The sequence below is a fragment of the Melospiza georgiana genome, chromosome 6, assembly GCF_028018845.1.
Source record: "Melospiza georgiana isolate bMelGeo1 chromosome 6, bMelGeo1.pri, whole genome shotgun sequence".
Classification (NCBI taxonomy): domain Eukaryota; kingdom Metazoa; phylum Chordata; class Aves; order Passeriformes; family Passerellidae; genus Melospiza; species Melospiza georgiana.
In genome coordinates this window covers 48,983,966-49,128,144 of record NC_080435.1, presented here as the reverse complement: position 1 = coordinate 49,128,144, position 144,179 = coordinate 48,983,966, and the positions used below count along the sequence as shown (strand labels likewise).

At 39.4% G+C, this 144,179-nt stretch overlaps 3 protein-coding genes across 9 annotated transcripts; 2 read left to right on the top strand and 1 right to left on the bottom strand.

The window, feature by feature from the left end:
* Positions 1-14,858: 14,858 nt before the first annotated feature.
* Positions 14,859-22,810, top strand: SERPINA10 (serpin family A member 10). Its single transcript, XM_058026552.1, has 5 exons — positions 14,859-14,928; positions 17,267-18,027; positions 18,988-19,261; positions 19,959-20,106; positions 22,597-22,810. The coding sequence occupies exons 2-5, from the start codon at positions 17,307-17,309 to the stop codon at positions 22,786-22,788; spliced, it is 1,335 nt and encodes a 444-aa protein (XP_057882535.1). The 5' UTR covers positions 14,859-14,928; positions 17,267-17,306; the 3' UTR covers positions 22,789-22,810.
* Positions 22,811-25,146: 2,336 nt separating this feature from the next.
* On the bottom strand, positions 25,147-82,695 carry PPP4R4 (protein phosphatase 4 regulatory subunit 4). Of its 6 annotated transcripts, none has more exons than XM_058025787.1 (24): positions 82,480-82,695; positions 81,892-81,965; positions 60,409-60,511; positions 53,648-53,795; positions 52,882-52,955; positions 51,790-51,896; positions 49,424-49,531; positions 47,849-47,970; positions 46,185-46,307; positions 43,883-44,052; positions 42,726-42,845; positions 41,196-41,273; positions 40,304-40,387; positions 39,018-39,200; positions 38,198-38,303; positions 37,289-37,436; positions 36,643-36,787; positions 35,735-35,776; positions 33,612-33,687; positions 33,109-33,189; positions 32,687-32,780; positions 32,182-32,252; positions 31,284-31,419; positions 25,147-26,328 (listed from the first exon to the last, which is right to left on the bottom strand). In XM_058025787.1, exons 1-24 carry the CDS (start codon positions 82,591-82,593, stop codon positions 26,304-26,306), a joined length of 2,532 nt encoding a protein of 843 aa, XP_057881770.1. In that variant the 5' UTR covers positions 82,594-82,695; the 3' UTR covers positions 25,147-26,303. The 6 variants fall into 6 exon arrangements, with proteins under 6 accessions (XP_057881770.1, XP_057881771.1, XP_057881772.1 ...); XM_058025788.1 differs by lacking the exon at positions 82,480-82,695 and adding an exon at positions 64,550-64,698 and having other exon boundaries at positions 81,892-81,915; XM_058025789.1 differs by lacking the exons at positions 81,892-81,965; positions 82,480-82,695 and adding exons at positions 64,550-64,698; positions 65,516-65,532.
* A 9,381-nt stretch (positions 82,696-92,076) lies between these two features.
* Positions 92,077-108,242, top strand: DDX24 (DEAD-box helicase 24). 2 transcript variants are annotated; one of them, XM_058025969.1, is made up of 9 exons: positions 92,077-92,232; positions 93,255-94,003; positions 97,010-97,387; positions 99,034-99,187; positions 99,549-100,064; positions 102,150-102,225; positions 102,566-102,754; positions 105,502-105,631; positions 107,079-108,242. In XM_058025969.1, the coding sequence occupies exons 2-9, from the start codon at positions 93,274-93,276 to the stop codon at positions 107,300-107,302; spliced, it is 2,397 nt and encodes a 798-aa protein (XP_057881952.1). In that variant the 5' UTR covers positions 92,077-92,232; positions 93,255-93,273; the 3' UTR covers positions 107,303-108,242. The 2 variants fall into 2 exon arrangements, with proteins under 2 accessions (XP_057881952.1, XP_057881951.1); XM_058025968.1 differs by having other exon boundaries at positions 105,502-105,635; positions 107,083-108,242.
* The last annotated feature ends 35,937 nt before the right edge of the window (positions 108,243-144,179 follow it).

The window sequence follows — 144,179 nt, the reverse complement described above, 5'->3', positions numbered from 1 at the left end:
GCAAGTTCTTGTGTGCTTGCTGTGAAATTAAGAGCAAGTGTGATTTTATTAGTGTGGTATATATCGTCTCCCCCGTTGCAGTCTAAAGGAAAGCTCCCTTTCTGCTCTGTGTTCCTAGTGAATACCCTCTGCTAACAGGATGCTTGAAGGTGTTTTTAGGCTAAATACAGTCTCATTATAGATGAATATATCAACAACTCATAGTACTGAAGGCAGGACTCACAGTGACAGAAATCCATGTACTTTTCTGGCCCATTCCTGCATACTCCTCTGTTTGGGTGCCTTTGTAGCCCACTGCCCACACAGCAGTAATTAACAAATTCCCCACCTGACGGCAGGCTTTTCATCGCTCTTAAATACAGGAGGGTGCAACCTCAGTGGGGTCAATTTCAGCTGTTATCATCCTGCTAAACAACGGGCATCCAGTAAAGCCACAGTAAAACCTTTAGGGGGTAGAGAGCTCAAAGAGGCGAGATCCTTATTATTAATTTAATTCCCTAAAGTTGCAGTTAAAAAAAGGAAAATAATTGATTTCAGTAGGGTGATTCTCAGTTGACATCAAGAAGTGTGGAAGAAACAGAGGCCACAGATGAATTAAATATTCCTTGCTCCCTTGTAAACCACTTTGAAGTGGATGAAGACATAAACATAAAAATATAGCATAGTAGGAGGAAAGTTGTCCCCCATGTGGTTCTGGTAGAGAAGAAAATTGAAGAGAATTTCTCACCTAAGCTCAATCAGCTTTTGCAGGCTGTTAATCCTTATTTTTGGAAGGAGATTCCTTCCTTTCCTACCGTTAGTGCCTTGGTGCCCTCACAGACGTTCTCCCTTCGCAAGCATGCTGCAATTGTGTTTCCCTCACACATTCCAGGGAGCAGAGCCCACGGGGCAGCAGGAGGGAGGCACAGGAGCAGCTGGACTGCTGCGAAGAGCCGGCACTTCTCAGTGTGTGTCTCTCTTCTCACTGCATCTCTTTCTTAGCCGATCTCTGCGTGTCTGTAAATGTGTGGGGAGGTTACGGGGACACCGAGCGGCGCCAGCCGTGGGAGGACAAGGTGGCAGCGGTGCGGAGGGGCGCCTGCCGCTCCCACACGGGATTTTCTGCCCATCACTCGGTGTCCAGGAGCCGTTTGCTAGACTTGCTTCATCAGGCAATAGCTCCTGCTGTACTGACACCATGCTGTGATTTTCCACTGCGGGATTTGCCAGAGACAGTGCTGAGAAGAGGCAGGCACCACACTTAGCACAAAAGAGCAGCAGACAGCTTGCTCCCTGCCTACATCCATACTGTGCTGCTGGTTATGTGGCCCCTTCTCATGTCTCCCCCCATCCACCAAGTCCTACTCTCTTAATCCTGCTCTCGTCGCTGCAAGCAACAAAACAGGTTTTCCTCATTCCACTCACTCTTCCCATTTCCTCTCCGGAGCAGCTCCTTTTCGCAGCCTCCCACTCTCCCTCCTGCAGGCTAACATTTCGTCCCTCCCACTCGCCGGCGCCGTTTGTTCACGCAGGAGGGAATGCTGCCGCCTCAGCTGTGGCGCCGGCCCCGCCAGCAGGCCCTCCTCTCTCCTGCCCAAAAAATGGAGGGCAGGAAGAAACAGGGGCCCCTGCCTTCCACAAAACACCTCCAGGGCACTTACAGCACAGTGAGGAAGGCAGGGCTTCAGGTCACTAGGCTGTTGCCATTTGCGGTGATGGGCAGTGTGGGAATGTAAATGAGCCAGAGACACATCTCAGGGACAATTAGTGACCAGGTTCATTAGCCATTGAAACAGCTGATACAGATATAGAGTGCAAGGATGGAACTGACGGCTGTGCTTCTGGTCATCCCAGGTTTGGGTGACCTGCCTGTCACTGGGCCGGGTGCCAGCCCTGTTTCAGTGACTGCACCCGGCAATGCCATGGGCAGCTCCCAACAGCCCATCCCGAGGCTGCCCCATGCTCCTGGGCTCACGCACTGCTTGTTGAAGCGGGCACTCAGGGGTTTGCTCTTCCCTCACCATCACCGAGGCTGTACCTGGAGAGAGGGAACCAAAAGTTCCCTCACTTCCCACCCCACACCCTTCAGCCTCCCTCAAAGAGGAGTCAGGGGAGATGTGCCTATTCACGCTTCAGGCAGGTGTGATCTGATAGCTCTTGCTCAGCAGGAGGAAAGATGCTGGTCACTAAAACCTCTAACTTTGCAAATACAGCCGGGCTGGTATTTCTTGTAACACAGTGCCCTGCTTTTTGTTAAACAGTACAGGCCTTGATTCTTTGCACTTGCTAGGCTGGGCTTGGACCTGCCCAGGCCTGCCTAGGGTTTTGTTTTAGCTACTTTTTGTGTAACAGTAACAATCCAGCAATTAGGTGCTATTACCCACTTAGTTTAAATTTTCCCTTAGCTTTGGACGATTGTATTCAGATATTTATGTAACCAGGAGATATTAAGAACAATGAGTTCTGCATAGAATGAAGTGCCTGTGGCCTAGATTGAAAAATGAAGGTACACAGACATGGTGGAATGATAGCAGGGAACTGGAGAGTACAAGCAGAGGATGATGCTGAACACCACAGAGCTGAAATCATCTTGCCAGTGGTCAGTCACTGGTTATCAAAGCTTTACAGACCTGGGAGTTGGGTGAAAACAGTGTGGGGCTGTTTAACTAGGAATAACTAGGAACTGTGAGAACAGAGATTGAGTACACAGTATATGTGTCCAAGTGTACTGTGTCCAGGTACAGTGTCCAAGTGTACTGTGGACCTGTGAAAGATTGAAGAAAATCAAGGGAAAGAACAGGTGAGCAAATGTGTAACAGTGATCCCAAGCAGACCCCAGAGGACAGAGTTTACATCTGCCCTTTGTACTCCTCCTGGCAAGGATGTGGCCATCCCTTTCCTGAGGCTTATGGTAGGTTAAAAACTGATGTTTTGGAAAGAAAACACCCCCCCAAAACACCCGTTTGCAGTCAGTTGGTGAGCTCTGCCAAGTGCTTCAAACCTTGTGGATCAATGTTGGACAAAAGGCAAAAGTTGGTGCAACATGGGGAAGAGGAATAGGAATCAGAGGCAAGGAGCCAGCCCTGCCTGGCAGTCCTGATCCTCCTCCAAAGACCCTCCCCTGGCCTGCCCTCCCACCAAGCCTGCTGCTGAGTGTGGGGCCACAGGACACTCAGAGCTGGGCAGCAAGACCGCGAGGAGGGCTGGCAGAGGGGCAGGAGGACACCCCCAGGCAGGAGCCTGTGATCTGCAGCCCAAGGACCCTCTGGGTGACCACTCTGGGGCTAACAGGCACAGAGTTCTGTTGAGATCTGTCCCACAGACAGAATTTCACACTGCTTTCTTTGTTAGTCCAGAAACCGAAGAGAGCATCAGTAGGACTCCTTTTTCTGTGCCTCCTTATCTTATCTATTATGCTGATACTCTGTTATTCAGTCACTAGATGTTTAGCAACTTGACGAAAGCACCTTTTTTTTTTTTTTTTTTTCCCCTGGATAGCTGCAAGAAATAAGATGTCATCATTATTTATTCTGTCTTATCTTCAGGAGCTCAGCCAGTCAGCTACAGATTACTGGAAGGCACGAGCATGGCTCTACTCATTGACAAAGGAGAGAAGCTCACTGAGAAGAGATGAAATCAAAGCTTAAAACTCTAGTAGGTTGCTTTCTTCATGGTTACACAGAAAATCTATTTAAAAACAAATCTTCACAGCTGTAAATGACTGTCAGTCCTGTGACAGCAACACAGAAGCTGCTGTGGCAAAACCCCTGTGTGCTCCTTCACATGTGTCAGAGTTCCCAGCCTCTGACCAGAACTGGTGCTGAAACATCCAGTGTTGTTGGTGTTGGGACACTGAGAACAGCCAGCATTTTTAAGGACACCTTGTTGCAGGCCACATTTGAATGTGGTTGTGCAGGATATTGATTGTAGGAGACAAGCATGAGAGTCTGGTTTTGTTTGTCATCACTCCATAGGCTATCTAGGTATAATTTTAAGTACTTGGATTACAGCTTGATCTAGTTCTATCCATTATTTTATATCCCTGGGTTTGCTATGTTAATTTACGTAACTAATGAGAAACTATTTGCCTGGTAAATGGTGCAGCTGAGAGATTATCAGACTACCTGCTGTGTCGAAATAGCTGGCTTCAAAGCACAGGAAATAACTGTTTAATCAATTTAACATGTTTGGCCACAGGTAAAAGTCTAGCATGACTTAATAATTGTATAACATTTAAAACTTTAACAAAAGCTTGGGGGATTTATTTTGTTTTATTTTGTCTTATTTCTTGGTCGATTTAACTTTCAATATTCTCAAAATATGTCCTCAATCCCTTATACAGTCATGGGGAAAAGACCCGCTACTGGAGTGGCTCTGCAGTGGAAATGAGCTCAGCCTGTCATGCTGGCCAGTGAGGGTGATGCCATCCCACAGAGCCCAGCAGCATCAGCCAAGAAAACCTGTCTGAATCAGCAGTGTTCCCAAAGAGGCAGATTTTGTGTGCATGTTTCTTTGTCAAGCTTGCATCTTTGAAGAAAACAGAAGAAAAACTTCCTAATGATTCCAGACTTTAGTAAAATGCAAATGCAAAGTTCAAGGATGTGTTTAAGCTGGTGGCTGCAGGAAAGCTCAGCCTCTTTGGATAGCACAGGTCATCTCACTCTGCTTCTGCCCATGGCCACCAGAACTGGCAGTGCTAGGGCTCAGCCTGGCCATGTGTGAGGCCACTTGGGCAGAGAAAATGGGGGTATCCCTACAGGGGGGCTGATGATAAGCAGGAGTTGAGGTGAAAGAGCCCTGGGTTTGTAGCTCTCAGCCTCACTGCCAGGCAGGAAGCCTCTGACCATGGTACAGAATCCCAGTGCCATCTGTGGGGTGTCCCTGAGTGTGCTGTCCTTCCTTGGGTAGCACAGACAAAGGCATGAGGGGAAAGGAGAGATTTCCATGAAGCTGGAAGTCTAAAGTCAGGAATGTGGTTTTGCTGCCATATTTGTAGGCATGATCTCCCCTGTAGAAAAACCACCAATTTCCAAATGTGCCCTTTAACACAACACAAGCAAACCCCACAATTTTTAGGATATGACAGCTGAGATCACCTTATCACTTCAGAATCAAGAACAGACACTTGGAGACAGCCAGTGCATCTTGTTTCAGCTCAGCTCTGCCTGCCATGGTATCATATTGTAACCCATGCAAGTCACATTTACCAACACAGGGCATATCTCCATGCCTCCCAAAGTGCATCAAGAAGAGATGAGCCTCAGAACTCCTGCAGCTGGGAAAGTGAACAAAACCACACATCAAGATGGCACAAAATCTGGACAGTTTTGAAATTATTGGGAGATTGTGATGGCAGCACTTTATAATACAGATTTCTCCCCAGCTCAAGGGCATCACTGTTGAGATCATAAAAGCAACAGTAGGGTTTAGGACTCTGTTCTCTCCTGGCTGTTTCCCCACACCACTGAGCAGTGCTGGGGCTGCTTGACATGCCAGCAGGGTCCCCATGTGGGCTGTGCTCCAGCAAGGTATGCTGCCTTCTCAGATTCCTTCCCAAGATCTGATCTCAGGGTGAATTTGCCATCATTCCTAAGCAAACCCTGGCTAATGGACAGAGAGACACAGCCCAGGTCCTCCCAGTTCTGCATCTGTTTGCTGAAGTCCTGGCAATCAGGCTCAGTGTCCTATTTCTCTCCTATAGATGCACCCACACACAGATACACTGACACACACTGGCACACACTGATCTTTACTGTGTGGTTTGGGGACATCAAAGTGTTAACCACTGTTAGTGTAATTGAACCAAATTACTCTAAAGGAGATGGTGGCTAAGGCACTCAGTGCACAGAGGAGGTTCCATGAGAAAATGCTTTGCTAGCTTATACCTTTGTTTTCTGCTCTCTCAGGGCAAATTTAAGATAAGGCTCATGTTTGCTTTGCAGTGAGCATGCTGACGTTGCATTGTTCTTCCACCCCGACTCCCTATTGCTTGATTTTAAACTAGGAGATAAAACTCTGGGCAAAGACTCCATTGCACAGCTCATTTTTCTTTTCAGCAGACATGAAAAGAAATGAGGCATTTGCATTTCATATGTGCTTAGAACAAAATTTCTAGCCTGGCTTCAACTTTTGCTTTTGCAGCCTCATCTGTTAAGAGCTTGTTTGCTTGCAGGCTTTCAGTGTCACGCTGTGGACTGGCCTCAGCAGCTGAATCTATCACAACTTCTTGAACTAGACATGCTGTTACCAACATAAACTGCAGCATGTGCATAATTAATTACTGAAATGGTCCTTGCATGAGCAAGGGCAGTGAAACCCACAGCCTGCTCAGTGGAGCGATGGAGTTATGTCATTATACCCAATTATTATACTCTCTCATAGGGAGACTGTTTATGTCACCTCCCTGAGCTGCTGAGCTGCACTGCTGCAGGCACAGCTGCAGTGGTGCAATTGCTCCTACAGGGAGTCTCCCCCTGGCTCAGCTCTCAGGGAGAACTCAAAACACCATGGCAGGTCTGGGCATGCCAAGAGTAAGAGCTGCTGTGCAAGTCAGCTGAGTATGGAAGTCACACAGCCACAGAGGGACAACAGACCCAATCCTGTGGTGCTAGGTAGCAGTGGAAGCTGTGAGTTTTACAAGGCTTCACATGTTGAATTTTGGTCAAAAAGGCAGAAAGAGTTAAATCAAAATTATATTCAGTGATGTGCTGAATCATTCCATCTTCCATTACACTAGATGCACACAAAACCAAGGTTCTGCTATGATCTAAAGGATTGGTTTAAAATAATATAGTTCTAGATTGAAAAGTTTCTGTACAGAAACTTCTGTTCTGACATAAGAAATCTTTTTTTATTTGTCATCTGCTGAAGAGTTGAGAGTTTAACTTCACCCAAGAAGTCATTCATGCTAGAACAGAAATTCACCCAAGGATTTAGGATAATAACACTTTCCCATCACAGTTCCACTGCATCATTTTCTCAGGTAAACAGCCCTATGTCAGTTAAAATTTACTGATATAATAATGAAACGTCCACAGAGAAAGCACTGGTAGTTTTTGTCCCCTTACTGTTGGAACTGTCTGTATCTTGTATGTTTCTTTTTCATATGAAGAACCTCAGTTCTCTAGTTTTGATCTTTGTTTCGTGCTCCTGATCTGCTGCAGCCCATGGTGTCACACTTAACCCGGGAGGAGCAATTTGATCTGGTTACAGCAGCAGGAGGCTGAGGATCTGAGCACATTGTCACACAAGATCCACGTTGGTTGTACACAAGCCTAAGGAGCTGAGACAGGATGTCTGCAGCAGGTTAAAAGCAAAGATGTTTGCCAGACCAATCTATATGGAGTGGCAGGGTGGATTATCATTGGGTCTGACCTCCCACAAGCATCACAGTGCAGTGCAATGACTATATTCTGCCTTTGGAATGGGAGCATCTTTGTGTCCAGGCTTAGATCTTCCAATGCCTACCATGGCTACCTTGTGCCTAAGCTGTAAGATAACTACAGTCAAGCAGAAGATACAGGTTTTGATGGCAAGTGTATGAACCGTGATTTTAAAAGGCCTGTTCTCTTACAGTCTCTTGATAGAGTCCTCAATTCTTTGCTATTACTGCACTGTGTGTTCACAAGAGCACTTGTTTGCTTTTTGGTCAGAGAGAGCAAAGTCTTGTTAAATATAGCCACTTGCTCAATAAAATGTAGCTGAAATATCATATTCACCCCACGCTTATCTTCTACTGAACAGAAATGTTGGCTGACAAGAAGTCTGACCACAGGACTGGCTGTCCTTTGGAAGGACAGTGACTGGAACTTGAAGACACCACTGCTCACTGAAGAAGAATGAGTGGTGGCTTGTAATTTAGGCCTCCTGTCAATGCAAATGCTTCCATGCTCATTACAATGCCAAAAAGAAAAATGAATACCTCCATCAAAAGCAAATTATATGATGCAGAAATCTTGCATTCATTCTATAATCACATGCTGACCAAGGTTACTATCATTTACTATAGAGCGACTTCAGTGGGATCCAAAAATTGTTTCATTATATAGGGAGCAAAATAGGTGCTTTCAATCAAAAATGCCTAAGAAGGAACAAGTAAAGATGCTACATGAGGCCTTCTGGGAGGTAAGAAGGATGGCTTGGATGTGTTCAGGCACTTATTCTGATCTGGCCACAGCCCCAGGAAGTGTCTGAAGTAAGACTGCTCCCACATTAGAGATACCACTCTCTTTAAAGGAATATATAATACAGTGTATTATAGGCTTTTAAATGCTTCAGTTTGGCACAAAATCCTGACTGTAGGAGGCTAGGAATCTTTCCAAGAAGAGGCATAAAGAACAGTGCTGATACTGTAGTTATGACTGTAGCACAGAAAAGCAAAACTGACCCACAGCTGAATTGCCACCGGGGTCCTGACAGTGAAGGTGCTTTGAGCTGACCCATGGTCCACATCCTGTGGGAACACAACTTTCTACTCCAAGTGACCCAGAGAGTTCCCTGAGAGACTGCATTGTCCATGCCAACCTCATGGGAATGTGCTGGTACTAGCTGAGGAATAGACCTTGTACAGCCAGTTGTGTTTCATGGATTGATGGAATCTTGGGCCATGCTTTGGGCGCCTACAAGGTTCCTTTTTCTGTTCGATAAAGTCTCAGCTTTCTGCAGCCTTGATTGTCATGATTTTCTTCTCTCCTCCTTCCAGCTGTCCTATCACCCTATAGGAATGGATACTTATACAAAAGCTGTTAATCATGAACCTATCTCACTACTCTTTGTTATCCTGGAAGTGAATATTAAGATTTTATCTGCCTCTGACACATTGATGGGATTAATTTACCAGCATAAAAGTAAGTATCTGAAAGCAAATGTATTTGCACTTTTTTGGTACATACAAAGAGTTATCTGGCCTGCAGATTCAGGGAAACCTGGTTTCCATAACTTCTCTGGTGTGGATTATCTGATGTCTGACAAGGATGAGCTCACCACTTCCTCCCACAGTACAGGCTGTAAAAATGTCTGCCCTGGATCAGGTCATTCAGCTTGATGAGCTTGGTATATTTCAGACCTTTATCATTTTGTCATGGTGGATGCAAAAAGAATACTTTCAAAATACATAAAATGCAATTGAGAGAAGGCAAGAGAGAGAGAATGAGATAAAGAAAATATAACCTAAATCTCAAAAAACCCAAGCAGAAAATTTATTGACTCAAAGTTCAGAGTTGGATGGCATTTTAACCAGAAAACATCAGGAACTGGGAAGAGTAGTTCTGGGAGGAGTAGCAGCCTAAAAGAAACCTCTCAAAAGAGCTTTAAATTTAGCACCTGGTTTCCATCAGGACTGAAAGTGGTTCATGCATTTGCTCTGTTTGCCAATTTTTTTTCCAATACAAATTATCCTCTCACTAGCAATGTATGTTCATCCTTAAGAAGTTCCATTTCAAAGATGAGTAAGGTTGCTAAGTGACATGAGCGCCTAAATCAAGGAAGTGAAAAATTAACACCTCACATCTGGCACTGCCCACATATTAAATGCAATATTCCTATGAAACATCAAGAAAGCCATATTTGAGTACCTATACAGCTCATAGGAGTAGCTTTCCACTTAATTATTTCACTGTCTAGATAATTTTCCTTATGAGAAAGGAAATGGAAATGTAGATACTGTAGATACTGTCTTCAAAATATGGATACATAGATCACAACACGGATACTGTCTTTAAAAACCTCAGGAAGGGCCTTTTTAAAGACCAGCATGTATAATGAGTAGAATCAGAGAGGCATGGATATGTCTCATGGAAGAACAGGTAGTGTGAAGTGCTGGAGTAGCTTAAACAAAGTCACCAAGTGCTGTATGAAAACTGATTCCTGCTTAAATACTTCATGAGAGCAGAGCCAAGTGGATACAAACTTTCTTGAGGAAGAAGTGTTGCTTTTGAATATCCAATCCATGCATCCTCCAACAAGAAGAGCACACTCAGAGCCAGACCTGCACTGGTTACTGCATTGACAATTCTGTTCAAATGGAAAAACCCCTGAGAAGCACAAGTACCCAACCCCACAATGCAGAGCTCTGCCAGTCGCTCTGGACAATGCAGGCAGCACTGATTTGCACTCATTTGGTGATTAATAACCCTCAGCACATTTCACAGGTGCCAGAGGGCACCTTTTGCTACAGAGGCCACAGTGCAGAGATTTCTTCATTACATCAGGTAATTGCTTCAGGCCAGACAGTCAAACACCGCAAGTCCCAGGGACTTAGATTGATTATCACAGCAGTAAGGAGATGCATGTGCAGTGCATGTAAATATAGAATTTGGATAAGAAATAGTGGGCAAGTATATAATTTTTCAAGTTCAGGCCATCAGAGGTTATTGACTGTAAAATTTTCTGTCATTCTGAAGGTGCAAAAAAAAAGGTTTTTTACCCCTTAGATGTGCCAGTCTCTTACACAATTTGTCATTCCTGCCTTTTGAGTTGGATTTTTTCCAGGAATTTAAAACAGAAATGCACTTGCATTTCACATCTCCTGGAGAAACTTTGAAATGCCCTCCCTGGAGAACAGAAATATCTACCAGTACCATTTTCTTAAGTTTGTGTCTCTTGCCTGCTCAAGTCCTGTCTCGTGACAAAAGCTTAGTAAGGCTTTTAACAAGGCTTAGTAAGAGAAGGGCAGCTGTCCAAACACACAAAATTATCCTTCTTCCCATCTGAGAACTAAAGGTTGTGATGACACCTGCTGGCTCCATGGGGACTCGGCAAACACCAGCCAGCCCCTTTTAGAGCTTTGCAATGCTTGCAGGTAAAAATGGAGGATAAATTAACAATGGTGAATTCAAATTTTTCATCGCTGCAAGCCAGAAAATCACAGGGAACAAGGCTAGGCTAACTTTAAAAGGTTATTTACTCAGTTTCCTGGAAAAAAACAGGGTTTGTGCTACTTCCATCATACATCATGAATGATTGCCTCTTTTTACCTCTTACTGAAAATTGATAGTACCTCTCTGGACACGGTGTTACAATGTTTCATCATTTTTGCATTTCCTATAAAAGATTCCACAGTAAGATATTAACATACAGTTATACTTTCATTTGTGTGTTCAAGGACAGTTAGACATCCCTTGACTGTGAAGTTGAAAGCATCATGGAAATACTTCTGCCCTATTTATGAGCTACTGCAGCTTTGCTGCTTTGTCCAGCTTGTACAGTAGTACACCCATCCCACCCCAGGTGACAGGCAGGAATAGGTGCCTTGCAAAGAGGCTCTCACTACAGCAGTCCTGTCACATGAACAGTGGCACAGTTGTACAAAAGGGCTCAAGCTTATAAACAGTGTAGGCCTGGAGCCACAGTTGCATCCTGATGATTTCAATTATTGTTGTGCGTTCTTGGAGTGGGAGAAGCAGCAGTCACCTTGATGAATCAGCTCGTTGACAAACTAAGTGTGTTCAGAAGACTGTATAAGGAGCTGTTTTATAACTGTTGCAGCATGTTAGTTTATGTGTTATGAGTAATTTCACAGTGAGACTTCAGAAGAAGTACAGATCCCTGCAAATCATCCCTGCAAGTCATCCATTCCCTGCACTATTCCTGGGATTTTGTTTAGTCTAAGAAACGTGGAAGAGGTTAGATCACATTCAGCCTAAATATTTTCCTGAACTGACGCTTTTTACTTTCTCATCCCTCTCCAGTATGGTCAGTATTTCTGACTGATTTCACCTAGATCCCTCAAGAGAGTTGTAAATGCCCTGTGTCTGCCCTTGAGAACCAAATGTGCAGCCATTAGCTGGGGACAGAAATTTGCAGGGTCTTGACAGAAATGTATCTGTTTAGTTACTACCTTGTTTGAGCAAGGCAAGAAATTCAGTTCCAAAAATCTCCCACTGGGAAGCTGGTACAGATACAAGTAATTAAACCACCCGTCTCCTTCCTGGAACCTGCTCTCACTAGTGCAATCATGCCCACCATATCTCATAGCCCACTTTGAATCTCAGCTGTGGTTGAGTTACAAACTGCTCAAATGGGTCATGGAATATGGAACAGGGGCATTACTTAGTCCAGAACTATTGCTGCTCCAAGGAGATCATAACTGGGAGGAATCAGACTCAGCACAGGGAACCTAAAGCCCCCAAGGCCCCATATTAGGATGACGGGTTTCTTCATGGTCACTGAAGGTTTCCTAAAACTGACTGAGGAAATTAGGTAAGAGGAAAAGCAGCCATTGAAATAGAGCTGTTGCCAGTCCCACAAAACTGCAAAAGGAAGAATTCTGTCTATAGCAGAAACTCTCTGACTATTTGGAACAAGCAGCTGAATCTGCCTCTGCGGTATCTACCCCCAGGTACTCAGGAGTCACAGGGCTATGTCAAACAGATTGGTGAGAACCTGAACTACATCATCACTGCCAAGTTTTTCAGAGTTGCATATGCATCCAAAAACAGTTGTCTATTAGAGAACAGACTGTCTTTATTTAGCTCAACTGCTGCCCAGCCTCAGCACTGGCACAAGCTCCCAGCAGAGACTCCCAGCAGAGACACAACTGGGCAGCAGTGCACTTGTATTGGCCTTGCTTATTCTGGTTTTAGAGGTGGTTCTGTCCTGATGAACTGTGGAAAAGTGCAATTTGAAAGAGTCCCACACTACCAATCCTCTCCCAGTAAATCCCTCTGAACATGTATAGTTTGGCAGAGTGTTACCCATATGTTGTGTGGAGTTTAACTGCTCAGAAAGCTCTGTTGAATCCAAAGGGCAACTGACAATATAAATAGGAGTTGGTGGGAGGAATACGTTACTCCTGATAGTGCATGGTGGATACACTCAGCAAGGTGTTACCTGGCATAAAAAACTAGCTGGGGCTTTGTGAGTAACTATAGAGAAAGACAATTTTCTCAGATCTCTGTACACAGCCAATACATCTCATAACAGCCTCCTATTTCCTCTGGGAAAAACAGGATTGATATGGGCTTTGTGGTCCAGCAAAGATTTAGCCTAGAGATTCAAAGAATTTAAGATTTCTTCAAGCCCCTCTTTTCAGTACCATACCACCTATAAACAATCTTAATATTTTGAATATTAAACATCAATATTGAGTCTCTTATCTTCCAGCAGTGACCACATGTGTCAGCATCGTGGTGCAAGGAGGAAGAGCTACTCTCATTGCAAATAACTGCTGATTTTGCTGAGCACAAAGGCCAGGATCTGTGTCCATCAGGTTTTCCTTGTATTTTCCTTTGGGCCACAACCACAGCACCACAGTCTCCAGAAGACACACAGATTCAGAGGCACACCACAGTAATGCAGCTTTGTTCAACCATATCAGATGCAAATTTCTTCCATGCGATGAGAGGACATTTGAATTTCAAATCCAACTGAAATAACCACAAATACATATAGACTAGGAAGTAGGAAAAAAAAGTCCAGTCACATGGAGAACAGAAGTTCTGAAGTCACTGGGGCATCCACAGTAGAGCTTTTTCATGTTTAGGGACTAGACTGCCTGACATTACAGGGTCTTCAGTTTGTAACCCCATCTTATTTTCCCATATTCTGTAATACAGTGCCTACACTGGGGACCTATTATGACTGGTATTGCTTCTAAAAGGAATATTGTAAATTATTTTAAACAAAATGTAATTTAAGAAGCTAGAGCCTGTGACCTCTCTGTTGAACTCCTTAAGAGCATAAACCCCACAACTGCCCTCCAGTATGGTATCCTTGCAACAAGGATACAAATCTGCTTAAACAACAGAGGGGCTACATTCAATTCTTAAGCCCTTCCTAATGAAATCTTGCATCTTGTAAGCAAACACTCTTATAGAAGCAATACTCATCAGCAATAAACAAAAGTCTTTTTAAAATTGAGTCCTGGATGCCCTAATTCTTAATGGGCTTTCTACAATGTCTAATACATCCATTTAGACTGAATATTATATTTATTTTTTTCAATTCAGTGAGAAATTAGAGACTAGTACCCTTATTTCACATTTTAAAGCCAAATGATTTTTCTTTTACAATCCAAATCAAAATTCAGTGTTCTGTTTCATTTGGGAGTATTTTTGAAAACTATTTAGGACCACGAGGGGAAGATAGGGAATTCCATGTGTATGTTTTATCTGGAATTAGGCCAATGATCGAAATAGTAAAGAGTTTAGACCATCCCATGCTAGAGAAATTGTTGAATGAGCTATCTGTCTTAAAGAATGTGCCTTGCCCAACTAATAAGGCTCAAGACTCAAATCTGTTCAAGCAAGACCAACTGAAAATTGTTAAAAATTATTGATGCCTCCCATAGCTCTGTATAAGTTTTGCATGGATATCAGCTTGGCCCACTTTGTATTTTATGGGAGAACATCCCTCAGTGGTTATCAGGCATTGATGTTGGCAGACTGATACATCACCGAATACCTGGCACGCTCTTCAAAGAGGGAGTGGAGCCCTGGCCTCTCCTCTCAAAGCACGGCCAAATTGCAGGGCAAGGATGCTGGTAACACCCCTACCAATGTTCTGGACCTTCTCCCTCTCTCCCTCCCTCGTGCTCCCCCTGCCTTGGGGAATATTGACATTTTCTTTTACGTAAGGGGATAATTTAAGCCAGACTGGATACTCTACTGAGTAGCACAGATCCTGCCTTAAAAATAATTCTTATGGGCTAATGAATGTGGGGGGCTACATCCTGATAGGGTGCTGAAGGGCTAAATGCAAAGAATTTCTTGTTCTCTTCTTTCTCATTTAAGACAGAACAGATTTACTGGAATATAACCCTCCCTTATTATGCCATTTATAGGAAACACATAATCAGTGTTTATAAAGCAGTTAATTTATAACAGACAAAACCAGATTATCTGTCTTTGGAAGAGTAAATATTTGTTCAAAAACTTCTAAATGGGACAGACATCTTCATCTCATTTTTAAACATAACTGATTGAGTAACGTAACAGAAGAGCTACCTAATAGGTAAGATAAAATTTATATGAAGCATTTAGATTGTAAAGGAAAGATTATTATATCTTTTATATATATATATATAATACAATGTTATACATTTATCAATGATTCTCTAGATGTGATGCTTTAAATGGTTGTAGACCTTAATCAGCTTCTAATGGATTTTTCTCTTGCTCTAATGCCTTCAGAAGAAAAAAGCATTTGCACAAGAATCTTCTTTCTTTGATATTGATATTACTAAAAATAAATATTTCTTTAAATGGAAGTAATATTCACTTTGCTCTAACACACATTTATTAATGAACTGTCTGCTCTCCAAATAAACTGAGTTGTCTGAAATTAGCAATAAGCTTCACTTGGATCTAAAAATACAAGTCTATAATGTACATAAATTCTACTTTATTATTCCCAGAACTGCTTTTGAGAGAACTGTTTTTGAGAACTCCCAGAACTGTTTTTGAGAACATGTCCTCTAGTTCTAGAGGACATGCTCTATTTCTATCAGTAAAGGTGAATGATACAGATCCTTTAATGTTAACTTTAAATGTTTGCAATCTCAGATGATTACTTAGTGCAACTGCAAGGTTTTTATTCCCATGTTCATTGCACTCAAATCAGCAGCAGATGTGTTTGTGTTTGCCTGAGGATTCAGGAATCTTTTCTTGAGTGTTGAATAGTTTAGGATAAACCTGTAAACAAGAGCTTCTGCGTTTGTCCTGCCCTTTCTGTCCAAAACCTCTCTGTGTTGGGAAGGCAGAGCCCTATGGAAGGCAGCTCAGCACTTTGCCCAGCCAGTCCCTTCACATCTCCTGGGGAAAGCTGGTGGCCACTTGAGCCAAGTCCGTTTCCAGATCTCCCAGAGAGAAGCAACAGTGATGTCTGCCAGATGCAACACTGTGTGCAGGAATTGCACCCTGCCTAGAAAAGATGAGGAAGGGCTTGTGCTCTGCAATACTTGGTGAGCAGTTAGGCCTGATGCTAACTGCATTTAGAGGGGCGAATTGGTGCTGCCGTGATTGAATATGATCAAAAGCAAAATTTTCCAGTCCCTGCCTCTTTGCTAGAGCTGACTCTGCAGTCCAAGGATGCTTCTTCAAAGCAGGGATGATTCCCAGAGGAAAGAACCTCCTTCTTTGCTGCCAGGGCAGGTGCAGCACTGCGGCAGGAACAGGACCCCTGTGCCTGTGCCACTTCCCACAGAAGTGGGTCACTGCACAAGCAGAGGGAATGCTCAGCAGTTACTGCACTAGCTCTGAACTGCACTGCTTCAGCCTGCCAGGGGACAGTGAGTGTCCCGGCACTCCAGATGTCGCAGGCACCGCTTTGACCAGCAAGGCAGGAACTGAAGTCAAGTCATCCCCTTCCCTACTCCAGTCCTGAAAATCCAGACACTGGGAATCTCATTAGAAATAAATCAAGAGTTAATGGGAAATAAAAATAAATAAAAAAATATTCACAACATATTTGCTGCATATTTTGCTCTGTTCTCTGTCTGCCATGCACTCGAGAGCAGGCATAACATTCATCGAATTCGCTGCCTCCCGATTAAGTCATGACAGCCCATCTGTGCTGCAGCAAGTACAGAACGTGACCTATTATCTCCAAAGAAAATAGCACACCACCTGACTGCCAAAAGCACCTCGTGACTTGGCACCCAAATGTCTCAGTACTCACATCAACATACCTTTTCAGGACTAACTCCCACAGCCTGAATCAGCCAACTGTGAAATTCAGCTGAACTCTGAATAAACCAGATAAAACCAGCTTTCCCATATGCCAAATCACAAATTATACACTGACCGTAATTTGCTGTTACAGATCCTTAGCTTAAAAGGAGTAGTTAACGATTGCCACGTGACTCTAGACTGTTGAATCACTTACTACTTTAATGATGGGCCATATAATCCATCTTTTAATCTCATTTATCCCTTTGCCCACTGCTATACTAAAGGAATCTGGGAAGGTTTGGTGGTCTTGAACATCCCATTTAATTTATAATGGGAAAATGCATCTCCAAAGATTGTAGCCATTCAAAAATTTTCCATGAGGTGCAATTCAACATTGCTGTATGGGAGAGAATTCATATATTGCTTTATGGAAAGATGGATGATAATCATATTTGCACTATATGCAAAGTGCATTTCATTTGCAAATTTACACAATGTTTGATGCTAAGGTTTGCCTTGGGTGTCCTGTAAGATCTGCCTGGTCTTCTCTAAACATTTTGTTGGCCAGGTTTGGAGTATATACCCTGAAGATGCAGAAAGACCACTACATCTTTTACCCTTTGCATTGTGAATGGAAGAACAAACTAAAAAGTCACTTTGTTGCCTTTCTTGTTTTCTAGGAAAAAACCAATTCTAAATAGTTCATTATTGGATGTCAACATGAAAGCAGTAATCTATATACTTCTCTTAAGTGAAATATGTTTTGAATTCATCCAGGCTGATATCAAACCCAAATTTCCAACAGAGGAAAAAGAGAGTAATTTCTTGGAAAGAAATAACATCAGTATTTCCAAAGAGTGGTATCATCACAAAAATATCTCTAAGCCTTTTGAACACCAAGGTTTTGAAGACCAAGGTCTTGAAGATTTCACTCTTCACAACTTCACTGAAAAGACCACAAATTTTGGATTTAACCTCTACAGAAAAATTGCAATGACACATGATAACAATGTAATCATCTCTCCATTTTCTGTGTCAGCTCTCATGAGTGTCTATATGATGGCAACCAAAGGAGAAACACACAGACAAATTGTAAAAGGTCTAAACCTCCATGATGTGAAGGACAGAGTGGATAGCCAACATTTACCAGCTTTGTTTAAACAACTGACAGGTAACATCACAATGAATGAAGAATTTCTCCTCATGCGAGGTGTTCTTTCTTTTATTCAAAAGGACTTCAAACTCAAGGAGTCTTTCCTGAATTTATCTAAGCAGTACTTTGATATGGAATTCCTGAAAGTAGACTTCGAAAACTTAACACAGGCAAAACTTTTCATCAATCAAAAAATTAACAAAATGACAAACGGAAAAATCCCAAAACTTTTTGAAGAGCTGGACCGCCATAACAGAGTGGTGCTTGTGGACTACATTTTCTTTAAAGGTAATTGCTGGTTTTATTATGCAGAATAATTATTTATTAGGAGAATCAAGACTCTAACTTCAGCTACATTAGGGGGAGTTTAAATGAATTTAGATGTTCTATTTTCTCCATGTCTTTATCTAAGATTACTTTTTTCTATTAAGCTCATATAATAGGAAATTATTTTTTATGATAGGAAACCACAATTTTTCTATGCTATCTTCCATAAAATAGAGTCTCAAAGAGAACAAAAAGCCCTGTATCAAGCTATCTCAGTCCATCTCCCAGTTATCCCTCTTTATGACAGGAAACAATGTTTTATTTTAATTCACCCATTAAAATGAAAAAGTCTTAATCATAATAGTCTTAAATGCTGAATACTGGGCATAAAATCATGCACTGATTTAACATAGTATACAAAATCATTGAAACAAAAATAATTTCCCTATTTTCATCAAGAATCATCTGTCCCATAGGAACCCAAGAATCCCATTATATTACCTTACAGGGGTAGGGAAAGAAATACCAGAGATGGTCAGAAACCATTCCATGGAAAAGTCAGTGAATCCCCATCCAAAATATTGGATAATTAAATTAAATACAGGACATTGAGCAGCTGGTAGACAATTTCAGAGAAGGTTGCATGTTACAAAAGGTCAGATGCTCACCAGGCATTGACAAAACAAAGATAACATAAATTCTGAACTTGAGTGGCAACTAATCAACCTTAGAAAAATATTTCCCTTCTTTCTGTGCAAATGAAGCAGTTTATTTTGTAGATTACTTTGGGGTTTTTTCTGTAAAACAATTTATATACAATAAACATAAAATATACTGAAATTGTCATCCACTTATCCCAGACACAACTGACAGCCACTTCAGCTAGATACAGAAAATACCCTATAGGTTTTTTAACTTTTTAGAATATTTTTCTGAACAAATCTAAACACACATAATGATTTCATTTCTTTCTTTCCTCAGGCAAGTGGGTCTATCCATTTAACTCCAAATTCACGGAAATTGAGACTTTCCACATAAACAAATACAGAAGCGTACAGGTACCCATGATGTTCAAGTCAGATAAAATTAATTCCACTTTTGATGAGAACTTAAGATGCACTGTGATAAAGATACCTTACAAAGGGAATGCCCACATGCTGATTGTTATCCCAGAAAAAGAGGGAGACTACATTTCAATTGAAGACCATTTGACTGCAGAGCTTGTGGAATCCTGGCTTGGAAGCATGAAATCCAGGTATGGCTTTGACACCCACGGGGCCCTAATGTCTTTGATGTCCACTGCAGAAAAGCAACAAAGCCCAGCAAAGATTAGCTGGTCTTCCTTACCCTTTTCCCATGGTAGCATCTCTGTGGCAAGAGCTATCTACAGAGTAGAGGTCCTTTAATGGTCTATCCACAGCCCAAGTGGCATGTGAAAGTTTTTACTCAGAGGCGACAAAACTTCAGCTCATCTCAGTTAAAAATGTCTCTGTGAGAGAAGGCATGAGTCTTTCCATATTCTTCCTTAGGTCTCCTCTCTCCTTAAATTTAGTACTGCCAAACAAAACCCACTATAAATCTAGACATTTATTAAACATTTCCTACCTGGGGAAACCCAGAGGAATTGATAAATTTGAATATAAAAAGGTAAACCCAAATGATTCCTGTGAAATATAGTTCCCGAAGTGAAAATTCTTTTCACCAGTCCATAAATTAGTGTGTTGCCCTGGTATCAGGGCACTGTGACTGTTGGTGGAAGTATTTATACTGAAAAGAAAATGATTTGTAGCATCACTGGCAGCCAACAGGTTAGAAATTACTTTCTGCAACCTAAATGCCAGCAGAGACTCTCCAGTTTTTGTCTCTTCTTTTTCTGTGTAAAGCCCAATTCCTGAGTAGTGTGCATTTCAGCAGTCAAGTGACTGTTTGCATTAATTTATTTTTTTTAACAGAAAAGTGGATATTTCATTTCCAAAGTTTAAACTAGAGCAAAAATACAAAATGAAGAAACTGCTTCAAAGTCTTGGAATTAAAAAGCTTTTTACACGTTCAGCAGATCTTAGTCATGTGACAGATCACGAATATGTAGCAGTTTCACAGGTAAGCCCACTAAAATTATTTGTTGTTTGGATTATAATAGTATATAAACAGCCCAGCCAAGATGGTCAGATAAATTTATGGGGACACTAATAGCAAAGTACCTCATCAGCCAGGTATGTGCAATCTACACATCTTAATCAGGATGGATCCCACTTCAAGTATGAGGTGTGTAAGGGAAAGAGGCAGTGACATTTCATAGGTGCTCAGCACCATCCAGAGCTAACCCATCACAGGAGAAAAGCTCTGCCTCAAGAGGAATATGGTTGGCAGAGAATGGGCACAATTTCAAAAAAACTGTGAACAAGAAAGACAATATAAATGAGAGTCAAATGGTAAAATCCAGGGCAAGGAAGGAAATTCAAGGAAAGAACTCCTCATACGCATTCCAGAGACAGTTACACTTCTCAAAAAATAAAGAACCTTAGGAAGTTTAAATAATAAAATCTCAAAAAGGTAACAGTGAGGAAGAGAAGTCAAGGCACTCCTGTTTTTCCCTTTATATACCACGGAAGAGAAAAAACACGATCTCACAGGCAAGGATTGGCACAATGTAGTTGCACTCCAACCCATACAGATGTTCCACCTTGTATGCTGAAACTTTCAAAGAACCTTTAGACAGGTAAAGGCAAGGGCACTGAATGGCCAAGAAGGCAGGAACACACCCATGGAAAAAGAGGAGCAGGAGGAGATACTTTATGCCACTGTTTAAGGGAGAGCAAAGATGAAATTCAAAAGACTGATGGAAAACAGAGGCTTCTCAAGAAGCAGAAGAGAATGGAAGACAAAAGACTTGTCAATCACATCAATATCAAGAAGGAATAGGTCTATGTGACCAGAGATATCTTATGAAAAACAAACAGCTAGTCTATAAAAAGGACAACTTGCTGATAATAGAAAATTAAAATGCATGGTCAAAGAAAGGAGATGAAAGACAAAACACAGAGATACTTGTGCCCACAAGAATGGAGTGTGTGGAATGAGATGGAAAACAACGAATTCTAAATACAAATTCATATATTACAGTAAAAGTTTAAAAAAATTACTGAAACAAGATGAATTATAAACAAGATCCAAATAAAATTACCTGGCACAGGATTTAAAAATGTAGCTTTATAAATTTATGTAAGAAAACTGTAGCATGCGACTGCTCCTGGTTGTGGAGGGTTGTATGGCAGAGACAATCCAGGACCACAACTCCAGGAGAGGCTTCCCAGAATCACAGAATGGTTAATGTGGGAAGGAACCTCTGGAGGTTACCTGGTCCAACTCCTCTGCTCAGGCAAGGTCACCTCGAGCAGTTGCTGAGGTCCATGTCCAGACAGCTTTTGAATATCTCCAAAGAGGAAGAATTCAGTGTGCCAGTGCTCAGTCAGCCTCACATGAAAAAGCATTTCCTGGGGTTCAGAGGGAACCTCCTCTGTTCAAACCTCCTGTGTTTCACTTGGTGCCCACTGCCTCTGGTCCTGTCACAGGGCACCACTGATGAGCCTGACTGCACCTTCTTTGCACCCTCCCTTTGGGTATTTGTACCCTATGGGAAAGAATCCTTCTGGTGCTGCTCTTACAAGTCTCCCTACACCATATAGAAGCCTTTGTGCTTAGCCAATTAACGGGGTGGGATAATAAACACTTCTATACAAGTTTCAAAAACTCTCATGCTTGATCTAAAGGTTTTCAAATTTGCAGTGGCTTGAAAAAAAAACCTTTCTGAGAAGATCTAACATGCTAAGAATAAATATTTAATGGATAAAATTGCAGAGATTTTCAGTTTGGTATGAACTATTTCACTGTTGGGAAATATAATGGCAATCTGCAGCACTTTTGTCCCTTCCTCTTGATCATGTAACTTTCATGCTGATTCTCAGCAGTTAACTATTGTGTTATCAAAAAAATCACACTTTAACAGGAACTGCTAACTGATATTAGAAGCAATATGTGCATCAGCTACAGAGTGCCAGAGGAGCATCCTGTCCCTGGGAATTGTGAAAGACAAAAATATTATTTAAAAATATGTAGCAGAAACCTCAACACTGGTGAAGTCCTTCAACTGTTTTCACATAAGTAATTCCTAGAACTGGGAGTTTAGGAGCTGTAAATCCACTCAATGACCAGGCAGTTCACCAGTACAGACACTAACACAGCAGAAACACTCACAGGTAGAAGCAGCCTGAAAGAACAAAATGGAAAAGATGAAAAATGAAAAATCAGATTCTGCCAGGCTGCAATTTCAGTGAGAGTGGAAAATATTCTAACCAATCCAGGACTGTACCCCATTGCTCTACATATTTAGATAGACTACCAAATTTGTACATTTGGGAGTCTGTGCTACCAAATGTACAAAATAGAAATATGCAGGAGAAAAAACGAAGATTAACTGCTCATTTTAGTCCTTCACAGAAGCCTACTTCAACTGAATGCCTTCAGCTGGAAAAATACTCTTTAGGTTAGCATTTACTTCTGTCACATAGTTATTTCTGCCTTGCACTTCAGGTTGTCCAAAATGCAGTTATTGAAGTGGATGAGGAAGGAACTGAGGCTGCAGCAGCAAGCGGCTCAGAAATAACTGCATTCACAGTGCCTCCTGTCATCAAAGTAGACCGGCCATTCCTTTTCATGATTTTTGAAGAAACTTTTAAAACATTACTGTTCATTGGCAGGGTGGTTGATCCAACAGAAATGTGAATAAAGGTAATCGTTTCTATTCTTTGGTATGTAAGAGGCTTTATTTTTAATAATTTATTTTATAATAAAAAGACAATTAAATGCGAAATGTGAAAATCTGTTCTGTCTCTCCTAGCTAGCACCAGGTCTTCCTAGCAATATTTTATTAATGCCACAAAACAAGCTAAATTCATTAAGGCTCAAAGCAACAAAAATGTGTCTTGTAAAATCTACCTTTGGTAAAAGAAAACCCAACAACTACAGAAGAAATTTCTAAAATCAGTATTTTAGTGATAAATCTGAATAAAAAGCCCCTTTCAAATGCCAAAATATTCAGGAAGCTCATTCCCAAACACTGCAGATTCCTCAATGTTTTCTTCTGCTACAAAGAGACTGAAGAGCCCAATGACCTCAATGTTAGCAGAATGTTGCCAGTTATACAAACAGAAGCAGTATCAAGTCCTAAAAGAGAATTTACAACCTTTGTCTAGAGATCTTTATTTTATTACTGTAGAAAAGAAGTCTATCATGAAGTCTGCCTTGTGAGTGTGACCTCTTTCAAAACATTTATGCAGACTATCAAATCACCTCATTTTCTCAGAGTACACGATGTGCATTAAAAATATTCTTTGAATTTAAAAAAAATTAGTTCTGAAGAATAACTTAGGTATTCTGATTTTTAAAAATCTGGCCTATCCTGTTTCATAGCACAAAGCTAGCCCTCTCCTAACCCCAGAATTTCTGCCTGTAATATCATCTAGACAGCAGGGTGAACTTTGTAACAGGACTCTGTAACTGAAATAAGGTAGACTTTGGTAGGAAAAAAACGTACCTCCATTGGAGTGTAATAAATCTAGTCACAGAGTTGATCCTAAAACCCAAAGGTGTTGCTATGATGTTTCAGAAAAATATTTCAGAAATATTTTCAGAAAAATATTTCCATGATCTAACAACAATTTCCTTTATTTGAGTAGAGCAGTGCATCCAACAGAATGACAAGATCTTAACATTTAATAGATTTTAATTAGCAGAGTCCTATCTATAAAGTACAAAACAATGCAAAAAGCCACTTCTAGGTTTATGTAAATAACAGATGTCAGCATTATTCTGCTTGCTCATACAACCTTCACAAAATAATTGCCCAAAAAGGAGCAGAAGACTTTTCAAAATCATTTGGCAAGGAACTTCACAGGTGTCTATCAGTAAACACAAGATACCTCTGCTAGAGAAGATACAAAAGATACCTTATAGGATAAAACTGGTAAATCTCTAAAAATCACCTCAGTCACCATTTGGTGTCTGCCCACAAGAGCCCAGACACTGATGTACCCCACTCACCAAAGGACTTAGGAGGCAGGCTCTGCTGGCTAGACTATGATGGTGCATCTAACCTAGCTCCAGACTGCATTTAATGCATCCAGAAAGAGAATCACTCCTTCTGCCACTTGTCTATATGAAAAACAACAAATGCAACTGCACAGCTGACCTTCAGCTGTTATTCCAGCAGGTATAAACAGTGCTCTGAAGGGTTCAAATGCATTGGTGCTGTTTAACAGAACTAACCCAGAAGTAAGTGGCCCCTAAAAAGACTGCTTGGATGGAAGTCTGCAGTGCAAAGGAGTGATGAAAGTATGCACAAGACACCAGAGGTATTGCACAAGGAAAATGACCAGTCCAAAAATGTCTAAACAGAGCATTTCAAGATTACATTGAAAGAATTTCAGGTTATTGAGTAGAGCACATGTTATCAGCATTAAATAAGTCAGTTTAAAATGACAGACAGTGACAGCCAAGAAGGAACAAAAGACAGACTGCTTACAGAACTCATTACCTGCTTATTAAGGGGAGAAAGAGCTTTAATTTTCTGCACTTACTGGTTTGTTCTGCATTGCTCTGCAAGGCATGAAAAGAGCAAACACAGTGTTGAGTCCTGCTCTACAGCTGGCTACTGATGATCTGAGTTTGGTGCTGCCAAAGGTCACACTGAGAACAGCCTGGGTCTCCTGTGGCCCCCGGGGCAGCAGCTGTAGCTGGCACCTGGGCCAGCTGTGCCTGGGGAACTGGGGGTGTCTGCTTGCATCAGTGCAGAAGCCAGGAGGAGCCAGCCCAGGTCATCTGCACACCTCTATAATACTGAATGTTAAACATCATAAACTCAAAGAAGCTTTTAAAGAAATCTGTGATTTACAGGATCCTATCCCAGGCTGCAGAACAAACTGAAAAATTAAGTATTTCCAGAGAACCCAAATAATGCCTGTTGACTTAAGACAGAGAATACTGCTAAATCTAACTGAGGTATAGGAAGCTTAAGCATTCAGATAGTGCTTAATCCAAATAAACATTTTGTACTTCACACAAGACAGCACACACCCAGCATAATTAGTATTTTAAATAAATACCCTCCATAGCTAAGTGCTTTTATTCATTTTAATTATAAAAGATGCCCTGAGAATTTTTCTTTCAAGAACATGCATGTACAGCATTGTCCTAGGTTTTATTTTGAGTAAATCATCATTCATGTTTTTACATTATAAAAAGTAACCACACTCACATATGCATACACAGACCAGATTATCTTTATCATACACCAATAAATTTTAAAAACCATATATTTCTGATATCAATATATTTATGGTGCCTCCATTTTGAAAGAGAAGCTGACAATAGCTTCATAATCTCTCTCAATTATTGACATAAATAGAACTCTTCAAAATATGACTGCATGTTTTTCCACATAAATTTTGATAGAAACATTAGCATTAATACAAACAAATGCAGATGACATCACTGAACCATGACAGCTTGCAATAGCAGCTGATTAAAAACTAGATTCATTATTATAAATTATTAAAGTGAAAATACAATTTGAAATACTAAAATTAAAACAAGTATTTATACAACAAAACTTATGAAATACAGCTGTTTTTACATCATCTGGAGACATTTGCTTTAAACTGCTTTGAAACTTACATAGGATTTTTATGAACTTAGCACTTGTAAAAACATTAATTCCAAATTCACAGCACAATGCTTCAAAAGTCTATGTTTTTTTTTATAATGGTTCTGGACTTTGGTCTTAAATTAGGTTTGCAGATTCTTTAAAATGTGGGATTCCTTTTTCATATTCATAACAATTCCTTCTATTTCTTCCTTAAAATATGGGAACTAAGGGTAGCTAAGATTGTAAAGAAGCCAATTAAATAATGTGCATTCTAAATCCAAGACTTCAAACTATAAAGGCCTAACTGAAGAAAACAAAATCTTCTCCATAGCTGCAGCGGTTAAGAGCACATAGCTGGAGTTATAGTTCATATAATTTCATTACAATGTTAGAATTCTGAAACCATTACATTGTTTATCAGAACATATTTTACAGCTTGGAATTTTATATAAAAGATTTATTTTAAATTTTTAACATTGCAGGATGCATTTTATTCAGTTCAGGCATTAGAGAGTCCCATCTGCTGCTCCCACCTTATGCCACCAGAACGTTGCTTCCTCCAGTCTCTGGTTCCCTCATTTTTCTGTCAGGTGATCTAGGAGTTTGATTTTCTGTTTTTTCTTCATATAAAAGAAGAAACACACATAATATGTTGTTACTATATTACTAAATTGCATAACATATTAAACTGCTATTGTGCAGAACATTTTAACATAGCTCTTAACTGCTGTACTTTAAAAATTTTGAGCTGTTCTACTGCACCCAGTGAAAAAGCCAAATGGATATATTCTGAGGGCATTCTTCTCAAGAAGGGTGAAGTTCTCCACTCAGGTGTTTAGGGAAGTTCTTGTGGAGATGCATCTGAGTGAGATGATTAAGGTGGCACAAGCAGTCTATTAATGGCTACTTTTGGCTATGCCAAAAGTCTGGCACATTGCTCTGTGATTTCTAGCTGTTCTGTTGACCACAAGGTCATTTAGGTAATTTCTGGATTTTTCATGCCTTAATTTTTTAATCTTTACATATACTGTTTTCCGTTTCAAAGAGTTGTAGATGTCAATTAAAAACAATTTGTATCAGACAGAAATATTTCCAAGATGGGTGTAACTTTCAGAACTCTTGGAAAAACTAATTTCCTTTTATATTTTACACTATCATTTACAAATAACACAATATATTGTTCTGTTTCACTGCTTTAAAACTGCATATATGATATGATAATATATCAGTGCCAGGATACCTACTAGCTCCATCATAGAAATGAGACACAAAACACAAGCCAGTCCCACTGGAACTGGGAAGTTTCAGCATCTTAAATGCCATGATGAAAACATGATTAAAAACTGTAAGTAACCAACTCCAAATGTAGCAGATCAGTGGCAGAACTATTTCATCTTGTGCTTAACTTTCTAAGAAATTATATGACTAGATGAAAGACATTAGTTTAAGATACTTATCTTAAACATATAACTGGTACATGCATCAAACTGGATGTCTTATAGGTCAGTTGTGGGCATCTTATAAAATACTGATATTTATTTAGATTTATTGTTGCATTGAAATTAACTTACTAATAATAAATTAGAATTTTATAATAATAACTTAGAAAAATATTTTTATGCAACAATAAATCTACTCCCTCTTTTTAAAAGATGGAAAACCTGTACCACACATCCTTAAAGAAAGTTTTGATTAAAAGTGAAATAATATCAGCCAATATTTGTATGTCTATAGGAAAGATGCAAAATACTTAAATGCTATATATATATATATCTATGAAGTGGATCTATTCATTGACAAATCTATAAAGTTTCTAAATAGTTTTAAACAATTGCATGTTGAACCTTTTCAGTCATATTATAGCAATATAAACTCAAGCAAAACATCTTATATCTAACAATCTCATAAAACTGAAAACATTCAAAAGAATATAATAAAGCTACATGGCCTAATGATAGAAGATCAGACTGCTTGATAGAACACAGTGTTCATGATTTATGTCAATGTCTGCACTAGGATGATTCATGATCTAACTGGCAACTCTTCAACAGAAAGTCAGAAAAACTTCTCTGCTCTGCATATTAAACAAGATCTCTTGTGGGACAAAGTACACAACCAGTGCTTTTTCTGATTCTTTCCTTTCCATCAGGTACTTTAAGCAGGTAGTCTTCTCTTTGTGATTCCCTCATGAAGTTATATGGGTGCTGCTTTAGCATAATTCTGGCCTAAGTATTACCTAAGACCTAGCAACTGACCCCTACACTAAAACAATACTTCCTTGTCACCTGCTTGTGAGCACTGATCATGATTTACTATTTTTTTTCTTGCAGCTGTGTTATTTTCAAAAAGAGATAAAACTTTAATTGGCACATACTTGTGATCTAGTTCAAACTGAATGTTTGAATGCATGAGTGTGGTAAGAAAATACTTCAGTTCTCCACCAAAGTAACCCTGAGTTTTGAAAGTTTCCTAGAGCACTATCATATATTAAATCAGAAATTCTTCATCCCTGCAAACTGCACTATATTGTCAAAAGTGAATACTTGCCAATATTCTGTAGAGCAATTTTATGGGAAATATTAGGCTTAAGCAATTAAACAATATTTTATCCAATATATTGTTTATTTTAAACAATATATTTTAACATATACCACTTCAAACTACGAATCATTAATTTTATCTGCTTATACTTCAATTATTGTGTTACTGCCGACATATTTACTTAGAAAAAGAAACATTTTAGAAGTTACCCTACTCAAGCTGCAGAGCCAGGAAACTAAAAATTAGGTCTTGGCAGAATTGAGACGATCAGTGCAAATTTTAACGAGCATATACATGAATCTGCATGATGATACACTCTAAATAAACACTCATTATTGTTTTCTCACCTTAGTGAGTTTTCTGCCTTAGTCAGTCCACCAAAGGTGGTGCTCATTTGTGAGCATCAATCAATTGTACCTCTCACTGTACAATTGTCAAATTCTTCTCACAGAGTCATTTCTGTCAGCTGCTTATATATTTGGATATCATTTTTTTCCATCATCAAACTTAGAAAATAATGCTTCCTTGAAACTGATATTTTTGCTATTTTGTTGTTGTTTATTTTTAATTTAAGAGTGCATATATTTAGCACCAGGCCTGATTTCCTGAGTAAAAGATAAAAAAGTACAGCTAAACATGTGTGTGACTGAATGCATTTACCACCAGACATTCCTGTATCTCTATCTCTTAATATCTCCTCATAAAGCTGCTTCATTTTCTTATGAAAACAGTTCAGTATTGGGTCAGTTTACAAAAGAGAAGTTGAATCTACAGCACAGCAGACATTAGACCAGCTTGAGAGATGTCTTTTCCCATAAGAACGCAGAATACTAAAACTTATTCAGAACTAAATGTAGGACATCCTAAGCTTCCTCTTCTTTTCCCAAAAATGGTTTTTTTTCCCCCTGATACATCCTCTTTAGCTTCTGACCCCATGCAGTTCAGGGACTTTCTGAACCAGACAAAGCACCCAGATCACTGTGTTTGATCAGATACCTACTTTCAAATTCTCTACTCTTAGGGTATTCGTTTGGGAATGGTACACAGAGATTCGAAGCTGTGTTTCTTACATCCCACTCTCCTAACTGAAGACAAAAGTGCAAACTGCTCTGTGTGAGCCTTTTCCTGTCCCTCTGTATTTAAACAAAAGATATCAGTTTTATTTTAAATGAAAGATAAAAAAACCTTTGGAAATTTGGAAATGTTTTATGTGATAAAAAAATAAGTTTAACTAACCTTTGCACCTCACGGCTTCATGAATATTAATCCATTCATTTTTTCCCAAATCCTTGTGGGACAGCAAGTAATTGGAATTTCTACAGATTGCTAAAAATATTTACAACATTTGAACTAATTTTCTGGCTTTTAAAGTGAGGAAAGGAGGCTTTCAGTGATTAGGGTGAAAGAAAATGAGGTTTTGAGCACACCTAATTTTTTAAACTATGTAGCACTCCATTACATTTTATGTTCTCAAGATAAATGCCCCATTTACTTTAGAGATAACTGAAAATGTCAGCATGTCTACTAATCTAACTGCTGACTTTGAAATGGTGCACTTTGAAATAAGTGACCCCCTAATGATCACCTACAGAAAGTCTGAAGTGCTGAGGGTAGTATTAAGAGAAGCCATTAGACGCTGGCAAAGACAGGGACAGAGGGCAAAGTGATTTGGCACCTTTAAGTACTATTCCTGTGAAGCCACTTACTTAACAGAGGCCATCTGCATTCACAACTTACCTTCCAACCTTCTCTACAAAATAAAAGCAGTTTTAAAAACTACAGGTCATTATGCAAGCTTGAGTTCATTCCAGAAAACAATTTATCTTGTACAGTGAAGACGGTAAAATTCCAGCAGAAAAAAAATCATATACACAAGGAGCTAAATGAATATTGTCCTGAGAATTTCTTATTTTGTTTGTTAAAGTTTTTAGTGTTTTATTTTGCAATTTAGTAATTTTATTAACTTAAAATCCTGACTAAAGCTTGGAAGATATTTTGGTTTATTTTTTAAAGGAAACTGAAAATACAGAAGTGGAAAAATGTGTTCATCCAGATATTTAATTCACCAAAACAGATCATCACTATTGTTTCCTCTCTCTACCTAGCAAACCAGTATAAGATGTTTTCTCTTTCCTATCTTAGCTTCCAGCTGTAGTTTCATTGTACATTGTACATTGAAGTCTGCTTTCCCAGACTCCCTTTCTTGCTGTAGCTGGCTCCTTCCAAGGCATTCTGCCTTGACTAAGAAGGCAAATCTCTGCTAGCAAAGAAAAGTCTCAGTTTGAGCCCACAAAATTGCAGCTAGTCCAATGACAGTAATTTAGTTATAGTGTAAAAGGAATCTGCAGGGAATTTGCTGCTAGAGTCTACAGGGATCTGGGTGAGTGTGTGTCACAGTGATTTTCTATGATTTACAGTTTTAGCACAGGAGCAAAAAATACATCTTTGATTTTGTTCTTGCAAAATGCTGAACAGCACTGGCTGATGTTTAAAGGAAAGCAGCCTGAAGGAGATGCCTAGCATTGATTTTTTGGTTTTTTGTAAATGGTAAGGCAAAGGAGTCAGCATTAATAACAAATACCAGTACCAGTTCATTGTAAGGCTCAAGATTCATAATGGAATTGTTACATAATGATAAAACATATACAAGTCCACAAAATGAAGGAAAATCAGAAACTAAATAGTCTAAAAATACTTCTATTTCTCCAACTACAGGCAGCCAAATCACTGTGACTGTAGTTATTACACATCAAAGGCACTAACCTTCACTTTTTCCCATTCCACCCTCTCAATTATATACCAGTGAATGCAAATATGTGCAGGAGAAACAATGTGAAAGACTAATTAGAAGGTAATGCCATCTGAGAAACAGTTACAATTACATACACCACATTTCTACCCTGCTATTTCAGTATTTCAAAATCCATGTGCAGAAGTATAATAAATACAGGCCTAATTTTTTTACTTGGCTCTTTTGAGTTCCCTTTGAAAATGTTACCCCTAGGCTCAGATTAACATCTTGTCAACAACTTACATGCTCATCCTTCGGGTCTGACTCTCCTTATTCCCATTGCTCTTCTGGTCAGCTGAGTTGAATAAGTTGCGAGAAGAGCTGGAAGGGAAGGCAGCATTCCCACTATTGCCAGCAGCATGAGTCCTGAAGGAGTCATCTGAAACACACAGGGGCAGCTTAGACAAAGAACTTTTTTGAAAATACTGCACAGAAAGTAAACAGAATAAGCTGTTTTTCCTGTGACAATAGTGGCTTATTGCCTATGGCACTAATCCCAAATTTTAATGGAATGGTTTTTACTTAATATTTCTTCAAGTATTTTTATTAAACAGTCCCACTAAATAACTGGAATACACATTTTCAAAGAAAATATTAATATATTTAATGTATGTAAAGAGTGTGATTTCTTAGGCCAAATTTTAGCTGCTTAAAATTTAGCTCTTTAATGTAATTTAACTGCCTAGTGGCTAATGGTAGTGAATTGAAAGACAGGTTTCTCTAGGAAGCCATTCATCTCAATCTTATCTTTAATCATCCAAACTCTTTAAAACTTAATGTACAGAACTCCAAACAGTAGTTTCTCTCTCTTAGTTCAGTAGAATTTTTACATAATATTCATTCTCATGTAAAATAGGTGGGGAAAAACTCAAAACTCAACCTTTTTATGATACCTGAAATTCCAACCAGGACATGACAAATTCAGTTTATTTTTTCTATTTTTAAATGTAAATTAAAACAAATATGTAGGGGGAAAAAAATCTGAAAAATACACTTACTAGACTAGCACTTAAATGCCCATATAAATTGGATACCTATTATTCTGTTTTCTTTAGGAGAATGATATCTTAGAGTATGCCTGCCTAATTGGGCCCTATTGGCAAAAAAACTGAAGTAAAACACATTCTAGTAACCTACTTACCACTAAAGGATAACATACAACTCTTTCCCATCCCTGGTACCGAAGATGTATATCCTGTAGCAGAACTTTTACTTTAAAAAACAAAGCAAAACAAAACCAAATTGGTTATTTCCGAAAGTGTTCCTCTCAATTATATCATCCTGCAGTTTAATAGTATTGGAGGTTATTTCTGAGTTTATATGAAGAAATTAAATGAGAAATTGTGCTGAAATGTCTTTAAGAAATATATGAAATTAGATTTAGCAATTCATATGGAAAATTACTTTTAATATATGATAAAAGGAGACATTTATTAACTTAAAAGGAATTCATAACCATTTCTAGGCCTCAGCATGCCTTAGATGTTTCTTCCTTCAGTTAATCAATTAAACAGAAAGCTGAAAACGTAAGTCACAACTCAGTGAGCACATTACAGCTTTCAGACATCCATGAGCATTCATTTCATAAGAGCTGACTATTAGCAAACATTTGCCTAGGAGGTAAGCAATGAAGATTATAAAGATACTTAGGGCACTTGTCTATGTTGCTGTATTTTGGATGCAGTACTTGAGTACTGAAAGATTGGCTTCGAACCAGCTTGGATTTTTTTTCTTCTTTGCCTAAAATTATAAAGAACATTTTTTAATATGAATATTACATTTCCTCAATAATTAAGAACACTTTAAAATATATTTTTCTGTCAATCTATGGTAAATGAAGGAACGAGATGATTTAAATACTTCAATTTAAAAAAATAAACCTTAAGTCACTATTTATATATTACAGAGTGAAACAAAACTAAAAACCATGGAAAATACATTCAGTTCTATCTTTTCCTCTGTGCAGTAGGTGTAACTTGGGTCCACAGATGTCAGCAGCATCTTTGCTGGGGTTTAATCTGATAATGTGAAATCAAAGTGTTTCAGTGAGTTTTTGAACTCTTCTTACCTGCTGATGTACCAGAAGAGCTTCCAGAAATAGAGAGATTGATACTTTTTGCCAACACTGATGATGTTTTACTGTCTCTACCTACAAAAAAACCAAAAAACAGTCCAGTAAAATCCCTTCCCTCTTAAAACTTAAATTTTTATAAAACAGTGGACATATCAGTCCTGGAGCAAAGAGTAATACTATCTAATCCAGTGCTACTAGCACTTCAGAAATACCACAGACAAGTACTTACACTATATCCCAAAATGAAAAATAACGGAGAACTAAAACTGTAATGTATTTTATTAATAAAGCCAAAATAAATATATGTGTTATTATCTATTATAAATAATATGAGGCCATTTTTCATAAACAACTTCATTAATACATAGAAACAATTTTTATATCCAATTTCTAAATCTCTGTTTATTGTATAAAGCGTCTCTTTCCTGCTCCTTTCTCTACTACCTTTGTAGAAGAGTAAAGCATGCATAAACATGTACACAAATAAACAAACTTACGTTTCTTTTCAAACATTTTATCATTAATATTTGTAGATCTTCCTTCATTTTTCTGCTTCTCTTTTTCTAATTGTTCCTAAAAGAATGAATAATTTTCTTAGATATTACCCAGGTAAAAGTAAATAAATGTGTTTCCAAGTAACAGTTCATTTCTACTCTCCTGCTCTACAATCCCTGATGAATATCCAGAGAACCAATTAAGTAATACAGAAAGAAATCAGGGTACATATCTCATTTTAAAACCACAATCTGAAGAAAGCTCAGAGAGTTGAAGTTCACATCTAGAACTTATAATTAAAATTATGCCTGGCTTTTGGCATTTTTTATATTCAAAAAGATACAGACATTGCCAGCTGGCAATGTAAAAATTTTCTGTAACACAGACACCCTGAAAACAGAACAGGCAACACTTTTATTTCATACAATTCAATGAAAATGTTTTTCTTAGATTTTAAGCTGTGTCACATATATTCAAACTTTATAAATATCTAAAATTAACATCTACAGTTGATAAATCTTCATGACAAAATCAACTATGTAAAATTGTTCAGGTTCATGGAATTTATTTGCCCTTCTGTGATACTACTCAGCCTAAAAATATATTCCATTTGATAAGTAGATATCACACCAGCTTCAAAAAACTATACAATATTAGCTAATATTCTACACCATTTTCACAATAAAAGTTAAGTGAACCATAACTGCTCTAATCTATATTTTTCATGTCATTCTAATTACTACCCAGTCAAGAAAAGAAAGAGGTAATTAATTCAGGTCAGGGTTGCTGGAAAATAGTTCCTACAAAATCAGCTACTAAAATGAAGGAAACTTACTAACATATTCAGTACTAAAATCTTTGGCAGTCAGATTTAAGTGGGTTGAATGGTTCTTCATCTCTTTGGGACTGCAACACGTCCCAGTTCCCTGTGTCCCTCCCAGGTTTCCCAAAAGCATCACAGACAGTGCTAATGAGGCCTTTGTGATACAGAAGGGTTGCACATATTAGTGGCCTATACCATAAAAATTCAGGTGCTTTTCTAAACTGCAGCTGTAGAAACAGGGTAAAAATTGATGTCATCATACAACACACAGTAGCACAGGAGGCTCTTTTGCACCAGGCATACACTTTCAGTATAAAAGCATTAACTGTATCTACCTGCAGACTGCCTGAGCCAAGTTCAAGACTTTGAGCTGAGTGTGTGTGTGCAGGTCTGAGAACCCAGCTGGCTCAGGACATTGAAGTGGAAGGAAATCTGTGGCTCAGGTATATTTGCTCATACTGACCTGCAATACCCATTGACATCAAAGTGGACCACAAAGGAGGAAACAAGGACATTTTTGGGACACTCCTGAATCTCTTCTGGTTCACTACAAAGAAGTTTATTTACTACAAGTCACAGGAACCATACTAACAATTGTAGGATCTTCTGAATCCTGTCAGCTGCTCAGCTTCTCCCACCTCAGGCTGGAGGGGAGGCAGAGACAGGAGGACTGCAGTGGTCTAATTTAGGCTTTGTGGAGATGAGATGAAGATATAAGCTGTGTGCTGAAGTGCCTACTGCACCTTTTGCTTTTCTCTCTTTCCTGGCTAATTGGAAAGCCTGTAACACAGAGCATTCTTTGGCTTCCTTAGGACAAAAGAAGTTACAAGATTAATTTCTTTGCCTTGGGAAGCTGTATGTGAACTCTGAGGTGTTTCATGGTCAGTTTATCATAATATACATGGTATTTCTCAAGAAACTCAAGTGTGCCTTTCTAATTGATACAGAAAAAAAATGTTCCATGTTACTTTGAAGGACTTAACCCTATTATAAAGTATAAAATGAAACCACAGAGAGATAATGAACCCATCGAGTCTCTCCAAAATACAAATTTCCCCTACACCTTAAAATTACTGCCTCCTTAATATGGAGCTAGAAACTATTTTAAAATAATGACAGCGTACTGATAAAATATACCATTTCCAAAAGGAGATGTTCTTGCCTTTCTTTTTCTTGATCCAATAAATCATTTTCGTAAAATCTTTTCTGAAACTTCAAAATAAAATCAATAAAAACAAAAATCACTACACGAAAATGGAAACTAAGAGTAGTTGGTAAGTATTAAAGTTAATAAGTACTTACAGCATCCACAGAGATCTCCATTCTGTCCAATTCTAACACTGTCTACAAAGAAAATTAAACCATTATTTATTATTACTCTACAGAATGTCATATCATGAAGTAAAGAATTGCCTTTTCTTCCTACATATTTGAAGCCTATGCTTTTATTTTTATGGCACAAATGCAGTTTAAAAGCATCAGAGAGTATTCTCTGAGCCCTGCTGAGACTCACAATGAATAGATTCACAGAATATCTGTATGGAAGTCAAAATACACTCAAGGAAGCACCACAGCAAGCATAGCTATGGCACAGGCATAGGAACCAAGACTGAAAAAAGCAACTCAGGAACCTGTGTCTAACTCAGAAGGTTCCACACAGGTGCTCACCCAGTCCCTCTCCTGCAGACTGGTCCTGTAAGGAAGCCATCTACTTGAGCTATTTCACTTCATGGTTTCTAAATTTGAGACTAAGCATGGACATCCCTGAAAGATGTACTTTTTTGAATATTCACCTTAAAAAGACATTTGTAGCATTTCAAAATCCTGCAAATGTTTTGTCTGTATATTGAAAAATATCTAGTCTAACAAGATATCTCTGTCTCACAAACCTGATGAGTTCTACTAGAATCAACATTCAATCTTTCTCTAGTCTTTTTATTTCATAAATGGTCATTGAGCCAAAATCCTGTATTTGAATCACTACAAAATAACTGCAATCTAAGTAACCAAGGAAACATTAACACTCCTGAAATTCACAGAACATACTATACTGCATCATCTTTTAATTGTTCAAAATTACATAATAGAGAATGGAATTTTTTATCTCCTGTTCTTACATTGAGAAAATCCACAGAAAGCATAACTTTAGTCATCTTAACTTTCAGTGATAAACCCAAGATTAAACACTGCTTAAAAAGAAAAATGCTTACTCTTTTCACAATAGTCAAGACATCTTTGTCTTTCTCTTGACAGAGAAGTTTCCTTATACATAATTCCAGCTGCTGAAGTAAATGTTTATCAGTGGGAATCTTCAGAGTAGATTTGACTTTTGGCAATAAACAGCATAGCTTCATTCTACAAAAAAAAAAAACCAAACAAACAACCCAAATATTCACTTTTTGATGCAGATGCTTAATACATATTATTAATTCTCAATGTATAACATGCTAGCATTTGACACAAAATAATTAGGTGGTCTTGTTTTTCAGAAGTGATTGTTGCTTATGTGTTGATTCCAGACATACTGTTTTCAAAAAGTCTCTACAGATCATGAATACAGACCATAAACATCTTTGGTTTGTCTGGGTTTCTTTTTAAATCTAGAAAAATAAGGAGACCTCTGGATTTTCCAAGTGATATGCACACCTAACTTTATCAGTTACCTACTGACCTGCTTCTGGGATTTTCTAACACCATTCCCACACTCCTCTGCATCTTTAGTACTGGTCATTCTGAAGGCTCTTTATGTTTTCACTCAAGTTCCATTATTTAAGTAAAACATAAAACTTTTAACAGTATTTCTTAATACATTATTTATAGCTTTTTTTCCTGTACACTGCTACATATTCTACATACCTGACATTTGCCACTGGGTCATGGGTAAGTTCAAGCACAGGTAAAAAGAAGTATTTACAGAAGAATGATTTTGAAAACAGTTCCATAATGAATTCACAAGTATCTAAAAAACGAAGTCTGTTCCAGTAACTTTTTCCTTGACCCAGTTCTGAAAAATAAAAATTTGCAGATATTATCTGTCAAGTTTTCAATGTCAGATAGAAAACATTTCACAGGCTGACCTTTGACTTAAAAGATGATAATCACAGACATCAAAAGACATATTCTCAGCCTATTTCAATTCTTTCTTTTAGTAAAAAACTAACATTCTAAATGCAATCAATTCTGTCAGTGAACACTTGAAAAAGCAAAAGAACAAGGGAACTAGCTACAGTGTTAACAAAGTCCTGTACGCCTTTCAAACCATGTCACAGAAATATCAAAATTACTGTGTAAACATCAAGGAATGTTAATGAAGATTGTTAAAACTCCTAAGCTATCTTTAAAACACACAGCATACACCAAAACATCAAATATAGGTGACTGATTAATAAATTAATTTCTGAGACTTATTATGCTGAAGTCTCTAGAGAATTTTACTTCTACAGCGGAACTCTGGTTTTTATATTGCTGCACCAACAATTTAGTAATTTTGGCTAAAAGAAGTAGGGCTGGAAAGGTCTTGGCATATTATCAGTTTCTGCATTGCCTCTTCCCCAAGCCCTTTCTATAAACTTATATAAGCTCCAGCTCTATTCCTCACATATGCACAGTACATTTTGCTGGTGATAATATGAGCAACTGAATGTCTTCCAAGCATAGTTCCTCCAATGATGGAAGGAAATTACACTGAATAAATGTAACTGTAAATAGATCTTCAGCCAAAACTAGCTTTCATTTCCCAGTAATGGAGGAAAGATCATCTCTTACGTTCGATCAGTTTCTGAATAACCTCGTGTCTCTGTTCCTGTTTGCGATTGTAGCGCAAATAAACGCACAGAGTCCGAGCAGCTGCTTTCTGCACTGGCAGCACATTCTTGAAAGAAATAAAGGAAACACAGTTAAATGTATCTGCAGGAGTATGACTAAAAACTTCTAGAGAATAAGAAAAAAAATAGCTAAAAAGCAGAGTAACTTTATAAATTTTAAAATAAATGTCATAATGCAAGACAGAATTAGGAAGTTTGGCCTATTCATGAAACACCTGCTTTTTTATTCCTTCTGCCCAATTTGTAGATTTAACTATTTCATAAGCACGTTAAAATATTCCATGTTTGCAAGGCACCTTCTGTATTGCAGATGTTAGAAATAAAATTCACATCATCTTCTTTTACAACAGTTTTACTCTTCAATTAACTCAGTAAAATTTCAGACTAGTAGCTCTAAATGAAAATTTACTTTAGAAATGCAGAGTTCTTTCATAAAGAACAAACACTAAGGTATGGAATCGGGAAAAAGAAGGCATATTTCAGAGGAAAAGGTTTTGATTTAACTAGAAACAAACTGATGATGAGCACAAGGAAATGAAGACGTCTTGGGGAGGAGGAAAACTGTCAATCCAAATTTTGCTCCTCAAATGGGGGTAAGTTTTCAGCAAAAAATCTCATAGAAATAATGACAGGGCTTGATATACCACATAAAAAGGATAGGAACTTAATATAACACAGGATGTACTACACAGAGCAAATATCCAGTGGTCTAACTTGCATTAACAAACCAAAACAAATGAGAAAGCAACAGGTGGGCTCACATTTGTCAAAATGATTGTCAACATCCTGTGAAGAAAACGGTAATAGATCTGATCACTTGATATGATATGAGGGAGACAAGCATATTTTTGCAGTAACTTCTCATGTGTTCTCCATTTTAAAGAAGTCGCTGCTCTCTGTTCTGCTGTTGTTAATGCAGGAATCAAGTCAGGAATAGAGAGTAACTAGAAACAGAAAGATAAATAATAATTTTACATTTTCAAGCTGTGTGTCTTGTCACTATACTTGAAAAGAAAATCACAACAATAGAAGAAGGGAAGACTAATACAAAAGGTATTTTAGTACCTAGCTAAATACACTTTCATCTCTAATCCCTTCTCCTGACAAAGGAAAACTAAACACCGTTCTCTTTGGAACACCCTTTTACAGATATTAAAACCATTACGCCAACTCTCCTCAGCATTCTCTTTCTCAAACCAAATGAATCCCAATTCTCTTTTATCCTCTTAATCTTTGCAGTTATTGTTCTCAATCCCCTAATTAGTTCTAGTAGGAATTAATTTTAGTAGGAATTGTACACCTTTTCTCAGTAGAAGGCAAAGAATTTTTAGTAGCCAAGCTAAATTCCCTCTAATATTAAGAAAAATTAAACAAACTGCCACACCTGACACTGCATTTGCTGTATGTTATATATATTTACAGCTGTAAAAAAATGACAAATTCAAATTTTTAAATTACACTGTCGACTTCTTCACGTACAAGAGAATTAATTTCTTCAGTTCTTATACTACTGCAATATCTCAATTTATCATACATTCAGGAAGTATTCTCAAAACCAGCATCCTTTCTGTTCCATCTTAGAGGTGAGGAGTCAGGGAATAAACCATCATCCAGAGACACATACAATTAAATTAGAAAAGATGGGAGCTGAGTACAAATCTCTTAATTCAGTGTCTTCAGGAAATAGATTTCACTCTAGCAGAAGCCTGAAAATGGCACCCATGAGCAATTGATACATCAATATGAAAAAATTTAAAATAGGTATTAGCTATTGATCCCTTAACACAAAACCAAGTTCTGTTTTCACTTAACTGTGGTTAATTAGAAAAAGAACATGTATAAACTGTTCATTTTCATATTAACTCTAATCTTTCCAAATTTTTTAATGTTAAAGCTTATAATGTCAACAATAAAAAAAGAAATGGAAACTTTGTATCTCTTCAAAGCAGAAACTAATCATGAAAGCCTCTTCCTACAAAATTTGTCTGAAATTTCTTACTACCCTCATTTAGAAAGAAAATTTGAAAAACCCCATGAGAATACCCACCTTGCTTTCTGATCCATTGTTTTCTCCTCTATTAGTCATTAGTTCAAGGATTTCAGGAAGGTGACCTACTAGGGCATCTAACACCTATTTAAAGAAAGGCTGCATGAAAGAGGTCTGTAAATTAACTCTATTTTTAACTCTCACCAACATATCCCTGCTGACGCCTTTCAAGTTACTGCTCTCTCATATTGAAAGGAAAATGGAGATTAGTTGCATTGATTAGTTGCATTGATGACTGATATTTTAATGCAGTAAGTAATATAAGCATTACAGGTCTCAGTTTTTATTTATGTGATGAGACAAGTTTTCTAACTGGAGTAGTCTAACTTGCTACCAGAGAAACCAGTATCAGAGGAAATGGTGGGGTTTTTTTCTTGAACATGTCTCTTTTTTACATCCTAAAAAGTCTCACTGTGCTAACTGCAATATAATTGATTCATGATCTATGCAAGTTACCATGGGCCAAAACTCTTTCTGAAAATCTTGATCTTCTAACCATACACAACTTCTTTATCTCCTCCTCAAATGGACAATAAAAATGAAACAAAGCAAAAGACCTTGAATGCTCTCAACTATTATTTTAATATAGTACCAAACCCAAAGCTTTTTAGAGTTTGTAAGATAATAAATAATACAGCAATTGAAACTATTTAGAATTAGTATTTTTAAAAGCTAATAAAATTAGTGTAGGTTTACTAAATTCAAACACCTTCCTATTTTCCTTCTTTTTATTCACAGAGGGCTGGTGTCTTTATGCAGAGTCTGTGCAATAGAAGTAAAAAGCTGTTAATCATTTCAAATTGTTACTCTACTATGGTAGTGAAGAGTTATTAAACATGAAGATTATCTGCCTCAATGTAGCAAGCAAAAAGTTCCAATAAAAGTGCATTACCTCCAGTGACTCATCCTGTAATAGCGTAACCAGTTCTTTATGTATTGTATACACATCAGAATTTAAAAGCTTAGCAACCTAGAAAATGACAGTAAGATAGCAAGGTGAAACATTCTTTAGTTCTATGGCTCAACACTGCTTTCTTACTTTACAGCAAGCATGAAGAGACACAGAAAAAAGTGTTTAATATCAGCTTCCTAAAGTTGTGTACTTTCCCACTGATCACATTAAAAATATGCTTAGATAACATGAGACAAGAAACAGGTCTATTATCTAACTATGAAACCTGCTTTTGAAATTAACTCTATTTCACATTTAACAAGAAATTTTTAGGCTGCACTGCAAGGCTAGAAATTTCCTTGAGAAATATTCAAATGCTGTAAATTAGGAGAGTTAAGAGTCAGCCTGCTGTATAATTTACAGAACATGAAACGCAAAATTTTTATATCCTGTGCTGGATTTTAAATTTCCCCAACCTTCCACCTGAAGTTTCCACTCCTTACTCCTTTTGGTTTTTGAAAGTGACTCATGTGATTCATAAGTCTCATGTAAATTTTTAAAAAACACCAGCAGTCCATCTCCATGCTATTAAAAAGCTTTTATAGCAAGGATAACACAAACTTGAGGAATGAGATTTTTTTTGCCCCAAGAAATATTTAGATGATTTTTTTTTAATGCTCCTTTAAGCCAAGTGAAAATAAGAGCTTACTTCCAATCAAGATGAAGCTTTAAGAAAATGGCTACAACGACTTATATTTTTTGGAAAGTAATGCAGCTAGCAGGGAATGCCATAAATTACTCATTTTTGCCTGTCAGGTGGTTGCCTAGTTAAACTGTTAAAATTAAATCAAAAAGAACAAAATGTTCATTTAGAACAAGGTATAATTTTACAGATCTTTTCTAAATGAGCTAAAATACTTTCCTTATATTCAGGCAGTACCTTAATAGTGCTATGCAGCTAAAACAAAATATTATGTAGAATTCATGCTAATTTTACAATTTCAACAATTATGCTGGACTATCATTCATTAGAACAAGACATCAACACGTAATGAGAACTGAAAATCCATACATCTTTCTTACAATGGTGAAAATAAAGCCATTTTCCCCTTTATTGTTCATTTAAGGTTTTCAGCAAACTGCTTAATTTACCAATTTCCCCAGCAAAAAAATAGGATCTAAGCTAAGCTCCAAGACTGAAACACAAGAGTGTTATGAAACACATTTTAATTTCTGGAATTCACTCTATATAGTTAATAATACCTATGCATTTGTACATTTTTTTCATTGCTCCTTACAATCTGACCTAGCAGCAATCTCTTGTAGACAAATGTCACACAACTTAAATAAAATAATGTTTGTGTATATGGGCTATTAAAGAGGTTAGAAGGAACCAAATACCCTTGAAAAACTAAATAATTTCAATACATTTTCTCATCTCTTTTTATTTTGGTTGAATGTAAGCTTAAAGACAATAACAAAATAAAATAAAACCATGTGAGCAGTAACAAAGAACCATTGTAGACTTACTTCAAAGAAACTAATGGCCATGGTATATCTGACAGGAACTTCAGGGTCATGACAAAGGCAGAAGAATATAGAATAAAGCTCTAAATGGAAGTTCTTTGGATCCACAAAAACAATCATGGCCTGTGGAAGGATAAAGTCCTTTTTAAACTATGCAGTTAAGCATGAAACCAGCAGAGACTTTCAGATGAACTTGAGAGGCAGCATGTTGTTATTTTACAGAGGAAGTGTGGAGGTTTTGTTGGCCTTTTTAAAACATCAGACAAAATCCAGAGTTGAGAACTAAACTGAATTTACTTTTCTTCCAGACATGCTGAAGGCTGTTTTTTGAAGATAAAGACTAAAACCATGAGATATAAAACTTCAGATTTATAAATACTGCTAATGTTTCTGTACTCTAGCAAAAACTGCAAATGGATACATCAAAAACAAAGAACATTTTAGCATGCAGCAAAGCAAGAATCTGAATTTCAATATGATTGTGTTTGTACATACCTTGGTTTCGCTGAAATAAACCCACAGATGTCTACCTACATTTTTGCCTTTGTGTTTGCCTTCAAAAGGCAGAAGAAAAAATAGCTGTCTACTGGCTCTTGGTGCAAACATGTTTTCACTGAATACAAATACAGAATGTCAAAATAAAAAGCAGATTTACAGAAATATGACTGGTGTATTTAAAGACCTCACATACAATTGAAAAGACTTTCTGTACTCAGGCAGGAACATGACTAAAACATCAACCTGAGCATTCAGTTTCAATCTCCAACTCCCTAGAATGATGTGACACACAATGAATGTGGAAGTGCAGATCCAAGTGGGTTGAAACTGGGGACTCTGTTTCACAGACCTTTTCCCAAATCCTTTGTGCTAAGCATTTGGAAAAAATGTGCAGGAAAGAATAAGACCAGTAAACTCTTAGAACACCATTTCCTCAGTCCAAATTTGCCAATAATTTTCTGAGGCTCTGCGAATAGTAGTATTTCCTGCTGCCTCTTTTGCATAAGCTTACTAACTGAAAGTTTACAGGAAAGAGCTAAAATCTAGCTAATAATGAAGAATTTGGGAATAACTCCTCTATCACTTGTATCTCTTGTAGTCCTATTTAGTGTACTATATGTTCAACACAAATTACTATTAAACCTTAAATTAATATTACTTACTGGGAAATTGTAAGCACAGTTCTTCCTCACAGAAATATACTTCTTTTCCTGTTCCAGAGTTTGCAGATGTAGTTGATTATCATTATGCCCATTTTCCTGCTGTAAACCCAGTGTGGAAAGCTTCTTATAAAATTCCAAAAACCGCAAGTGCTGTTCAGGAGTAAAAATGCCTCAAAAAAAGAAAAAAAAAACAAACAAAACAACAAACTTTCCTCATTACAAATCCTATTAATAATGTACCCAAACAAATCTCACTTTAAAATCTATCAAATATCTTGATTTTATCCCTCCTCTTCCTCCCACCCCCCCTTGAATCTAGTAGAGTATAATCACTACGCACAAGTACTCAGAACAAACTGGAATGTAATTAGCAAGAAGAATTTAAAAACTACAAGTACATTAGTAATAACAGAAATAACCAAAAAAAGCTTCAATTTTCTATTCCAGAGGACAAGGATGAGCTATCATTGATTGGTATCAAGAACGCTGAAATTCTTAAGAATTTTTCTTTTCAAATTCCACTAATACCATAAGGCTGAGTACAATTAATAACTCTGACAAAAATTCAAGCTTTAAGTAGAGAAACAACAGGTCAGTGGATCTTAAACAAGAGGTTTTCAAAATGTGCAGTCAGATGTTCTTCATTCCAGTACTCAAAGTACTAGTTGTTGAAATCTTAAATAACAGAATAGAAAAGGGCTGAAGTGGTACTTATATTTAATAGCTGGAGAGAGAATGGACAAGCCATATAATTATGTAAATCAGGTTACTTTCACATGTTTGAAAGAATTGAAACAAATAAAAAAAAAAGAAATCTACTGCTAAATACCAACATACACACACACATATATCCCCCCAAAAAAATAGCAATAGCCAACATGGCAAAAGGGAAACTTGTCAAACTGATTCAACTTCCTTCTAGTATGGGATAACATGACCTGTGAAACAAAAGAGGCAATAATGATCATGTCTTTCACAACAAGGGAACAGGAATGATAGATTAAAAACTATAAAAGTGCTCCAAAACTGCTTGGAAAAACAACTTAGAGAAAACTACCCATATACTAGTGACAAGATAGGCAATGGTATAAAGTAAGTTCTATCCTAGTTGTGGTACTATTTGGTATTTTCATTCTGGATGCTAGACAAGAGATTTTGCTTATTCAGCATTCTGAAAGCATCAACCAAGGACAGAGACTGCTTATTCTTCAGAAAGACAGAATTTAAAATGATCTTCAGTAACTGGACATATGGTCCTAAAACTTTATACTATTATTCCATTAGAATAGCAGTAAGGTACCACGCTTAGCCTTTTCTGCATCACCTGCACAAGGCCAGGAAAGAGAAAGACTAGCTGCTAGATTTTTTTTAAAAGGCAATTTCTCATACTGAAAAATGTGACTGTGTATTTGGCAAGATGTGTGAAGCAATCCTTTCACTTCATTCAGCTGCTCTAAGGCGTAACACTTTGAGAAAAATATGAACTTGTCAGATGGAGTTCAGAGGTGAAGAAAGATCATGAGTTAGTCATTCAACCTAGAGAAAAGAAGTCTGGAAAAACATGATAAACACAGGATGGACTGTCCTAGCTCTCTGTCTCTGAAAATAACATTTTGACACTGTGGAACAGCCATTTCAAGTAATCTGCAGTGAAGCAATGGTCACTTTGATCATGTCTAACGTAATCATTAAGGTTCATTTTAAAGAGCTGTAGGAAAGATCAAAGGTTTTAAGAGTCTAGGGGGAAATTATAATGTAAAGCCATGATTCTGTGCTCTTCCTCCACAGGTAATACATGGTGGGCAGAATGATCAAGGAAAGTTGTGCTGTGCTCAAGTGAAAATTCAAGCACAAATTTTGGGTATAAAAGTAATGGACACAGATTTGGCCTCAGCTGCAGCTGGGAAATTCACATGGCATGTCCTTTCTCCCCTGAAATTCTTTAAGGGGCACACTCTGCACTGTGCCTTAAAAAGGAGATCAAGCACGGAAAAGAACAAAGTTAACATCATAATGTTTTCAGAGGTTTTTAGTTTCAAAAATTCTATCATCCAAATGACAAGCTCCAGAATACCCCAAAAAATCAATCAAACCAATAAAGATGAAACACCATGTTTCCATCTTTGACCATGTCTAAACAAAACAAAAACAATAATAAACAATATGCACCTAAGAGGTCACCCTAAGAGGAAATTTCCAAAATCTAACTAACTACCATTTCATTTTCCCCTCCATTCCAAGGGATTCAAATTCTCCAATCTTCCCTCATGTTTAAGATTTTTAATAAGAAATTAAATCATACCATATAATCCATTACAGAGTTTCCCTAAATGGAAAGATAAGGAAACTAGGATAGATTCATCTGTTTTGAAGGATTTTTCACAGAACGATTTCACTAATGGGAGAACAGTTTGACTCCGATCATCTGAAAAACAAAAGAAATTTGTAGAGATAGCCATTTGTCAACATTTTAAAAAGAGCACAGACACTGAACTACTGTAATAAATGGATAAAAATTTCTTTTAACATTCTCAAGATTACTTCTGGCAGGCACTCCCTGAAGGTGCAAAACCAGAGGTAGACAGAATGATCCTAAATTTAGTACCTCTCCTGTTATGTTCATTTTTTGTTTGTTGTTAGTGAAAAGGCATCCCCAGTAAAGGATGAGGCAGAGAATAAATAAACAGTGACTACCTTCTCCATTCACCAAGAATATAGAGAGAGAAAGAATACTGCAGTACTCCTACAACAAGATTTCCTACAATAGTAGGAATACAGGGAGATCAAGACTGAACATGACTGTGACAGTAAATAGAAAAATCAGGATATTCTGTATGTTAATTTTTTTAAACCTACTCAGAAGTGTTTCAAAATCTTTTGGTATACAATAAATTCACAGAGAAACAAAATAATTAAGGACACAGGAAATAAATTAAATAATTTAGAAATTAAAGCCAAATCCAAACACTCTGTGTCTTTATAAAATAAATGAGCAAATAAATGTTTGAAGAAATTTATGTCTTTGGACTTATTTTAAATAAAATCATTGTATTAAAATGTTTGAGATTAAAGGGATAATGATTTTTTAATGGTAGATCAACTGCAAAATTCAGCAAATAATTGTGGCTGAACAATAGATTGTCCTGAAGAAATATTTTGATATTGTGGGAGAGACACTCTAGGATGTAATATTGGGTCATCTGCCTTCAGAAGTGTTCATTTTCTAGTTCGGCCATGAAAGCAAAGCCCACGCAAACCCAACTTCTAGAACCATTCCTTAAAAACCTGTAAATAACCCTGATTGCTTTCTCTAAGCTTCTTACAGTATCTCAAAGCAGTAGTTACAGCAGGGGGTGGGGGAGGAGGAGTGAAGAGGGAGAGGTGCAAAGAGAAGCACAAACTTGATAGCACCAATACAGAGGCTCAAGAACTAGAAAATTAACCTACTATCATACTTACTGATATAAACACTCACTGCTAAAAAATCCATTTACAGTATTCTCTCCAAAGCTATCCTATATTTTTCTTTTCTTTATCCACACCTCTATATGGCTTAAATACATATATTGTAGTAATTCATCACCAAGTTGCTGTACAGTACATTTTTGTTGAGCTAACACCTTGTATTTGGTGTACTGATAGCACTAGATTAATTAATTAAATACTAGCAACAAAATATTCCCATAATTTATGCAGTAATTTTACTCATTCTATTTAGGTGTATTATATTAGAAACTTGGAATATGATAATTGATTTCATGGACAACTAGCTCACCTCCCTTAAAACTTTCTGCATATAAAGCATTGCAAGACATGAAATATAAGGAAATACAAAGGACAAAGCAATGAACAAAATAAAATCAGAAATGTCTGAATAATGCAATTGGAACAAAAAGCATTTAAATACAATTATAAGATGCACTAGAGCACTAAGAATTGGGCTAGGAAACTAAATTAGGTTCTTACCTGCATCAAACATATCAAGCAGGTTCACCAAGGTCTCAAAAGCTGCCAGGCGTACACTGCTGCCCTCATCTCTTGCCAGCTCCACCAACTCAGGAAGCACCACAGTTTTTGTTAGTTCTGTCCTGCAACATGAAGCAAGCAGTCAAAAGGAAACTTACAACGAAACAATACTGCCACTGCAAAACAGAATTCTGCCTTGAAATACTCATTTAGATATTTTTTGGGTAGTCAAGAAGAAAAAACAGACCAAGTTCTAAGGAAATTAATGTTAAATATAAAACCTCCAGTCAATCTCAGGACTTTTCTTCTTTTTCAACCAAGGTAACATGCAAACTTTAAATGCAGAACTTCATCATTAAAAAACATTCAAATTAGCTCAAAATAAATTAGAGAAAATGTAGACCAAAAAAAAAAAAATCAAAGGACTCCAGCCATTTCACTGTATCACTAAGAAAATTCTTATGATCAAATGTGCTCATTATGATGGTCTAAAGTCAAAATGTAATAAATATTAGCCATGTTGGATTGAAGTGTCTGGAAATTTTACAAATCTAAGATGAGCCTCCTGCTCAGAAAAAATGCCATTTCCCAACTAGTCTAAACACTGACTTTTGGCCTTAGTTTAATGTAGTAAAAAAAGGGTTCTGCTTGTCCTTTTTTGCCTTGGTACATACTGACCTACTAAAATACTGGTGATAGTTAACTCCAGGATGCTGAAATAATAATGCTCAAAATATCCCTTCCAATCAGACTAAAACAGTAACAGCTGCCCCTTTTGTAAGTCAATATAAACAATAATCCTTTCAAATGTTTATAATCAGCATCAGTGATTTGCATCTTACAGAGTTCATTATACCTACGAGGAAACCAAGAGGTGTTAACAGTGTTCTTCCAAGAAAATGATTAAATATTCAAATAAAATTATGAGAAAATAACAGATCATTTAAGTGGCAATAACACTAACTAGTAAAAATAAGTATTTGGACTGCTGTCACATTATACCTTCAATATTTACCTGAAAATTTGCTCATGTCTGTTTAGTTATTTTTTTATTTACCTACGACCTATTTATCCTCAACATGATACACTGGAATAGCTTCCATACTGAAAGCCCTCAATGTCCAATCTCATGAGATTAAATCATCCAAAGCACTGAGAAGGAATGAAGCAAAAAGAGATAGAACAGTCAATGTGAATACATTAATGCTAAAAATAAAAGCTGGTGAGGAAAGAATCAAAGGAAAAATACACAGGAAAGATCAGTAATTGATAACAAAGTATTTAGCCCTATGAAACCCACTGTTCTAAGGTGGTGTAAATTACCAGTAAAGCTGTCATTTGCCACTGCATAATACCTATTATTTTTTTTAAACTTTCAACTCCCATAATAAATGAAATTTAGAATAAGTGAAATTAAGTTCATTTTAAAGACACTAAACAGAATTTAGAACACATCTGCACATTCCAAATTCATAACTGAGTATGCATGAATTCAGCAATTTTAAAAGGAGTTTTTAGGCTGACATTTTAGAGAAATATTTTGCATTTTAGATCAGTCAGGCAAATTGCACTCACCCTATTCCTCGAGCTACATGTTCCAGCTGCCGACACATGCAAGCTCTAACTTCATATTCCACATCCTGGCACAGTGATTTTACCAATGGAAGCACCTCTCTTTTAACACTAAAATGTGAACATTTTCTATTAGTATATAGAAAAAGAATATATAAAATCTATTGAGTAATACTGAACTTTACTCACATATTATCTGTTTAACCCATGTATTACTAATTTATCACACACAGTAAAGGATTTTTCTGATAATCAGCCATTAGAAAAGAATATTGTACATTGGATGCAAATATGTATTATAAAGAAAGAGGAAAAAGAATATTTACTGTCATTATATTTTGCTCATATTCATCTATTATTTCTTATAAAAGAAATAATTTCTCTACAAAAATAGTAGGTAGGCTACTTTAGTAGGATGCTGTCCTCATTTAATAACTTCTAATCTTCAGTACAATTTCTGAACAACCACTGAAACAATAAAAAGATTATATAAATGGAAATGCAAATTCCAATTAAATGTCTGTAATACCTCATCTTTGATTTGCAGGTATCACTCAAGACATAATTAGGAAGAAAGGAGAAATAGAATTTAAGATTAAAAGCTTGAATATTTCATAGCCTTCAGGCAAGTAGACCAAGTATCAATCTAAATCAATGGCAGATACAAAATAAAAATTTTGATTCTTATTCCAGTAAAAACATATTACAACTAGGCAGAATCAGCCATTGTGTTTCCTTTCACTGTTCAAGGTTCTGTCATAATTATTCATAAAATATCCCTATAAAAATCCTTATGTTATTGCAAAACTCAAAATAAATAATATGTAGACACTGACAAGCAAATTTTCAAGCCAGCTTGCACAGCCTCTATTCATTTCAGTGGAAATTAATTTACTTCTTACAGAAAAAATTTAGCCTCAAGTTTCAAAAATTGTACAGTCTTGGAAGTTTGGAATTTTAGAATACACTAAATTAGGGACTACATAAAAAGAAAAAGTACTTTTTAACTTGGAACACTGGAGGGAAGAAAAACTAATGTTCCATGACAAGGACAGGATATTAAAACAAACTAGGAATAACATCAAATACGAAGGTTTTAATTATAGCATAAATTTTATGAAGAAAAACTGTGCCATTCTGCAGAAGAAAGTGAAGATATGCTTATACATTGCCTACTCCTGAGGATGGGTATGTCTTCTGGGCCTGTACCAAGAGCCCTTCTGAAAGGGGAATGAGACCTGAATATTACTCAGTCTGCCACATTCTAAACCTGAGGACCCAGCTCTGAACTGCACTCAAGAGCTCTCTACCAGAAGAACAAGATATCCCAGAAAATTCTGAGTTATCTTCCTAAAATGTAGTGGCTGTGCAGAAAAAGTGCTAAGACCTGTTTACTGAAATGTGGGGATTCCTGCTTCTGAAGAGCAAGGAACACCACAGAAGATGTGATTGTTATGGCTACCAATTAACACTACTATATTTCACAGAAGATTCCAAGTAATCCATAAAGTCTCATATTTCTATGAGACTTTAACATCAAATAAATAAATGCAACTGCTATTCTGACAGAGTCCTAAAGATTTGGAACATAAAGATTTGGGAACATTCTCAAAAAATACTACTCTACCATTTTCATTAAATTTTGCATGTTCAACAAGTGTATATATATATATATATATATATATACGAACAGCAAATGAAGATTTAGATAGTTTCCTTTTGGGTGTTTCTAGTTTTATTGAAGAAAAAAACCCATCATAATCTAAAGAAATTTATTCCTAAATGTCTTGGTAAGCTGACCAAGGAATGTAGCACACCAACTGCTTTGGGCAGATGAGTTTTGGGCAGATTTGCTTCCATCACTGCACTCTATTTCATCCAGGCTCACAGACACTGAATCTAAGGGCTGGAAAATATCAGGGAATAGCAGTAGTTCCTCATATATCTACATTGTAGTTAGGGATAGAAAAAAAACAGATCTACATGCTAAATTTGGTTACATAATAAAAAGTTAGGAATGGAATTCCTCTTCCTATGACAAGAAACTCAAAAGAGATGAAGTTGTGTTTTGTGCCTGTAAGTTTGCAGAGAAATCCACTGTGTGACTTATTTTCTAGTAAGAAAAACAATATGGAAGAATGGCCTGAAAATGGTATCCATTCAAATCTGTGAAAGAACATACAAACTCAAGTTATAAAATGATGAACATCAGCAAGTCTAAACATGCTAGTTAAATAATGAAAAGGACCTGTGAAAAAAAGTATTTCATTTTTGCAATGAAGTCTACTTTTCTTGTAGTAATTTGTGTCCACTAACAGAGAAATACTGGTTTACACTTTGGAATGAAAATATATCGACAATCTACTTACATATGAGCTTCAAATTTGTTAGCTACTTTTCCCATGATTTTACAACTAACTAAGCGGGACTGAAGTGTTTGAGAAAGTTGTGCTTTGGAAACAAGTGGATTCAGAATCTACACGGAAAAAAAAGAAGAAATATGAGTGAAAAAATTGTGAGCATCAAATAAATTATTCCTCTTCTTAAAAAAAAAAATCTATAAAAACATATCCCAAATGTCAGTAACCTTTCCACTGAATTAATCAGTACTAACAATAATGGCACCTATGCATATCAATAGCCAATTTCGTTTTAATTACATCTTTTAAATTACATTGCAATTAGATTTTGAAGGTGACTAGAATGATTTCTCTGTGTTTGTTCCAACTTTATTTTTTACCCTTTATAAGTTGAATTTTTAAACAGATCTGAATTTTACTCTTATTTTAATGAGGATTTTTATACTACACAAAAATTGTTTATTTAAATCTCCATATGGTTTTAAATTATAAACATAGTCAATATGTCTGTTGCAAAGTTTTTGAACTTAACAAAATATGAACACTTAAAAGTGAATAAATTAGCTGACTAAAGGGGACTGGCATTATAACTTAGTGACAGATTTTCTTCTTTCTTTCTTGAGCTACACAGTGAAAAATGAAGAGTGTTTGCAGTGCACTAGAGTTTTGGTACACCAAGGGCTACTGGAATACACTAAGCAATGGACCTCTAGCTTTCAGTTGCATTTAGCAGATATTGGAATTTTAGTCCAATAGTAAACAAAATGTAGTTTCTTCATGAAGACACAGAGTGAGATACTACCCTGTAAACCAAAACAGGATGCAGGAAAATGTGCTACTGAGAATACAAAGTGCAGTGGAAATGTTACAGTGGAGTGTAAATAAGTGTAAAATAAACTTTATTTGCTGAAAAACACTACTTTTTTTAAGGCGACCTTCCTGTCTCGCCTTTTTGCCCATTTTTGCATACTCTTACAGTGTGTTCCACAACCACTACCATTTTCACAGGTATGGAACTGCCACAAATCTGACTGAGGTGAATAAAACTTGCAGGGAAATACAATTTTAGTATTTTTTGTGATCATGAGAAATCAGTATTACCTCATGTCTGACAGTTTCTTTTGGTAAAGCTTCTATTACAGCAAGAAGAGTTTCTAACCATGCATTGCTGACACCTGTTTAAAAGATATGAATTATATGTGATGTCTTATATTGTACATACAACAACTACACAAAAACATATACCAGTTTTACAAAATTTGCTCTAACTTTTTACACACATCTTCAAGGAGCTATCAATCCAAAAGCCACCATATTAACATTCAAGGCTTCAGAGTACAAAGTAGGACAGGTAAGAAGCAAGGTCTGAGCCCATTTCTTTTCCCTTTCCAATTCCTATATAAATTAATAACTACTCAAATTGCTTTTTAAAGCTAATTTCCCTCATTTCATTCTTTTCTTATGCCCACTGAAACTTTCTAGTTGCACAACAGTCCTTCTCTTTCCTTTGTATTCTAAAATTAGTGTCAAATAAATTAAGGAAAAATAATCAACACAGAAGAAATGTCAACCATCCTCCCCCATTTTCTCAGTCGCAAAATGTTGGTACTTCAGGAGAAGCTCAGACTCAGAAACAAGTTTGGGATTTGATCTTTCAGACAAAGTGAGAGGGGTTTTTCTGCTTCAATCAGAATTACATTTAAATATCAGTATGAAAGTGGTCATCATGCAAAAATCTTTCCATTCATGCAAATCTAGATACAAAGTCACAGTGATTGCACTCACTGTTGACACAGTATTGCAGGGTCACTAAGGAAACAGAACATGTAGAGGTCATGAGCCATCAGAGTGGCTGTGCAGCCCTGACCTGCATCTCTGTGTTCCAGGTTCTGGAGAATGATGTGTAGGAAGGAGTGGGAGTACGTATGAATGGACACCGACTCCTCTTGCAGAACAGTCAAAAAAGAAACAGCAGCTGTTAACTGCATTTCCACTCCTGCAACATGCAGAACCTCCTGTATAATTACAAATTATAACAATTTAGAGAATGAGGCAGAAATGTACTGAAAGAACATCCAAATTTTTACATTCACTTTTAGAATTAATATGCAACAACCAGGATAAACTACAAAATTTGCTGTAAAATTATTTTCTCTTAACAGCAATTTATTGCAGAGATTAAATCTTCTTATGATATATCATGAATCTTCTAAGAAAAAAAAAGTTACTTATAATATTCTTTGTGACTTTTAAGTTTCATCAATGCAATGTGTGGATTCTTCTACTTTACAAAATGAGAGATAGAAACAGACCAGCCATCAACTGCACTCCTCTTGTTTATGCACATGGATTAAAAATAAGTATTTCATTCATTCATTCATTCAGTAGGAGATATTAAAATAGCAGAAGGCAATTTAAATTTCATCCCTTGACTAACATGGAATGCAAATAAAAAGTACATATATATAGTCTTAAGAATAAAGCAAGATACACTAGAATATTTATCTAGCTAACTAAACATTTGTATTTCTGAGCTCTGATACACAAGAATGTCATGAATGAGGCTGTCTTTAAAATCATCCACTCAGAAGTTAAACAAAGTTAATATGTTGAAGTGAAATGAAATATCACTATTTTTTTAAATTTAAAAACAGGTAATTTAAATTTTAAATATCAGATTTATGCACAGACCTTGCAGGATGTAATCTTTGACACAGCATTCATTGTAAGTATTAGGAACTGTAAATATCTGTCAACTATTTGTTTACTTTTCTAAGCATGTCTATTTCCTGAGAAAATAAAAAGTTCATTATTCTACTACTAAAGCATTACACTCATTTTACAAATTACTCCAAGTTCAGCAGGAGTCTAAATCCCATGCTTCCTACTTAGCATTTTATATATGTGGTTTTGTTTCTTTTTTAAACTGCTTGATATGAACAGTGTTTTCTCAGCTCACTCACCAAAAATCAAAAATAAGCCAAAATTAACTGAAAATAAAAATAAGCCTGGATCAGATTAAAAAAATATATATTCATTTTGCACAGTTGCTAATGGATTGTACTCTTCACTGGGTTACAAACTGTCTGCATGGCCAGGTCCTCAGAGCTGGTGAATGGAATTACATCCAGTTGGCAGCCAGTCACAAGTGGGAATGCCCAGGGCTCAGTGCTGGGGCCAGTCCTGTTTAACCTCTTAATTAATATCAAGGCCAATGGTCTGAGGTTCAACAAAGGCAATCACTGGGTCACACAAACCCCTGAGTGCTACAGGCTGGGGACAGAGTGGCTGGAGAGTGGCTTTCCTCACTCAGAGGGTGGTCAGGCACTGGAACTGGCTGCCAGGGATGTGGTGAAACCACTTCCACCATTCCTGGAAATGTTCAAAAGGCACCTGGATAGGGAACTCAGGGACATGGTGAAAAGAGTGCTGCTGGGTAAACAACTGGACTTGATAATCTTAGGGGTTTTCAGATTTAATGATTTTATGACTCTAAATATTGTGTGTCAGAGGAATTTTGCTGAGAAAATAGTTTGTAGAGAACATCTGAGAAATTACAATTTGACTTGGTATAAAACAAGTTCTCATTCTACAAATGTCAAACCATTTGTACATACAACTGTACAATTATTAGCTATTTCAAGGAGAACAATAACTTATCTCTCAAGACCTGTCCCAGTTTATAATGATGTTTCTTTCTAAAATTATTCTCTGTGTCCTTGCTCCCACAAATGAAAAAAAGAAACAGCACTGTGCTGCTTTCCAACAAAGCATTTGCATTCAACACCCATGGAAACTGCCGCCTTCTTATTTCCACAGACTCTGTCCTTGTTCCACCACTGCTCTTACAGCCACAGCCAAGAAAGAGTAAGAACACCTACCAGTTTTGTATTTTGAATATTTTTGGGATCAGAATACACGTCCATACTTTTCTGGGATTCTGGCTTAACACTTGCTCCAAAAACCATCGCCAAGAGAACCAAGAGAACTATCCACACACTGTAGATGCTAACACAGCAGTGCAGACCAGAAAATTATGGAGCAGTGCCAGGTTAACAGTTTGACTTGATGAACTTAAAGGTCTTTTCCAACCTAAATAATTCTGTGATCCTATGAATTCAGTTTTCCGTACCTATTTACTTTGTATGCAATACAAACAGGGTTACTTACCAACAAACAAAGTTCCCAAATAGTCTCCTCCACTGATCCACATAACTCTGGATAGTCATGTGTGAGAACACATTCTCTGGATGTGCCTCCTCATGGACCTCGGGAGACATTGAAATATAAATTTCTAGACTGCTTACACACCTGCCTGCACTGATGTTTACACTCAGAACTACACAGTTCTGCATTTGGAAAAGCATGGGTCTCCTCTTTCCATTTTCATACAACCCAAGCTGAGTAACTTAAATTTACTTAATATAAATTTATTTATTTAGAAAATGATGTATTTTTCTATACATGGATACTCCACAAATTTTCACTCCAGACTAAAAAAGCTCTCCCTGTCTATCTTATTCAGACAAGCATTAAGTATTTAATGGAATTTAAGGGTACTAACATGTTCTTAACTATTCTAATGTCTACAAGTTAAACTTAAGCCTCAAAACTTAAAATTTAGAAAGCCTAGTTTATTCCATTAATTGGAAAAAGGAAAATTCATCTCTACTTTAAATGCAGATTTTCTCCTGCAACAACAGAATTCTCTTGAAAGAATGCTGCAAGCAGAGACATAGTCAAATCATTTTAGTAATTGCATTGGCATGATAGAAATTTTAGACTAAAAGACTAAGAGACACAGAAATAACGGAGATTACAGAAGCTGAAGGATATAATGAGAATGGACCTTAAAATTAATGAACAGTATAAGGAAGGATAAAAATCACCCCACCTTTTCTTAAACCATAAAATCAGCTACAGAAAAAAAAAAAAGCGTTCAAGAGATGGCTGATATATTAGGAAAATAAGTAACTGAGAATTAATTTGGAATTAATGAGACAACACTGAATAAAGCTTGATATATACACAACAACAAGAACAATCACAGTTTGCTGCAATCACAGCATTTGGAAAAATCTTATTAGTCATTTGGATAGACACCTGCAATCTCCCTCCATCACTTTCGGTTGCAGAGCTCAAAGATGGAAAGCAGGAAAAATACTATTAACTTCATTTGAAAAGAGCCATTTTGTGCACAAAGAGAAATGCTTTTAAGAACGTCTAAGCTTTGCCTAAATCTGCATTTCAATGACTTCCAAGGTTCATGAGGAGGTGCATGCAGAAATCCAGAGTGGGCTTCTCTATGCAGAAGAACACATACAAGGATGCAACTTCATTTAAACAGCAGAATTTTAAAAGAAAACTTCCTAATCTCATTCCTACATTAACATCTAAATTATATACTGTATGTTTGTTTAAATAGCATAACCAAAATACTGACACTTTATTCAATAATTACTTATGCATGTCACATTCATTGGTGTATTGATTTTACTCATCTCAAATCTAAAACATGTTAAACATATAGTGTCTTTGACACAATTTTAATTTAACTAGATTTCACAAAACTATAAGCAATTTGCATACACCCATTTCTATATTTCTACAAGTAACCATTTTTATCAATTTTTCACAAATGAAATACAAATTTGCAATGTATTCAGACTGAATATTCCTTGTATTTATTTCTTTCTTCATCTGCTTTACCCTCACCTCTAATAAAAACATTAATTTTGCTTTGGGTGTCTGCAAGTATGCTAAATAAGTACACTGATTTCCTTATGCAATTATATGGTAACAATACCTTCAAAGAAACAGCCCTCTGAAACTACTACACAATTCATTTTTCATGTGCCAATTTGATTTCACAAATGATTGCTCCCAAGCTAAAGAAGTAGAACCAAGTGCAGTAATTTAAATCGGTTTATTTCCCTGCAATGGCAGATTACATTTGCAAGACTCTGAGTGCAGTGGAGTTCAATTATGCTTTTACAGTCTATAAAAGTTTCCATTAAATGGTCAGGATTATTCCTCCAATAAAAAAAAAAGGTTAAGAAAAAAGTAATAGGTCAAATTAATGATGTCAAACACTGTTTTGAAATTTAAAGTGCAGTGCACATGGTTACAACATCACTTTACTTCTACTACAGATAAATAATATTAGATAACAGAACACCTTATAAGGACTGGCCTTATAAGAGCAATGGCACAGAAAGGAACTTAATTCATATACATTCCACAACACTTCAGTTTATAAAGCTTAAAGTTTAAAGGAACTATTGGATTTAGACTGACCTCATTATATTTTATGTTTTTACCTCTGTCTGGAGCCCATTAACTTAGGTTTCATTTAATTTATCATCTAGGAAGACATCCAGTTTGGGTTTAAATGATACTGTACGATGAAATCCACACTACGTTTCTCAATAATTTGCTCAAAGATTGATTGCATTCATTATTAACGTTGTCTTCTTCATTTCAAGTATTTCTGTCTTCAGTTCCTACTGCCTCTTTCTTCCTATACTGTTTTTAGTTTAATGTCTTCAATATTATACTTTTACAAAGTAACTAAGTACAACCTGATCAAATATCACACTGAGATCCAACTTCCACCGTACAAATTCTTTCCTATTCATGCAAATGATCATACTTCCAAATATTTTCTTCATCCCTAAATAAAAAAAAACTTAAAACTAGAATCAAAAACTGTATTCCCATACTAGACTTTTTACTGAAGACACGCCAAGGCCAGCACTTCTCTACAGCCTGAAAAATAAAGGTAGAAAATCCCTACTGTTTCTTATTCCTCCTTAACTTTAGGAAGAATTCCTCTCTCAAAGTAGAAAACCAGAGGAAAAAACTGGATTCAGTATGGTAAGCACAAAAAACCCAAACCAACTTTACTTGAAGTCAGTAGGTTGGCTTAGAAAGACTGCATTACATATGTCAGATTAATTGGTGGTTGTAACTGCAGATATTCGGTGCAAGTTGAAGGGTTACCAATTACTTTGCAACTTCACGTCATTCTTCTCAAAGCACTTTTACACTCATACATATTTCAGCATCTCATAGTGCAGAATGTAACCAGAAGTACTTTAATGTTTTCTAAATCATCTGTCAGTCTATTCCAGTCCTTAGTCCTGAAAGAGCTATTTCTTGACCACTTGCTGAATCTAAATAATCAGATAAAAGTTGAAACAGCTCCTTTTAAGAACCAGAAGTCTCCTGAGACAGGACAGGACATTTCAGGACATAACATGAAGTTGAGAGGTGATGTCTGATATTCACAGAATGCTTGAAGGCTGGAAGGGTCTTCTGGAGGGCATTTTGTCCAATCCCCCTGCTCAGACAGGGCCAGTTACAGCTGAGACATGCCCAGACTGCCTTTGAATACCTCCAAGGAGGAAGACAACAACATCTCTAAGCAACTTGTGCCACTGCTCAGTCACCCTCACAGTGAAGAAGTGATTCCTGATGTTCAGAAGAAGGCTCCTGTGTTTCTGTGCACATTGCAACAACAGTTGCAGTTCTGACACTGGGTACCATTGCAAAGGCCCTCTCCAACCCTCTTCTTCTGCAGGGGTCCTAGGGGTTATTAGCATTATTAAGTTTTGCATTTGCATTTGTGATTTACTTTGTTCTTATTTGGCCGAGGCTGCTCCTAAAACCACACCGTAAATGAACTTTTACATTTCTTCTGGGTACATATCTGGGACAGAGTGGAAATATGGAGACAGGTATCTTCTTCACAATCACATAATCATAGAATAGGTTGGGTTGATAGTCCACCCCCCTAACAATGAGCAGGGACACCTTCCACTAGACCAGGCTGCTCAGTCCCATCCAGTTTGACCTTGAACATTTCCTGGGATGGGGCATCCATAACTTCTCTGAGCAATCTGTTCCAGTGCTTTACCATCCTCATGTCAAAGAATGTATTCCTTATATCTAGTCTGAATCTATCCTTCTTTAATTTAACCCCATTGCCCCTTGTCATATCTCAAAAGGCACTGCCAAAAAGTTTGTCCTCATCCTTTTATAAGCCCCTTCTGAAGAACTGAAAAGTCAAAATAAGATGTACCCAGAGCCCTCCCTTCTCCAGGTTAAACAACCCAAATATCCCTTATAAAAACATATCTCTATATAAAATTACTGTACAACATTACATGGTCAGCATGCATTTATCACAACTAGCAGTGATTTACTAAAAATGTGGAGAGCAGAACGTGAAATTGCACAGACAGCTAAAAGCAAACTATACTCTTCTGGACAGTGCCATGAAGATCTTAATGTTTGGATGAAAGGGGTTTCAGAACATCAGAATCAACCATTATGACTGGATAGTCCTCAACAAGAATTCTCAAAAAAGCTGTCAAAACACTGGTAAATCTTTTAGAACATTTAAACAGTACTAATTCTGCTTTTTTTTCCCCTAACCTAACAATTTTTAAAAAACTATAATGCCTGTAATACTTCGTAAGTTCAGTGAATTAATGCAGAAGACCTATTGGACATACACCTCCTAGAGACTGAGTTTGCAATAAAAGTGGGATATTTTTTTTTCTTTGTTAAAATAATTAAACTGGCAGAAAAAGATACATTCAAACCTCAACACACAAAACTTACTCTGATTTTTGGTAAAACCCGACGAAGTGTTTCTGCAGGATTCTGTCGCATAAGGACTGGAAGATTTGCCACCACACTTGTTCCTTGGATATCCTGACCAGAACTTACAAAAACATAAACATACAATACATTACTCACTATGATGATTACAAGCTCATGGCTTTCATTAGAAAACAAAACAAAACCAAGAAGAGCAAACCTACACTACTCAGGTTTTTCATGCAAGCAATGAGGCTTTTTTTTTAAATAATATGTGGTAGAAGACCACATTTAAAAAAACAACCTATCAAGTTATTATATATCATTTCCTACATGGAATGTTTTAATTTTTAGTGTAGCTTTGCATAAAAATGTGAAACTTCTGAAAGTCTTTTCAAAACAGATGATCAAGGCAGTGGTTTCATGGAATCTTTTGCCTTATGGCAATACAAGGGATAAACCATAAGAAGGGGGTAAATAGAAGATATACATGAAAATAACACACAGGGTACAGCATTTTAACAGAAACCTACCATTATTTCCTTTTTGTAGGGAAAGCAGTCAGATGTATAGTCATATGCACACAAACATGATTAAAAAAGGATGTAAAGAACTTGGTTAAATTACAGATCTTGTACCTTTCTCCTCATTCTGTCTCTCTCAACGGTATCCCACAATTGAAAAAGGAAACAAACAAAAAAAAACAGGATGGGAAGGAAGTGGTAGGCAGCAATGAAAAAAAGTACGAGGTGAAAAGAAAAATTACTCAAGTAGATCAACTCCTAGAATAGAATCAGAAAGCAAGAGGGTCTGAATGCCAAAATTAAAACTAAACATCAACACATCCTTTTCCTTTGGCAAAGCATGCATATCTTTGTGTTATCCAGTAGTAATGCAAAAAGCCACGGTAACTTGGAGAAGATTTTTAATTTAAATTTTATTCATTTTGTATCAACATGGAAGAAACCCATGTTTCTTCCTGCTAACCCATGTTCTAACTGCTAAAAAATGCAAACAAATTGCTACTCTTATCCTTCAAAACGTAAAGAAAAGGGAAGCATTTCCCTTTAAACCAGAAATTCTTAGTATCTGGCCTACTGCCAATTAAGAAAGTGAAGCAGGAGGCATTTCAACACCTACACAGTCTGTAATTTTCCAACTGCAGAAGATTTCTATTTCTACCAAATGAGCTGCACCATAGATTTTCTTTAAATATTAAAAACTCCAGAATTATAGTGAATTATTGCTAAATGCTCAGCTGTACACATTTTTGTACTAATAAACAAATTAAAATAAATCCTGTATCTTTTCTTCAGAGTCACAATAAGCTCAGTGTTTTGAAGGCACTATTCCTTTATTAACAGTGCTAACTATAGAAGAACACAACAGAGCCCTATACTTAGAAGCAATTTAGCTCAGCCCCTTTTGTGCTAGCAAAATCCACATACCATTTAAATATAAAACTTCAGGACTCATCTTCTGAGTTCATCCTACAGGAGATCCCAGTGACTTAGCAATGATGGGAATCCTCATGCAGGGAGGGAAGCTCTCAGGCCCCAATGCTCCTGTCCAAATACTTCCTTCCTCTGCAACAGCAGCTGCTTGCTGCTGGCCAGTGGTACCAGACCTGGTCTAACTGTAAGACCCCTTGTAAAGCACTTTTCAAACACTTCTCAAGCACAAGCATAGCACTAAGCCTTCTCCTTCTAGCCCCTGCATTTGCTTTTACTTATTTCTTTTACCATCATAAAATGAAGTCCACATAATAATTGTGATGTCTTGTGACTGAAGCAAAACCTCCTAGAAACCATTTACAAACATTTGAAGGACAGAAACATGCCTGCAAGCAGTCAGCCTGGATTTGTGAAGGGGAAATCAATCCTGACCAGCCAACTTGACAACATGTGACTGGCTGAGAAGGTGGAAGTTGTTTAACTTATTTTAGCAAGGCTGCTGACATTGTCTCCCATCATATCCCCCTAGATAAACTGATGAAGTACAAGCTGTACAAATGGAAAGTAATGTGGACTGAAAACTGAGTGAACTATTGAGCCCAAAGGGCTGTGATTAGTGGCAAGGGAGCATCCACAGGTGGTTTACCTCATGGTTTATCTTACTGGAGGCAATAAAGTTTTCCTTAATGACATGGGTGATGGGACAGAGTGCACCCTCAGAATGCAGATGACACAAAACCAGGAGGAGATGCTGACAGACCAGAAGACTCTGCAGACTCAACAAACTGGAGAAACAAACCAACAGGGATCTTATGGAGTCCAGCAGCAGGAAATGCAAGTTCTGTAGCTGTGGCAGAACACTCCCATGCACCAGGAGAGGCTGGGGGCCAACCAACTTTCCCAGTTGGTTGGGAAACAGCCTGGCAGGAAAGGACCTGGAGGTCCCAGGGGACACAAAACTGATCTGGAGGGAAAAGCAGCTGACAGCACCCTGGGCTGCACTCAAGAGCATCTCCAGCAGCTCAAGGAACATGATTATTCTTCTCTATTCAACACAAGAATCTCAGGCAGGGGGTCGTGAGTTCATCGCAATATTTGTGCAGAAGTTCAGACAAAAGGGATTTTTAACCTTGAGAAGAGAAAGCTTGGGGGCCTTATTTGACATGTATAAACTCTGATGTGAGACAGTAAAGAAGACAGAGGCAGATTCTTCCCAGCAGTGCCCAGTGATAGGATGCAAAACAACAGGAACAAATACAATACACAGGAAATTCCACTTAAACCTTAAAAAACCCACAAAATCTTCTGTGTCAGAGTATTTGAATATTGGAAAGAGTTGCCCACATAGGTGGTGCAGTCTCCATCCATAGGACTCAAAATCTTGCATTCAAGACAAGACTCTAAATTGCCACTAATTGACACTACTTTGAGCAGGAAGATGATCTCTAGAGATCCCTTCCCACTATACTATGATTTTATTCAGGGTATGTGTGGCCAATTTTGCAAATTTTAATGAAACTCAAGGAAGACAATAAGATTTCTTATATTAATTTTTAAAGCATTATTAAAAACAGATTCTACAAGGTAAGAACAATGAAAATTTTCAAAGTCCCTGGGTACTGAATTAGAAATATTTCTATCTGGAAATGGATGGATGACTACAACTCCTTCTGCAGCATGAAGAACGAAGATTAGTCACTGAATGTACTGCAAGACAATATTACCACAAAGGATTTTGAAAAAGAAAAGACAGATTTACATTTCTCTCTCCTTCATTCACACTAGCCACAAAACACAATGGCAGGAACAGAATACAGTTCTGTTAAGAAGACTGAGGTACAATGTTTACCCAAGCTCTAACTGAAGCTCTGTTTGTGTAGAGGCTTTTCTTTCACACTGTGACTAACGGCAGCAGTTTGCCAAAAATGATTTGTTAAATAGCCATTGTTGAATCAACCACTCAAGTCTGTGCTCTGTGTAAACAGAAGTTCTGATGAGTGGCTGCAGGGAATTACAGTGTTACCTCAACATCCCTTAAGTGACATTATTTTCAGTGCAAGATTCTATAACATTCTACGTTGGTCCAAATCTGAATTTGTTGAAGACAGAAGTAAAAATTTAGCAACTTCAATGAGTGAGGGACTAGAACACCACAATTAAAAAAAAATTAAAGTATTCAGTAACTAACTGGGTATTAGGAAAATGAAATTCACAAACACTCAAACTTGAAAAAGGGTGTCCACAGTTGTGGGAATCTTTGGACATATTCATAACTCATCTGGACAAAGTCTTGAGCAATGTGAGCTAGCATCAAATGGCATCAGACTTGGAAGCTGGCTCTGCTTTAACAAGGGCATTGGACCAAATGACTTCCAGGAGTCCCCAACTACCTAAACTATTCTGTGACTGGGATTCATAAATCCTAAACTTAATTTCCTATTTGTATAAAAGCTCAGTATCTAACAGGATTTAGCCTTTTCAGAATTATTCCATTTCAATTCTCCCCACAGTATTTCTGTTTTCCTATGCAATCTACAGTTGCCAAGGCAAACTAGAAATCCAGATAAATATTTCTGTTAATAACATAGAAGTGTGTGGTTCATAAGACCTCCTTTGAGAATCATCTTTAGTTTATTGTGAAAAATCTACATGGTCTATATATTAAATAAGAAGAAACTAATAGTATTTTAGTACATATCTAAACTTACATCACTACATGTGAAACTTGTGCTGTAATTAAAGTAAGAACTGAAACCCAAGATTTAGCTGCACAGTAGGTCTGTATTCATAGCAACCTTGTTTACCAGGATAGGTTGGGTCAACTGAAGTCTCTTATTTTTGTTTCCTTGCTGAATATCTGTCAAAGAGAAAAATGAGAATTCCTAACTCATACAGATGCCCTTTTCTGTTTCTGAACCAAACCAAATACATTATAATGACACAATTTCTTTGTTCCTAATATAATCAGATCCACGAGTTTATACATTAATTATTATGAGTAAACATTGAGCTTTTCTTCCTTCAATTTTAAGAAAAGTTTCAAGGATGTAAGTGCCTCAAAGGAACACATTTTTCCTCTCAAATATTACCTCAATATTAACATTACAATCTCCTAGAAGATAAATGTTTCTTCTTTCTTAGAGGACTTATAACACATATTGCATTTTGTATGGTTTCTAGGTAGAATTCGTTTTGGCATTTTTTATTTTGAGTCTGAATGTAAAAAGTAAAGCCAGTCTTTTTACTTCAAGATCAAGGTAATGCCATTTGCCATTCCTAGGTGATATAGCAAAAATGAGCTATGAGCTGGTATTATCTTTCATTCTGCCAGTCTTCATTCACTGACCCAAAACTTATAATTTTCACGTTCAACCAGATTTGTCATGTTCACGGCATGCATTATGTGCTATAAGAAGTCTTCTGAAAAAATACAAGGCCTGTAATTTTTCTAAACTGAAAGTGAAAAAAAAATCTCAGATGCTAACAGAATTCCAGAAGGGTAAATTCTGTTGACCTAAATTTGTCTTATAGTCTAATTTAGACACAGGATATCTTTTCATTCTCCAGTCTTATTTTTTCTGTCAGTATATTTCATTCACACATAAAGGAAAACTTTAAATTATCTAGTAGGTACTAAAATCTACTTAGAGTCTTCTTCAGTTTGTGGGTCTTACCTGTGTGGAGCATTATGAACACCAGATCCCAAAGCTTGCACTTTATTACTGTGTGTATTTCTATCATGCCCTCTCAGCCTTTCTGACTATAGCGTATTCCATCTTGAATCAATTCCATACTTCTTTTTCATAGCAACTCTAATCTAACAGTCCTAGAAAATGATGAGAATTTAAAAAAAAAAAGAAAGCTGTAGCTGTACATTGCAACCTCTCCTTTCTAAACTGACTCACAGGTCTAAAAAAAATGTTTATTTCTACAGGATTTATTGACAGCTCTAACAGAAGCTGCCACTTCACCTCAACCCTTGCTGAGTCTCTTCAATCATTTAAAAACAAATTATGCTATGCTAAATCCACTTGCAATTCCTCTGCATGCTATTAAGAAAAGCACATTAAAGGTTAGGAAAGCAACTGTTAACTGGTTTCTGCCCATAGCTGCTTGGCTTCATAAAAAAGTGCTTTCTGTATTTGCAAGAGTCGAAGACAATGGTAAAAGCCTGAATAAGCCTAGCCTTTTAGAATCAAAGCACAAGTCAAACTTCCTACTAATCTTTCAAAAAATTCAAACTTTTTAGAATAGGCTTATAATTCCCATAACAAAAACCTACTAACAGTAGAACACAGACAAATGGTAAACAAAACATACTTTGTACATGAGTTGATTCGTCTTTTTCAAAAGCACAGGGACTGGATCAAAAGAAAATGCAAATATAAAAGAATCATAAAGATACCAAAAAAACCTGAGTACAGAATGAAAGTACAGCATATTAGTACAGCGACTGAATGAAAAGCCACAAGAAAATAAAAATAAAAAAGGATAGAGGGTTTGAAGCTTTTGATCACAGCATTTTCCTCATATACAAGAAAATCATAACTAGGTATCTTAGATATACTTTATCTAGATATCTATATATTGTAAGTAGATAGGCATTATATCTAATAATACAAGCTAAGCTTATGTTCTAAATTGATAAATATAGGAGTCAAAATGTGAGCATTGAAAAATATACCTAAAATTTTAGAAACAATTTTGAAGTTTTAGCTGTAGAAGCAGCTTAATTTCCAGCCAAGGAAATCTAACTGTGACCTCAGAATGACTTTCAACAGTTCATACTAAATTTCTATCAAATTACTGCTCTAAGGACCTGATGACTCAAAAGCAAAAAATAATTAGGAAATTAAGATGAGCAGTGAACTTAATCCATATAAGAGCTAGATTTTCAACAAGTTAGAAGTGGAAAGCTTTGCTGTTTCACATTCTATTCATTATTCAAGGAGTATACATAGCTTCAATCCTCATACTTTCAAGTAATTTGGACTCCTATTTTCAAGTTTACTCATATTTTCAAGTATATTGGACAGCTCCTTCAGACTGATGCAGTTCCATGCATCAGCAATACAGCCTCAAACAGCTGACTCTAGTGCTGCTTTCTCATGTATCAAAAGCAACCATAGATCGAAGGCAGCTTTCTGAGGCAAATACACAAATAACTAAAAACTGCTTCAATTTCAAGCTGTTCCTGATTCATGTTCTGTCAAAAAGAAAAAAGTGCTTTACTTGCTTTATGTTCACTTTGGAAAACAGGATAAAATTCAGCTACTTAATTAAATAGAAGAGTTAGAGTCATGTCTCTCAAACAAACATAACATTTGTTCCATGTTAGAGTGGACAATCAAACCAGGTAATACATTTAACATAATAAATTGAAGTAGTGACACAAATCTTTCAAATTTCCAGCTCTCTGACAGAATAATTTCACTCAGTAGATAAAAACAAGCATTGCATATACAGATAATTAATCCATATCTGCATTCTTTATAAAACCATTATCAGAACACCATCAGAATCCTCCTGCCTACCAGTGGTGGTTTGGCCTGGGGTACAGTTAATTTTCTCTCCAGGGGCTGGTGCAGGGCTGTGGTTTGGACTTGTGCTGAAGACAGGGTAGATTATAAAGAGATGTTTTTGTTATTGTCGAGCAGGGCTTACGCAGAGCAGAAAAGGCTCCATGTTAGGGAGGAGACTGGAAGTGCATGGGAGACTGGGGGGAGACACAGGCAGAACAGATGATCCAAACTGACCAAAGGGATATTCCAGACCATATGGCATCATGCTCAGTATATAAAGTGGGGGGGAAAGGAGGAAGGAGGGGGTATTTAGAATGATGGTGTTTCACTTTCCAAGTCACCATTACACACAACAGGGCCATGCTCTCCTGGAGCTGGCTGAATACACCTGCCTGCCTGTGGGAAGCAGTGAATTTGCTTTGCTTTGCTTGTGTGCATGGCTTTTGCTTTCCCTAATAAATTGTTTTTAATCTCAGCCCACAAGCTTTCCAGCTTTTACCGTTCTGATTCTCCCCTAGTGCGTGAGTGGCTGCGTGGGGCTTGGCAGCTGTCTGGGATTAATCCAAGACACTACTCAATTATGTTTAGGTAACTGTAGTAGTCCTAGTAACATTCCCTATCTTCAAAATCACTAAAATAATCTTAAATAGCCTTCTGCTACACTATTTTTTCCTCACATAGTCATATTACCTTATTTCTAGTCATACAGTTATCCCAAAAAGAGTTTGACGTTCTGCAATGGAAAGAATAAACAAAAACATTTACCAGTAATTCCACCCACATTTACTAAAATTAGTCCAGAACCATCTTTGAAGAAAAGAATATCTCTTTCCTTTGAATGCATATCAAATATGCTTAGCTGCACAGATCTTTCACAGTATATATTCAGTGCTAAGCACCAGAATTTCTGGCTTGTGTATTTACTATGTTGATATCAATATCATTCTATGGAAGAAAAAGTAACACAGAAGAAAAAAAATGTTTAAAAGTATTGATACAATACTATTTGCATGCCATTCCCCTGCCCTTCTCCCTATGGTTTGTTTGTTAGTGAAAAAGAACTTTAACTGATCACTGAAAGGTTTAGAACAATACATTTTTAGGCTAAGTGTAGTATTAACACAATATATTATTTTCATGAACAATACTTTTGTTAGCTGTGTGAAGAGGCATCCATGCAAATGGCTATTGACTGGCAGAATTTGCCATACACACAGCCCACAGTGCTGAAGCTATCAATGTTATTCTAGTGCATAAAGAACTCCAAAGTTCTACACAACTTCCATTGGGCCAACCTCATCTTTACAGCTGTCACAGAAACCATCTCAGTGGGCATTCACTGCGCAGTCCCCTGAAAATAATGAGCTTAAGGCAAACTCTCAGTCACAGAGGGCAAAGAAAATGAAAGTGAGAAAGGGGAAGGAATAACATTTGAGGGAAAATACTCCCAACATCCTTTACCAAAAAGCAGGTACAGTGAGTCATGAACATCTCAAATAACCTATCAAATACTAAACTCTAGTTAGAATCTTTTTCAGTTTATGGGTTTTACGGGTGTGGGACATTATACCCAACAGATCAAAAAGCTGCCACATTCCAACTGTTCATTTAAAAAGACCAAAACCACCTCCTTCATTTAATAAGGAAGATGAGACACTGAAGAAATTTTTACTTGATGCCCTCAGAATTTGCAATAAATATGTAAGATACAAAGATCTGTATATCAACTTTATTGATCTATCTACTCTCAAACACATCATTCTCAAATAGATGGGAAAGTTTAAGTGATCAAAGCACAAGTGTATTTATCCACAATAAGAGTTGATTTTTACATACAAGTATGCATCTAATGATTTATTACAAACTTAAGGTGCAAGTATTTTCTTGCAATACAACAAGCATGCACGGTTCAAAAGAATTAACAAGTAACACTTAAAATACACCTAAGTTTGCTTTACATGATGATAAAAACAAGAAGAAATAGACATACTCTTGGGTTAAAACCTGTAGTAAATAGGTTAATTTTAAGTATCATTCTTTTCTCCATTGATTTAGTGTCTATCAATTGCTGCAGTTGGAAAAAAACAAAAATAAAATTGAATCTTGTCCTGAATCTAACTAACTATAGCCTAACTAACTTCTAGTTTCCCAAAATGGCAGAGATAATAGGTGTTCAAGTCCTGAGCTTTGAAATGAAAGTACATAAAAGAGATTAACTGTTTATAACAGAAAAATTTTGGTGCGAACAGTAATCAGGCAATGACTCATGTTTTGCTATTTAATATGGACATAAATCCTCCCCCTCAAAAAGCTCAGTTACAATTTCAGCAGTGAAAATGGGATCTTTTCTGTTTCTCCATTTAAAGATAGGATTTTTATCTCCAAGCCTGCCCAACAATGTAAGCAGTAATATCATACAAAAAAGTGTCTTAAAGCAGACACCTTTCACATTTCTCTTTTACATATGTTTATTCTGCTAGAAACAATACAATCAACCCCTATTTACAACAAAAATACAATTAGCATATTTAAAGCATTTTATTTCTGTCCCTAGTTGAGCCTTCTCAATATATGCTTGGTAACAGAAGTTACCAAGCAATTTCACTAAGGAGGAGGAAAAAAAAAGCCAGTATATACACTTTAGAAAATCTGATTACAAGCTGGTCAGCTGCACTTCTCATGCAGCACAGACAAACAGTAAATCATCCCATTTTGTAGGCATAAACTACTGCAAGCAAAATGCAATGGTTTTATTGAGTGCAACGCCACTTCTGCTGCACAGCTCTGTCATGTCAATTGTGTTACCAAATGCTTTTATCCACCTGGAATCCAACTTTTCTGGTCTACTCCAACTGGTAGAGAAATGCTTGGATTTAAACAAGCAGCTTTGAACAGGCTTTCTTTAATTGTAGCATAAACTGGCGGCTGCAGTGCTTAATGTTGTTCTTTGTTGTTCAACAATAGCCATGGGAAGCAGCAGGGGTGGGGAGACAGAGAAGCAAATTGATATCTACCCAAATTAATTTACTGGTTTTACTTCAAAAAATGTTGAATTTTTACTAGAGGCATAATTGACATTGGACACAAAGCTACTTGGATAAACAAAAGTCCTCCTAGACTTTCTGTTTATACCTTTTCTCTTGGACTATCACATAAAACCCAGTGGAAGCTTATGAACTTTTATTTAAAGTTGCATTGCTTTGCCATTTAAAAAACAACAAAAAGAGTTATAACATTCTGATTTAAGATAGAATTGGGAAAGAAAAAAAATATTTTTCCCCTAACAATCAAATAGGCGATTTAACTTTAAAAACTTATGAGAAAAATGCCTTAGGAAAAAATCTCATACTGATCCATTTACAAAGTTAGAAATATTCTCTTAAACCAAATGATTCTTGAAAAATGGATAAGGACAAAAAGAATGCATAAATTGCTTTTTCTTCCTATTAGAAAGAATGTAGGACTATGCTCTTTGAGACTGCAGCCTTTCTTCCCCACTACACATCATATTGACTTAGCAATGTGGGTCACCTTCATTTATAGAATCTTACAAACATTGTCAGTTTAAAAAAAATATCTGAAGTCTTACAACAAACCTCTGCTACTATACTCAGCTTGGACTCACACACGCTTAAAATGACGCAATTCCATTCATGCCAGTTCATCTATCCCTGCTTGCACACTGCCTACACCTGACTTTCTTATAGTAAATTCAAGAACAAGTAGAAGAATGTGAAAGTAGGAATTATATAGAAACACTGAGGCTAAATTTACACTGTAGCATGTTTCTGTAAACAAAGCAGCTGCAATTTTGGAATTATGCAATGACTAAGAATGACTGTCTATGTGTAGCCTGTTAGGAAAGGTAACATATAAGGGATAGATGGGCAAGACGTTTCCAACAACAGTGAATGAGTTCAGCAAAGCAGAGCAATTACCCTTGGTCCTGCTCTGAATTGATATGACTGACAAGGAATGACTCAGCTACACTGTGCATGAGAGTTGTACACATTCTCACAGCCCACAGTCACATAACATGGAATAAACAAAACTGCTGCTAGAACAACTGCTACCAAGATACAGGGACATATCCCAGGCCTGGTATTTTTATTTCTTAACATTAACCCCTCACAGGGTAATGTTTTGCAAAGAGAAACATGCAGAAACAATTACCTGAATGTAAAAGAAGCTAAATAGAATAATTTAAATAAGAATACCTGCATCATCAAGAGTCCGTTCAAATAATAACACTGATGTGAAACATCTGGTACCTTCTGCTTGTGTAAAAGTACCAGGCAGCAGCAAAAAAGCCTCAGACAGATGTATCCAGGAGATCTAGCAAAAGTTTTCAAGTGGTTCTTTGTCCCTTTCCTCATTCTGTTTAATTATCACTCTTACACTAGAAAGACATTTTTCTTCCACATACAAGGGTGGATTGGCCATAGGGAATTAGCATTCAAGGCAAAGATTCCATCTTGTCAAAGTTTGGTTTTCCAAGCCTGCAAAGGATACTGTTACTGTTCAGACTGTAAAGACACATCCACAACCTGATCTAGGAAGGTAAAGATTCACTGGGGAGAAAGAGAGGAGAATCAAGATGTAAGAATGCCAGTGACACATCAATTCTCAAAGGGTAAATTTCAAGAAAAACTCAGTTATGAAAAATTTCCATCAATGTGCTTTTGTATTACTGGTGTTTTTTAAAAAAACCTTGCCTGAGGACATAACTGTCTTTGGCTAGAGATGCCAGTTTTGGCCTCAGTTTTTGAATCTGAATTGACCTTCTTATTCAGGCAGAGTCCTATCATTGTGTATAATGAAAACAGTTGGTTCTTTAGCTGTAATAGGAGTTTTATCAGACTATGTCAATAGAAGCCCTTGCTATAGAAATCACTCCAATTTCCTGTTCTGTTTGTCCTCACGAACTAAAGAAAACTTCTCTTATACAAAAAACTGCCCCTAAAAGATTGAATAAGATGTTCCTACCAATGTTGGAGAACTTCTCAATGAATAATATAGACCTCTTTGAGTTGCTTCGTCTCAAGGACTGTCTACATTCCCATTCTGTTTCCACTGTGAAAAAACTTCTCTCTTAAGTGATTAAATTATCCTGGTTTTGTTTCCTGTGACATAGAGCTTTGGGCTCCAAGGCTTGACAGAATCCAGGGTAACTCAGTGTTGGCATTTAGAGTACCAGCTGGTGGAACAAGGAAAAAAACATTAATATTACTAAAGTTAACTCTAAAAATAGCTAAATGAACTATTATACAAGTTTACCCCAGAGAGCAGGATTAATTTGAAATCTCAACAAAGCTATTTCTTGTCTTGTTCCAAATTCTTGTGTCACAGCATATCTGCAAAGGCACAGATACAGGCCCAAGACTGCAGTCCTAGTTCCTGAAGTCCTAAAATTATAATCAGAATTTCACCTCAGTAAAACAACTTCACATAAAGTGTACAGTGTAGCAGTATGAACCAATATATAGTTCTATCCATCTTGTTTTGCAGAGATTCAGAAAAGCTTTTAAAAAGCCCTGAATGCAAAAATATAGGGTGTATCAGCACTAAGAGCCACTCTCTGAAGAGCCTCAAGAGCACTCAGATTTTTTGGGACAGGTAGTGATGCATGCTACTAACCTGCTTTTAGGGAAAGAGCAGCTGAATCAGTACTAACTCCTGTCTCTTCTTTGTGCTAGCAACATATGGAGTCAGAGTGCAGGGCCACAGCAGCATCACATCATGACATGTGAAGGGTTTCCAATGCCTACAATAAAGCAGTCCTCAAAACACTAGAAGGAATTTGCAAGAATGACATGTTCAGTAAATAAGCTATCAGTGGGATGTTCACATTTAGAGGATAGTGGTCATTGGCTCGATGGACATCAATGATGAGTGGTGTCCCTGAGAGGTCCATACTGGGACCAGTGTCATTCAGTATCTTCATTAATGGTACAGACAAAAGGACTGAGTGCTGCCTCAGTAAGTCTGCCACCAACACCAAGCTGAGCTTTGCTACAACATCATGAAGTTTAACAAGACCAAGTGTAAGGTGCTACACTTGGGTCAGGGCAAACCCTGGTATCAACACAGGCCAGGGGATGAACAGATCAGAGCAGCCCTGCTGGGAAAGATTTGGGGGTGTTTGTGGGAGAGAGGCTGGACATGAGCTGACAACATGCACTATGCAGCAGCCCAGAAAGCCAACTGTCTCCTGGGCTGCATCCAAAGCAATGTGACCAGCAAGGCAACGTGACTCTGTACCCTGCTCAGATGACACCCAACCTGGAGTGATGGGTCAGATTTCCTCAGCACAGAAAGGACATCAACATTTTTGAGGAAGAAGGGTAACAAAGACCTTGTCCAGAGGAGGGTCACAACGACAACTAAAGGGATGGAGCACCTCTCCTGTGAGGAAAGGCTTAGAGAATTGGGGTTGTTCAGCCTGGAGAAGAGAGCAGCCTCTTAGAGAAGCCTTACAGTGCCTAAAGGTATCCTACAGAAAAGCTGAAAAAAGACTTCTTACAAGGGCATGTAGCAACAGGACAAACAGAGATAGCTTCAAACTGAGAGCAGGTTTAAATTGAGTATTAGGAAGAAATTTTTTACTGTGAGGGTGGAGAGGCACTGGAAGAGACTGCCCAGAGTTCTCAACCCTGGAAGCACCTACAGCCATGTTGGATGGGGCCTGGAGCAAAGTGGCCTAGCTGAAGCTGTCTCTGCCCATGGCAGGGGGATGGAATTAAACGACCTTTGATCCCTTCTGACCCCAGCCATTCTGTATCAATTGACTAGAGATTTGTGTTTTGGTCACTAGCATACAACAGTCATTATTTTACAGGGTACTATCATGTGAAAGCATATTCAGACTGGCCAAAAATGAACAGCTTGATCTACTCTTTAAAGATTCTGTACCTTTGATGTATTCTAACACAAAATATTATACTTTCCCATCTACATCTTCATTTCCAGAACCTGTCAAAAACTAGTCCAATATTATTATCTCTTGCCAAGGCAGGCAAATGATAAAATTTAAATCAGTATTATTGAGCAAGCATGAGGATAAAAGCTCCTTATGCACACAAAATGTTTTTTTGTAAACACTTGGCAATTTCTAAGGAAGGTGATATAAAGAAGAATTATGATATTTATACATTAATTATGTAACATCAAAAATGAACTCTGCAACTGTTAAACCTATTTATTAAATGCCAGTGCTCATCCAAACAAAAAGAAAAGAAACTCACTCTCCTGCTGGGCAACAGGCTATTTATGTATGGGATCCATCATTGTAGAAAGAAAGAAATATGGAAAATATTTTCCTGGATATTCCTATGTCAAACATTTCTAGGAGAGGATGATAAGGTTTTCCTAGGACAACAGAACAATTTTTAGAAGTTAAAAAAACCCACATATTTTTCAGCTGTGTTTGATATTCAAAAATATATCTAGTTTCTCCTTATGTCATGAGCAAAGATGATCTGAAACACAAATATAATTGACATCTCCAGAGAAGAATTTGACAACACATAAGGAAGAGCTACCTGGTCTCACACATCACAGCTCAGGCAGACTTCCAAATCTCACGCAGAGCTGATCTCCCTTTCATGACCCGGTGAGCCATGCAGGGGTGGTGTAGGGTGTGGGCCTTTGACACTGTTTCCCCCATCTTTCTCCTGGAGAAGCTGACAGCTACCACTTGGATGGGAGTGCTGCTGGCTGGGTTAAAAAGCGCTTGGAAGGCTGGATACAGAGAGGGGTGGTGAATAGTGCTGCACTCAGTTGGCAGATGGTCACTAGTGGTGCTCCCCAAGGCTCAGTGTTGGTGACAGCCCTGTTTGACAACTTCATCAATGGTCTGGACAAGGGGATCAAGGGCACCCTTGGTCAGTTTGCAGATGACACCAAGTTTGGTGGGAATGTCACTACGCTGGAGGGTAGGAAGGCTCTGCAGGGAGATCTGGACAAGCTGGATCCATGGGCTGAGGACAGTGGTATGGGGTTCAACAAGTCCAAGGGTCAGGTTCTGCACTGAGCTCACAGCAACCCCACACAGCACGACAGGCTGGGGCAGAGTGGCTGCAAAGCTGCCTGGTGCAAAAGGACCTGGGACTGCAGGTTGACAGCAGCTGAACAGGAGCCAGCTGTGCTCAGGTGGCCAAGAAGGCCAATGCCATCCTGGCTGTGCCAGCAATGGTATGGCCAGCAGGACCAGGGCAGGGATTGTCCCCTTGTACTCAGCACTGATGAGGCCACACCTCGAATGCTGTGCTCAGTTCTGGGCCCCTCATGACAAGAAAGACATTGAGGGGCTGGAGCATTGAGGGCAACAGAGCTGGGGAAGGGTCCAGAACACAAGACTTGTGAGGAGCAGCTGAGGGAGCTGGGGGTGTTTAGCCAGGAGAAGAGGATTACTCTTCTGTATTATTCTCCACACCCGCCTGAAAGGGGTTTGGAGCCAGGTGGGGATCAGACTCTTCTCTCAGGCAACAAGTGGCAGGATGAAAGGAAATGGCCTCAAGCTGTGTCAGGGAATGTTCAAGTTGAAGATCAAGAAGAATTTTCCTTAGTTAAGGCTGCTCAGAGCAGCAGTGGATTCCCCATCTCTGGAAGTGTTCAAAAATGGCTGGGTATTGCGCTTAGTGCTATAGTTTATTTGACATGGTGGTGTTTAGTCAAAGGTTGGACCCAATGATCTCAGAGGTCTTTTACAACTTTCATGATTCTTTAGTTCATTTTATGTCAAAAGTCTTGTTATACAAACAACAGCTTTCTATCTTTCTATCCTCTGCTCATTTCAACCAGTACTTCACAGATCCAAAGTATACATTCAAAATTAGAGTAACAAGAACTAAATCTAGTTTACTATTGGCAGCAGAGCCATGTATCAGCTGTGACTTCTTGTTTACACTTCATTTATAGCAGCACGAGCAGTTGCATTTTGCTCCACCCTTTGCTGGAACAAAGTATCTGAATATTTTGTTAGAATTAGAATGTATTCTCTAATCTGACTGAGATTGCAGGGCTACAATAGCATCAGTGCTGGAACACAAAAGTTATCAGTACCATGCAGTCACATAATGAAAGGAGAGGTGAGCTTCTCTCTGATATCACAAAAGCTTCTTCCAGCTCAGCTTGACTGTGAAACCAGACACCAGGAAACCCTAACTTCATAAATACCATAAACCAGCCAAAGTTTCAGGCTTTTCACCCCCTCCCAAGCATTCCCATGCTCCTATTCAATTCCTTTGTGCTGGCACAGGTCTTCTTTAAAATATACAAAGTCCTGGACCACACAGTTGATCAGTTTTAAAACTAACCATCATTTCCAGGATTTGCCTCAGGTCAAGTCCCCAGCGTGCTGTGCAGACAAAAGGGCAAACATAGTTCAAACACTAGAACAGGGAGAGGACTGGCACTGCCATCTTCCTGCCCTGTAGCCTGAGAAAGAAACCTGAAATTTTTCTCTCTCTCTTTTTTTTTTAATGCTTCTCAATGCACTACAGTAACTCTGCTCTGTATATTCACAGCTGGCTCCTCAGCTGCAGTTTCAACTCAGCAAATATGATTAACAGAAGTATTTGCACCAAGCTAAATTTAAATAAAGGTATGTGATTTAGCAACACTTTAGGAGTCTACAGGTGCACCTTTTACTTCAAGGTGAAAGACTCCATATTATACTCATTAGTTTATTTGCATAACACATTTAAGGTCAAACAAATTGTTCATCTGTCCAACTAAGTGAATCAGAATGGAACTTTTATAAAACTTAAGTTGCAATTTGAAAAATAAAGGATGGGGAAAATGAAAAAATACTTTTTACATTGATATTTACAGCTTGACAGGAGAGATGGAAGAACTATTTTCCAATATGCTGAGCATTACAGCTGGATCACTTAGCATACCATTAGAACCATCAACTGTATAACAGGAATAGAATAGCAAGTTTTCATGATTATGTAACACACCAAAAAAATTGATACTAAGCAGAAAATCAGCTCCTAAAGTTACATGTAAATGAAACCTTTCGTTTAAAATCAAATTATTTTTAAGTGATTTGCCTGAACCTACAGAAAAATTAAATTTTCCAAAATTAACACCATCACTAAAAACCAGACCAAAAAAAACCATCCACAAGCTTTTAAATAGTAGTGGCTTTGACATTCACAATCAACAACATATAATGCATTAAAAGATGTCTAGAATTTGAGAATGCTCTAGCTAATCAAGGCTAGCTTGTACAATCAAGTACAACTTTTCTTCTTGTTGCTGTGGCTTTTTTAAGTCACCATAACTTTAGAGGCATTGAATTCTTTCCAGTCTAGACAGAGTATCTATTGTGTCTTCAAGAACTGTGTTAAATGTTTTAGAAAGGGATTGTGTGGTTTTCTACACTGATAGATAGGATCTCTCCAAAAACAATGGTTTTGTTCCTAAAAGGGTGAATAACTCAATCTTCCACCTTGATAACTTATTATTACTATGTTATTTTGAGTAAGACACAAATGTCAAGGTCTGGAAGTTTTAACACTAAGCAGGCACAAATGAAAAAAAAAAATGTAGCTGAATACAAAATCATACAGTACACACAACAATGCAAAAGCCCTAGGGAAATCTATCAGAAAAGTCCTCAGAAAACAAACCACCCTGCAGTGCCTATGCCAGTAAGCATCCAGAACCAGATTCTCATCAGGCAAAGAACACCTGCTTTGGGCTGTATACCATAAAAGAGTGAGCTACAGCAAGACAAATCAATATAAGCAATAACACCAATGAAGCATCAGAAAACATGGAAAAACTAATTACAGGCAAAAATTCACAGCAGGAATGAAAATTATTGTCCCCAAGCTGCTTATTGCCGCTGTCGTGGTAGAGGTCACAATGCCCTGAGGTGGAATGCAAACTACTCAGTTGCTTCAGAGTGTTCCAGCAGCTCCTCTTAATCTGCTGACGGTTTTATGATCAGCCATCAATCCTGACACTGACCCGGGCTGAGACACACAGCTGTTTTGCTGTCTTTGTTCTTCTGTTGGGCCAGCATCATGCAAAGTGCAGACAGAATACAACTCTTCAGTGCTTCCTGTTAGAGGCTCTAGAAACCACCAAACACACAAGCTGAAGCTCTAAAACATAGATCTGAGACACTCAAATGCCTCTCCCTCCCTAAGTCCCTAAACCCATTTGGTTTCAATGAGAAGTTCATAAACATCCCTGACAGTCTGGTCTAAGGAAGCCCAGTTCCTCTACCAGAATCAAGGTTAAATGAGATTACAATAAATTACAGTCCACTTTGTTACCACATTCTTATTAAATTAGAACTTGCTCAGTCTAACTGCAGAATGTTACCTAATTAAAACTGAGTATTCTGGGAATCAGTGGTTTAAAGCAGTAGTTCACTTACACTCAAGTCATATTAAAAGTAACCCTAGCCACCAGGAGAGCTGCTACAGCCTCTCCTTTTGCTTGCAGAACTGTTTCTATATCCACATGATGTAGTAAATCAAAGAGTTGATTATCTGACAATTAATGCAACCAGAAATTATCAACTTTACCTAGATCATCTTATCAATCTACCTCATTACAGAGTTATCTGAAAAACAGTACTAGCAGAAAAGGGGAGACTGAAAGCAAGGACATTCACTAGCAATAATAACGAGAGAGAGACTACCTTTTCAGGATTATCAAAATTACAATTATCACTTTAGAATATGAATGAAAGAATGATAGGCAACAGCAAAAAACCAATTGCAATGAAATCATGTCTCTATGGACCTAAAATCTCACATAAGATCAATATATCAATGTACTCACCACATGTTAAAAACATTTTTAGGTATATAATTACACCACACTTAAGAGAACACAATGAACCAAAATTTACAAAATCTGTGACCATACATCATGGCTAGACACAGACAAGACACTGTGGAAATACAAAATGATCATTAGATGGTTACAAATATATACTGGATGAGTAAAGCAATTAACTTTACAATGTCAAGTACAAGTCCACACCAGAAACTGTATGGTACTACTGGCAAATGAGAAGCAAAGAACACAAGAAATGAAAAGAGAAGAATAACTGATGAAACTCTGAAAGTTGGAAAATTAATACCTTCTCATATATACAGTTAGCAAGAATCAGTCACTGGGGAAAAAAAAGAAAATCTATCTTCTCCAACTTGGATCTCAATGTACCCATTTTCAGACCACTATAGTAAAAGACTTCAGGAGCAGAAATCTTCTAAAAACAAATATCTAACAAACATACAACAACTCTGCATATAAGGAAATTGAAGCTCAAGAGTGGGGAGGAAAAGCTGGAGGCAGGTTTTAAAAGGAAATGATGTGAAAAGAGAAGAAAGTAGCTGAGTTTTTTTGTTCAGAATGAAAGCCTTTAAAACATGAAGACTCTTTCTGAACTTTCCCAGAAAATCACTAGTAAACATTAGCTGGAATAGAAAATTCCAGCTAATGAAAATCACTAGTAAACATTAGCTTTGCTGTAGCATACAAAGCTTTTACCCATTATTAATCAGTTCCATTGCACTGTACAAGCAACCCTGAAGATACTCACCTCAGTAAATTTAAAATCTTCAACTTGAAGATTAGGGTGCAATAAGTAAATGACAATACAAAAACCATTATGACAAAAGTAGTATTCTGATGTTACCTGTAGATATTTAAGATGAGAGATCTGCTTTGTATTATTGTTCTTGTATATTTTAATGTATGTGGAGATAACACAATCCTTTCCAAATGGGAAACAACAGAGGTGTCCTTAATAATTTGTTTCAGCCTCAGCAATGCTATTTCTATAGACAGATTTCAGAAAAGGCAGTGGCTTTTTTGGATAAGATCAAGGTTAGTCCTACATAAGGAACAACCTGCATAAGGACAGTGAATAATGCATTTGTGTGAGAAAATGAGGCACAGAAAGACTGGACTGGCACTACTATCAGACAGCAATAGGCAGGTATATTGTATTAAAACAGATTAAAAATTCCTGACAAGCCAAAAGTACATACTCTTGTACCTTATATAAAAGGTACTACTAGGTTACAGGCAGCTTTTTAACTCTGCTTTTACTCCACTCAGTACAAGGACAGCAACATGCTATTCAACAGCAACAGCTTCCACTGGATGACTGTATTAACATACATGCACAGTAAGGCCAGATTACAAAAACCATATCAAGCAGAGTTGAAGGTTCCTTTCAGCAATGAGAACAATGCAGAGGGAAAAAGGAACACTTCCTTAAAAGAAAAAGAATGTTATGTCTCAAACAGCTGCTGGAGTAGAGAAAATCAGATGAAGATGTCAGGAGAAGGTCAAGGCCACGTTGAAAAGCAATTGGTAAGATGAAAGCTATGAATGCCATTTAAAAAGGCAATTATCTAGTTAAGACATATATGCTGGAAACATGGATTTTTAAGTGGAAAAGAAGCAAAGAAATTTGCTACACACTGGAAAAGAAAAAAATCATCTATGCTGGTTGTTGTAAGGTAAAACCCAGAATGGATACATATCCTTTCAGTGATATGTACCACATGCAAACTGTTTCCTCTGAATTTCCCTGCAGTCAACAGACTGCTTTGATTACAGCAACTAAGAGCAAAGCAAGTTTTAAAAGCCTCTATTTAATAAATTTCAGTAGTCAGTATCAAAAGCAGTATCAGTAGTCAAAAATGATTACTTACAAATACTGCCATGCAGCCCAAAAAGAGAAAACTGTATCACCAAGAATATCTACTCTAAATACTGAGCACAGGCTTAGACTAGAAAAGCACTTAAAATAGCAGAATAAGCAAACTGAGAGTGAGCTGCAGCTGGTTCTCCAATTACTAGGTATTGTTTAAAAATGCATATTCAACTCAAAATCCCCCCGAACATTTGTACTCTCAAAGATTACTTACACAGTAGTTGAAAGATCCATACTTTAAACCACCAAATTTAAGTTATTCAAATATCTGCAAATAAATATTTTCAACAAAAAGGAGGAGGTAGGATGATGAAAACCAGAACAGAGGGAAGTATTAACACAGTATTTTCTACAGTAATTCGCAAGGACTATAGAACTAATGTATAGACAACTCAAGTTTTCTCTTCTGAAAGTCCAAACACACACAGGATGCTAGAGCAGCTCTGTTACCAGCCTGTGTTAACTGCCCATGAGTGAATATTTGGAGTGAGTATGAACTCCCTGAATTATTGGTATTAATAACATTGACACTCAGGGAATGTTGCAAAATCAACTACAGGGGGAAAGATGATTAAGTACAACTCTGTGCTGGTGAGGAACATATTAAAAGATCAGAAATTCTTATACATGTACACAGACACCCCTTTATAGGGTGATTTTTTTGTGAATTACAATACCTATTTTCATCTTGCCTATATGCTTAACATAAGTTGAAGGCAAAAGAACTACTAATAGACAGAAAATTAAAGGAGTGAAGAGTAAAACACTAAAAAAGCTGTATGTAAACACAATGGTCAGCAATGTTTCACAGCAACATTTTAGGAAATACCTGAGTAGATAAACAGCCCTTTCAATATCACTGAGTTCTTCATCAACTGTCAATCTTTCTATTTCTTCTGGTGTCTGTCAAGTGTGAAATAGAGATTATGAGTTTACAATGCCTGACTACTTCACTGTTTTAATCTTAAAACAACCTGGTTCTCCCCACATATACAGGGAGAGCTTCATGAGTAATCTGAATTTATTCATGAAACCTCCAGCCAACATTTCAAATTCAATCACATAAATCTTTCACCAGGAAAAGACGGAACATCAGAGAAGTACAGTTTCAAGTCAGACACTATCACTATTAAACAAGTTGCATATAATTCAATCTGAAGACACAAGCTAATCTATTTGTTCCCATCTTAATATTCTTATACTGAAAACATCAAATCCCTGCTACATAGAATTCGAGATTGTTTATTATAAAATGACTGAGAACGTTTCATATCCTGGTGCTGTTCAAACAAACAAACAAACAAACAAACGCAAACAAACGCTAGAAAAACGGTCTATTCACTTATCTGTGCATAATTAAAACAGACCCAATTGAAAATGGATTTTAAAGCACCGTTCTTTTTCGAGGTATATATACCTTCAGGCTCCTGCGTACTGGCCTCTCTATAATAGTTAGTTCCTGCAGGTCTTCTATGTATCCAAAAAGACTGCTATGACTAAAATCCATTTTGGAGAAGATTATTGGGCGCATGTAACAACTAAAGCCTTCGGCAGCCGTCGCTGTCCCCGAGCCTCACATCGCAGCGCGGGCGGCAGGAGCGAAGCCCCGGGGCGCTCCGGCGGCCGGCAGCGGCCCCGGCTGGGCGCGCACACTGCGGCAGCGCCGCCGGCCGCCACCCCCGCCCGGCCTCCTGCCGGCAAACTTTCCGCTCCGCCCGGGCGGCCAGGCGGCGGGGCCGGCGCCCGCAGCCCCGAGAGCCCCCGCGGCCGCTGCTGCCTCGGCGGGCGGGAGTTTCGAGCCAAGTTTGCCCTCGTCGCTGGCCACCCCCGTCCGTAGCGAGGGCGCGGGGACCGCGGTGCCCCCGGGCGCCAGAGGGGCCGGGTGGAGCCCTCGGCCGCGGGCTCGCTCCTCAGCGCCGGGGCAGGAGGGCAGGGCAGGGCGAGGAGCGGAGCGGAGCGGAGCGAAACAGCCCCGCCGCGGTGCCCGGGTGCCGCCTCCCCGCCCGCCCCGGGAGGAGGGACGGTCGCTGTGGTGCAGTGACGCTCCCCGCCCCCGTCCCGCGGCGCAGCCCCTCGCCTCCCTCCCGGGTGAGCGCCACAGCCCCCGGCCGGGGCAGCCCCAGCGCCGCCGAGCCGGTCTCCGGGGCAACGCGGCGCTACCGCGGCCTCCACGGGCAGGGGCAAGGCAGGGCAGCGTCGGGCGCGGCAGCGCCGGAACGCGCGGAGGCGCGGCCTCCTCAGCGCCCGGCCCGGCGGGGCTGCCCGGCCCCCTCAGCGCCCGGCCCGGCGGGGCTGCCCGGCCGCGGTGCGGCTCCGGGAGCTTTCCCTCGCACAGCGGCAGCGCCGCGGCCGCTGCTCCTCGACCCCTCCCCTGAGGGGCGCCGCGTTCCCTGCCAGCGGCGCTGGGAACCCCACCAGTGTCGCCCGTCTCGCCGCTGTGTCACATCAAATTACACTGGGGAAACTGAAAACAAGTGCTGTTTTTAATGAAAAGTCCAAACCAGGTTCCTCCCCCAATGAATTATATTAATGTTAAAAAGAAAAAAAATACTTCTTCGGCAGTAAACTGTGAAACTCTGACGAATACATGACTTACACTCTCCATAAATTCTTACTCCTCACCTTTTGCATTCTAGACCCATATTATGCACCACTCACACTCACAGCAGCAGCACAGATTCCAACAGGAATAGTTTTCCTGATAAATGCAGTTAGGCCTTGGATGCCTTTACCATTTTGGCTCACAAATGTGGATTGCCTTGGGGGCTAAAGGGAGAGTACTTTTTTCAAAACAAAAGTATGCTAATTACCTCTGATTCATATACAAATAAGCATGGATAATCTTTAAAAACTTAGTAAGAGAGCTTCTTTTGGAGTGCGTAAGTGATGCAAAATGCATGCAGGACAAGAATCATCATACAGAGTTAGACTCAGCATTTACTGACATAAGTAATTCACCAGACCTCTAGACAGTGGCCTTTGCAATGGTTACACGAGCACATCAGTCACACTGAGACCAGGAATTAAAAAAGCTGTAAATATTTCACAAGGGCTTGTTTGAAGGGGTGTGATGGTTTTTTATCCTTGGGAAATGCCCACATGACCAAGTCAGTTTTGTTGATAAAAGATTAGAGGTAATTCCAGAAATTGTAAATATTATATGATACTATGTGGTATATTGCCCAGAATTGTATTAATTTTTATTCTATGACTGGCAAGTACCTCAGCTTTTATCTAGCAAAAAATAAACATTGTCCCCTATGTATTACTTTTCTGTATACCAGTTAGGCCAAATCCTGTGCTTGGACAAACCAGTAAAACATTAAAAATTAGAGGATCTTCATTAATTTCAAATGTACAACAGAATTATTAGCAGCAAAATCTAATCCAATATACATATAAGTAATTAAAGTGTTATGTAATAGCAAACCAAAACCATTTGGAATTTTCAAGGTATGATGATGAATCAAAATAAGAAACACTTTTTTGAACATCTCCTTTCCAAAATCTTTTTAACCAGGGATCATCATTAGACAGAAAATACAATAGCTGTAACTGAACCTAAGTCCTCTTCGAGTAGGTAAGGAACTAGATCTATGAGAGGAAATAAAAAACAAGTTTTAGACAACGTTTCCTCCTTAAATATAAAATCCTGGCATGCAGGCTTCTGCCACTGATAAGTATTAGCAAAACATACTGAAATCCCAAACACAGTTAGGAAAATCGTTTTGCAAGTTCCTTCACAGCCAATCTGTGGTTATTTCACCTTGCAAGTAGTTCTCATGAATCATAGATATCGTCTGAAATCAAAGGTATTTTCTTCTGAATGCCTTGAACTAGTAACTCAATGAAGTTTTCAAACAAGGAATTTCAGAATTCAGTTTTACAGACTGAATAATACAGAGTTTAAATATGCAATTAGGCTGATTACTCATGTTACATTTTATAACATTTATTATAAACTTTGTAAGCCACTAAGGAAGAGAGTTTTTTCTAAATGTGTAAACATTTAGAAAAACATCTCTTCCTTACTGCCTTTAAAAAACTGTCCTTCTAACTCAGTCCAGGAAACACTGAGCAGACATGATTCCCATTAACTTGAAAATATGTAGATATGTCAAAAATACCTACAAATATCCTGGAAATATGAAAATAGAATTAAGAAAAAATATTTTTTTCCACTAAATATAGTACTGGACTAGAATAAACACAGAAGGAATTAGATTAAATATAAATATATCTCATTTTGAACCATACATTTGACAGAAAACATAAAGCTTGCATATTTTGTTCCAAAACCACATACACAAAAATGAATCCCCTCTGATAGTAAACCTGCAGGCAAGTGGTCTCTCATTCTCATCTGTGACTAAAGTCAAGTATGACTTCCTTTCCAGTGCTGCTGCTTTCAGCTCCTCCCTTTTCCATTCCTCTCTTTTCTCAAATAAAACTCTACTCTCAGCTTCATTCCAACCTTGTCATAGCTATTGTATTAGAATCAAGAGCTATTTCATGCTGCTTTAATGAAGTCCAGACTGAATTGGAGCCTTCATTTCAACACAGGGGCTGTGTAACCTTGGAAAGACAGTACCAGGCTGATTTCAAATAATCCTTTCTTGAGGAAGACAACTGCAGTGCACCTGGGAAAGTGGCACCCATACCTAGTGGAAGAAGAGAGAGAGTGTTATTCCTGCCTTCTAAAGCAATGAGCTCTAAATTCAATGCAGGTGAAGATAAAAACAAAAAATAAAAAAAGACAACATACATAGAAGGACTTTGTAACTGAAGGATTCTTCAGGTACTCTGACTTTACCTCAGGATTCTGGGGTGAAGTGATTTGTCAGGTTGGACAGATGCACAGTTCTCCTTTGCTACCCAGCAGTGAGGTGTCTGTCTTCTGGAAACTGCTCTGAAAAAGCTGTATTTCTTACCATACCTGTTACATGTACCAAAAGAATCTACCAGTAAATTAAACTATTCACAGAGAAATTGAACACTTGTGAGGTCTCAGAATGCATTGCAATGCCTGAATCAGCTGAAATATGAAGGAGCTGAGGAACTGGTTTGGGGGATACAGAAAGACATGCCAAGAAATGCTTTCAGGCAAAATGTGCGTGCTCCTGATTAAGACTTGGAATTTCTCATGCAATAGCCAAACCAAAAAAGAAGGAAAAATTCAGCAAAGTATTTTTTAATTATGTTGAGAAAAAAAACTAAAAAACCCAAAAAAACTACATAATTCTTCATTTCTCATTTTCCCTAATTTAACAGTCCAAAGAAAAAATAAATACCACTTCATAATGCACACAATGTAGGTTATGCACTGTGTAATTACAATTCTGCTCAGGACTCAGCACCTGAACTGTGCAGAAGTTCAGTTCAGAATTTTGTCTGTTTGCCACCACTGAGAGACAGCCAAAGCTGCAGCAGCTGTTGCTCACCATTTCCAAATGAGTGACCTCTGACTGAAATTGGTTTTTACAGTCCACCAGACTCTTAAAAAATGCAATTTTGATGTTCAATCTAATCCCTTAGCCTTACAAAACAAGGTGGTTTTTATTCTATTTGTACTCCAAGTAAAAATGTAGCCATGAACAGTGGCTCTTCAGGAAATCTCCGTGTCAAGGCAAACCTGTACAAGAACAATGTAAAAGAAACATGGTCAAAAATATGTATCTACTTCAGAACACTGCTTGGAATGTAGCACACACAAACCTCAGAAGGAAAAAGATATTATTTAGTGTATTTTACAGTTTGTTGCTAAGAAACTGTTGCTTCATTTCACTATTGTCATTTGCAGAAAAACTGTGATTGTTCTTTTGCCATTTTGGTCATCTCATTGTAACAGCTATATAAATAAATGGGTTATAAAGGGAAAAGCACTGAATTGTGTTCCATGTGCTTTCATCTGTAGCCTGGTCTCCCATATTCTTTCTTGTAACTTAGTTCCCTCCAAAAATATCTAAGAAATCAAATAGATTATTTTACAAGAACACAGAAAAGATCCTTAAATTGATTTTTATGTAACATATAAAATCTGCAAGATCACAGTCATTGTGCTCACCCTTTCTCTGAAAACTAGGAATGTGCTCCTACAGTGTCTCATCTGCTGCCCTCTGTCCAAAAGGAGTTGAAAACACATGCAAAAAAATAGAATAACAACAGAGAAAACAGAAAGTGTTGTTTTTCTTCAAATCTTCCAGCTATCTGTATGAATTTTTTACTGGCAGTAGGACCTAATACCCAACTACTTTACAAAGTTTAAATGAATGATTTTCTGTTGTAAAAACTGGCTCTGCTATATGCATAGGAGGAAGCTGATGAGTCCAGTTCCTTGCTATGACAACCATGAACACTGTCACACTCATGTCAAATATTATATTAAAACTAACAACTTTTTGTCTTCAAGTATTCTTTACTCATTAGTTGTCATAGAAACTTAAGATTTCCTACATAAAATTACTGTTGGTCAGTTTACCAAGTTTTTTCCTACGTTAGTGTCCTTTATTCTATTCTTCCTTTCCTGGTATGTAAAGACTGCAGTCATATCTGCTCTCATCCTGGATTTAATAAACTAAACTCAGAATTTAGTTTTCAGTCCTAAAACAGTCTCTTCATTCTCCTGCCCACCCTAGCAAATCCCTTGGCATCTGCTGCAGTTTGACTTCACCTCTCTTGAATTAAGGTGATCAGAATATAGTATTGAAAATAAAAAATATCTGGGAAATAATGCCTCTTGCAAAGAAGGAATATCTGTACAAGAGTTAGTTTACCAAATATACTACATTGGCAGCTCACAGTTAATCTTGTGGTCAACTACTACTGTCAACCACAGTAACCTAAAATTAATTAAGTCCCATCTTAATGATATACATTCTCAGGACTTACTTTAGCTGAATAGTGCTGTACTTTGGATAATACAATTCATCCAATTATACTGGTCCTCAAGGTCCTTTCAATCGGCCTTGATATCATAACTCCCCTCTGTATTAATAACTGTGTCATCAGCAAATTTAATACTGTATAACACTTATTCATTAAATAAGATTAGTCCACAGGATTTTAAGAAACTCAAGCAAACTCCATATAGCTGATAGGTTAATCTATCAATATACACACCAATGTGCTACCCCAAAGGAAACATACATTTCCCTTCCTCTTTAGCCAGCTTCATTCCCCTTGAAGTTCTGTCCTATTCTTTTTTCCCCTAATAAAAATATGTTGAGGTTGTCCAAGATTACATGCACTTTATTTCTCTGCCCAGAAAACCAGTTACCCTCTTAAGGGACATGGCCTGATTTCCCATTTCCCCTTGGCTAACCAATACTGACTTTTATTTAATTTCCTGTTATCTTCATAACTTCCTTTAGTATTCTTCCCTTGAAGATACATTCTGAAGTATCTACCGCATCTGACTGCAATTGCAACCATTCCAAATGTTTCTCTCATATTAAATGGAGTTGTCTTTGCTAGTCTTCAATCACACAGAAAAATCTTCACCTTGATAAATCTGTACTTGAAGAAGTCTTTGCTACTAGAACTAAACATGCCAGTACTCTTAAATCTCATCCTTACAGATTATCTTGTTCTCCTGGCTTTATGAACACATTCTCTGAAGGAGAGCATAATGCTTGACAAAAGTAAGAAATGCATTTGTGAAGTTGGAAGAACAAACAGAGAAAAAGTAAAAAAAGGCAGCACAGGCAAAGGAATATATATTTTCAAATGAGGTTTAACAACAGAGAGTTATTTTTTCCATAGTGCTATGCCATAAGATCTTGTCAGTCCTAGAACAGTATTCCAGAACTTCTGAAAATGACAACAAAGCCTTAAGCCCAAGAACCAAGGCTTTACCTTGCCTCTCCAGGACCAGGACAACAAGCCTCAGCTGGCTGCATGACAGAAAAGAGAGAAGAGCAAATTTTACAGTCTGCAAGGCACAGGAGGCATCAGGTCCCCCACTGGCCAGCAGCTGCATGTCCTTCAAGTGCACAGAGCACTGTGAGTATTAATATAAATCACAGTACTGTGACATTCCTTTGGTAGCAGAAACAGCTATCCAAATCAGTAATTAAGCACATACTGACATTCCTGCAAGAGACCAAAAAAAAAAAGGGGAGAGAAACCAAAGAATTTGATTACTAAGTGAAAGCCTACATCAGTTGCTGACATGCACATTCAACTGTTCCTGGTGCTGAATTCAGCTACATGAATCCCAAAATTAAAAGTACTGGTCAAAACATTCTCTGGCTTACACTTCCTTAGGAGAATTCTTCCATATTTTATAAAAAATCAAAATATTATTTGAAAAAACATATAATATCTATTATGTAATACTGCACAGTAGGGACCAAACCACCATCCCTGGGCTACTATCTGCAGGAATGTAAATTTACAGCTGGGAAGAACAGGATCTGTTACCAGGTAAAGTTCTGTAATGAGGACATCAAACCCTTCAAGTTCTCTTGGGCTCTCAGACATACTGGCTTAAATACCTAGGAAACTATTGATAAAATAACAAAATATGCATGTGCTGACATGAGTTATGCAAACAAATGACTTATTAATACAGGTTATTATCTTCAATTCACAATTTCCTGGTATTTAAAGAACTGTTGATCTAAAGAAGCCCTAGGGGGGTAAAACAGACCTGTTTCATTTGCCATTTATAGTTTTACTAAGAACTCACTCAGCACTGTTGATAATGGAATTGTATTCACCAGGAGTTTAACAGCTGACTCTCTGTTAGACACGAAGGTGAACTGCTCATTGGCAAAGCCTTGTCACAATATACCAAAGCTGGGCCTCTGTCAGGTCACAAAGGCTCAGAAAGATTATTGCTACAAAGGCTTAGCAAGATTATTGTTACTGAGCAAATGTTTCGTTCCCTTGGTTATCCCATTTCAAAGCAACTCAAATAACCAAACAGAGAAAGTGACCATGTCTGTGCAGGCTGTTCTGAAGCTGTTGCTCATGACAAACAGGCACATCCCTTCTTTCAAATTGAGATTTAGGGCCTGCAATTCAGTCCCTCAGTCTAGAATATAGAGCTCAGTACTGATCAAGAAGAAAATTAGCACACATGAATTCTTACAGAAAAAAATCAGAATACTCCTTTCTTCCATAAAAACATGTCCACAATTACACTAGAAAGCATAATTCAACATGATTTGGCAAACAATTTCCACGATAAATCTTTCTTTCAGGAAAAAGCTGGAAATTCTACAACTATGAAAGGACATGTAATTATACCTAGGAATAACAGGTAAGAACTCTTCTGTCCAAGCTTTCTCATTATTTTTATTCAGTGTCAGTGTTAAGTCAACCACACCAGAATTTCAGAGTAATCTATTTCTTTTGCTTCTGCAAATTTAGTTTTGCTTACATGCAGTAAATAAGAAGAGAGAAAATTAAAAATATTGTAAAGAAGCTTTGTTGTCCCTTGTTTTGAATCTAAACAACCTGTAAGGAAAGGTACTTTTAATGAAGGAATGCATGAAGAGTGCTGGGAGCCTTCCTTAAGGCTGGCATGAGGATGCAGTCCCAGTTCCTGTCAGTGAGAGAGTCCTGTTGGCCATCTCTGCCTCCACCTCAGCACTATAAATAAGGTTTGATGGCTGTAAAAGGTGCCATATAAAACATGTAAACCATGCACACCAAGAAAGGGGAGTCTTCTGAAAACCTGAATTCTCTAAGTGTCCCAGAGCTGAGCCTGGGGGGTTTTGCCACGTGCCAAAGTCACTGCCTCAGCTCACAGGGCAGCAACGCTCGCTGTGGTGGCACAAGTGACACTGCTCCCTCCTGGCACTGACTGGCAGCCTGACCTCCCCCTCTCTGCCAAAATCCCCTCACCAGGAAAACTCCTGCAACGTGTCCTCCATGCTAGAGAAAGAGCAATTTATTTTTGGGGCAATTTCTAAGTATTTGAGACATGTTTACTGTGGACATCACAAGACATACTTACAAGCAAGTAAATTCAAGGGTGTGTACATATTTCTGTCCAGATAAGCTCAGGAAAAATTTTAACAAGACTAAGTAGTGCCAAAAAATACTTAATCCTGCTCTAATAATTAGATTATTAATAAACTACACTGATATATTTTACAAGAACTACATCATAAATGAATTACAGGGGAGTCCCTGCTCCCTGAACTCACCTCCTGACTGTCACTGATATAAACTCATCTCGTACAGAACATCAGGACCAAGCATCAAAAGCTCTTTATCCTTGCTCATGGAATATGAATTGGCAGAAACTCCTCATATTGTGCATTGCTAAGTCATTAGTGATGACTACCTGGAACTGAAACTGTCATCGAAAACATTTAATATGCTTATTTCTGCCCTTGGCCTTAAAACAATAAAAAAAAAAAAAAAAAAAAAAAAAAAAAAAAAAAAAAAGCTAGAGAAAACAATCCTCTGTTTTGTCATCTTCACACAGAAAACAATCCTCTGTTTTGTCATCTTCTCACAGAACCAGGAAAGACCTGTAAATACCAAGTAGAAGAAATAATGGTAACTGTTGTTGTAATTGCACTAGAACCTACAGTCCCAGCCTCTATCACCTCCAAAGCTCCTGGTTTTTAATTCACTTTCCCCGTGTCACAGCAAGACGCTGTTCTGAACATCAGCCAACCTCTTCGAAGAGACAAAACCCTTCCACTATAATTTATGCCGAGCTCTTCCTACGGCAGGATCCGGCTGCGAAGAGCACGGATCACACAAGAGGCAAAAACACCCTTGCTGTGACCGCGGTGGCGTTCGCTCCTTCCCTATAGCTATTTACAACACGCAACTCTGCCCGTAGAAGGCATTAAAAACAGCGCCACACGCACACCCCAGCAAGCGTGAGTAGCAAATCCCGGTGTTGCGGCAGTGCCGGTGACCCCGAGCAGCCTCAGGAGCGGATCCCGCCCAGGACTCCCGGGCCCCTCACGCCCCGCCCGCCACCGCACCCGGCCGGCGCCGCGCACTGACGTCACCCGGCGCGTGACGTCAGGCGGCAATGGCGGCGCCCAGGGGCGCACGCGGGGCGCAGCGGCGGTAGCGGAACGCCGGGCTTGGGCAGGGCCCGCTCCGTGTCCCTGCGTCCCTCTCCGTGTCCCTGCGTCCCTCTCCGTGTCCCTCCGTCCCTCTCCGTTCTTCTCCGTTCCCGGGGCTCCTGAGCGCGGTAAGCGCTGGGCGGGGCGGGGGGAGCAGGCGCCCGGAGCTCCCGCGTGTGGCGGCGGAGGCCGTGCTGGGCCCCGCCGCGGCTCTGGAGCTTCCCGGGGCGGGCAGGGCTGGGAGCGCAGCGCGGCCCGCTGAGCAGATTTATCCAGCGGTCCTGCTTTTACCTCCGGAGGTGTTCCAGGAGGGACGCAGTAGGCCTGGCCTGCCGGTTGTATTAAGTAATGCTATAGCTAAAGTTATATTTTAGCTATTGTGAATAACGCCAATCACTTGTTTTAAAAATTTTTAAAAGTTTAATAGTAATAAAATGGTTAAAAAAATAGTAACACAATTAGAGTAATAACAATTTGGACAAATTGAATTAAGACAATATGAGACAATAAAAACAAAGAGTTACGGACGTCTGGGTACCTTTTTCTGGGCATCACGAGCCCGAAAAAGGACCCCCGTTAACAAAGGATTAACCCTTAAGAACATAGCCCGTTGTATATTCATACATTCAAACACAGGATTCCGTCTGGTCAGTGTCAACTTCTTCCTTGTAATCCTAACAGCGCCTTTGAGGCGGGAAGAAGTTAGTTTCTTCCGATAAGAAGGCCATAAATTCTTTTTCTCTGAAAGATATAGGTGTCCTGTGGCTGCTATCTTGCTGCAAGTCCTTTTTGTTAAACAAAGCATCTTACATAGCATAGTTTCTATTTTAACAATTTTTATAACCTAAAACTGTATTTAACACAATACTTAAGAGAATTAATACAGCATTACTTTCTAAAACAACACATATAACATTCATTTTAATATTTGCGAAAAGCCTCTCATAAAATACATGCATTTTTCACACACACACACACACATATATATATATATATATATATGTGGATACATTAGCTCGAAGTCATATATAAGTTATGTTATTGATATATCTAAAAAAGAAGTAATAAAATTATTCCATGGATTCCCGTTTGCTTGAATATCAATGTGGTCTCCATTCTTTGTATTTGAAGGCTTTTTTTTCTCCCTCAGTTTCTTTTTTAGGTAAAAAATGAAGGCCAGAAAAGGAGGGAGATTCAGACCTTCCTTTAAATTGAAGCGAAAAGGCATTGAAGTGGTGGGAGAATGGAAAACCGTGCCGATCGACCCCAACCTGTTTGCTGAGGAGGAGTTTCGAGATATAGTGTGCCTGGAGGAACTGACAGAGTACAAGCTAGTCAGTTCTTCCAAAATAGGGAAAGTAAAAGAGAAGAAGAGAAAGGCTGAGAGTGCTTCTGAAGAAGGCAATGAGGAGGTGGAAGAACCTGTTGTTCCTCCAAAAAAGAAAAAGAAAAACAAAGATTTGAGGAACCAAACAGATAAAGGCAATATTCCTAATGCAGCAGAAATTGATGTGCTGGTTGACAAGGAGGCAAAGTGTAATGAAATAATTGAAGAAGCTAATTGTGAAGACCGTGGACATGTGACTGAGAGCATGTCAAGCAGAAGAGACACTCCAAAGAAGAAGAAAAAGAAGGTGCCTAAAAACAAGGATTTTCAAGCACAGGAAGCTGTTCCATCAGTAGCTACCTCTAAAAAAGTCAAAAACTGGACAACAGAAGTTTTATCTGCCTCAACTGATCAAAAAGCTGATGTGTCTGCATGGAAAGACCTGTTTGTACCTGAGCCAGTGCTGCAGGCCTTGAGCTCCCTGGGGTTTAGTGCTCCAACTCCTATCCAAGCCTTAGCCTTGCCTTCTGCCATCCGGGATAATATGGACGTTCTTGGTGCTGCAGAAACAGGTACAAGTCTGTTCAGCTGATCCTGTGTGCTGGGAGCATCCCTTTCCCTCCTTAAAATGTAGCTGCAAGGTTGCAAGATTTTATGTGCAGAAGAAGCAGCTTTTCTGTATTATAGAAGGGCTTTTGTCTTTTACATATCCAGAGTATTAGTAGAGTTTCAAAACTTTGAAACTTACATGTTTGTAAGCATGGGAACTTAAATGCTTGTAAACTTACGTGTTGAAATTTACATGTTTGTAAACATGGGAACTCCTGTCTTTACAAAGCATGCAAAAGCTTTGAAGCCTCAATGAGTTTCTGTGCTTTTGGCAGAAGTCTCTTTTCCTGTTTCTCAAACTGTTTCCTGTTTAGGGAATGGTAAGGTGATACTCTGCAAAAGGCAAAATTAATCAGCAAACAGGTCATTTCTGGAGCAGCCAAACATGTGCTCCCAGGCTCCTGTGGAGATAATTCTTTCTAGAGTGGAGCAGTGAATGAACCCTGGGCACAGTTAAGTGTGAATATAACTCAGGTCCTACTCAGAGCAAAACGGGCCCACCCTGTGCTCTGTCGCACGGCTTTGCCTTTTTGTTGTCACCAACCCTTCTCCCTGCTTAAAGTGAGTTATTACATCAATGATTTGAGAGGTAGATTCACATCCATCTCATGCTTTGAGAATTGCTAGCCTTCATGAAATTTTTTACAGCTTCTTGTTTACTTAATGCTATAAAGTCTCAGAACGTTGTGTTCTCTCAAACTTTGCAGTTCATACCTTTGAAGTTTTGTCTTTAGCAACATTTTTTCCCTAAAACACCTAGAGATAGGAAGCACAATTGGAAGCTGCCTTGGTTTAAAAGCTTCCTTTAGACTGTCTTCATTTGTTCCAGTTGCTTTAGCTCACTACTTCTCTGTAAAGTCATTTACTGCTCTCCAGCAAGAAGGTATAGTAACTAATAAGATATGCAGTAATTTGCATTTTTATTTTAATTAGAAGCTGTGTTGATGCTATTAGCTTTAGTAAGATTAGAAAGCCCTGCAGGGAGTGTTTTTAAAAATGGAACTGAAAATTTAAATGGTGTTTTTGTACTGCAAAAAAATGACATTGGCAGTGCTGGTAAGCAAGTTCCTCTCTAGCTGCAGAATGGAATGCATGGTTGTTGGCAGGCTGTGTTGTTGCTTTATAATTTTGCATAACCCTGAGGTAGTAGGAATGTGTTTTGCTCATTTATTCTTTCATGAGTAAAATCCAGATTCTCCCCAGAGAGTCCATCGGATCATCATGTTCCTGTAGAAACTTGGGAGATGTGGACAACTGCCTGTCAGGAGGTGCTGCAGTTGGGAGAGGTTGAAACTCTCTAGTTCTTTTCTTCTGCATCCTGCAGCACCTCTTAACATTGGGCCTGAGGGAGGAATATGCAGAGTTAAAAAAATTATTAAAGAACTAAATAACTAATCTTTTCTAGTAGCAACATTGGGAAGACTGGGAAGATTTTGATATGGCAGTAGATCCATGTGCAGATCAGACAATGGGAATGTCAAGGCTTGTTTTTGCAGTGGGTCTAACCCTTGCTGTTCATTACTGTGTAGAACCAGTGAAGTTTCTGGTTAAGGAGCCAAATCTGTGCGAAATTATACAATATGAAAGTGCTTAAAAGAGCACAAATTGGCTTGAACTGTATTACCAATATATTCCTTCCTCCTAGTTTTGCATGCCTGTCTGTGTCTGTGGTTTGTGTGTTATAAGGATAACATGTCCTGTGAGGTGATGATTTGTTTAATTTCTGGGTGAATCTAGTGCCTGTTGAATATATTGTCCTGATTATCACAGCCATAATCTGTCTGGGTGCAGTACTGACATTGGCAACAGCAAACTGCATTACATTTAATTCAAAATCAGCAGTGCTCTTCACCTTAAAAACACATATTCTGTATTACCAGACCCCTATTGTATAAGTGGTCTAAATGCAGGTTATAAACATTTTCCACTTCAAGTGCAGGCATAAGTCATAAAATACCTCCCAGCCATGCAGAAAGGTGAGTAAGTGGATACCAGACTTTGCAGCAACACTGGTCAGGATGATGACACTGGGCTTATCTGTATTAACTCATATTAAGGTTCTCCCCTTAAATAGGCAAAATTCTGTGTTGCTGAATTGGCAAACCTTTACAGCTTTTTGATATGGAAGGAATTGAGATGAGATTTGCAGGGGACTGTTTTCCAGCAGTGGCCTATTACAGGCATGGTGTAGTAGTGTCTTGTACTCTGGATGCTGCTTTCATGATTAGTGAACTGCTACATCTGAAAAGCTTAACTGGGGTGGATGTGCTACCAGGCTTCTCCTAATGTCTTTATTACTGACAGATAGTTCAGAAGTGAATATTTGGCAGGGATGTAACTTGCAGTTAGTACAGTGAACTCTTGCCATTAAACTTGCTTTTTACATGCCCTGTCTCCCCAAAGTGGATTCTCTCTTTTAAATTGGATGTATGTGTTCTGATTATAAAAATGTGACTCAGAGCTAGATCAGGAGATTAAACAGTGGAATGTTTAAAAATACAGTATCTTACAAAGTTGTAAATACAGGACTATACATTGAAGATGGAAGCTAATCCTTCAAGTGCATTCCAGTTTGTCCTTAGCCTCATTTGCTATTCCTTTATTTGGAGAATGTTGATTAGAACTTTCAATTAGGGCATGGTATTCTCCTTATGGGCATGCAGTTCTTTAAAAATATCTTGACTGCAACTGCAGCTTTTTAAAAACACTTTTAGAACAAATAAATATGCCTGACCTGCTAGAGATTGGAAAAATACCTGTTGTCCAGGAACAGGGGAATGGAGATGTATAAAGGGAACAGGAGAAAAGATGCTACTGCTGCAAGTTTATGGTCTTCTAAAGATCATGAGTTTGCATCTGTTACAATGCTGTGTTTTAAGAACAGTGTGTGATTGGCTGTTGCTTTTCTCATCTTTTCAAATAAATGACTTGTCAGTCTGTGTTATTTTTCATGTTTGTTTTTTTTTTAGGAAGCGGCAAAACGCTTGCATTTGCAATTCCGATGATTCACTCTGTGCTGCAGTGGCAAAAATCAAATAACTCAACAACCAGAAATGACAGTGTTTCTAAAGAGTCCCATCAGCATCATGATGAACCAAGATGGGAAAATGAGGATGAAGCAGAAAAACGAACCCATCAGCAGGCTGAAGATAGCGGAGATGAAGATGATGCGTCTTTCACAACAGGCTGTGTGAAGGTGCTGGAAAATGTTGAATTTGATTCCAATGATGAGACACTCACTGTTGGCTCCAATAAAAACAGACCTCTTTTAGGACTGGTCCTTACTCCTACAAGAGAATTAGCTGTACAAGTAAAGCACCACATTGATGCAGTTGCAAAGTTTACAGGTATGTAAATCCCAGAGGCCATGCTCCACAGCCAGAGTAGACTGTGTTTGGATCTTGGCAATGGTGTTGAGCCAGAATGTGTGCTGCACTTCCTTCCACAAAATTAGTATAACTTCTGAGGGGTTAGAGTTTTTACCACTGATGTGTGAGAAATGCATGGAGATTCTTCAGTGAGATGCACATGGAGGTAAGCAGTTAATGTGAGCTGTTTTGCTTTAAAATGTGTCTTCCTTCAAAGAGGTATTGATTCATGATCTCACAACACAGAATCAGTAATAGATATCTGGCAACAGCTAAACTTGTTCTAGTTTTGGGTAATGTAGGCTCTATATAATTAATAATTTCATTATATATAAAATTTTATTTATATATATATATATTATAATAATAATAATTTCATTTTTAACAAGTATATCAATTTTTGTACATACTGTATATGTATAACTTTGTTCTGTCTAGTAAAAAAAAGTTATGGCCATAAATATTTAGGGTAGGATAGTATGGCTGGATTGTCTGGCTTATCTCCTGCAGCAATCAAGCCACAGAAGTGTTACTAAATAACGTGCCTGACAAAAGCAGTTCTCCCCTCTTCCTTTCCTTTCCAAACCAGAAGTCAGTACATCTGTTAAGTGAATGAGTGAGGACATGTTGAAGACAGTGAGTTTGTCCCAATTCTCTCCACTTCTCCAGTACCAGTAATTGTTTGTTTATTAAAGAGGTTATGTAGTGCAACACAACACACTAGTTTTAAGCCCATCTTTCTTTGGTGTCTGTATGTCCTGCTGTGCTCCTCAGTCTGCATCTGATTACAAGGCTTATTTTAACTGCTAGGCTGAAATAATCAATTCATGTCATACAGTTCTGATAGGAGCAGTGCTATTTATGTATAAAAATCTGCTGCCCAAGTGATAATATAGTTGCTGCAGCAGGAGAGGCAATATTTTGATGTGGACTTTTTATTGCCTCAAACTCACTTGGGGAAAAAAACCTGCTGTAGTGTTTCACAACTAGTCTCCAGAAGAGAGATCAGTGGAAGCTGGGATATTGTAAGGGTCTTGCACAGTAGCATTGGGTTTATCAGGAGCCAGTGTGTTCTTTGAAGAAGTAGGGTGAAATAAGCCATGTGTGGAGTCTGCTTCCAAAGATAAACTCCTTTTAGTGCCTCTGCAATCTACTTAAAGCTAACGAGGTCTGTGCAAGAATCAGTAATCAGGTGGGAGCATACTTTGTAGGATTATTCCATAGCAAATGAGCATCTATTTAGCAAGACAAGCATTTCTCAGTCTTATTCTTGCAAGGAGCTTCTGCTTATTCTTAACAGGAATATGTTTGTCCATGCAAATATAAGGGAGAAAATACGAGACTCTGAAATTTGTGTAAACAAAACTAACAGCTATGGATGTGATTTTCATGCTGTTCAAAGACTGGTGCACTAATTCCTGGCATCTAACTATAATGAGAATCCTTCTGTAAATTAGAGTGCATTTCTGTATGCTCAGTGTTACATAAAACCCCTGAAGTTTCCTGGCCAAAATGCTTGCTGAAAGTTGCAATGTAGACTGTTTAAAACACTTCATGAAGCAGATATATATATAAACATTCACTGGTAAATGAGTGAAATAAAATCTGTTATTTATATGTTCTAGGCATTAAGACTGCAATCCTAGTAGGAGGCATGGCTGCACAGAAGCAAGAACGTGTGCTGAATCGAAAGCCAGAAATTGTAATTGCAACCCCAGGCCGGCTGTGGGAGTTAGTTAAAGAGAGACACCCACATCTTTCAAATCTTCGTCAGCTCAGGTAAAGGGGCCTTTTCAGATAACTGCTGGATACTGAAGGGACAGCCCTGCATACTGGTTAGGTTTACTAACATGAAATAATTTCGACTACACAAGGTCACCTATTTCTGTGTCAGTGTTTTATTGAAGCGCACGTTGGTTATTTTGATGGAGGGATATGTCAGTTAAAGACAGTAGTAAAAACCTGATTTTTCAAAAAAATGCAGAAGACTACTGTAGCTGCCCCAGCATACCTGGTGTTCCTTTTGGTTTTATATGCATAACATCATTTATGTGTTTAGCAGGAAAAGTTGATCTTAAATGTATCAGGTTTGTATTTAGCTGCACAAGTGTATTTTTACTGTGTGTTTTCTCCTTGACAGGTGCCTTGTGATTGATGAAGCAGACCGAATGGTTGAGAAAGGTCACTTCTTGGAGCTGTCTCAGTTGCTGGAAATCTTAAATGATTCACAGTATAACCCTCGACGACAGACTTTTGTTTTTTCTGCCACTTTGACTTTAGTCCATCAGACTCCTGCAAGAGTTTTACAAAAAAAGAATGCTAAAAAGATGGACAAGAAGACCAAACTAGAATTGTTAATGGAAAAAGTAGGAATAAAGGGCAAACCCAAAGTAATAGACTTAACAAGGAAAGAGGCTACTGTTGAGACACTGACAGAAACCAGAATCCACTGTAACACCAATGAGAAGGACTATTATCTCTATTACTTTCTTCTTCAGTATCCAGGAAGAACCATGGTCTTTGCAAACAGCATAGACTGTGTAAAACGCCTCAGTTCTCTCCTCACAATCCTAAATTGTGATCCTCTTCCTTTGCACGCCAACATGCACCAAAAGCAAAGGCTGAAAAACCTGGAAAGGTTTGCTGAGCGAGAGAGGTGAGTTGGTTTTAACTTCCTAGTAGAGAAAAAAAGAAATTGCATGAAGGGTGGTGGTGAGGGGGAACAACTCTGTTAGAGTAGGAGCAGGTTGTTGAAGTTTGCTGAGGATGGGAGTCCCCTGGTCATGAGCCCAAGATATTAATGATTAAGGATGAGGTTTCATAATTAAGGTGATGAACTGCAAGTTCAGTGGAAGGCCATCAAGATATTCAAGAAGCACTGGCTCTGCAAGAGAAGAGGCTGAAGGGACTGGGTGTTTGTATTACCTAGGAAAAGTATTTTGTGGGGAGCTAGTGGCAGCCCTCTGACACCATAAAAGAAGGTTATCCAGAAGATGGAGCCAGGCTTTTCAGAGTGGTGCTTGATGGGTGGATGAGGGGTAATGGGTGCAAGTTGAAATAAGAGATTCAGGCTGGATATGAGAGAGTTTTTTCTCAGTGAGGACAGTTGAGCATGGGAACAGGCTGCTTGTCTTGGACTTTTTTGAGGCTCAGTTGGATAAAAGCCCTGAGCAAACTGGTCCAGTCTTGCAGCTCATCCTGCTTTGAAGAGGACATTTTTCTAGAGATCTCCTGAGAGAAGATAGAGAGCCTGTGGTCCAGGAGCTTTTTGCTGCTAAAGGAGCTGTCACTCCCCTTGTTTTCAGACATTTTTTTAGAACTGTCCTGCACAGCTCTGCCCAGATCTGTGCTCTGCAGCTCATTTGATCCTCTGTAAGTTACTGTATTCCCCTAAACCATCAGAAAATTAACCACTTATTATTCATTTGCAGGTTTAATTATAGAAATCAGTATCCCAAGGGTTGAAGTATCTTTGAGCAATGCAGAAGAAAGGGCAGTTGTGCTTTTCAGCAGTAGTGGGCAACCAGGGCTTACCCAAGCAGACCCATCCTGCCACTTTAGAAACATTGCTTTGGGTTGTCTTTGACATGGCCTTTGGGAGATTTTTGTGTTATTACTTCCATAGTGCAGAAGCCTCACAGTTGAATCCTGGTGTGAGCTGCTGCGTGCTGTCTGGGAGTTTGTACCTTGTTAATACACCCAGGCATGGAGAACAAAGATTGAATTGCTGTGGTGGAGCTGCAGCATCCCTTGGCAAATGTATTGATAGCATTTGCATAGGTCAGGTGAAGTGTTTTCAGAGACTGCAGATTTTCAAGGTAGGAAAGAAATTTATGAGACCATTTCTCATGGCCTTCTGCAGATTGCAAGCTGTAGCATTTTCTGTTGTTATTTCTGCTTTGAACCTTGTAGCAATAGAGTATGCAGTCAGATGCCATAAAATCTTAACAAATTTCCGTTACCTGAAGGTTATTAATTTCAGTTGCTGGGAGATGTTTTTAAAACAAACTGTTCCATATCCTGGGGATACTTCTGTCTCCGTAAAAACTGCTTATATAAAAGAACAACTTTTTTGAGTAGTTCATTTTGTCTAACAATAAAGAGAAATAGTAATTGTTAGAACAGAACTCCCCCCCTTTATTTCTAGGTTTTAAATTACTGAGAGTGTATTTGAGTGTAGGTTGGTAGAAGATACTTCACCCCCAAAAACCTGTTATTTAAATAGATAATGTTAATAATGTGATTTTTCTCAACTGGTGAAACTTTGAATAACATGTACTGTCAGAGGATCAACTGTGTTGTTGATGGTGGGGCTGTAGCAAGCTAAAGAAATTCTTTAGAACCTAGACACTGAGAAGTGTAATGCAGGGGCACATATCCCCCCTTCCTCATTGAATAGCAATTTTTTCTAGCATTCTTGTGAACTGAAAGAGAAGAAAAACATAGGAAAACAGGATCCAGCAAGGTAGTGCATTTACTTATTGGAAACAGAATAGATCTGCTGAAGGCAAGACTTGTATTTTAAATTTTATTTTAAGAATTATTGTTTCAAGACCACCCTTGAGGTAAATTGGGTATCGTTTCTGTAAGGCCAAACAGAATGCATATGTCTTACAGATAATACAGTATAAACCTGTTTCTTAAACTGCTGTGGTAGAATTCTTGGTTGCTGTATTTTATGTTCCTTGGCAAAATTTTTGCTCTTCAATTTTACATTAATTAAATTTTGTCACTTTCTCAGCTGTGTCCTCCTGACAACAGATGTTGCAGCTCGTGGTCTTGATATTCCTAATGTCCAGCATGTCATCCACTACCAGGTTAAGCATTTTTAATGTTTTTCCTTTTACTATTTTGGTTTGATGTAAGTTTTTGCTGATCCAAATCCTGAACACTGTAAAGCTGTAATTCTTGGTCCCATATATAGTATAGTCCCAAGTACAGAGATTAAATCATTTAACTGTCCTTAATGCTTTGTACTTCAAAATCTCATTTCTGCAGTGACTGTAGGTAGCACTTTATGAATGTGTGATTATGTATCAGAAATGACATAATAGATACAATCCCCCTTGCTTTTTGCTTACCTTTGGTATCCAAAGGTGTCAAATTACTCAGCCTTATAACTCTTGGGTTAAAAATCGGGTCTCTGTGTTGGCGCAGGTGCCTCGCACCTCGGAGCTCTACGTGCACCGGAGCGGCCGCACGGCCCGAGCCGCCCACGAGGGCCTCAGCCTGCTGCTCATCGGCCCCGAGGACTTGATCAACTTCCGGAAAATCTATAAAACACTGGACAAGAGTGAAGAGCTGCCATTCTTCCCAGTTGATGCCAAGTGCATGACTTCTATTAAGGTAAAGAAATAACAGGTTTTTTGCAGCCTGAGTAGTTGCTTCCTTATTTATATTATTGATATGATATTACCACACCTGAGTGGGCGCTGCTGGTGATAGAGAGACGGTGAATCTTGTATCTTGATCAGAAGGCTTAATTTATTAAGATGTTATATATAATACATTATTATGCTAAATAGAATATAGAGAGAGGTTTGCAGAGCAGCTAGGCTAGAAAAGAATTGATAGAAAAGAATCTATAACAAAGTTGTGTTCAAGGACTCAGTCCCCTAGCTTGCACTGGTGATTGGCCCTTAATTATAAACATAGGAAATGAGCCAATCAAGGTGTCCCCTGCATTCCCCAGCAGCTGATAATAATTGTTTACCTTGTCTTCTGAAGCCTCTGGCCTCCAGAAGATGCAGAAATCCGAAAGAAAGGATTTCTGTGGAGAAATGTCTGCGACAATATGGTATTGCCTGTCACGTTGTTTTCAGGTTTCAGGTGAAATTGACTCTTGAGGATCTGGATTAGGAAATTGAGTTAATTGCACTTCATATTTTTTTAAGCAATGTCTATGATTTCTCATCAATAACTGGCCCAAGAAAGTTGTTCAAACATCAACATCACTTATGTTTTTCCAGAAACAGTATAGGGAAGTGGATATGTTTTATGGCTGTGGAGCTGGGATGTCTCTGCTAAGTACATTGTTTAAATCCTCTTATGTTAGGAACAGACTAGAGAACAGTAGCAGGTTCAGAGATATTCAGTGATCTTCACCTGTCTCTTCCCATCTGAAGTTGGAAGTTGTCTGTTTCTCTAAAAGTTTTTGTACTGTGTGGCTACAGCTGCCACTGAACCCTGTCAAACTGTTTCCCTTTCCTAGGCTATTGCCCATTTTAAAGAGGATTCAGTCACAAACTCACAAGATAGACAATGGTTAGAATTTACAAAACAGTGTGTTTAAGAAAGCATCTAGTTACTGCAGATTTTCTACTTCTTTAATAAGAGACTATTTCATGTCTCAGCATTCTCTTAGCAGTTTGGATGGTCAGTCATACACAAATGGGACATATTTAAATACTAGATTTTAAAGGAATCCAGCTGGGGTAGAAATGTCTGAATGTTGCACAGTCATTGAGAACCAGGAAAAGTGCAAGCAGTCAGATAATGCAGCAGGTGTCTTCCTCATGGTATTTTAATTCAGGCTTACCTCCTTGGATTGGACTGAGCCCAGGGTCTACCCCAGTGGCAACAACAGTATCCTCACCTTGGGAATAATGACAGGAAGTTTCAAAACTCAGGCTTATTGTAGAAAGGGTATTTCTTTTAGGAAATGCAGTTTTCTGAAAGAGGAAAGAAAATCAAATAAATTCTTCCACTGATTCATTTTTTTCTCCTCTTGGTAGTAATGAAGAGAATCTGATTCCCACCCCTATCTCCCCCGTTGTCCCTTCCACCCACTAAATGTTACTAGTTACTGAGAGAAATCTGTTATTTTGAAGAGTGTTGCTTCAGAGGTTCCTTCTATGTTTCTTGATGAGTAGTTGTTGGCTCTTATCATGCTCTGTCAATTAATGGGCAAATAAATGTTGTTTCTCCACTTTCTTCTTCCTGTCACCATCTCTATCTGTAATAGTGCTCCTCTCCCCAGAAGAGATCTCTGTAATTGTAGTTGCTGGACTCCAGCCTCATAAGCCCTTGCAACAGTCCTGTCTTGTTTATGTTTTTGTCCTGGGTTTAACCACAAAGTCATTGTAGTTGGGACTAAAAGTGTTGCTGGTTCTTTGTCTGTCCCATTGGCATACTCCTCTCCTTTTACATGGCTTCATTCAAGTTCAGGAAAAGTCTGAAGGGGTTTCACTTGAGAGGAAAAGAATTGTTGAACCAGGAGAGATTTAAAGAGGACTTAAATTTTACAGATATGGAAAAGGTTACTTTAAATTTCTTGTAATGATCTAACAAGTGACTGACTCAGTAGTCAGTAGTCCACTGTGAGTGTTAATTCTCCCTCTCTCTGCAGTAATTACCCTGGCAGATCTGGCTGCTGTTGTTACTGTGCAACACCTGACTATTCTGATTCCTGCATGGTTTTGCTTTATGCAACTTCAGGCACATTCCAAAGAGCAGAACTTGCTTCTAGTTGGTTCATAATTGCTGTTAGTGCAGATTTTCTTTCCACAGAGAATTAGTTATTTGTTTGGCCCAGCTGGTAGCCTGCAGGTCAGGTTAAGTTTGCTGGACATCTTTGTTCCACCTGAGTGCAGCTGGGAAGAAGGACATTCTGTCCTGTGCCTAAACAAGATCCAGGTGCATTCCTGAAAATATGATGTGTTCCTTCCATATGGCCTGCAGGAGTTTACTTTCTTCAGAGGGGAATGAAAGTACTGGCTGCTCCTTACTGCTGAGACTAATAACTCTGAGATCAAGCTGTACTATATAAGCATGTAACTTGGAAATGATTGGTGTCTGAATCATGGTTTGTTCTTGATGTCTCTCAAGTGTTTATAATGATTCATTCATACAAAGTTGAGTTAACATTCAGGTATGTTTAGTAGTTGAGATGTTTAAGAAGTCAGATTCTGTCATGGATCTAAGGAAGGAAAACGCTAGTGAATGATGGTGTGTTTATTAGGTGGGACATGAGTAGGGAACAAAAGTGTCTCTGCACCCCAGATGCATTGCAGTGCATGCTCTCAAACACTTGCTCTGCTGAAGTACCCCACATTTAGACCTGATCATAATGTCTAAATGTACTTTCATTGCAGGAACGGATGAACTTGGCAAGGCAGATTGAGAAGGCAGAATTTTTCAACAGTCGGGCAAAGCAGCACAACTCCTGGCTCCAGCAAGCTGCAGAGGCTCTTGAGATGGATCTTGATGATGACATGTTGATGGGCAAGTAGAAAATGTTTTTCCATGGATATGCTCAGTAGGGCCCATGGTGCTGGTGTCCAGAAGAAGCCTCACCATGGCAGAGAAGCTTCAAAAGCTGCAGGGCAGGAATTGGGGGGAATGAAGGGAGTGTTGTTGGTGCGTGGTGCTAGTGCTGTTTTCAGGATGGTTGTGCAGCTGGAGCTGAGGAAGCGAGGTGTGACTGTTCTGGCAAGTTGCAGACAAGTCTGCATGTTGTAGAATTGGTGAGCTTCTGGCAAACATTTCAGAGTAATCTAAGCAGCCCTGTATGTCCTGATTTGAGTCTTGTCCCCTCTTGTCATAGAGAAGGCTATTTCCACACTTGTGCTTCTCTCTCCCACTCTCTTGTAGTCAGGCATCAGGACAGGAGCCTGACAGCTCTGTGTGGGAGCAAGCAGGAAGTGCTAGGGAACACCAAATATTATGTGAGCCTTAAGTAGGTTGAGTTGTGTGGGCTAAATGGCCGATACATATATTGAAGTTGATGAGGTTTTTGATGGTTTGTTAGAAATAAATAATTTCTTACATTTTTAAAATTAAATATTTTTCAGGCTGTAGCTGAGAGAATTTGTAGGGTTGTACAAGTGCAAGTGGCTATTTGTTCATTGCCATGAAATTTTGCAAAGCTTAGATGCCCCATTGTGTGTTCTTATTTCAGGAGCTGTAGGTATGATTTCCTACCAGTTCTTTGAAGGCAGGCTGAATAGAGTTACTGCAGAGGTCACTTCAGATTAGTCTGGCTCTAACCTGTTAGCTGCTAAGATGCCAATGCCTTTATTTTGAAACATGTTTAGATTAATGTCTTTATTCATGCCTGGACTAGCTGCTTCTCAACCACTTTGCAAGCAAACACTAACCATCTCTGTCTGCATTGTTCAGGAGTGCTTTCACTGCTAGCACTCTGCTGTCTTGTTTTGACATAATCTGAGTATGCTGTGTTTTGGAATGAGTTTCCAAATAGCACATCCAGTCCAAGTAAGTTGTAACTCTCAAGTGAAACACTTTGTAATTGCCTCCCAGAAACTTGCCAAGTTTATGCTTTAAAGTGTACTCAGTCTCTAATTCTTGTGTGGCTCGTGTGAGCCCAATTAAACTCCCAGTCATTCGTGCCCTTAGTGAAGTGCCTCTTACACAGTTACAAAAGATTCAGTAATGTGTTTTCAATTTTACCTTACAGCAAGCTTGATTTCATTTTTCTCCTCAGTTCAGGCCTTAACTATGGTTACTCAGTAGTCAGGATTCTTCTTGACCTCATTATCTTGTGAACAGCCTGGTTGATCTGAAGATGTCACAGATGACTGGGAGTTGAGTGACCCTGTTAGAGAGAGAAAGCTGGGGTCAGCATCTGCCCTTATCAGGTCTTACAAACACCTGCAATGCAAGGTTTTTTCTTGTTGTAACGTTCTGTATCTTTGATTTGTGCCCCAAGGAAGAAAAGCTAGTGAGCAAGAAGAAAGCCAGAAGCAAAAGATGCTGAAGGGGATGAAAAAACAACTGAAACATATGTTGTCCCAGCCACTGTTTAAAGTCCTTATGAAAACCAAGTACCCAACACAGTCTGGAAAACTACTCTTGCCTCAGACATCAGAGAGCATTTCAGCTCTAGGTGCCGTGTCCAAAAAGCAAGCCAAGAAGAAGAAATCAATAAAATAAAATTAGATAACAGCAAGATCATTCAGTGTGACAGAAGCAAGGACTATCCTCAATCAAGGCTGTCAGTGCTTTTGGAGGATCCCGGATTGAAGACAGATTGTGTAAGGATGTTGGTTGTGTATTGGTTGTGCAGGCACAAAACAAAATGCTGATTTAAAGGGCTTAATTAACATCTGGTTAGTTACTGTTGAATCTTGTCTTGGATCTTGCTTTTTTTATGTTCTTATTTTTTTTCACAAATCTCTATATTAATAGAAGTTAATTAGTTTTCACATAGTTTTGATAATTACTCCACTTTGTGAGATGGGTAAGAGTTACTGAGTGGAATTCACTGTGGGCATACTCTAATGGTAAAACTTGATTTGAATTTTAATGTTTTTGAAGGACAGGGGAAGGTCAGCTATATACAGTGCAAGTACAGACTGAGCTGGTGGTAGTGGGAGGTTTGGCTTTTACTGCCTCCAGCTCAGTATGGAAGGCAGAAAATACAGATTATGTTACCAGCAAGTCTACAGTTGTGGTTATGGAAATGTCCCTGTTTTCTTTCTCCTCTGATAATATTTCTGTTCTGTTCTCCACCAGGTTTAATTCTCTTAGTCCTGTGTTAATGCATTTGCATATGCAAAAAAAGTTAGGGTGGCAATGAGTCAGGACTGACTTTAGGAGATGTGTGAATTTCTGAGAAGTGTTGCTACTCAGTGTTTTCGTGATTAATATTTGAAGTTAAGCCTGTATTTGAAAACATGTTAGAACCATGATCTTCACTGTAATAGAGGAGATGATGTTTTGAAATGTCACTTTTGAAGATTGCTCCATGATAATTGTGCTTTTAAATAATTCTAACCTGATCTAAGCAAATATTTTTTAAACTGTTTTTTAAAATATGTCAGAAAAATATATTTTGAATTTTTTTAAAATTATATCTGCCATAAACTTCAAAGCCTGTGTCTGTTTTCAGTTACTTGAAATTTCTAAATCCATCATAGCTGATGCTGTTTACACTTAGTGGGCAAGGAGAGGGGAAAAGTACCCAAAAGATAAGACAGTGGAATCTGTATTGGTGGGAGGACAGGTAACCTTCACCTGCTGGCTCTGGGTTTCTGTGTCTCAAACAGTGTGGAATGAACCAGTGTCACTGCCATGACAAGAATCACCAATTTACTCAGCTACCCAGGGAAATTTGTCTGTGGAGTTGAGACTTGCTAGTTATGTGAGAATAGCAAACTCTTTATTCTTTCATGTGTGTAAATAATTGAAGCCCTCTGTCTCTGGAGGGCTTTTCTCTTGTTTTCATGCATTACTGAAGAAGAGCTCTGACAGTGTAATCATAAGCATACAGAGCTTGTCAATGATGTATGAGACTTTCCTTGCAATGCACTGTTTGTCTCATGCCCTTGGGAGTAGAGGGGAAAGTTTTGGGGAGCAGAGATGGGAAGGTTGTGTTTCCTCTCTCATGTGAGGAGATGCATCTTTGGAGTTAATGTGACATCTGAAAAATAAAAACAATTTATGACAGTTCCTTGTAAGGAAGGCTGAAAAAAGGAACTGAACAAAGGTAAGCATGCCCTCATTTTTTTTTGCATGCCATTTTAATCAGACTCTTACATTATGATAAGGAAACTTGTATTGGTTTTGCATCCTGAAGGGTTTGAAGACCAGGTAAGCCTTTTCTGAATCTTATGATGCATTTCTGTTTCCATTTCATTAGCAAAATCAAGGCTGGATCCTGACAACAGAGCTCAGCATCTCCCCATCTGAATCTGCATGAGTTTTGGCAATTTCTAATTCCATAAGATCATGAGGAGAACTGAGTTGGGGGATTGTGAGAGTGTTGTTATTTCATTTCTATCATTGCTATGAAGTTTCTCAGCTGCTTCTGTTTCCCTGTGTTTAACCCAGCTCTCACACTCTCTGCCCACTGTCTTGCCAAGTCTCCCCAGGATGGAGCATGGCACTTGTGCCCTCCTTGCTGCTTTCATAGAATCATAAAACGTAATTCCACCATGCCCAATAGTAAAGTGCCACATCCACTTGTTTCCTGAACACTCCAGAGGTGCTGACTGCACCACTTCCCTGGAGAGCCTGTTCCAATGCTTAATGGTTCATGTTTGCTTGTGGGACCTGCTCTGGGGCTGGTTTTCTTCTGCAGCCTCTTATGTGCTCTGCATGAACTCTCAATGCTTAAATCTACTGATGCTGCACCCCCACAGGAACTAAAGCAGAGACTGGACCCTAAAAATATCTGTGTCTTAAAAAGAACACTTGTTTGGAGCTCTGAAAGCTCTCTTGTGGCTGCCTGTTTTGCCTTGTCATTATCTTACCAGGATACCCTGAGTTTTCTAGCTAGAGGAAAAGCCTAATATTTGCTTTAGCTAGTTTTAAAAAATTGTTAAATCTATAACTGAGAGATATTACCATTTAGCAGCCCCACTCCTATGTGAATGAAGTTACTGCAGAAAGAGGACAGTAAAGTGGAATGTTTTCTCTATCTCTGATTTGTATGTGTACTGCTGGTGCATATTAGACATGAAGAGTTTTACATCAAGTCCTTATGGGCAGTGTAATCTTCATGTTCATCAAATATGTAGTAGCAAATGTTTTCTCTAATGCTGTGCTGGCAAAGAAGTTATACTGAGGCCTCTAACCAGTAATCTCATGTTTTGTGGCAGCTTATGTCTGCTGAAATACCCATAATTAAAGGACTTATTAAGTCTCTTTAAGCTATCAAAGCAACTTTCAAGTAGTTTAATAAAAGCATGAGTGGTGGTAGGCTTCAAGCTGATACAGAGCAACTAGTACTACCTAACAGAGAAGTGAAACAATAGCTTCTGAACCTTCTTTTTTATTTTCTGAATGCATGGGGCCAGTTGACCTCATCCCTGCCACAGCGTTCCTGCTCTGTCATACTCTATAAAGAAAAGGAAGAGTCCCTGCAGTTTAAGGCATCTGCTGAGGAGATAGTTTGGACAGGATCTCACATATTAGACAAGAGAGTTTCCTGACATGCCCCATGCTTTTTCTTTCCTCCCCTGTATGTTAATAAAACAGTAAATTAGCAGAGCAGAAGCTGGAGTGGTGCCTTGCCATATGCCAAGCAGCCCAGGCACAGGGCTGGCCATGTGGCACAGGGGAGGTAATTCACACCTTCCCGAGGGAGGGCTGGGTACTCCACACTTTCTGCAATTAGTCTGTATCACTCCCTGAGGGACAGGAGATAGGAAAAGGACACTTTGACAGCCTCACCTCACACAGCCTGACAAGCAGGAAAATGTGGTAACAAATGCTGTGCTTTTCTGGGTGCTGAAATGCTCCCTGCTATGTCCTGTGCTAGCAGGATGTGGGGTTTGGGTGCCTGAGCTATTCCAGACTTTTTGATGAATGGCTTGGTGAAAGAAGGAGCTCAGAAGACATGAAATAAATGACTGATGATATAGCAAGCAACAATCTGTAAGTAATACCCAACAGTCATTGCAGAAAAGTAGGATGTTGTGAGTGGTCACAAGTTTGGGAAGTAGAAGGGAGGCACAAGACAGAAGGGCTCTCTTTAGGAAAATTATCCTGATTCTGTAACCTATGTAGATCCCCTCTGTATAGCCCCCTTCTGACTCTCAGGAACATGTCTGATACTGTTCTGGCCTGTGAGAGATTTTCTATTTCAGCTTCTTTTTGTTTTCAGCTTTTTCAGTGTTTTCTCAAGTCAGTCATAAGCTCATCCTGGGGCTGGCCTCCCAGAGTGAGTAAGAAAGAAGAAAATAATCTGTCACTCCTGTGGCAAGTTTATTGGCCTGGGGAAGCAAGTAAATAAGAGCTGCTGTGCTTCCTTGCATTGGAGTTCAGCAGCTCTTGCTGTGAAACTGGAAGAAATTGTAGCCAGTTTCCAGAGCAACCAACTTTAGATTGTACAAATTGCCAAATTTCTGTAGGTGAGAGCTGCACATACAGAACATAAATACAAAACCTGGCTTGGAAAAGCAGAGCAGGCAGTACAAAGTACATGTGGGCTTTAGTACCACTGGGCTAATTAAAGGTCTGATTATTTTTTATTATTGATGTAATTATATCAGTCTAATCACTAGTGTGGATGGATTTTTAGAAGTTCCTTTTTCTTTACTCATGGCAATATCTATAGCAGTATGAACTGACAGGTGTTATTGAATTACACACACTGGCCATCTTAACAGGGTCCAACCCTAGGATCCCACTGATTAAAGTCAACTCCAAGTGAAGGTTTCCATTTCCTCTTTTGTTAGTTCTCAGGTTAGAGGTGTGTGCCTCTGGAGAGGGACCCCTTGCCTAGACTGTGCCCCTCAGTTGTACCCATACCAGCCATCCCCCAATCTACACATCACTTCATTCTGCTCAGTGGTCCCTCAATTTCATATGGTTTTCACTACTGCTGGGCTGGCCCTTCTTAAGTTACCTCATTCTCTTGGAATTGTCTCCTTTGTCCTTGCATTCTAGAAAACAAAAGGAACTAAAACATCTGTACAATGCAGAGTTTAATTCTAGTATCTTAAGGTGTAGAAGACAGCCCAATAATAAAACTGGTTGAAACCATCTGTCTTGTGCCTTTTTGTCTTGTAGATGTTTTTGTGTCCCTGGTATAAATTTGCTGGTCATAGCAGGGACAATGGTGGCAGACACAGCTAAGTGCCTGCCAAACGCTATTTCTGCTGGTGGCAGGTATTTCTAATACCTTAAAGGCCGTTCCAAAGCTACCTGACAACAAATTCAAGTAGTTTTGTCTTAGAGAGTCTTACTCATTTTTTCCCCTCTCCTGAGGACTGTGTAGTGTAGTTGTAACATTGAATGTGTAGTTGTCACTATATTCCTAAAATTTTATAGATGTTGTTTAATATTCCTGCTGGAAAGAGAACCTCTAGCAGGTTCCATGTTTTCAGGTATTCCATATCTGATAGGGATGTTTTAATCACTCCCACAGTAACAGTTTTCCTGGTGGGAAAAGCTTCTATCCATTCTGAGAACTGATCCATGATTACCAGTGCTCATAAGAGGCATGTCAGCATAACCACTTTAAAAATGGGAAAAACAAACATGATCATACTTCAATCTCTTGTTTGCATTTTGTGATGGAAAATTTTCAATGTGTGGGACAAGAAATCACAATACTTGTCATATATATTCTGGGGACTGCCCACGTTTTTTCCATCTGGTTAACAATTGCAATCACCTCTCCAGGTATTTTATCATGAAACCACTTAGCCAAACTCATTAAACCTGTTCTACCAAGAAAGTATTATCTCCCAATAGTCCAAATTCCAGTTTCATCTTTCACAGCCTCCCAACTTTCCCATCGAACCCATTCTTCCTGCGTAACCTCTGCATATATTTGTGCTGGATTACTGATTTCTAGTCAACCATCAGCAGACGGAGTTATTAGGGTGGCACACTCAGTATAGGTTGTTGGACAGCAGTTTTGGTGGCACACTCAGTATAGTTTGTTGGACAGCAGTTTTAGTTGCTTTATCTGCCAGTTAATTATTTCTTCTGCTTTTGCTGGACAGCGCACTACAACAATTTCCCTTGGAAGCAGAATAGCTTCCAAGAGCATTCAGATTTCAATTCCACAAGGAATAAACTTTCTTGCTGAGGTAAGGAACCTTCATTCTTTCCAGAACATACCCATTGCACAACACTATCCAAAAACTTAGAATAAGAATAAACACTGCTGATGTCCCAGCCAGGCTGCTCTTGCTAATGCAGTTAATTCATCAAGGGTTGTGGAGGTTCTGCTTCAAGTACCCATGGCTTTTTCACCACTGTGTAGCCTACGTGTCATTTTCCATTCATGTAGCATAAAGACCTGTCAGTGAGAAGGGTTAGATTTGAGTTCCCCTAGAAGCAGATCCAGCAGATCTTCCTGCATGCAGTTGAAGTGAAACACAGCCTTAGCACAATCACGACAGGGCCCATCATCCCAAGGAGCAGGCAGTAAAGTTGCCGGGTTCAAAACACTACGTCTCTTTAAAATAACATTCTCATTTAAGACAATTAAATTATTTTAAATCATAGCGCTGTGCCGTTTTTGGGGACATTGCTTGTGTGGCATGTTGCTTCAAAATCAGTTTTACTTCATGGGGGGCATTCAGGGTTGAGGGGCGAGCCGGGAGTGATGGATGCTCTGCTGCTCTCGTAACGTGACGGCCGCCGCTCCCGAGGAGTTTGTCCCGGCAGGAGCCGGCGCTGAGCCACGGGATGGCGGTGCGGACACGCTGCAAGGAGCGGCTGCGCCCGCTGCTGCCGCGCTCTCACACCTCCTTCCGAGGACTGGAATAATTCAGCAATGCCAGCGCAGGAGCAGAAGCTCCTTATATACTTAGGAAATCCTTTCCTCTTTCTGGATCCCAAGGTATAGTATGTACAAAATATATATATACTCATATATATATATAATATATATACATAATATACTCATACATAATATACTCATATATAATCTATAATACAATATGTAATGGTTATATATATTATATCTATAACATATAATATAGAATAGATAATTTAATATATAATATATATAATATTTTATATACTATATCTAATATATATTTCTATGCATAGAAATACATATTTTTTTAATATATATTTCTGATCTCCACTGCCTCTGCCTTTGTAGCTTCTCCCCCAGTATCCAGGGTCTGCAGTATGCTGCTGTGCCTAAAAATCCACACAATATCTTTCAAGTCATCTTTAAACAAACAGAAGAATATAGTAGGAGAGCCAGTGAACTCTGGGGGCAGGAGGGTCTATATAAATTGTTGATTTTTCCACATAAATGCAAACAGGAGCTGGCTGCCTCCTGCTGCAGGAATGGTAAAACCTAGTAATCCCTGGAGAAACCCCTGCCCCACAACAAGCCCCTCAGTTATACCTACACCACCTACTACTCAATCCATACATACAGTCCCTTAATCCTGGTCAGTGGTCTCTTGATTTCTTATTAGTTTTCACTCTTGCTGGGCTGGCCTTCTTCTGAAGTTACCTCATTCTCTTGGAATTGTCTCCTTGCTTCACTCACATCTGCTGGACTCTGCTGGCTCTGTGTTAGCAGCACTTGTTTTCTCAAAAAATTTTGCTCTCCCTCAGCCCTTGCAGCCTAGAACTACAAGTGCTTTATTTACTGGTGCTAAGCAATTAAAGCTAAAGGAATCTATTCAGAAAGAACAGTTAAATGTCTTCTATAACACATGAATAAGGCACAAGTTATAGTTGTGGCCTCCCAGAACTGAGTTACTGTGCAAGAGCAAACAGCCAGACACTGATTCCACTGCTGGGCAATCAATGCCATAAATTAACATTTCTGCTCCTTGGTGTACTTACATTTGTTGCCATTATAGTGCAAGAGTTCTATTGTCATTACATTGCAAAGGTTCCACATTGCTAGAGTTTCACACCTCCTTGATGTTTCTCATAGGCAGCTCCTCCAGGCTCATCCTCACAGCAGCCAACTGACTCCAGTTCTCCTCAGCCAACCAATCCACTCTTTTATAACACTCTTCTTATGGGCTACAGGTGCAGCCTGTTAAACTCAGGCCTGTTCCCAATCTCTAATAATTAGCTCAGCTGCAACTCATTAGAGGATAAGATTACTTTCTAGTCTACCTTTATTTGCTTATCTTCTGTCCCCCTACGTACATTTATGACCATTTTATATGGTCTAGAAAGCAAGTCAGGCACTTGCATATATGGCCCTGTTTCCCCAGTGGAGGATGAATGGACAGGGCACAGGTACACACAGGGCTGGTAAATGTGCCTTGCTCTACACAACAGCCAAAGCAGAGCAGTTAGCAAGGAAGCAGTTCAAGAAAAAAATTTCTGTGACCTTGCAATTACTGGAGCTTCATGTTCTTTTTCTCTGTTTTATTTTTAAACTATTAGCATAACTTTTCAGATGAGTTAATGTGAAAAGTAAACACTCATTTAGAAAAATTTATTAAATATCTTAAAGTGTGCAGAGGGAACTAGATTTGAGTGACAGCTTTCTAAGTGGTGCTTGATAATTCCTGACAGCTCTCATCAGTTTCTGATCCAGTGCTACTAATGCAGCCAGAACCACCAGCTGCAGACCAGGCTCCTGCATGCTTAGCAACCACGGATCAAAAGGCTGTTAACACCCCTAAGTCAGAACCTGTTTGGGTGCCAAATCATTTGTCACTTCAAACCCCTCTTTGTTCAGCCGTCTGCCTGGTGTCCAGGGGATAGACAGGTGTCTTCCACTAATATCTGGTGACTGGTGAGTATCAGGCATTGTGTCCTTGTGCCCTTTGCAGAAAAACTCCATGATCCTTCAAATCTTTTCACAAGTTTTGAAGGAAACCATCAAATTCAAAAGGCTGCTGCTGTGAGTAGTAAACGAGTCTTCTCTCTGCTTTAGCCACTGGTTTTATCCATCCTGGCAAATCTGATAGTATATTTTTCCCTTTAAATGGAATTCCATTTGGTGTTGCACTATAAAGTGCACAGCACATTGCAGCAGTCGATACATTGAGAGGTAAAGCTGGTATAGTGATTAATCCTGTACTAATTTCACACAAAGATCTTTTGTGGACCTACTGTTTTGTCCCATGTACAAAATTTAACCAGAGTGATGCTGCTGCACAAGCAGTGGTTATCCTGGGTGGAATCCTGCCTCCTTCTTGCAAAAAGGAAATGAAATCCATTAAGGTGAAAGGAAGAGCCTTGCTGTCCTTGTATGTCAAAGTCCCTCACCACTGCCTGTAGTTACCACCCACCTTTCTGTCTTGCTTCCCTGGGCCTTATCACTATAGAAATCCTTCTCCTTTTATATTTTAGCTTTCCTTACATTTATTTGTTCAGTTATTGCACTAAAACCAAATCTTGCCAAGTGTTGTTGCATTGCTATGATGGAGAATACAGGGAGAGGTCTGAAAAGATGATAAATACTCAAAGCAAAAACATCTGTTATCTCTTGTTAATATGATTTAAAACAAAAATTGCAATAGGACAGTGTTGTTTAAATTTAAGTGACTACAGCCAGGGAATTCCTACTCTGGGTGATGTATTTTCCTTCAGTGTCTCACTCTTTCAAGCAAAATGCTCTGTACCTGTCTGTCAGCTCATCTCTGAAAAGAGTCTCTTCCTTAGCCCTTTTCCAGTATGCAGGAGCACAATAGGAGAGGGATTAGGTTTGGTCTTTCTCCTGTTAATCCAGCATAAGGCAATAGCTATTTATATTGCCAGAACCTCCCACATTTTATCTCCTGGACAGCTGGCACACCTTGAAACGCTGACTGCTGTTCCCATCATCCTTGCACTGGCAATGGCTGTGTTTGTGCTGGTGGCTGCTGCCCTCTGCCAGCACACACCTGCACCTCCCACAGCAGAGAGAACCAAAATGGGGCAGGACTTGGGACAGACCAAAGCACTGACAGAAAAAGAGAAAGGAGAGATTTTCATAGGAGAGTTGAATTTGTTTCAAATCTACAGCATGGCTCCATCTACCACAGCTGTAGTACAAGTAGGAGAGTTTCCTGGAGTCTTGCTTATTTCTTGAAGTGCCTTTGCTCACATTCTGTGTCATTTTCTGCATCTGTTCATTGTTCCTTGTGTCAAGCAGGTGATCCCCCGGGCAGTTTGTGAGGCAGAGCTGCAGCCTGGTCTGGAGGTGCAGCCACAGCAGTGCTCAGCTTAGCACCTTACTCACCATGGAAGGATGAAATCAGCTGCTCTGCCCATAAACACCACAGTCTCCCTGGGCTGTCTGGGGCTTTTTTCCAACACACTGAAAGCACCATGTGGCAATAAAGGTGTCTCAAGCTGCTGCATGTACCAGCTTTGGCATGCTCTTTAGGTTCCCATCAAAACATCAGCACTGTTTGCAGTTTTATTTGGTCGGTGATTCTCTGTTTCTGCCTGTGTCAGGCAGTGCTCATCGATGGCTTCTCTGGCCAGGCGCAGGCCTGCCTGAGCCACTCTCCTGTCTCCTGCAGGAGGCAGCAGGCTCCATATTTCAGCGTGTACTGATCCTCTGCAAGACTCAAAGGACTGTTCTGTAATCCTTAAGCTTTTTTGTGTGTTCTGAAGCCATACAGATATGATATCAGATAAAATGCTCTATTCTATTGGATTGGAAAAAGAATTCAGAATTCTGATGTCTTGTTTAAACAGTTAAAATTCAGGCTAAATGAAATTGAAGGATTGGCGGGGGGTGTGAATTATTCAGGCCTGTTTTTGGGGGGTTTTGGTTTTGTTTCTTCTCTTCCCTGTGTTGTGGAGTATGATTACCTTTTAGGTGAAAATGTAGGATCATAAAATTGCTGGGGTTTGGAAGGGATGTTAAACATCATCTAGTTCCTGTCCTCCTGCCATGGGCAGGGACACCTTCCACTAGACCAGTACCTAAAGGGCCCAACAAGAAATTTTACATTAGCTATTAGGAATAAATTCTTTCCTGTGGGGGTGGGAAGGCACAGGTTGCCCAGAGAACTTGAGGATGCCCCATCCCTGGAAATGTTCAAGGCCAGACAGGACAGGGCTTTGAGCAACCTGGTGTAATGGGATGAGCCTTTGCCCCCCTTGCACATGGGCTGGAAGAAGATGATCTTTAAGGTCTCTTCTGACCCAAACTGTTCCATGAGTCCATGAAATAACTGGCCAGCATGCATCCTAGGTCTTTAATGTCACAACGGCCGCGTGTCTATGGATGCAATGGAGCTCGTGCTGTTTCTGCCTCGGATGTATCTTTACCCAGCTAAGCTCATTAGCACACAGGCAGCTCACTCCGGACTCCTGCCTGCTCGGGGCTGCTGGCGGGCAGTGGGCGCTGGGTGGCACCGCTGCGCTGGGAAAGCAGCGGCAGCCCGGCCTGGGCCTCCGCATCCCCCTGCCCCGAGCCGGGCCTGGGCCTCCGCATCTCCCTGCCCGGGCCGAGCCTGGGCCTCCGCATCCCCCTGCCCGGGCCGGGCCTGCCGCATCCCCCTGCCCCGAGCCGGGCCTGGGCCTCCGCATCCCCCTGCCCCGAGCCGGGCCTGGGCCTCCGCATCCCCCTGCCCCGGGCTGCCGCATCCCCCTGCCCCGGGCTGAGCCTGGGCCTCTGCGGCCAAATCGGCCTGAGGGGCTGGCACCAGAGCCACTGCGAACCCCCAGCGTCATTCCCTCTGCTCCCGTAATTCCCCTCTCCCTGCCTCTGAGAAGTGTCCCTGGCCAAGTTTATCTCTCTGTAAATCTTCCTGGTTTCAGTTCACAAGTGAAATGAGGAGCACTGGGTATTTGCACTGCCCCCTTTTACCTGGCCAAAATCTGCCAATTTTTGGTAACTAGTTTGTCTCAGCAACAAAGATGAAGCAGACTGCACTTTAACCTCATGTAAATCCTCAGAATAATTCAACCATTTTGTTCTCGTGCCCTCACGTTTATCTGGTTGTGTTTAGTCCTGGGGATGACGATGATCACAGTTGTTCTTTATGTCCTCCCCAGTGAGTAAGGCTGAAGGAAACTGGAAAACTCCAGAGCCAGACAGCAGAGTGAAGCAAGCAGGTGTGGGTCCAGACAGCAAGGAGTGGCATTTTGTTATTAGATGGATAAACCTGGATTCTGTCCCAAAGCTGTGGAGACACAGCAGCTCTGGATTGTTTTCCCCAGTTGCCTCCTGCCTGAAATAAAGACTGTTTAACTCTCCTCACTTCTGTTCATAACTAGTCTCAGCAGACACTTCTTGTGGGTTTCTCTTTTGGAAATCTCACTCAGGTGCTTCAGTCTGGCACTCTGTAGACTCCTAATTGTGATGCTCTCACAGTCTGAGACCAGCTTTCCCTTTGAACTGGTTAGCTTGTGTAGATCCTTGTGGGGCAGCAGCCAAGCCATGGGAATCTGGGTCATGCAATGGGGTACAATGGGGCAGTCCACAGGCATGAGCCAGAGGTGACATTGATACCCTCTGTCTGGCTTCCCCCAAGAGGCTGGAGCAGCTAAATCCCAAACTGCTGAAGTGGGTAATGACCTGGGCTAGATTAAATCATGTTCCTGCAGTGGGCAATGATGAGCATCTGAAGGCAGGAGTCTTGATGGGAGCTGGAAGAAGGTGGTGGGGAACGGCAGGTAAGGAATAGGAGCACTGGTTGCCAATGCCCAGCACCCAGAGCTGCCTGGGGACAGTGCAATTCCATTGCATTTTACACTGCACAGGTTAAACAAAGGTGCAAAGGGGAGGAATAAGACATTTCAGAGTTTTGTACATTTAATTTTCACAGCTCCTGATTTCCAGCAGAGGAACTATGTCATGGTGGAATGGGCATGGGCACCATTCTGACTTTGCAGGTCTGTCACAGAAAGAAAGACCACAGCAGCTCCAAAAATTTGGTTTTCTTATAGAATAAGGACTTAGTGTGGCCTAAATAAAAAATAAAAAATAAAAATTAAATTAAGAAAATTAAGAAAAAATATGAAAATAAAGAAAATGTTAAAAAACTTATATGGTAGTTTACAGTTTTAATTGAAATCCTTCCAAGAATTTTGGTAGAAGAGGGAAAGCCAGGGAAAATGTTGCTGAAATAGAATGTTTCATTCAGTGGAAAATTCTGATTTAATTTCTGAAAACATGAAAGACTGCAGTCAAAACAGGAGCTGTCATGCTGCTGAAAAGTCACATTTTACATTTGCAGCTGTCATTCTTGTCTGAAGGCTGAGATCCTGAGGGGACCTCTCAGCTTCCTTTCCCTGGGAGGTGCTGGCCTTGCTATTTGCAGAGACACAGTGATCCTGGCCTCTAGGAAAGCTGAAGGATACAGAGAGCAAAGTGCAGCTCTAGTCTACAGACCCTGTGACTTTCCTTTTTCAGGTATTTACATAGCTGTTGTAGTATCTCAAGGGTCAGTTTCATTTTCTATCCAACCCCACAGTTTCAGAAAGTCCTGTTTACATTCAGAAGCAGTTTCAGCATTAGCAGTGCCTGTTAACAGTTAATGAGTTAATGAGATTCACTCCAGGGCTGGTGCACAAACAGCCTTTTCCAGGCGCCTGATGCTTTGTCCTCCCTTCTGCACAATGATAAACATGAGAGGAGACACCCCACAAAGCAGTTTTGGGTGAGGACACTCCAAGTAAAGAGAGGGGGATAGGAGAAGGACAGAGGCTGCCAGGCAGTGTGGGAAGCATGGCATCACTTTAAAATCTTATTTTTTAAGTCCTAACGAAGCTGATCACATAAGATGTGGTGCCCTCCCTGGTAAATGAAATCTTGCAGAGCACAATGGCTGTCCCTTCCTGCTTGTCCCTTCCCATCAAATCACACTGTCCCTCAGCTGACTGAACTGGACAGAGTTACTGGGGTCAGGTTTCATATGCACAAACTGTCCTTCAATCACTTGTCTTAACAGCAACAGGAGTACCTGTCTTCCTCAGGTCTTTAAACACATTTATTTTACTGTGCAACTTAATTTGCAGCTGGTTGATCTCCTGACTTGGTTCTGGTTGGCTGTACAGACATTTGTTGTATAGGGGATGTCTTTTAAAGGTTTCTAAGTTGTGAACTGAGCTTTGGTAATTCCTACTTATCAAATAATATCAGCTTCAAAATACTATTGAACTGAGCCTTCAACACCAAAGGAAAATCCATGTCCTTCTCCAAATGAGGACAGGTGATGTGGTTTCAGTGATTTTGTTTGGGATTTTCCTTATATCTGTAAAAACCATAGCAATACTGGCTTATTTTGGTCTTTGGTCATACAGCAGCACTATATTAGTAGATATGGCATCATAAAATCATTCAAAAATCTGAAGTGTGGCACTTAACAGAATCTGGGGGTATTGAGTTGGGGTGAGGGAGGTGATTCTCCCTCTCTGCTCCATTCTTGAGACCCTACCAGGAGTGCTGCAGCCAGCTCTGGGCCCCCAACATCAGAAGGACATAGACCTGATGGAGCGAGTCCAGAGGAGGGACACAAAGCTGGAGCACCTCTCCTATGAAGACAGGCTGAGAGAGTTCAGGTGAGGGTTTTTCAGCCTGGAGAAGACAAGAATCCAGGGAGACCTTATACCTTCCAGTATCTAAAGGAGCTCAATAAAGCTGGAGGGGAGCTTTTTACAAGGGCATGTAGGGATAGGACAATAGCTTTAAACTGAAAGAGGTCAGATTAGATTAGATACAGAGCAGAAATTCAACCCTATGAGGCTGGTGAGGCTCTGAAACAGGTTTCCCAGGGAAGCTGTGGATGCCTCATCCCTGGAAGTGTTCAAGGCCAGGTTGGATGGGACTTAGAGCAACCTGGTGAAGTGGAAGGTGTCCCTGCCCATGGCACAGGGAGTTAAAACTAGATGATATTTAAGGTCCCTTCCAACTCATTACATTTCATTCTATGAATTAACTGCTACACCACACTTTTTTGAAAGAAGGAATTGCTATCCATTTGCCAATGGACTGACTGGATGTGGAGCTGTGGTGCAATTGGAGAAAAGGTGTTATTTCATCCTCTGTGTGATCAGAAGAAATTTCATTCCATATCATTCAGTGCAGCCCAGTGGGCAGCCCAGGTTAGCCCAGACCACTCTCCCAGGCTTTGGATGAAGAGCCATCTTTACCACGCCCCTGCTGGAGAGCATAGGGGGATCAGAGCCAAGCCTCCCATCACAAGAGCTTGCCCAGGGCCCTGTCATCAGGCTGAGAGGCCACACGACATCTCATGGCAGTGCCTGGGCAAAAACAAGGTGGAGGCAGTCACAAGCCCTGCTTCTGCAGCTACCCAGGGACAGCTCAGGATTCATGAGGTGGGAGGGGAGCAGGATCTGCAGCGCAGTAGTGGGACATTTTGGAGAGCATGTGTGAATCTGCACTCTGCTCTGGACACAGATCCACACCTGCCAGCTAGGGCACCAGTGCAAGCTCTTACCACCACTTGCCTACCTGTCCTAAAAGTTGGCATCCTTGGCAGCAGTACCACTCTTTGTTGAGTTTGGCAATAAGCATGGAGCACGAACTGCTCTCAGCTGTTGTCCCACAGGGCTTTTACTAGCTGGGGATAATTTTTTGTGACTCAAGGAGGGCTGGTCTTGACAAGAGTTATTAAAGCTGATGCTACCTTTGGACTGAGACAAAAGACAAGGAGTTTGATGCTAGATCTGAAAGAACTCTGCTGCCTACAATGAGTGCCTCCAGCTTCATCTGCTGGTGAGTCACTTAGGAGTGTCTAATTCCATGACTCTTAGGAAACAAAACTTCACCAACCAGCTCTTCTGTTTGGAATGGTGTGAGACAGAACTCAAGGGCTTGGTTCCCTGTAGCATGGTGCAAAGCAGTGTCAGATACTTCCCTTCCAATTTGGTAGGGTTTTCTAGCAAGCTTGCCCTAGTGCAGAGATTTGGCAGCTTGCAGGAAAACTGAATGGAGCATGCAGCATGTAATGCTGCTGGAAATCCTGGGTAAGGTATTCACCAGGCATAAGCCAGTAGAGCCCCTGTGTTTCATAGGGAGTGAAAAATTTCCCATACAGAGTAATGGAAGCTGTGATAACACAACAAAGTACTGTCATGAGATCAGTGATTCTGGGTTTGCATCTTTCCCTTTCTTGTTCCTCCATTGCTATTCACATCTCCTGGCCCTGGAGAGCCTCTGGTCCTGCTGCCCTCCTCTCTATTCCCTCCCTGAGCTGAGGAGCCCCCCAGAGAGGAGTGTCATCAAGCACAGAGTGTAGGAAGGAGGATGAACAAAAGGGAATTGCACCCCACTCTCCTTTTGTGGCTTCTGGTGCTCTTGGAGCTACTGGCTTGTGTCAGCCTTTGAATAATGGACTGGGAAGGGCACTGTGTGCACTGGGCAGAGGGGTGAGGGCCAATTTCAGCACAGCATTGTTCAACTCCAGGTTAAAGGGAAGTTTCAAGTTTAAATCCTATGGGCAAAGTGAGCTAGTGAGGAGATAGTGTAGGGAAACAAAGAGGCCAAAAACCTCTGAACACCACTGGCCTCAGCCTGAAAAGATTCTGAAGTACCATGATATGGTATTGACACTGTGAATGATTCCAGTAACACCTTCTTTTTCCCAGAGAAGGAATTAAAGTGAGGAGTCCTGCACTAATTTCAAAGTAGATGCCCTGAATCAGAGTGCATGAAAATGTACATTAGTCCCACTGATTCCCACCATGATAGTGTAATGACAATATTTTCTATTACCAGTGTTTTTCCATTGTGCAGCAGTTAAATCTACTTTTACCAAGTTGGATATGCAGGGAAAAGAAATTAAAAGGCCATTATAAGAAGAACTAGTTAAGAAAATCAGTTAGCCTAATGCTGAGGTTCTCAATTCTAAAAGCAGCACTACATTCATCTAAAACGTGGATGCTTTCCACATTTTCTCACCACACTGTATTATTCCATCACTACCCACTGGTAACTTGTTTTGCGCCTTCTTTGTAGCAGCTTGCACAGAGTATGGTCTCCAACACCAAATGGTAATGTTCTGGATTCATCTCTCTGTGTCATTAGGTGTACAATATGAATTTTTTCAGAAGTAAATCCTAGTGATGAAAAGGAGAGGAATCCTCTGCAGGTAACCATTAATTTCTCTAAGTACCCTTCTAATCTACAGGATTTGAGTTACAGTTCTGCGCCCCTCAGCCTGTGCCTTCACCACACAATTGTCGTGGGGCTGTGCTGTCCCTTGCAGGCACATGCTGCAGCCCAGAATTCAGGCAGAGTGAATCACAGGAAGTGATATGTACACTATTAACTAGTACACATTAACTAGTATATCTTTATGTACACTATTAACTAGTCCTGGCCAGTACTGAGACTCTTTATTGTTATTAGCATGCCCTACTTTAGGATTTCTTGCCTTTGCTATGAAATGCATATACACACAGACTAGGTCCATAATCTGAGATTTGAGACCATAAAGCTGTGCTGATTTCCTCCTTCCTCTTGATTTTTGCAAGGTAAAATAATTGGTCTTGTCTCAACAGGGCCAGGATTTCAGGTGAAGACTGAGAGACCCAATATATGGTTTAGAGTAAGACCCAAAGGGATAACATCCTGGGAACTATCTGGATGCTTTTCTTTGCCCTTTCCTCTGACCAAGCACGTCTCCGTGTCTCTGTTATCTCTCTGTTAAGACTGGATTATTCTTCTAAACCCCTTTAATACAGGGCTTTGGAAAAGGCTGGAGAAAACTCTTGAAATACTGATGGAAAAACCATGGTACTTCTCACTTTCTAGAAATGTCCTTATATAGCTAAACTTAGACAGTCTCCAAGTGGATTTATTTATTCTAGCAGATTGCATGTTCTGTGGCTTTCTCTAACTCTGCTCTTGAGGTTTAGATTCCCAGGGGCTGAATTCTGAAAAATCAGTTTTGAAGAACATGTTGTGACATATCTCAGCCAAAAAGTACAAGTCTCCCTGTCCTGGTTGGATGGCCTGTCTGTTGTCAGATCACCTAAAAGGAGCTGAGCCCATCAGCACTGTTTGGTTGCAGACTGGCAGCAAGATGAGACTCATAATGGGCTTTGTGCAATGTGCACACCACACATGCTCAGGTGCATGTGTTGCTGGTGATATGTAGCTCTTTTTAGCACATTTCCCTCAGTATTTCTGTTGTTTAATGTATCTATTAATTTTCAGAGGAAAAGTGAGAGCCGGAGAAATATTGTTCTTTGTGAGGAAATTGAAGCATGGCCTTATGTCACCTTTTCCCAGTCTCTTTGTAGCTTTGCTGGTAGAGCAGAGAGACAGTTTGGAACCCCTTGTTCCTGGCTGTTTGTACTCCTGCTGTCATCAGCAATGCTGTTAATCTGAGGATTACTGCAGCTGCCAGAGTGCTTTGGTGAGCAGGGCAATTCCCCAGAGGTTTAGCTGACAGGGGTGTGTGTGTAGTCCTCATGAAGGAGTGCCACAGATGTGCCATACTCAAAGTTTGTTACTTACCTGCCTCATGTTGGGGCTTGATGAACATCCCACCTCCTTGCCTCGGCTGCTTATGGTGGGGTGTCTGACAGCAGCCTGACTTTCTCCTGGTTCTGCCCCAGCACAAAAGCCCTGTGTGAATTTCTGCCCTCTGTAGAGAATTGAGGATTGCCAAATTCCCAGAAAAGGGCATTCTTCCCATGCTGACAGAGCAGTACGGATCCCTTTGGGAGATGCTCTCTTTCTTCTGGCAGCTGGCCAATGCCACTTCTGCTTGTGTCCCTGTCCCCATTTCCTCCCTGTGACTCTGGCTGTCAATACAACCTGCTCACCTGATGTGCAACTTGCTCACCTGCTCTCTGTAATGACCTGGGTGGTGTGTAGCTCTTTGGTTTTTTTTTCACAAGACGCTGCTTTTCTTCTGGAGTGGGAAAACTCACTCATCAGCACCTGGATGAAGAGAGCAGCAAGCTGATCCACTCTTGTGCCTCTCACTTGCAGAGTGACTGCTGGCTCTGGCAGCTTCCAGTTACCAAATGGATTTCTTAGTGACTCCAAGTCTTTGAAAATTGGCCAATCCTGCTCTGGGGCTGGGCAGGGACAAGCATAGGCTGGGCTGCTCCACAAACACCAGGGCTCTGCACAGGGTGGTGCAGCTCTGTCCTTCTGGCAGGACCAGCTCCTTCTCTCACTGTCAAATGAATGAACCTTGAGCAGCTCTGGCATCAGCACTCAGCCATTGCTGAGCAGAAAGGTCAGTGATGAGCTTAGTGCCACCCAGACACAGCCCACACCCAGTGGGCACCACTGGAGCCTCCCTGGGACCTGGTCTGGAGTATTGATCAGATCCAGGGGGATAATGTGTGGAGATGGGCTTTTTGGGGCTGCTTTCTCTCCCAGTGAGTGCATTGTTTCTCAATTTATCCCAATTGAAATAATAAATATGGATGATTGATTGAACCAAAAATATCATGAGTATTCTTTTAATCATAGAAATCAGCCTCAGTAGCAACATTTTGTAAACATATGTTTAAAATAGGCTTCAGTCACCATCAGTCACCATGTTTGTGTATCACCATGGCCTGGATTGCACTTGGCCTCCTTCCAGGAACCCACTTGATATCCATGAGAGATTCCAACAGGGATGGTATCCAGACTGTGCCGTGGCCACTGACACTGCTCATTTGACAAAAGGTATTTTTTTTCTTCCCTGTTCAAATGAGGGAGATATATTTCATATTTATGGTTAGCAGGAGCTGAAGAACTGTTCCCCTGTTCAGCTGTTACATGTGAGTCTGAAGTATTCTTGCAAGAAGATGAAATTCAGCACCACTAAGTATTTGATTTTTAGGTGGTGTGACTCGACCTAAATACCACCTTATAAACCATAAATAACCTGCTTAATAACATTACAATTTTTGTGGTATCATGTTCCCATGGCTTGGCTTCAGGGTCATGCTATTTTTGTGGTCATGGTATTTTTGTGGTCATCTGACAGGATGAATAAATTCTTTGTCAAGATCAGGTTTGTAGGTGAGTCTTGTGTTTTCTGATGGTTCCCAAATGTTCCCAATAAACAGTAAAGGACAGAGAGAAATGAAACACAAAGTGGACAGAGGTGCCACCTACCATCTATCCCATCTTTCATGGCATGGTAGGAGCCAAATCCTACTGATGTACAGATTTCTTCCTGCAGGTTTCTCATGGACCTCCCAGGAAGTGACTGCACTTTACAAAGTCCATGAAGGACCAGGACCTCTGCATAACAACTTAATCTCACTTTTGGGGAGTGCATCTAGTAGTGAGAAGCGATTCAAGATGACTGATTAGGAGCACTTGTGTCTCAGCTCTCAGTTTGCTCCCCTCTACTGCATCTGAAGGTCATCTCAGAACACTGAAGAATTCCAAAAACGGAAACTGGGAATGATTTGTGCTTTGTATTGACTTTTAAAATATGGGAGTTTCACATTTTCAGGTGCAACTGCAGGTTTCCCTGCTACTTTGAAGAGGCTTGAAATAGACTCCTGTGGGAAAAAAAACCCCACAGTTTTCTTTCCCTCCCCCAACTGAACAGGGGCAATTCTGCTTAACCTGCTGAGTCCAAAGCATGAGCTAGATTGAGAGGTGAGAAAATTATGTAAAATGCCTGTGCTGATGAAAGTCTGGCAAAAGGAAACAGCCCTGTTCTACTCACAGAATGTGAAAGGTAAGAAAACAAGGCAGGTGAAGTGATTTCATGTTAAAGTTTTGTCAGGGAAATGAGTGGGACTTCATACCTCTCCTGCTGAGGCATTTAAACTTCTAATCTCAGGGAACTTAATCTCTGTAAAACGTGGTGATAAGGACAGAAAGAAGGAAAACTCTCTCCCAAGTAAAATGCTGCTCCATCAATAGAAAATTAATACAGTGGGATTCAATAGTGATTCAACAAGGAAATCAATCCATTGTGAGACTTCACACCAATGAGTGAAATGGGTTTTTAAGAAAAGCTATTTGGTTTGGATTTTGGCTTGGTTTTTGTAGGTTGGATGTTTTTTGTTGTTTTGGGTTCTTTTAATGTCTGCATGGGGACTTTGTGTCCTTTAAATAGGCCACACCTTCAAACATACTTGACCTGACGGTGAAAACAAGCCAGTGACTTTTCTTAGCTCAAGGTCTAAATATTGCCAAGAGATGAACTATTTATAAGCTTAACACCTGACTAGGTGCTAAATAGCTCTGGCTGATAGAGCTTTTGGTGCAAAATCATCACTCCAGATTAAGACTGCACTGGACACCCAAAGACCTGAAATGCTAGAATGGATTCAGGTAGGATTTAAGATGCATTTAAAAAGTGTATTTAATGTATCTTCTCAAAGGTTGTGTAATTCAGCAGGATTATGGAGTTTGATAATGACAGACAGGTCTTTTACCTGTATGTAAACAACACAACAGGGAATTTATTTGAAAGAAAATCACCTAAGTGTTTCAATACAGCATTAAACCACAAATGGATTTATCTACACCCAACGAGCTTTCTGCAAGCTGGATCTGTGTTTAATAGACTCCACTGGATGATGGCCCCCTCATTCTAGCATAAATATTCCCCTGACCCCAGTATATTTGTTGTAAAAACAAGAGAAAAAAAATTCAAAGCTTGTTGGACTGATTTGCTTGCTTGGAGAAGCTGACAGAGCATAGTTGACCTTAGACGTGGTGGGGAGGGGGCCAGGGAGCAGGACTGTTTTCATTTTATAGTGTAATAAAAGTTCAAACATATCACAACCCTCTTGCATGGGACTACAGAGGTCACATCCAATTTACTGAAAAACACTGAGCAATAAAACAGTCTGGAGCCTCTTCTACTGTAGCTCTAATCCCCTAATAAAGAAGTGGAAATAATCAGACTGTGTAATTCACAAAAGGGCAGAAGTAGAATTTCAGGGCTTTCTCCCATCCACGCTGCTCCCATGCAAGCATGTGCTGCAGAGCCATTTTAGGGCAAGATTCACAATCACCTGCAGCAAGGGAAACCAACCATAGTCAAAACCCAAGTCTGGGGCCTGAAGATATGGCTGTGTGATCTGAGAAAAGTGCTGAGCAAGGCCATATATAGGTTGCAATTTGTCCAGGAAGTTTTCTTCAGGTTGGCCTCACCTGAGTGTTGCATGGTTGTGTGGAGCCAAGAGAGAAACAGAACTAACAGCCAACAATGGAAATGGGAAACAAGGGGGTCAGGAGGCTCAGGATGCTTATAGTCACTTTGAGTCCAGTCTGTGCTTGCAGGGATAATGTGGTGCAGCCATCCAGGCACCACTGCCCACTTCTGCAGACATGCTGCCTGTGGTAAATGTTGGAGTTGCAGGTCTAAGAGCTCCCTGTGCAAGAGGCACACTTTAGAGCCCACCTTCAAAAGCAAGCCCAGCAAGGCAGAAATGAACCACACACTTTGTGAATCCTTTTAGCAACTTCATGTCATCTTGGTCCAAACCAATTTCTGAGTGGACACCATCAATTAATTGTGGTGATGCTGCTGAGCTGCACTATGCAGTCCTTTCTTCCCAAGAACAGTTGTATTGGTAAGCTGAATAATTCTGCCCCTTGTGCTGGTGTGAGCTGCAGGAGTTTGTGCTCCTAGTTCCCAGCCACAAGGCACTGCAGATCCCAGGGTCACACTGGGCTGCTGCTGTCATTGCAGGGATTTGTCTCTCTCACCCCCTACCTGCCCCTGGCCGTGCTGCCCGGGCACAGAGGCTCAGCCATGGAGTGGGTCTGACTGGCTCCCCGCTGTTCCTGCCATCAGCTGCCAGGTGCACCCCAGCACAGCCCTGCACAGCTGATTGCTGGTAACCAGACCCAGCTCAGGAGCAAACTGAGCACTGCCAGTTGCTGTTATTACAGTAAAGGAGACAGCAGGTGCCTTGGAGTAACTCTGCCAGGCAATTTGCCACTGTTTTTCAGCAGGAAACCCTTCATATACTTTGTATTTAGCAATTTTCCTCTCTAGCTGTTGCAGCCTGCAAAGAAAACGGAGAAACACACAAGACAATTCTAGAAGAGTTAGTTCAAACAGTAAGAATGAAAGGTGTTGTTAAAGGGACCTTTTGTTGTCAAAGGAACTTTTAATCCTATTATGCCTCATGAAGAGAATTTCTATGATGTTGAAGGAGTATATAAAACAACTATCCTTTGAGGGGGAAATCCAGCAGTTCTGACAGTTCAGTCTCCTGAAAAATAAAAAGAATTTTAATAACCATTATACTTACTAATAGCGAGCATTAATGTTCTGTGGTACTAGACATTTATGAGATCTACTCCCAAATACTGCATGCAGTGTGCCCAAAAGGCTGTCTCAGACACACAGGTGCAGTAGGGAGATCTGAGCAGAGCAGGGGAGCAGAGAGCCTGGCTGGAACAACGGGAACTTGGCTGCTGAGAAAATATCCCAGAGTGGATACCAGTGCTTTCTATAAATAAAGCAAGGGCATAACATCAGGGAGAATGGAGAGCCAGCTGAGCTAAAGGATAGAGTTGGCAGCAAAAGAAATAAAGGACCATGAGACAATTAAAAAGAACCTTGTAATCAGTGGAAACAGGTTTTGAACAATATATTACTGGGTGTAACAGGAGCTGGGGCTAGAGCCATGTTGGACACCATCCCTTTGCATCCTGTCCTTGCAAGTTACAACCTCTTGAAAGCCCTCCAATGCTGGGTGTACCTAAATCACTTAGCACTCTCCCACAGGCATCAGGAGCTTTGTTCATTGCTCATCGCTGAGCCCCATCAAAAGTGGCTGATCACCAGTTGATATCCTGGGGATTAAACCTGGCGGGCTTCTCATCATGGTCAGGAGCCATTGTATTTAAATCATGACTAGAGGAGGGGGAGAGAGTGTTCCATCAGCCACATTTTTTAGGCAGCTGCTTTGTTGATAAATAAGCTAGATAACAGAGGTTAATCCCTGCTGACTGCAGAAGGAACCTGAGCTCCCGAATTTCAAACCCCCTTCCAGTTTAAATCAGCATTTGTCTTGTCCAGCTCAGCTGTTCTTGAAGCCTCTTAATGTGTTTCACCAAATTTTCTTGCTCCTTTTTGATGGGTCTCATTATATTCTGAATGAGGATTGTGCATAATGTCTATTTACAGCAGGGGACAAGACCTAAAGATGCAATGAGTCCCTTTTAGAATCTTGCCCCTATTACCAATACTGTAGCCTTGTGCTGATTTATTTTACTGACAGAACAGATGAAACAACAGACATGCAGGATATCAGCTGGTATCAGATGAGACTGTCAGAGGCAGCCCTGTGCTACAATATGATATTGTGGCAGAGTGAGCTTAGCCCTACCTGATTCTCAATTTTCAAGCTCTGATACCAGTTTATTTTTCTCTCCCTCTGTCATTTCATTCAATTCTGTTTCAGCTCAGTAATTTGTGATGCCTCATTTCCTTTTTCCACTGTTAGTCTTTAAAAAATTTACTAAAATAAAAGTTTGTTTCTGGCACAAGAGAAACTAAATGCTGCATTTAACAGGTGAATGAGGCACCATCTTTTCCTTCTATGATATTCCTAGTTACTCACTTTCTGTTGAGACATCCTTATTTAATTATTTGGCCAAGTGATAAGTTCAGTGATGCTAATGCTAATTAAAAGGGAATCAGTTGCATTTGTTGGTGTTATAATCAAGTTAGTTAGAAGAGAAGAGGGCAAGATGCATCTACTTCTCTAAAGTACATTTGTCCTGAGCATACTCAATGCAGTGATGGCTTGGAAAGTTTTTAAAACAATTTTGAATTGATAACAGGGAAGTTTAGTATTCTGATTTATATATAGATGGATTGGTTTCAGAAGCAATTACAGGACTTGGAAAATTTTATGAAGCAAGGTCATTTCAGTATTTTTTGCTATTTCAACATATCTTTTAGGTTCAATATTAAGTTTAATGGAAATGTAGCATGAAATCTGATTTATTTTATTAGATTTTGTTTTTAAATAAAGATTACACCGCATGTTTGGAAACAGATCAAGAATTTGCTTCTGGAATCAAACTTTACATGAAAAATACCAGCTTGCAGTGGCAAGATTTTTTCCCTAATACAGATTAGCTCAGTTGGTCAGAATATGGTGCTAAATAATGTCAAAGTTTTGGATTCTATATAGGCCATTCAGTTATGAGTTGGACTTGATGACCCTTGTGGGTCTTTCCCAACTCACAATATTCTGTGATTCTTGATTCTGTGATCCTTGTAATAGCAATGGTATGTGGTGCATTGTCATGGCATACAACCACACAGTTCTGCCTGGCACTGCATGATAGCAAAGATGAGGAAGGGTTGTGTTGAGACAAGGCAAAGAGTCTCTTCTATTGCTCTGGCATCAGCAGTTTCAGTGCCAAAGGTGTTTTGGCCTGAGTGTTTACAGAGTTGACTCGACTTTGAGATGTTCTGCATGTGAAATGAATGTATGTTTTTATAAAAATATATATCCATGTGGGCAGGGCTCCTTATGAGGACAAAGTGGACTAAATGGAGACTGAGGGAATATGAAATCCACCTGTCCAGCTTCCTGACAAGTTGGTGCAAAGATTATACTTTAGGATTGCACAGAGGGGCCAGGCAGTAAATACATGACATCATATTGCACAATGGAGAAAGGTGAGGTTTCCAACAGGAGGATTCAACACAGAAATTACCAACATGACAGCCTTTGTCTTCCACTTTGCTTTAACATCGCTTTTGAACTCCAAAGATTTGAAATTTTATAAATCTGTGAGTCCAGGTCCTGATAGGCAAGATTGACATGTATTTATTAGTATAATTCAATGTGATGGTCTTTGGAATGGATCTTTCAGTATGGATGGATGCTAAACAGCTCCTGAAGATTTTCTTCAAATGAACTGTTTGTTCTAACCACCTCTGCAGAGATTTATTCAATGGGCATGATGATTGGAATATCTGAGAAAGTACCTGGTCTCATAAGGCTTACAAAAAGGAAAATGAGACATGGGCCCAGCTATGGATTTTCCTCTGGGCACAGAATCTGTTCCAGGATTAGTGCAGTACAAATGCTTTAGGTGATGTAATGTATTTCATGCTTTTCATAGTTATAAAGTTTGGGGATGAGTGTCTTAGAAGGGAAACTGCAAGACAACGGTCTTGAAACATGCAAAACTAATGGGCATGTCTGGTATGTTGCTGATTCTTTTGGAGAGATACTCTATTGGAAAAAACTGCTGCCAACACATGTGGGAAGCACTGTGCTTCTTGAACCTTTTGCAGCATTTTGAGAAGGTTGATGGACAAGTCAGCTCAGTGTAAGCAGTGAGAAGTAGGGTTGTGCAGCAATTTAGAGCAGATGAGTGCATGTTTGCCACAGCTCTGTGCTGTGTAAACAGATACCACAGTGGTGGGCACTCTGTGGCTGAGGGATGGATTAGATGGACTCAATGCATGAGCAGCAGCTGCACATACTCAGTTTCCCAGGTCTGCCCTAAGCTGCTCTGGGGCTGAGTTAACCAGTTGTGCACATGTGTCCTATTATGCATGATGTTGCTCTCTCTTTTCATTTTTATTGACTCCATATTCTTTTCTATAAATTCTGTTTTTGTAATGATGATCACCTCACTGTCTTCTACAATCTCACTTCCCCATGTTGCAAAACAGATTTAACTAGTCAATGCCTACTGCCATCATTCCAGTTTGCTTTTCTGTTCTGGGACGCCACCCATAAATGTACAACACTAGGTATGCAGATAGAGTGTACAGATAGAGGTATTTGTGTGTACAGGAAAGGTACTACTCAATCATTCTGCTGAGCAGAAAGGGGCTGCAGGGAGCCACATTCCTGGCCACAGCCACAGACCTGCTCCCCCAGCAGCCTTAGCCATGGCCAGGCAGAGATGGTGGCCAGGGGATCACAAACCTCAAGGCCTACGCTGGCAAATATTTCTTCTGCATGCCTCAATGCAGAGACCTGCCAAGTCATGATAACACCCTTATCTGGGAAATATCCCTTCCTTGCTGAGTGTGAGACCTTGGGAGAATTTTCAGCCTGAAAGCTTCTAAATCAACTGCAAAAAATGCAATATAACCTGAGGATATGCAATATAGTTCTGAGATAGCTTCAAAATACAAATGCTCCAAATAAAATTGGAGGGCTAGGATAAGATTTCTTTGATTTTTCAGAAGGTGTTTGGCTTTCTTGATGCTTTCTTGAACTTTTATCACACAGTTCCTAGTCCTCTCTTTGCATCTCTTGTGCAATTGTGCATATTTACTGCAGCATGTGTGGAGGAACATGTATTTTATCTATTTTTTTTAAATCTTCTTCCCAAGGGAAGTTGTCTCAGCAGTATTTTGTTTAATTTGCAGAGCAAAGTGTGTTTTTATTGTACGAAACAAGCAAGAGGCACAGAGCCCCATGCTTATATCTGGTGTATGCCATTTTATTTATATGGAACAGTAGCTTTATTTTGATGTGATTTCATTTGGTTCTCTGATAATATGCATACTGTGCTGCTAACCTTTCTGATGATCTTTTGCTAAAGAGGCTTAGCCAGTACAGAATTCTGATCTGTGCACTCAAGGTGGCAGAGAAACAGAAACATACACTCCCTACAATGAACTCTTTTTCCTGCTTACTGCAATTCAGCCTCACCACCTGCAGAATGCTCACCTGCTTTTTATATTGCATTGATGCCTGGCTCAGAGAGAGTGGTAGTATTTGCAATTGTGGATGTCAATAATTTACCTGAACCACGTGGGATCAGCGAAGACCTTTTTACTCATCTTGAAAGAGCTTGAAGTCTTCTGCCTGTTTTGTATCCAACATAGGATATTGATCTGGAGCTCAAAAAGGAAAAGTGTTAATGTGTCATGAGAAATTCATACTGCGAGTCAGTGTGCTCCATTTGTGTGTTGTTATTTCACTGATCTGAGGCACAGTTTTGAAAATCTCTTGATGGAACATCTGTTTCTCCCTGAAGAGATTGTTGTGCTCCTGGGCCTGAGCACCAATTACTTTGGAACCAAGTAAGTACAGTTCCATTAAAATAATCAGGACAGTACTGATTTATAGTACCTAGGGATCTGCCTGTTCCTTACATAAATAAATGCAAAAATGTGTTTTCTCTGCCCTTGTTTGTCAGTTTTCCAGCAAGGACAGATGGAAATTGTCTGGAAGTAGAGTTTTAACTATATGAACAATTTCTTTATAGGAAGAAAGTTGGAGAAAGCCCATATCTTCTGCATTATTTTCCCCAGCTATTCTCTTGCCACATCAATTTATACCTGTAAGGTATATCTCAGGTAAAGGACTTCAGTCTTTACCCAAGTACAGCAGATTTGTAGTAAAATATCTGTTCATATGCACATATACATAGGAAGAGACAGAGTCCCTATTCATGTGCCTCCTGACAGAGGGTCAACAGAGACAATAATAGTTTTTCAAAAATAACAAAACATAATTATCCTAGGCAAAGAAAGTTTGGTGATGCCTGGTTGTTCTATTATTTCTTTACATATTTAAGTGTGTTATTTCTAGTGTATTATGAGACCTTCAGGGGTTTTGGCTGACAGCTCTGTCCTCACTTACTCCAATGTGACTCCATCAGCTTCCCTGGTACTGAACCAATTGTCCTGGGGTGACTTTATGATTTTATACCTGAGTATACCACTAAACAAATATTAGTTTCCATGCTTTGTTACACAGATGTAATGCAGAGCAGAAACAAACTGATCCTCAGGCCAAACATGTGGTATGGATTGCAATTACAAAGATCAGTAATGAGGACAACACCCTTCACTTACTCCAGTGGTTTCTGGAAAATCCTCCTTTTTCCTCCTCTCTAAAAGATAAAAATACTATGAAACACTCCACTCCTCTTCATATCCTAAGCAGTGAACCAGTAACCACAGATGTTTAATAGAACTGGTAAAAATTTACACTATCAATCACTTTTTCTTGAGATAGGAAGGAGTGTTTTGGTTCTTGCCAGACACAAATGTGTCTCAAGCTCTGCTGCTGCCATGTGCTGCCCCAGTGAGTCTGCCAGCATGTTCATTAAGAGCTCCTGCCTGAAAAGTGAAGCCTTGGTGCATGTATGAGGTTTTGGACTTTTTGGTTTTGCTTTGGCTATGTTTCAGAGCTAACCACAGTTTCCTGTGCAACCTGACCTCTGTGCTTCCAGCATAGCCCGGTGTCATTTCCGTGTGACTCAGATCTGGGCTGGTGTTTGCAGCCTGGCTTTCCCCTCGGGCCTGACCCACAGTGTGCATTCAGCATGCCCGCGAAATGAGGTCCCTGCTCCTGGTGGCCCAGCCACATGTAGGTCTTCACTGGTACACAGCAAGAGGTTGTCAGAGGTTTGGCAACAATAGCACAGGAATGTGCAATTTGAGGCTCTGGGACCTGTTGTTTCAGAATGTCACGGAGATAAATAATTTAGCAAAGTTTGTATTTGGGTTCGGTGTTATATGAAAACAAGAATATTGAGGAGTAAATAACCAAAAAAATATTTGGAAAGGTTGCAAAGTGCCAAGTTTTGATGGTTTAAACCAGTCATCATGAACTGGCAGGATGTCTCCATGGGGAACTTTTTATCCTGACCAAATTTTCTTGCAAATGTTCCCAAACCACCACTGTTAGGTCCCTATAGGGTCCACTTAAAGCTGACTGCTGGCCTGATTGATTTTTAGGTGCCAAGCTACAGAAAATAAGATTATGTCAGAGATTAACCCATGACACATAATAGTGACCAAAACTGATGTGACAGACATGATGTACAATTGCAGCAGAGAAAGCAAAATCATTTCATGAAAAATAGAATGTGCCAACCAAGAAATGACTCAGTCTTTGCAGCATTTCAGAGAAAATATCTTTGACATCCTGCATGCCCCCATTTCACTCAAAAATACTGTGAATAGTTTAAGACACCTTATCTTGTCTCACAATCTCGGGTCAAAAGGAAATCACTCATTAAAGGAAAAAAACAATGAAATTATTTGAGCACTTTTGAAAGGCGCTATGCTGGCATGCCTGTGCTTTGATATCCAAAAAGCAAGCACAAAGTAGATGGATACATTTTCCTACACTGACATGGTGTTGTTCCTTGCTCTGGTCCCAAAGGACTGCCCACCTGACGGTGAGAATTTTGGCTGAGGAGACCAGACAGTACCACAGCAGCCCAGGATGTGATAGATCATCCTGTCCCCGGACTGACCTGCACAGGCTCCCATCAGCTCTGGGACAACTGCCAGGTAACAACCCCCACCTGTAGCCTCATGACCCAGGGAACTGTCTGTATCCCACTTGTAGGGCCTTGAAACAACACTCTCTCCCTGCTCAGCTACCACAGGCACTCCCCAGTGCCTGCTCGGCCACCCTGCACGCTGCCCAGAGGCTCTCGGTGCACCCTGACACCCAGCTGATGGGCACAGCTGTCGGCCTCTGCATTTGAAGGTCAGCAGCATTCAGCATTCTGTCTCATCCTGGTGGCCTGTCCTCTGCCAGGCTGCAGCTCCAGGGTGGAGCTGGGGCCCTACAAGGATGTTTCCTCAGCAGGCAGCCATGGAGGCTGCCAGCTCCTGGAACTGGAGGAGAATTTGTCAGCACTGGGCATCACCCATGCCTGAGGCACCTGCAGCCCCACCAAACAAGGCCTGGTGAAAACACCCTAACCTGTCCTCAGCCAGCAGGGTGGGTCTAGGTAAATGCCAAAGAACAGAAGTGCAGCTGCAGCTCAAGCACAGAAAATACATTCTGCTTATTGTTACAGCTCTCAGTGACATCAAAGCATCAGCTCTTTACTCCAGCCCTCATCTGTGCTTTCGTGCTGTTCTCATCTTATCTATAAAAGTGTTAAACAGATTTTCCATCTGACACTTTTGTGTGGTTTTGACACTTGTAAAACAGATGTGGTTTTTCCTGGAGCTATGATCTCCAAACACAGCACAAGGAAGATAATGGTGCTTAGATGGAGCTCTGGGTCTACCTGAGTCAGCCACATTAATTGGTGTTGTGTAGCCCCGTGGTAGCTTGTATGTAGCAAGCTACTTTTTTACTGTGAAAGAATCTGTCCTCTTTTAAGCTTAAGGTAGGAGTTTTAACAGCCATTTAAGTCTGATCTTAAGGAATGAGTGATCTCTGAATTCAGTGGGGAAAAAACTCTTCACAACTTCACTCTAATTTAGTCATTCATGTCAATTTTGAAGATAATCTGGACTTTCATACTTACATTACAATGAAACAGCACTTACTACTTGATTAAAAAAAAAGCTAAGCAATAACAGAAACAGAAAAATATTTTTTCTGTCTTTTTGGTTTTAGTAATATCTCTTTCCAGAATATACTTGTGACTCTTACTATTGCACTGTCTGCTCACCAGCTCAGTAGACAGAGTACAGGAGTCTGCTGAGTTAGGTAAGTGTACAGTTATTTTTAACCCAGTTAAACATTACATGTTCATATGGCATGTTGTGCAACAGATATACACTGGTGTCATGACATTCTGTCCAGACACTTGTTCTAAATTTAGCTCTAAATTTAACCTGAGATGTAGGGCAAATAATTAAATGTCAGCCTTGTGAATCAAACCTGTTGCTTTGTGATTTGAACTTAAAGGAGGCATAAACCTCTGCTTTTCTCTGGTTGCATGCTCAGTCAGTGCAGGACAAGGAAGCTTTCTCCATGGCAATATAAATGACAGTTCATTTGACCAGGGTTTCAGGGACTGTATTTATTACACACAAATTTGACAGCACACAAAACCAGCACCAGAGAGGCTGGGACAGTGTCCTTTAGCACAGCCTGTTCTGGAGCCTCTGCTGCTCTTGTCTGCATACAACCACCCATGTCCCAGGCCTGGTCACCTCATCAGGGGAGTGGGCCAGCACAGCAGGATCAATGTGGTGTCCCCTTGCTTTCAGTCTCTGAGCTCCACAGCAGCAGAGTCCCTTCCAGCTGAGTTGGTCAGCAGCAACCTCCAGCATCCATCCCAAGCCAGGCTGGAGCCCAACTCCTGCACCTCTCCCCTGGGGCTGTGCACAGGAGGGTCCTGCTCTGCCTTGCCGCTCTGCTAGCACCTGCCTCAGCTTCCCTCCAAGCATACAGGGACCTGCAACTGCTTGGACTTCATTGGGGTAAAAGTTATGGACATGACTGCAAGCTGCTGAATTTAGGCAGCAACATTTTTTCGTTTTTTGAGGTCTGTTTATCTGTAGCAAGAATAAAGCCAAGACAGATCCATATGCAGGAAGCCTCTCATGTTGTTGCAGGAAGGGAAGGAGATCAATGCAATAGATCTTACTGCACACAACAGGCACAGCAGTTAAAAACAAATTAGTCTGAAAGGAATTAGAGGGTACCACAGAAAAGCTTCAATAGAGACTTTGTTAATAAACTATCCTAAGAGACTAAACAGAGAGGTAAACAGCCATTGCATATTTCCAAGTATTCATTTTTAAAACCTATGAAAATTTTTCCATAAAAATTGGTTTTCATCTTTCCATCAATTTGGAGACACTGTTTTTCCCAGTACCTTTGCTACTCACAGCAGCTTGTGTCTCAGGTTGCCATTTCCATCCTTCTGCTCCCCTGCAGGAGCCTCAGAGCCCTGGGATTGCAGCAATATCTCTGAATTTTGTGGATTTTGTAAAGGTCAAGGTAAAGGCAAGTCTTTCATTAGAATTCTTACTAACATACATTATAACATAAGATAAATGATATTTGCACAGCAAAGAGAACTAAATGATAATGTTTGTGATTTCACTCTTCCTCCAAGGAACATGCATTTGTTTATACAGTCTTTGGGTTGTGTTCACTTCATATTAGATTTTCATGTTCCCTCTGACTGATTCTTCTTTCAGGTTGAGTCAGTGGATGTGACCTTATGGTGACATTTGCAGAGTGACATTGACTGTAGTAGCTGTACACTCTTACAAAGCTCACCGGCAGGGCTGAGTCATCGGATACCTAAAAGTGGTCTTAGGACCTGGATACTGGGTGTTCCCCTTTGTGCTCATGTCACATTTCCAGAGGACTGAGGACTTCATTTTGATTAAGTTTGAAAGGGAAAATTTTTTCTGTGAGCAGCTACTGTGCAGAGGTGGAAGTCATGCACTGAGGCAAAGTCTACCCTAATTCAGGATGTGTGTCAGCAACCACTGAAATTGAATAAATTCCTCCTGAAAGGGGAAATATAATCTTGGCGGAGTGATCTCAAAACAGTTACATCTTTCCATCAAAGAAGTATTTAAGCAGCAAAGTTAGTAAGGAATAATGTATATCATATTCATTACTCCTGGGCATGCATGACATCCTGCACCTTTTCCCTTACAAGTTCCTCTGGCTCCTCTCCTCTCAGGGTATTGTAGCCAAAGCAATCATTAGTTCTTGCAAAGGAAATTGAAACCATTTTTCTTGTGGGAGTTTCTATATTCTCATGGGTTTCTGGTTTTTGAACATGGGTTGTGTAGCAGGAGGCACAGGAGAGGTGCTTGTGGTTCTGGTGTTGGCATTTCATGTTTGGGACTGTCTGATGGAAGCACAGCATGGCAACCCTGAGTGCAAAGCTCTGCTCACTGGATATGATGGTAAAGGATGTGTACTCTAGCTCTGTGCTCTCAGGGAAATGTGCCACTAAAAATACCTTGCTGTATTTCTGCAGGAAAAACCTCAGACCAGATGTAAGTAACAAGAAAACAGTTAGAGGTAATTGGTGCACAAAGACATATGATGTCCTGAGGCAAGGTATTATGAGGATTTTCTGTGCAGGAACTGTTACTACCAGAACTAGTCAGTATTTTTTTTCCTTTCAGAAGAGCCACACATATGCCAAGTGTTTGGATGCAGCAGAGTTAGTAACAATTGGTGGACACAGGCCATGGGCAACAGTTTGTGCTGGTGCCCATTCTCACCTTCATCACGTGAAGGCACATCTGTGGAGCTCTGCACACACAGTGAGTCATAACAAGCTCACTGGTCTCCTGGGATGCACAAACCAACTTTGTTTTTTCCTCCAGCCTCGGCTGCCAGATTCAGCTGTGTAGCTTAGCAGAGCTGAAGGGCTTAGTAGTGATGACAGGCTAATTAATTCAACTAATGGAAGTAGAGACAAAGAAAAGAAATTTTAAATGTGCTTTTCTAACCTGGCTTCTTCTGGCTATTTTGAGGAAATATGAAGGGGAAAAAATCTTTATTATTTTTCCATTTGTTTACACAGGGTCATCCTTCTTTTCTCCTCCCAGATTCAAATCTCTTCTACTGTGCCTTGTTTGTGAGACCCTAGCTGACTCCCCCCCATCAGCATGAGTTGGCCATTTCCATCACTTCTATTTAAAGGAACAGATCTAATATGCAGTTTCTGAGTTTGAAATCTGTCCCAGAAAATAGTGGAAATTTACATATTTATTTTTGCAGGTGACATTTGTAATCTATTGAAATGTCTCAGAGTCAAGCTGAAAATGCAGATCTGTAACTTTGCATGCCCCACGGGAAATAGGAAATATTAACCAATCTGATGCAATGCTAATAAATCATGATTGTTATTATTATGCTTTGGATGTGTTGTAATAAAGCCACAATATTGTTTTATTGGGAAAAAAAATCAACTCCCAAATGTATGATTTCATTTCTGTATAGTATTATTTCTGTAATTAAAATTCAAACTTATATGAGGTTTTCTCTGAGGATTTTACAGATAGTAATTAAATAAGGTCTTATTCAGCAGTCTCTATCCATATAAGTAGTCCCATTGGCTTCCCATCTGCAAGGAATTTTGGACTGTTCTCTGAAGTTAATGCGTTTGATTGTTTCCACTTCACTAATGTAGAAAATGATACACAGAGGAGTTAAATGATTTACTCAAGACAAAAGGGAGAGCTAATGGTATCTGAAAATAGATCTTCTGAAGCAGAGTCCCGTGCTTTTATTGGAAAATGGTGCATCAGCATTCACAGCAGCTTCAAATCAAGGGTGCAGAGTTTTGCAAGGAAGCCCAGAAACGTGGGAAGGAAGGGAATGCAGTGTGTCTGCTGTGAGTGGCATGGGAGCCTCCTGCAATGTTCATAGCCCATGGGACCTTGAGCCCCAATGTCTTTTCATAATCAAACAGGTCATCCTGGAAAACCCAGACATCTTTGCCTTTGCAAAGCATGAACCTTCATCACAGTATCAGCAATTTTTCCTGAGTTCAGTGATCAAGGGTGAGATATTGCCAAAAAGCAAGAAGAAGGGTTAAATGTGGGAGATGCTCATGGTTTCAAGCCAAGGCTAGTCACAATCTTGAAATAGTATCGAGGAAAAAAGCATTGAGTGTTGTTTAAAAGTCACAGAGGGTTGGCTGACACCTTGTCAAGGGTGTAAGAGTTTCTCACGCTCTTGGTGATGACATTCAGGGCTCCTTTTGTCTGTCACAGTAACTGCTGAATGACTTTAACTTTGGACAGAACAGTCCCAGCACTAGCTATGAGGGGCAGATCGTTTTTCAGACAGCAGGGAAGGAAGATGTGCCATGTACTCACCATGATATCATGCTGGAGCAAGATGGATTCAGGAGCAAGCATGGAGAGGGAATGATGCTGGTCCTGAAAGACTCTAAAAACAAAGCAGATGAGTCTAAAGGAATCATATATCAGTGGATTGTATGGTCTTGCTACGTTTTTTCCCTCTAAGATTGCTCTTGCTAAGCCTTAGATGGGGGTGTTCATGCATTGACAGGGTGCGTTCAGTGAACCTGAGCCTCCACAAGGTACTCAGAAAGGGCTCCAGACCCACTTCCATACAGGCTTTATTCTCAGTGTGTGCAAGATTTTGCCATGGAAATGAGCGAAAGAGGAGCTGAAGGAAAATGCATAGGCATAACTTTGATATCCTATTATTATGGTTTCCCTTCATTCATTGCACTAGCTGGACAAACACATGGAAACCTTCTCAAAGTGAGCACTATTATTCCCATGACCCAGATGATCCAAGTGTCAGTTCTCCTATATGTGCCTGACTCTTTTCTAACTCATCCCTGGATCAGTGCTGTCTCCTCCTTGGCCAGCTTGCCTTCTTCAGGATGTGGGGAAGATGGGTACCACTTCACATTTATGGCCTTGAGGAGTCTGAGAGAGAGCTATTGTTCACATTCAGGTGGTATGAGAGCAGTCTTTTTCCACTAGTAAGCTCTTAAAAATACTATTTGGAACAGGTTCACAAGTGCTGTTGTCATCTTTTGGAATCCTGAAGTCTCCAGCTTCCAGCCTTAAAAACGTATGAACAACTCCAAGACATCAGTAAATACCCATTAATGTTTGGTTGTTTTGTTTAAAAAGCATCAGCTAAAACAAAAGTAAATGGAGGTCACTTCTCCCCAAGCAAAAAAAACTCTCCAGGACAGCATATTTTCCTTGAAAATTATATAGCATTTTTTTTTCTTCTTTAGGTTCCAGAAACATATCCATATATGGTCTACTTGTCAGGGACAATAAATAATGATGTAATAGAAAGGTCAGCTTTGTGTCATTTAGCTCCAGGATGTTGATGAAGTTCTTCAGATAATGCAACAAAGAAGAACTTCAGGATTGGTAAAAGTTTCTGCTGTGCATCTTCAAACGGGAAATCTGAGATTGGGAACAACTTATATTTTGGCTTGTATTCGCTGATCATGGGGTGATCCAGAAATAAACTCCAGGCTTCAAAGGGAGCGTGTTTCAAAGCTGTCCTGCAGTTGATCGAAACATCCAGGCAAAGCAGGGAGACAAATACCAGCGAGGATTTTCTGAATTAAGACTTAACCAAGGAGATAGCCCATTTCAACACTATTATTATCCTTTTATTTCAGAACAAAAAGGTAATGCAAATATGCATGTTTTGAACTTATTTAGTACTTTCAATCTCTCAGTTCATTATGTCTATGTAAATATTTATTCCTACAGCAGTTTGTAACCTAACACCCTAACAGTCTTGGGAGCTTTGTGATTTGCTTTTGTTTGTTTTGGGCTTTGGTATTTTTTTCAAATATGCCATAAAACACTGTGTGTTAAACAGAACAGTAGCTCTGTCATTTCTTTATTTTCCTTTTACTCACAGGTGGTGCCTGTGTCTTTGTCCCTAGAATATCTTACTCAGAAATCAATGCTGTAGCTACAACATACTAAGGTGGAATGCAGCATGCAAGGCACAGTGTGAAAATGGAAAGATTACATCAGCAAATAATTTCTTTAATTTTTAAATTTCTAGTTGGCTTGCCATGAAGCTAATATTGCACTAATTTCTGTGTGAATTAATATGTTCTGAGGAGAAATAAAAGCTTGCAGGTGTATGAATTTGCGCAGAATCGTGATTTGGTGGCATCAGGGCATATGCCATGCTGATCAGTGACCTGTTTTGACAGCTGGGGCTGAACATGGGGATTTGTTTACTCAGAGGATTCCTTTGCGAAGCCTGGCTTTGCTCCTTCAGCACTGGGCTAGAACTTGAGTGGTTTGCATAAACTGTCACTACTAAGAATCCCTGCCTGTTGCTGCAGCAGGACAGCTGAGGTGTC

What these genes read in the sequence shown, in the direction of transcription:
- PPP4R4 (XM_058025787.1), bottom strand. Translation starts at nt 82,593, where the DNA reads ATGCGCCCAATAATCTTCTCCAAAATGGATTTTAGTCATAGCAGTCTT. An exon ending in TGGCCATTAGTTTCTTTGAA is followed by an intron (nt 41,274 to 42,725) that starts GTAAGTCTACAA and finishes GTCATTTTCTAG; the next exon opens with GTTGCTAAGCTTTTAAATTC. An exon ending in ACAATGGATCAGAAAGCAAG is followed by an intron (nt 39,201 to 40,303) that starts GTGGGTATTCTC and finishes TTCTGTTTCTAG; the next exon opens with TTACTCTCTATTCCTGACTT.
- DDX24 (XM_058025969.1), top strand. Translation starts at nt 93,274, where the DNA reads ATGAAGGCCAGAAAAGGAGGGAGATTCAGACCTTCCTTTAAATTGAAG. An exon ending in TCTTGGTGCTGCAGAAACAG is followed by an intron (nt 94,004 to 97,009) that starts GTACAAGTCTGT and finishes TTTTTTTTTTAG; the next exon opens with GAAGCGGCAAAACGCTTGCA. An exon ending in AGGTTTGCTGAGCGAGAGAG is followed by an intron (nt 100,065 to 102,149) that starts GTGAGTTGGTTT and finishes TCACTTTCTCAG; the next exon opens with CTGTGTCCTCCTGACAACAG.
- SERPINA10 (XM_058026552.1), top strand. Translation starts at nt 17,307, where the DNA reads ATGAAAGCAGTAATCTATATACTTCTCTTAAGTGAAATATGTTTTGAA. An exon ending in GGACTACATTTTCTTTAAAG is followed by an intron (nt 18,028 to 18,987) that starts GTAATTGCTGGT and finishes TTCTTTCCTCAG; the next exon opens with GCAAGTGGGTCTATCCATTT. An exon ending in CTTGGAAGCATGAAATCCAG is followed by an intron (nt 19,262 to 19,958) that starts GTATGGCTTTGA and finishes TTTTTTTAACAG; the next exon opens with AAAAGTGGATATTTCATTTC.